The 144,179-nt window shown below is 42.8% G+C and overlaps 1 pseudogene; it reads right to left on the reverse strand.

The window, feature by feature from the left end:
* Window positions 1-122,303: 122,303 nt before the first annotated feature.
* Window positions 122,304-124,207, reverse strand: LOC134739285 (cell division cycle protein 27 homolog; annotated as a pseudogene).
* Window positions 124,208-144,179: the final 19,972 nt, after the last annotated feature.

The following is a 144,179-nucleotide window of genomic DNA, read 5'->3' on the forward strand; positions in this document are numbered from 1 at the left end:
GAGGAGTGGAATGGAATACAATGGAATGAAATGGAGAGGAATGGAATGGAGTGGAGTAGAGTGGAATAGAATGGAGTAGAGTGGAGTGGAGTGGAGTGGAATGGAGTGGAATGGAATGGAGTGGAGTGGAGTGGAATGGAGTGTAGTGTAATGGAATGAAATGGAGTGGAATGGAATGAAATGGAGTGGAATGGAATGAAATGGAGTGGAATGGAATGAAATGGAGTGGAATGGAATGGAATGCAGTGGAATGGAATGGAGTGGAGTCGAATTGAATGGAGGGGTGTGGAATGGAATGGAATGGAGTGGAATCGAGTGGCGTGGAGTGGAGTGGAATGGAGTGGAGTGCAGTGTAGTGGAGTGAAGTGGAGTGGAGTGCAGTTGAGTGGAGTGGAGGGGAATGGAGTGGAATGGAGTGGAGTGGAGTGGAATAGAATGGGGTGGAATGGAGTGGAGTGGAGTTGAATGGAATGGAGTGGAGTGGAGTGGATTGGAATGCAGTGGAGTGGAGTGGAGTGGAGTGGTATGCACTGGAGTGGAGTGGTATGCACTGGAGTGGACTGAAGTGGAATGGAATGGAATGGAATGAATTGGAGTGGAATGGAATGGAATGGAATGGAAAGGAGTGGAAAAATGAAATGTGAGCTGAGATTGTGCCACTGCGCTCCAGGCTAGGTGACCGAGAGAGATACTCTAGAAAGAAAGGAATGAAATGGAATGCCGTGGCATTGAATAGAATGGAATGAAATAGAGTGGATTGGAGTGGAGTGGAGTAAAGTGGAGTGGAGTGGAATGGAGAGGAATCGAATGGGTTGGAATGGAATGGAATGAAGTGGAGTGAAGTGTGGTGGTGTGGTCTGCAGTGGAATGGAGCAGATTGGAATGGGTTGAAGTGGAATGGATAGGAGTGGAGTGCATTGGAGAGGAGAGGAGTGGAATTGAGTGGAATGGAATCGGAAGTAATGGAATGTAGTGGAGTGGTGTGGATTGGTATGGAGTGGAAGGGAATGGAATTAAATGGAATGGAATGCAATGGAATGGAATGGAATGCAATGGAATGCAACGGAATAGCATCAATACAATGGAAAGTTGACTTTAAATGTGAGCTCAGATTGTGCCACTCCACTCCAGCCTGGGTGACACAGTGATATCCTGTCGAAAGAAAGGAATGAGATGGAATGGCGTGGATTGGAATGGAGAGGAGTGGAAGGGAATGGAGTGGAGTAGAATGGAATGGAGTGGATTGGAAAGGAATGGAATGGAGTGGAGTGGAAGGGAGTGGAGTGGATTGGAAAGGAATGGAATGGAGTGGAGTGGAAGGGAGTGGAGTGGAGTAGAATAGAATGGAGTGGATTGGAAAGGAATGGAATGGAGTGGAGTGGAATGGAATGGAATGGAGTAGAGTGAAATGGAATGGAGAGGAGTGGAATGCAATGGAGTGGCGTGGCATGGAGTGAATTGGAATGGAGTCGAACGGAGTGGAGCTTAGTGGAGTGGAGTGGAATGGAATTTAATGGAGTGGAATGCAGTGGAATGTAATGGAGTGGAGAGGAATGGAATGGAGTGGAGTGGGGTGTATTGGAGTGGAATAGAGTGGAATGGAATGAGCAGAGTGGAAAAGATTGGAGTGGAATGGAGTGGATTGGAGTGGATTGGAGTGGAGAGGAATGAAATGGAATGGAGTGGAAAGCAGTGGAATGGAATGGAGTGGACTGCAGTGGAATGGAATGGAGTGGATTGGAATGGAATGGAGTGGAATGGAGTCGAATGGAATGGAGTGGAGTGGAGTGGATTGAAGTGGAGTGGAATGGAGTCGAATGGAATGGGATGGAGTGAAATGGAATGGAGTGGAGTGTAGTGGAGTGAAATAGAATGGAACGGAACAGGATGGAATGGAATGCAATGGAATGGTGAAAAGAAAGGTGAGCTGAGATTGTATCACTGGACTCCAGCATTTGTGACAGAGTGAGATCCTTTGGAAAGAAATGAATGGAATGGAATGGAGTGGAATGCAATGGAATGGAGGGGAATGGAATGGAGTGGAGTGGAATGGAGTGGAGTTGAGTGCAATGGAATGAAGTGGAGCAGGATGGCGTGGAGTGGAATGGATTGTTGTGGAGTGGAATGGAGTTGACTGGAGTGGAATGGAATGGAGTGGAGTGGACTGGAGTTGAGTTGAGTAGAATCGAATGGAGTGGAGTGGAATGCAATGGAGTGGAGTGGAATGGAATGGAGAGGAGTGGAAAGGGATGGAATGGAATGGAGTGGAGTGCAATGGAATAGAGTGGAGTTGAATGGAATGGAGTGGAGGGGAGAGGAGTGGAATGGAATTGAGTGAATTGATATGGAGTGAAATGGAATGGAGTGGAGTGGAATGGCGTGGAGTTGAGTGGAATGGAATTGAGTGGAGTAGAATAGAATGGAGTGGAGTGGAATGGAATGGAGAGGCATGGAATGGGATGGAATGGAATGGAGGGGAGTGGCATAGAATCTAGAGGAGTGGAATGGAATGGAATGGAATGTAGTGGAATGGAATAGAGTGGAGTCAAATGGAGTATAGTGGAGTGCAGTGGTGTGGACGGGTTTGGAATGGAGCGGAACGGAATCGGATGAAATGGATGTAGTCAGTTGGAGTAGAATGGAGTGGAATGGATTCGAATGGAACGGAATGGAATGGAACAGAACGGAGTGGAACAGAACGGAGAAATGTGTGCTGAGATTGTGCCACTATGCTACAGCCTTATGACAGATGGAGATCCTGTCAAAAGAAAGGAGTGAAATGGAATGGAATGGATTGGAGTGGAGTGGAGTAGAATTGAGTTGAATGGAATGGATGGAAATGGCCTGGAATGGAATAGAATGGAGTGGAATGGAATGGAAGTGTGTGGAGTGTAATGTAATGGAATGGAGTGGAAAGCAATGGAGTGGAATGCAATGGAATCAAGTGGAGTGGAGTGGAGTGGAATGGATTGGATTGGAGTGGATTGGAGTTGAGTGGAGTGGAATGGAATGGAGTGGACTGGAGTGGAATGGAATGGAGTGGAATGGAATTGAATGGAGCGGATTAGAATGGAATGGAGTGGAATAGAGTGCAAATGAGTGGAATAGAGTGTAATGGAATGGAGTGGAATGGAACGGAGTGGAGTGGAGTGGACTGAAGTGGAATGGAACGGAGTGGAGTGTAATGGAGTGGAGTGGAGTGGAATGGAGTGGAGTGGAATAGAATGGAGTGGAGTTGAGTGGAGTAGATTGGAGTGGAATGGAATGGAGTGGAGTGCAATTGGGTGGAGTGGAATGGAATGGATTGGAGTGAAGTGGTGTGGAGTGGAGTGGAATGGAATTGAGTTGAGTGGAATGGAATGGACAGGAGTGGAATGCTATGGCATGGGATGGAGTGGAGTGGAATGGAGTGCAGTGGAGTGGAGTGTAGTGGAATGGAAAGTACTGGAGTGGAGTGGAGTGGACTATTATGGAATGTAATGGAATGGAATGAATTGGAGTAGAATGGAATGGAATGAAATGGAATGGATGGGAATGGAATAATGAAATGTGAGCTGAGATTGTGCTACTGCACTCCAGGCTGGGTGACAGAGTGAGATAATCTAGAAAGAAAGGAATGTAATGGAATGCAGTGGCATGTATTGGGATGGAGTGGACTGGAGTGGAGTGGAGTGAAGTGTAGTGGAGTGGAATGGAGAGGAATGGAATGGGATGGAATGGAATGGAAGGAAGTGGAGTGGAGTGTGATGGTATGGTGTGCAGTGGAATAGATTGGATTGGAATGGGATAGAGTGGAATGGATAGGAGTGGAGTGTATTGGAGAGGAGAGGAGTGGAAAGGAGTGGAATGGAATCGGATGGAATGGAATGTAGTGGAGTGGAGTGGTGTGGAGTGGTATGAAGTGGAATACAATGGAATTAAAAGGAATGGATTGGAATTCAATGGAATGCAATGGAATAGCAAGCAATGCAATGGAAAGTTGACGTGTAATGTGAGCTGAGATTGTGCCACTCCACTCCAGCCTGGGTGACACAGTGATATCATGTCGAAAGAAAGGAATGAAATGGAGTGGAATGGATTGGAATGGAGAGGAGTGGAAGGGAATGCAGAGGAGTGGAATACAATGGAGTGGATTGGAAAGGAATGCAATGGAGTGGAGTGGAACGGAATGGAATGGAGTGGAGTGCATTGGAAGGGAGAGGACTAGAAAAGAATGGAGTGGCTTGGCGTGGAGTGGATTGGAATGGTGTCGAATGCAGTGGAGCACAGTGGAGTGGAGTGGAATGGAATTTAATGGAGTGGAATGTAATGGAATGGAGTGCAATGGAATGGAGTGGAGTAGAGTGTATCAGAGTGGAGTAGAGTGGAATGGAGTGGAGTTGAGTGGAATGGAGTGGAGTGGAGTGGAACGGATTGGAATGGAATGGAGTGGAATAGAATGGAGTTGAATGGAGTGGAGTGGAGTGGATTGGAGTGGAGAGGAATGAAATGGAATGGAGTGGAATGCAGTGGAAAGGAATGGAGTGCAGTGGAATGGAATGAAATGGAATGGAATGGAAAGGAATGAAATGGAGTGGAATGGAATGGAGGTGAGTGGAATGGAATGGAGTGGAATGTATAGGAATGGAATTGAAAGGAGTGGAGTTTAGTAGAGTGGAGTAGATTGAAGTGGAGTGGAATGGAGTCGAATGGAGTGGGATGGAGTGGAATGGAATGGATTGGAGTGAAGTGGAGTGAAATAGAATGGAATGGAATTGGATGGAATGGATAGCAATGGAATGGTGAAAAGAGAGGTGAGCTGAGACTGTGTCACTGCACTCCAGCATTTGTGAGAGAGTGAGATTCTTTGGAGAGAAAGGAATGGAAGGGAATGGAGTGGAATGCAATGGAATGGAGTGGAATGGAATGGAGTGGAGTGGAATGGAGTGGAGTTGAGTGCAATGGAATGGAGTGGAGCAGAATGGCGTGGAGTGGAATGGATTGGTGCGGAGTGGAATGGAGTTGAGTGGAATGGAATGGAGTGGCATGGAATGGAATGTAGTGGAGTGGACTGGAGTGGAGGTGAGTAGAATGGAATGGAGTGGAGTGGAATGCAATGGAGTGGACTGGAATGGAATGGAGAGGAGTGGAAAGGGATGGAATGGAATGGATTAGAGTGCAATGTAATGGAGTGGATTTGAATGGAATGGGGTGGAGTGGAGTGGAGTGGAATGGACAGGAGAGGAGTGGAGTGGAATTGAATGGAGTGGAATGAGATGGAGTGGAATGGAAAGGAGTGGAGTGGAATGGAGTGGAGTTGAGTGGAATGGAATTGAGTGGAGCAGAATGGAATGGAGTGGAGTGGAATGGAATGGAGACGTGTGGTATGGGAGGGAATGGAATGGAGTGGAGTGGAATGGAATCTAGAGGAGTGGAATGGAATGGAATGGAATGGAGTGGAATGGAATAGAGTGGAGTGGAGTGGAATGGAGTGCAGTCAAGTGCAGTGGTGTTGAGGGGAATGGAATGGAGTGGAACGGAGTTGGATGTAATGGAATGTAGTGGAGTGGAGTAGAGTGGAGAGGAATGGATTGGAACGGAACAGAATGGAGTGGAACAGAACGGAGCAGAATGGAATGGAGAAATGTGTGCTGAGATTTTGCCACTGCGCTACAGCCATGTGAAAGACGGAGATCCTGTCGAGGGAAAGGAGTGAAATGGAATGGAATGGATTGGAGTGGAGTGGAGTGCAATTGAGTGGAATGGAACATAATGGAATGGCATGGAATGGAGTGGAATTGAATGTAAGGGTGTGGAGTGGAATGCAATGGAATGGAGTGGAATGCAATGGAGTGGAATGCAATGGAATCGAGTGGAGTGGAGTAGAGTGGAATGGATTTGATTGGAGTGGTTTAGAGTGGAGCGGAGTGGAGCAGAATGGTGTAGATTGTAATGGAATTGAGTGGAAAAGAGTGCAATGGAGTGGAATGGAGTGGAATTGAATGGAGTGGAATGGAACAGAGTGGAGTGGAATGGAATGGAATGGAATAGAGCAGAGTGGAGTGGAAAGGAGTGGAATGGAATGTAATGGAGTGGAATGTAATGGAGTGGAATGGACTTGAATTGAGTGGATTGGAATGGAATGCAGTGGAATAGAGTGCAATGGAGTGGAATGGAGTGTAACTGAATGGAGTGGAATAGAATGGAGTGGAGTGAAGTGGAATGGAGTGGAGTGGAGTGAAGTGGAATGGAATGGAGTGGAGTGTAATGGAGTGGAGTGGAGTGGAGTGTAATAGAGTGAAGTGGAGAGGAGTGGAATGGAATGGAGTGGAATGGAATGGAGTGGAGTGGAATGGAGTGGAGTTGAGTGGAATGGAATGGAGCAGAGTGGAATGCAGTGGAGCAGAGTGGAATGGAACGAAATGGAATGGAGTGCAGTGGGATGGATTGGAGTGGAGTGGGATGGATTGGAGTGGAGTGGAATGGAATGGAGAGGAGTGGAATGCTGTGGAATGGGATGGAGTGTAGTGCAATGGAATGAAGAGGAGTTTAATGCTATGGAATTGAGTAGAGTGGAATGGAATGGTAAGGAGTGGAGTTGATTGGAGTGGAGTGGAGTGGAATGGAATGGAGAGGAAAGGAATGGAGTGGAATGGACTGGAATGGAATGGAGTGCAGTGGAGTGCAATGGGATGAAGTGGAGTGGAACAGAATGGAGTGGATTGTAAAGAAATGGAAAAGAGTGCAGTGGAATGGAATGGAATGGAGTGGAGTGGATTGGAATGGACAGGATTGGAATTGAAGGTAGTGGAGTGGAATGGAATGCAGTGGTTTGGAAAGTAATGGAATGGAGTTGAGTGGAATGGATTGGAATGGAGTGGAGTGTATTGGACCGGAGAGGAGTGGAATGGAATGGAGTGGCATGACGTGCAGTGGATTGGAACGTAGTGCAATGGAGTGGAGTGGAGTGAAGTGAAATGGAATTTAATGTGAGTGGAATGGAGTGGAAGGGAATGGAGTGGAGTGGAATGCAATGGAGTGGAGTGGAATGTATTGGAGACGAGTAGAGTGGAACGGAATGGAGTGGAGTGGAATGGAGTGGAGTGGAGTGGAGTGGAATGGAATGGAGTAGAATAGAATGGAGTGGAATGGAATGGAGTGGATTGGAATGGAGTTGAGTGAAATAGACAGGAATGGAATGGAATGGAATGGAGTGGAGTGGAGTTGTGTGGAGTGGAGTGGAGTGGAATGGAGTGGAGGGGAATGGAGTGGAGTGGGGTGGAATGGAGTGGAGGGGAATGGAGTGGAATGGAGTGGTATGGAATGGAATGGAATGGAGTGGAATGGAATGGAATGGATTGGAATGGAATGGAGTGGAGTGGATGGGAGTGGAGTGCAGTGGAGTGGAGTGGAGAAGAGTGGAGTGGATTGGAATGGAATGGAATGGAATGGAATGGAATGGAAAACAGTGCAATGCAATGGAATGGAATGGTATGAAATGGAATGGAATAATGAAATATGAACTGACATTTTGCCACTGCACTCCAGGCTTGGTGACAGAATGGGATACTCTTGTAGGAAAGGAATGGAATTGAATGCAGTGCAATGGAAAGGAAAGGAATGGAATGGAATGGAATGGAATGGAATGGAATGGAATGGAGTGGACTGGAGTACAGTGGAGTGGAGTGGAGTGGAATGGAGAGGAATGGAATGGAACGAGATGGAGTGGAATGAAGTGTAGTATAGTGCGGTTAAGTGGACTGCAGTGGAATGGAGAAGAATGGAATGTGATGGAATGGAATGTAGAGGGGTGGAGCGCAGTGGAGTGGAGAGGAGTGGAATGGAGTGGAATAGAATCAGATCTAATGGAATGTACTGTAGTGGACTGAAATGGAGTGGAAGGGAACGGTGTAGAACAGAACAGAATGGAACAGAATTGAACGGAAAGGAGAAATGTGTGCTGAGATTGTGCCACTGCACTTCAACCAGTGTGACAGAGGGGAGATCCTTTTGAAAGAAAGGAGTGTAATGGAATGGAGTGGAATGGAATGGAATGTAGAGGAGCGGAGTGGAATGGAATGGAATGGAATGGAATGGAATGGAATGGAATGGAATGCAATGGAATAGAATGCAATGCGATGAAAAGTTTACATGTAATGTGAGCTGAGATTGTGTAACTGAACTCCAACTTGAGTGACAGAGTGATATCCTGTCGAAAGAAAGGAATGGAATGCAATGAATTGAAATGGAATGGAATGTTATGCAATGGAGTGAGGGGAGTGTCATAAAATGGAGTGGAAAGGAATGGAGTGAAGGGGAATGGAGTTTAGTGGAATGCAATGGAGTGGAGGAGAGTGGAGTGGAGTGGAAAGGAGTGGAGTGGAGTGGAATGGAATGTAATTGAATGGAATGGAGTGGAGTCGAGTGAAGTGGAGTGGAATGGAATGGAGTGGAATACAACGGAGTGTACGGAGTTGAGTGGAGTGGAGTGGAATCGAATGCAGTGCAATGGGATGGAATGGAATCAGTGGAGTTAAGTGGAGTGGAATGGAATGGAGTGGAGTGGAATTGAATGGAGTGGAGTGGCATGGACTGGAGTAGAGTGGAGTGGAGTGGATTTGATGGAGTCTAATGGAATGGAGTGGAATGGAATGGAGTGGAATGGAGTGGAGTGGAATTCGGTGGAGTGGAGTGGAATGGAATGGCATGGAGTGGATTGGAGTGGAATGGAATGGATAGGAGTGGAATGGAATGGAATGCAATGGAATGGAGAGGAGTGGAATGGAATTGAAAGGAACGGAGTGGAATGGATTGGAGTGGATTGGAATGGAATGGAGTGGAGTGGAGTGGCGTGTAATCGAAGTGAGAGGAATGGAGTGTAGTGGAGTGGATTGGATTGGAGTGGAAAGGAGGGGAGTGAAATGGAGTGGAGTGGAGTGGAGTGGAATTTAGTGGAATGGAATGGAATGGAAAGCAATAGGGTGGAATGGAGTGAAGTGGAAAGGAGTGGAGTTGAGAGGAATGAAACGGAATGAAGTGGAATGGAGTAGAATGGAATGGAGTGGAGTGGAATGTGATGGATTGGAATGGAATGGAATGAAATGGAGTATAGTGGAGTGCAGCGGAATGGAATGGAGTGAAGTGGAATGGATACGAATGGAGTGGAATGGGATGGAAAGGAGAATAATGGATTGGAGAGGAGTGGAACGGAACGGAGTGGAATGTAATGGAGTGGAATGGAATGGCATGGAGCAGAGTAGAGTGGAGTGGAGTGGATTGGAGTGGAATGGAATGGAGTGGAATGGAGTGGAGTGGAATGGCGTGGAGTGGAGTTGAAAGGAATAGAATGGAGTGATAAGGAGGGGAGTGGAATGAAGTGGAGTGGAATGGAATAGAATGGAATGAAATGGACAGGAGTGGAATGGAATGGAATGAAATGGAGTGGAATGATGTGGAGTGGAATGGAATGGAAAGGAGTGGAGTGGAGTGAGTTCTAACGGAGTGGAATGGAATGTAGTGGTGTGGAGTGGAATGGACTGGCATTGAATGGAATGGACTGGAGTGGAAACGGGTGGAGTGGAATGGAATGGAATGTAATAGAGTGGAGTGGAGTGGAATGAAGTAGAGAGGAATGGAATGGAATGGTGTGGACTGGAGTGGAATGGAGAGGAGTGGAATGGAATGGAATGGAAGGGAGTGGAGTGGAATGGAATGGAGAGGAGTGGAAAGGAATGGAATGAAATGGAATGTACTGGAATGGAATGTAGTGGAGTGGAATGGAATGGAGTGGAGTGGAGTTGAGAGGAATGGAATGGAATGGAGTGGAGTGGAGTTGAGAGGAATGGAATGGAGTGGAATGGAATGGAGTGGAATGGAGTGGAGTGGAGTGGATCGGAATAGAGTGGAATGGAATGGGTTGGAATGGAGTGGAGTGGAATGCACTGGAGTGGATTGGAATGGAATGGGGTAGAATGGAGTGGAATGTAATGGACTGCATGCAAATGGAATGGAGTGCATTGGAATGGAGTGGAGTAGAGTGGAATGCAATGGAGTGGAGTGGAATGGAGTGGAGTGGAGTGGAGTGAAATGAAGTGGAATGGAGTGAAATGCAGAAAAATGGAAGGGAGTGGAGTGGAATGGAATGGAGTGGAATGGAACGGAGTGGAGTGGAATGGAATACACTGGAGTGGAATGGAATACAGTGGAGTGAAATATAATGGATTGGAGTGGAAAGGAGGGGAGCGGAGTGGAATGGAATGGAGTGCAGTGGCATGGAGTGGATTGGAGTGGAATGGCTTGAAGCGGAAGAGAATGGAGTGTAGTGGAACGGTTTGGAGTGGTTTGGAAGGGAGTGGAGTGCAGTGGAAAGGAACAGAGTGGAGTGGAACCTAACGGAGTGGAACGGAATGGAATGGAATGGTTTGGAATGGAGTGTAGTGGAATGGAATGGAGTGGAATGGAATGGAATGGAGTGGAGTGGAAAAGAGTGGAGTTGAATGGAATGGAGTGGAGTGGAAAACAGTGGAGTCGAATGGAACGTACTGGAGTGGAGTGGAATGGTATGGAATAGAGTGGAATGGGGTGTAATGGAGTGGAGTGGAGTGGAATGGAATGGAACAGAAAGGAAAAGACTGGAGTGGATTGGAGTGGAGTGAAACGGAGTGGAGTGGAGAGGAGTGGAATGGAGTGGAGTGGAGTGGAATGGAGTGGAGTGGAATGGATTGGAGTGGATTGGAATGGAATGGAGTGGAGTGGAACGGAGTGGGCTGACTAGGAACAGAATTAAGTGGAGTGGAACGTAATGGAGAGGAGTGGAATGGAATGCAAAGGAGTGCAATGGAATGGAATGGAATGCAATAGAATGCAATGGAAAGACACGGAACGCAATGGAATGGAATGCAATGGAATGGAATGGAATGAAATGGATTGGAATGGAATGGAATAAAGAAATGTGAGCTGAGATTGTGCCACTGCGCTCCAGGCTGGGTGACAGAGTGAGATACTCTCGAAAGTAAGGAATGGAATGGAATGCAGGGGAGTGGAATGGAATGCAGTGGACTGGAGTGGAGTAGAGTGAAGTGGAGTGGAATGGAATGGAGAGGAATGGAATGGGGTGGAATGGAATGGAATGAAGTGGAGTGGAGTGGAATGGAGAGGAATGGAATGGGATGGGATGGAATGGAATGAAGTGGAGTGGAGTGGGGTGGAGTAGAGTGCAGTGAAATGGTGTGGAATGGAACACGATGGAGTGGAAAGGAGTGGAGTGGAGTGCAGTGGAGTGGAGAGGAGTGTAATGCAGAAAAATGGAATCGGATGTAATGGAATGTAGTGGAGTGGAGTGGAATGGAATGGAACGGAATGGAACAGAAAGCCACGGAAAGGGACAGAACGGAGAACTGTGTGCTGAGATTGTGCCACTGCGCTACAGGCTGTATGAGAGAGGGGGTGATCCTGTCGAAAGAAAGGAGTGGAATGGAATGGAATGGAGTGGAATGGAATGGAATGGAATGGAATGGAATGGAATGGAATGGAAAGGAGCGGAGTGGAATTGAGTGGAATGGAATGGAAGAGAATGGAGTGGATTGGAGGAGAGCGGATAGGAATGGAATGGGACGTTATGTAACAGAATGGAATGTGAGATGAGATGATGCCACTGTGCTACATACTTGGTGACAGAGTGAGATACTCTCGAAAAAAATGAATGGAATGGAATGCAGTGGAAAGGAATGGAATAGAATAGAGTGGAGTGGAGTGGAGTGGAGAAGAGTGAAATGAAGTGGAATGGAGAGGAATGCAATGGGATGGGATGTAATCGAATGAAGTGGAGTGGAGTGGGGTGGAGTGGAGTGGAATAGAATCGGATGTAATGGAGTGTAGTGGAGTGGAGAGGAACAGAGTGGATTGGAATGGAATGGAATAGAATGGAATGGAATGCAATGGAATGCAATGGAACAGATAGAATGCAATGAAAATTTGACATATAATGTGAGCTGAAATTGGGCCACTGTACTCCAGCCTAGGTCTCACAGTGACAACCTGTCAAAATAAAGGAATGGAATGCAATGCAATGAAATGGAATGGAATGGAATGGAATGGAATGGAGTGGAGTGGAGTGGAATGGAGTCGAATGGATTGGGATGGAGTGGAATGGAATGCAGTGGAGTGGAGTGGAGTGGAGTGAAATAGAATGGAATGGAATGGAATGGAATGAATGCAACAGAATGGTGAAAAGAAATGTGGGCTGAGTTTGTGCCACTGCAGTACGGCCTTTGTGACAGAGTGAGATCTGGTGGAAAGAAAGGAATGGAACGGAATGGAGTGGAGTGGAATGGAATGGAGTGGAGTGGAGTGGAATGGAGTCGAATGGATTGGGATGGAGTGGAATGGAATGCAGTGGAGTGGAGTGGAGTGGAGTGAAATAGAATGGAATGGAATGGGATGGAATGAATGCAACAGAATGGTGAAAAGAAATGTGGGCTGAATTTGTGCCACTGCAGTACGGCCTTTGTGACAGAGTGAGATCTGGTGGAAAGAAAGGAATGGAACGGAATGGAGTGGAGTGGAATGGAATGGAGTGGAGTGGAGTGGAATGGAGTCGAATGGATTGGGATGGAGTGGAATGGAATGCAGTGGAGTGGAGTGGAGTGGAGTGAAATAGAATGGAATGGAATGGGATGGAATGAATGCAACAGAATGGTGAAAAGAAATGTGGGCTGAATTTGTGCCACTGCAGTACGGCCTTTGTGACAGAGTGAGATCTGGTGGAAAGAAAGGAATGGAACGGAATGGAGTGGAGTGGAATGGAATGGAGTGGAGTGGTGTTGAGTGGAGAGGAGTGGTATTGAATGGAGTGGAGTGGAGTGGAAAGGAGTGGAGAGGAGTGGATTGGAGTGGAGTGCAATGGAATGGAGGGGAGTGGAATGGAATGGAATGGAGTGGAATGGTTTGGAAAGGAATAGAATGGAGTTTAGTGAAATGGAATGGAATGGAGTGGAGTGGAATGTAATGGAATGGAGTCGAGTGGAATGTAATGGAATGAAGTGGAAAGGAATGGAATGGAGTGCAGTGGAATGGAATGGAATGGAATGGAGTGGAGTAGATTGGAAAACAGTGGAGTAGAATGGAAAGGAGTGAATTGTGATGGAGTGGATTGGACAGGAGTGGAATGGAGTGGAGTGGAGTGGAGTGGATTGGAATGAAATGGAGTAAAATGGAGTGGAATCAAATAGAGTGGAGTGGAATGGAATGGAGTGGAATCAAATAGAGTGGAGTGGAATGGAATGGAGTGGAATGGACTGGAATGGAATGGAATGGAGAGGAGTGGAGTAGAATGGAATGGAGTGAAGTGGAAATGAATGGAATGGAGTAGAGTGGAATGGAATGCAATGGAATGGAGCGGTATGGAATGGAGTGAAGTGGAGTGGAATAGAGTGGAGTGGAGTGGAGTGGAGTGGAGTGGAATGGACCGTAATGGAGTAGAGTGGAATGGAATGCCATGGAATGGAGTGGTACGGAATGGAGTGAAGTGGAGTGGAATAGAGTGGAGTGGAGTGGAGTGGAGTGGAGTGGAGTGGAATGGACCATAATGGAATGGAAAGGAATGGAATCAAGAAATCTGTGCTGATATTGTGCTACTGCTCTTCAGCCTGTGTGACAGAGGGAGATCCTGTCGAAAGAAAGGAGTGGAATGGAAGGGTTTGGAATGGAATGGCATAGAATGGATTCGAGTGGAGTGGAGTGGAATTGAGTGGATTGGAGTGGAGTGCAGTGGAAAGGAATAGAATGGAATGATGAAATGAAATGTGAGCTGAGATTGTGCCGGAGCACACCAGGATGGGTGACAGAGGGAGATCCTTTCAATAGAAAGGAATGTAATGGAATGGAGTGAAATGGAATGAAATGGATTGGAGTGGAGTAGAGTGGAGTGCAAAGGAGTGGAGTTGAATGGAATGGAGGGGAGTGGAATGGAATGGACTGGAGTGGAGTGGAATGGAGAGGATTGGAATGGAGTTGAGTGGAATGGAATGGAGTGGGGTGGAATGGAATGGAGTGCAGTGTAATTGAAAGTAATGGGATGGAATGGAAAGGACTGGAGTGGACTGTAATGGAGTGTAGTTGAGGGAGTGGAATTGATTGGAGTGGAGTGGAGTGGAATGGAATGGAATGGAAGGACATGGTGTGCAGTGGAGTGGTGTGGAATGGAGTGGAATGGAATGGAATGGAGTGAACTGGAATGGAATGGAGTGGAGTGGAATGGAATGGAGTGGAGTAGAATGGAATGGAGTGGAATGCAATGGAATCCTGTGGAGTGGAATGCAATGGAGTGGAATGGAATGGAATGGAGTGGAGTGGAATGGACTGGAGTGGAGTGGAATGGAGCAGTATGGAATGGATTGGAGTGGAGTGGAATGGAATTTAGTGATGTGGTATGGAGTGGAGTTGAGTGGAATGGAATGGAGTGGAATGGAATGGAGTGAAGTGGAATGGAGTGGAGTGGAGAGGAACAGAATATAACGGAATGGAATGAAGAAATGTGTGCTGAGATTTTGCCACTGCTCTTGAGCATGTGTGACAGAGGGAGATCCTGTCGAAAGAAAGATGTGGAATGGAAGAGACTGGAATGGAATGGCATGCAATGGATTGGAGACTAGTGGAGTGGAATTGAGTGGAGTGGAGTGGAGTGAAGCGGAATGGAATGGAATGCAATGGAATGGAATGGAATGTTGAAATGAAACGTGAGCTGAGATTGTGCCACTGCACACCAGGAGGAGTGACAGAGTGAGATCCTGTCAGAAGAAAGGAATGGAATGGAATGGAGTGGAATGGAATGAAAAGGAGTGGAGTGGAGTAGATTGGAATGCAAAGGACTGGAGTTAAAAAGAATAGACTGGAGTGCAATGGAATGGACTGGAGTGGAGTGGAAAGGAAAGGAGTGGAATGGAGTCTACTGGAGTGGATTACAATGGAATGGAGTGGAGTGGAATGGAATGTAGTGGAGTGGAACGGAATGGAATGGGATGGAATGGAAAGGGGTGGCGTGGACAGGAACGGAGTGGAGGAGAGGGAGTGGAATTGATTGGAGTGGAGTGGAGTGGATTGTAGTGGAGTGGAAGGGAATGGAATGGAATGAAGTAGAGTGGAGTGGATTGGAATGGAGTGGAATGGTGGGGAATGGAATGCAGTGTAACGGAATGCAATGTTGTGGAGTGGAATGGTGGGGAATGGAATGCAGTGTAACGGAATGGAATGTTGTGGAGTGGAATGGACTGGAGTGGAGTGGAAAGGAAAGGAGTGGAATGGAGTCTACTGGAGTGGATTACAATGGAATGGAGTGGAGTGGAATGGAATGTAGTGGAGTGGAATGGAATGGAATGGGATGGAATGGAAAGGGGTGGCGTGGACAGGAATGGAGTGGAGGAGAGGGAGTGGAATTGATTGGAGTGGAGTGGAGTGGATTGTAGTGGAGTGGAAGGGAATGGAATGGAATGAAGTAGAGTGGAGTGGATTGGAATGGAGTGGAATGGTGGGGAATGGAATGCAGTGTAACGGAATGGAATGTTGTGGAGTGGAATGGAATGGCTTGGAGTGGAATGGAGTGGAGTGGAGTGGAATGGAGTGGAGTGGAATGGAATGGAGTGGAGTGGAATGGACTGGGTGTTTTGGAATGGAATGGAGAGGAGTGGAATGGAATGGAGTGGAGTGGAATGGAGTGGGTGGAGTCGAGTAGAATTTAGTGGAGTGGAATAGAGTGGAATGAAGTGGAATGGAGTGCAGTGGAATGGAATGGAGTGGAATAGAATGGAGTGGAGTGGAATGGAATGGAGTGGAATGGAAGGCAATCGTGTGGAGAGGAATGCAATGGAGTGGAATGGAATGGAATGAAGTGGAATGGAATGGCGTGGAGTGGAATGGAATGGAGTGGAAAGGAATGGAGTCTAATGGAGTGGAATGGAAGAGAGTGGAGCAGAATGGAGTGGAGTGGAGTGGAATGGAGTGGCGAGTAGTGGAATGGAGTAGAGTGGAATGGAGTGGAGTGGAGTGGAATGGAATACAACTGAGTGGAATGGAATGGAATGGATTGGAATGGAGTGGAATGGAAAGGTGTGGAGTGGAATGGAATGGAGTGGAGTGGAATGGAGTGGAGCGGAGTGGAATTCAGAGGAATGAAATGGAATGGAATTGTATCGGGTGGAATGGAGTGGAGTGGAGTTAAATGAAGTGGAATTGAGGGGAATGGAATGGAATAATGAAATGTGAGCTGAGATTGTGCCACTGCACTCCAGGCTAGGTGAAACACTGAGATACTCTAGAAAGAAAGGAATGGAATGGAATACAGTGGAATGGAATGGAATGGAATGGAATGGAGTGGACTGCAGAGGAGTGGAGTGGAGTGAAGTGGAATGGAGTGGAATGTGGAGGAATGGAATGGGATGGAATGGAAAGGAATGAAGTGGAGTAGAGTGTGGTGGGGTAGAGTTCAGTGGAATGGAGTGAAATGGAATGGTATGGAGTTGAATGGAGTGGAGTGGAGTTCAGTGGAGACTAGAGGAGTGGAATGGAGTGGAGTGGAATCGGATGTAATGGAATGCATTTTAGTGGACTGGAATGGAGCGCAACAGAGTGGAACAGAATCGAATGGAATGGAACAGAACGAAACGTAATGGAACGGAATGGCGAAATGTGTGTGCGGATTGTGCCACTGCAGTATACACTGTGTGACAGAAGGAGATCCTGTCGAAAGAAAAGAGTGGAATGGAATGGAATTGATTGGAGTGGAGCGAAGTGAAATTCAGTGGAATAGAATGGAATGGAATGGAATGGAATGGAAGGGAATGGAATGGAGACGATTGGAGGGGAGCGGATTGAAGCAGAATGGAATGGAACGGAACGGAATGGAATGGAATATGAGCTAAGAATGTGCCACTGCGCTCCAGGCTGGGTGACAGACTGAGATACTCTCCAAGGAAAGGAATGGAATGGAATGCAGTGGAATGGAATGGAGTGGACTGGTGTTGAGTGGAGTGGAGTGATGTGGAGTTGAGTGGAATGGAGAAGAATGGAATTGGAAGGAATGGAATGGAATGAAGTGGAGTGGGGTGGGGTGCAGTGGATTGCAGTGTAATGGAGCTTAATGGAATGGGTTGGAGTTGAATAGAGAAGAGTGGAATGCAGTGGAGTCTGGAAGAGTGGAATGGAGTAGAGTGGAATCGGATGTAATGGAATGTAGTGGAGTGGAGTGGAGTGGAGTGGAACAGAATGGATTTCAATGGAATGGAATCGAATGGAATATAATGGAAGAGAACGGAGTGGAAAGGAATGAAATGAAATGTAATTTATTGGAATAGAATGCAATGGCTGGCAATAGAATAGAATGCAATGCAATGGAAATTTGACATCCAATGTTAGCTGAAATTGTTCCACTAAACTCCAGCCTGGGTGACACAGTGATATCCTGTCGAAAGAAAGGAATGGAATGCAATGAAGTGAAATGGAATGGAATGGAATGGATTGGAGTGGAGTGGAGTGGAGTGGAGTGGAATGGAGTGGAGTGGAGTGGAGTGGAGTGCGGTGGAGTGGAATGGAGTCGAATGTAATGCAATGGAGTGGAATGGAATGGAGTTTAGTGGAGTGAAGTGGAGTGAAATTGAATGGAATGGAATGGTATGGAATGGAATGCAATGGAATGGTGAAAAGAAATGAGAGCTGAGATTGTGACACTGCACTCCAGCCATTATTATAGAGTGAGATGCTGTGCTAAAAATGGAATGGAAAGGAATGGATTGGAATGGAATGGAACGAAGTGGAGTGGAGTGAAGTGGAGTGGAGTGGAATTGAGTGGAGTGGAATGGAGTGGAGTGGAGTGGAGTGGAATGGAAAGGAATGGAGTGGATTGGAATGCAATGGAGTGGAGTGGAATGGAATGGAGTGGAATGAAATTGAGTGGAGTTGAACGGAGTGGATTGTAGTGAAATGGAGTGGAGTGGAGCGGAATGGAATGGGGTGGAGTGCAATGAAATGGAGTGGAATGGAATGGATTGGAGTGGAAAGGAGTGGAATGCACTGAAATGGAGTGGAGGGAGTGGAATGGAATGGAGTGGAGTGTAATAGAATACGGTGGAGTGGAATGGAGTGGAGTGGAGTGGAGTGGAGTGGAAAGGAGTTGAGTGGAATGGAATGGAGTGCAGTGGAATGGAGTGGAGTGCAATGGAATGGAGTGGAATGGAATGGAGTGGAGTGGAATCAAATGGATTGGAATGGAATGGAATGGAGTGGAATGGAATGGGGTGGAGTGGAATGGACAGGAGTGGAGTGGAATGGAATGGGTTGGAGTGGAATGGGAAGGAGTGGAGTGGAATGGATGGGAGTGGAGTGGAATAGAATGGGTTGGAGTGGAATGGAATGGAGTGGAGTGGAACGGAGGAGAGTGGGCTGAAATGGAATGGAGTGCAATGGAATGGAGTGGAGATCTATGGAGTGAAGTTGAGTGGAACATAATGGATTGGAGTGGAATGGAATGGAGTGGAATGGAATGGAGTGGAATGGAATGGAATGGAGTGGAGTGGGATGGAGTGTACTGGAATGGACTGGAATAGAATGGAATGGGATGTAGTGGAGTGGAATGGAATTGAGTGAACTTCAATGTAATGGAGTGAAGAGGAAAGTAATGGAATGGAGTAGTGTTGAATGGAATGCAACGGAAGAGAGCGGAATTGAATGGAGTGGAGTGGAGTGGAAAGAAATGGAGTGGAGTGGAGTGGAATGGATTGGAATGGACTCAAGTGGAATGGAGTGGAATTGAATGGAATAGAGTGGAGTGGAATGGAATACCCTAGAGTGGAGTGGAATGGAATGGAGTGGAATGGAGTGGAGGGGAGTGGAGTGAAGTGGAGTAGAGTGAAGTGGAGTGGAATGGAAGGGAGTGTAGTGGAGTGGAGTGGAGGGGAGTGGAGTGGAGTGCAATGGAGAGGAGTGAAATGGAATGGTATGGCATGGAATGGATAGGAGTGGAGTGGAAGGGAATGGAGTGAAGTGGAAAGGAATGGATTGGACTGGAATGGAATCGAATGTTTTGGAGAGGAGTGTAGTAGAGTGCAGTTGAGTGGAAAGGAATGGAATGGAGTGGTGTGGAGTAGAATGGTATGGAATGGAGCAGAATGGAATGGAGTGGAGTTTAGTGGAATGGAATTGAGTGGAATGGAATGGAATAGAGTGGAGTGGAGTGGAATGAGTTCATTGGAATGGAGTGGAGTGGAATGGATTGGAGTTGTGTGGAATGGCATGTAGTGGAATGGAATGGAATGGAATGGAGTGGAGTGGAATGGAATGGACTGAAATGTACTGGAGTGGAAAGCAATGGAGTGGAGTGGAAGGGAATGGAGAGGAGTGGAATGGAATGGAGTGAAGTGGAAAGGAATGGAATGGAGTGGTGTAGAATGGAATGGAATGGAGTGGAATGGGATGTAGTGGAGTGGAGTGAACTGGAATGGAGTGGAGTGGAATGAAATGAAGTGGAGTGGAGTGGAAAGGAGTGGAGTGGAATGGAATCGAGTGGAGTGGAGTTGAGTGGAATGGAGTGGAGTGGAGTGGAGTGGAATGGAGTAAAATGGAATTGAATGGAATGGAATGAAGAAATGTGTGCTGAGATTGTTCCATTGTGCTGCAGCCTGTGTGACAGATGGAGATCCTGTCGAAAGAAAGGAGTGGAATAGAAGGGATTGGAATGGAATGGCATGGAATGGATTGGAGTGGAGTGGACTGGACTGGAGTGCAGTGGAATAAAATGGAATGGAATGGAATAAGTTGGAATGGAGAAAAGAAATGTGACCTGAGATTCTGCCAATTCAAACAATCCGGAGTGACAGAGGGAGACCCTGTCAAAAGAAAGGAATGGAATGGAATGTATTCGAATGGAAAGAAATGGAGTGGAGTGGAGTGGAGTGGAAAGGAGTGGATTGGAATAGAATGGAGTTGAGTGGAACGGAATGGACTGGAGTGGAGTGTAATGGAATGGAATGGAGTGGAATGGAGTGAAGTGGAGTGGAGTGGAATGCAATACAATGCAGTGTAATAGAATGAAGTGGAGTGGAATAGAATGGAATGGAGTGGAGTGTAGTGGGATGGAGTGGAATGGAGTGGAGTGGACTGGAATGGAGTGTAGTGTAGTGTAGTGGAGTCGAATTGAGTGGAGTGGAGTGGAAATGACTGGAGTGAAATGGAACGGAATGAGATGGAATGGAAAGGAGTGGAGTGTACAGGAATGGAGTGGAGTGGAGTGACATGGACTGGAAAGGAGTTCAATGGAATCGAGTGGAGTGGAAAGGAATTGAAAGGAGTGTAGTGGAATGGAATGGAGTGTAGTGGAATGGAGTGGAGTTGAATGGGGTGGAGTGGAATGGAATGGAGTGCAATTGAATGGAATGCAATGAAGTGGAGTGGAGTGGATTGGAGTAGAGTGCAGTGGAATGGAATGGAACGGAGTGGAATTGAATGGAACTTAGTGGAAGAGAGTGGAATGGAATGAAGTGGAATGGAATGCAATACAGTGGAATGGAATGGAGTGGAATGGATAGGAATGGAATGGAACGAATTGGAGTGGATTGGCGTGGAGTGAATTGGAGTGAAGTGGAATGGAGTCATATGGAATAGGATGGAGTAGAATGGAATGGAGTGTAGTGTAGTGTAGTGAAATAGAATGGAATGGAATGGGATGGAAAGGAATGCAATGGAATGGTGAAAGGAAATGTGAGCTGAGACTGTTTCACTACACTCCAGCATTTGTGACAGAGTGAGATCCTGTGGAAAGAAAGTAATGAACTGGAATGGAGTGGAATGCAATGAAATGGAGTAGAATCGACTGGAGTGAGGAGGAATGGAGTGGAGTTGAGTGCAATGGAATGGAGTGGAGTGGAATGGAGTGGAGAAGAGTGGAGTGGAGTGGAATTGAGTGTAGTGGAGTGAAATGGAATGGAATTAGATGGAATGGAAAGGAATGGAGTGGACTGGGATGGAGTGGAGGGACGGGAAATGGATTGGAATGGAGTTCAGTGGAATAGAGTGGAGTGGAAAGGAATAGAATGGAATCTAGTGGAACGGAATGGAGTGGAGTGGAATGGAGTGGATTTGAGTGGGGTGGAGTGGAATGGAACGGAGTGCAATGGAATGGAGTGGAGTGGAGGGGATTGGAATAGAGTTCTGTGGAATGGAATGGAATGGAGTGGAATAGAGTGGAATGGAATGGAGTGGAATGGAATGCAATAGACTGGAATGGATTGGAGTAGAATGGATAGGAATGGAATGGAATGAACTGGAGTGGATTGGAATGGAGTGAATTGGAGTGAAGTGGAATGGAGTCGAATGGAATAGGATGGAGTGGAATGGAATGGAGTGGAGTGGAGTGGAGTGAAATAGAATGGAATGGAATGGGATTGAATGTAATGCAATGGAAAGGTGAAAAGAAATGTGAGCAGAGACTGTGTCACTGCACTCCAGCATTTGTTACAGAGGGAGATCCTGTGGAAAGAAAGTAATGGACTGGAATGGAGTGGAATGCAAGGGAATGGAGTAGAATTGAATGTTGTGGAGTGGAGTGGAGTTGAGTGCAATTGAATGGAGTGGAGTGGAATGGATTTGAGTGGAGTCGAATAGAGAGGATTGGAGTGGAATGCAATGGAGTGGAGTGGAACAGAATGGAGTGGGGAGGAATGGAGTGGACTTGAGAGGAATGGAAAGGAAAGGTGTGGATTGGAGAGGAGTGGGGTGGAATGGAGTGCAGTGCAGTGGAATGGAGTGGACGGGAGAGGAATGGAGTGGAGTGGAATGGAATGGAGTGGAGTAGAATGGATTGAAGTGGAGTGGCATGGAATGGAGATGAGTGGAATGGGATGGAGTGGAATGGAATGGAGAGGAGTGGAATGGCATGGAATGGAATGGAAAGGAGTGGGATGGAGTGGAGTGGAGTGGAATGGAATGGAGTGGAGTGGCGTACAGTGGAGTGGAGGTGAGTGGAATGTAGTGGAAAGGAATCGAATGTAATGGAGTATAGTTCAGTGGAGAAGAGTGGAGTGGAATGGAGTGGAACAGAACAGAACAGAAAGGAACAGAACGGAATGGAATGGAACGGAGAAATGTGTGCTGCTATTGTGCCACTGCACTACAGCCCTGTGATAGAGGGACATCCCGGCAAAAGAAAGGAGTGGAATGGATTGCAAAGGAATGAAATGGAATGGATTGGTGTGGAGTGGAGGGGGATTGAGTGGAATGAAATGGAATGGAATAGAATGGAATTGAATAGAGTGGAGTGGAAAGGAATGGTGTGGAGTGGAATGAAATGGAATGGAGTGGGATGGAATGGAGAGGAATGGAATGGAATCCAGTGGAATGTAGTGGATTGGAATGAAGAGGAGTGGAGTGGATTGGAGAGGAGTGGAGTGGAGTGGAATGGAGTGGAGTGGAATGGAATGGAATGGATTGGAAAGGAATGGAGAGGAATGGAATGAAAAGGAGTGAACTGTAATGTAATGGAGTGGAGTAGAGTGGAATGGAGTGGAATGGAGAGGATTGCAGTGGAGTGGAATGGAATGGAGTGGATTAGAATGCGGTGGAGTGAAGTGGAAAGGAACGGAGTGGAGTGGAGTGGAATGGAATGGAGTGGAGTATAGTGGAGTGGAATGGACTGGAGTGAAAGGGAATGGAGTGGAGTTGAGTGGAATGGAATGCAGTCGAGTGGAATGGAATGGAATGGAATGGATTGGACTGGAGTGGAGTGGAGTTAAGTGGAATGGAGAGGAATGGAATGGGATGGAATGGAATGGAGTGAAGTGGAGCGGAGTGGGTGGAGTGGAGTGCGGTAGAATGGAGCGGGTTGGAATGGGATGGAGTGGAAGGTAGTGGAGTGGAGTGCAGTGGAGTGGAGAGGAGTGGAATGGAGAAGAATGGAATCGGATGTAATGGAATGTAGTGGAATGTAGTAGAGTGGAGTGGAACGGAGTGGAACAGAATGCAATGAAACGGAACAGAACAGAACCTATCGGAAATGAACGGAGAAATATGTGCTCAGACTGTGCAACTGCATTACAGCCTGCATGACAAGGGATGATCCTGTCGAAAGAAAGCAGTAGAAGGGTGTGGAGTGTAATGGAATGGAATGGAATGGAATGGAGAGGAGAGGAGCATTGTTGAATTGAGTGGAAGGGAATGGAATGAAGTGGAATGGAATGGAACAGAATGGAATGGAGCAGATTAGACCAGAGTGGAACGGAACAGAATGGAAAGGAAAGGAACGTAAAGGCATGGAATGGAATGTGATCTGAGATTGGGCTACTGCACTACAGGTTTTGTGACACAGTGAGATACTCTCGAAAGAAAGGAGTGGAATGGAATGCAGTGGAAAGGAATGGAACAGAAAGAAGTGGACTGGAGTGGAGTGGAATGGAGTGAAGTAGAGTGGAGTGGAACAGAGAGGAATGGAAAGGGGTGGAATGGAGTTGAATGAAGTGGAGTGGAGTGGGGTGGAGTCGAGTGCAGTGGAATGGAGTGGAATGGAATGGGATGCAGTGGAATGGAGTGGAGGCGAGTGCAGTGTAGTTGAGAGGAGTGGAATGGAGTGGAATAAAATGGGATGTAATGGAATGTATTGGAGTAGAGTGGAGTGGAGTGGAACGGAGTGGAATGGAGTGGAACGGAATGTAATGGAGTGGAACGGAAGGAAATGGAATGGAACGGAACGGAATGGAATTGAATGGAATGGAATGGAATGGAAAGGAATGGAATGGAATGGAATGGAATGCAATGGAACAGAAGGCAATGCAATGAAAAGTTGACATGTATTGTGAGCTGAAATTGTGCCACTGGACTCCAGCCTGGGTGTCACAGGGATAACCTGTCAAAAGAAAGGAATGGAATGCAGTGGAGTGAAATGGAATAGAATGGAATGGAATGAAGTGGAGTGGAGTGGAGTGGAGTGGAGAAGAATGGATTGGGATGGAGTGGAATGGAATGGAGTGGATAGGAGAGGAGTGGAGTGAAATAGAATGGAATGGAATGGGATGGAATGGAATGAAATGGAATGTGGAAAAGAAATGTGTGCTGAGATTGTGCCACCGCACTGAAGACTTTATGACCGAGTGAGATCCTGTGGAAATAAAGGAATGGAATGGCATGAAGTGGAATGGAATGGCATGCAGTGGAGTGGAGTGGACTGGAGTGGAGTAGAATGGAATAGAGTAGCGTGGAGTAGATTGGAGTGGAGTGGAGTGGAAAGGAGTGGAGGGGAGAGGAATGGAATAGAGCAGAGTGGAATGGAATGGAGCGGATTGGAATAGAATGGAATGGAAGGGAGTGGAGTGGAATGGAATAGAGAGGAGTGGAATGGAATGGAACGGAATGGAATGGAGGTGAACGGAATTGAGTGGAGTGGAGTGGACTAGAATGGAGGGGATTTAAATGGAGTGGAGTGGAGAGAAGTGGAGTGGACTGAAGTGGAGTTGAGTGGAGCAGAATGGAATGGAGTGGGATTGAATGGAGTGGAATGGTGTGGAGTGGAGTGGAGTGGAGTGGAATGAAATGAAGTGGAATGGATTGGAATGGAAAGGAATGGAGTGGAGTAGAGAGGAATGGAATGGAGTGGAGTTGAATGGAATGGAGTGGAGTGGAAAGAATGGAATGGAGAGGAGAGGATTGGAATGCAATGGAGTGGAGTGGATTGGAATGCACTGGAATGGAATGGAATGGAATGAAGTAGAGTGGAGTGGATTGGACTGGGGTGGAATAGAGTGGAGTGCAGTGGAGGGGAATGGAATGGATTGGAGTGGAATGGAGTGGAATGGAATAGAATGAAATGAAATGGAGTGGAGTGGAATGGAATGGAGTGGAATGGAGTGGAGTGGAGTGGAATGGAGTGGAGTGGAGAGGAGTGGAGTGAAGTGGAATGGAATGGAATGGAATGGAATGGAATAACGAAATGTGAGCTAAGATTGTGCTATTGAACTCCAGGCTGGGTTACAGAGTGAGATACTCTCGAAAGAAAGGAATGGAATTTAATGCAGTGGAGTGGAATGGAATGGAATGGAATGGAATGGAATGGAGTGGACTGGAGTGGAGTGGAGTGGAGTGGAAAGGAGAGGAATGGAATGGCATGGAATGGAATGGAATGAAGTGGAGTTGAGCAGGGTGGAGTGGAGTGCGGTAAAATGGATCAGATTGGAATGGGATGAAGTGGAACGGAGTTGAGTGGAGTGCAGTGGAGTGGAGAGGAGTGGAATGGAGAAGAATGGAATCGGATGTAATGGAATGTAGTGGAATGTTGTGGAGTGGAACGGAGTGGAATGGAACGCAATGGAATGGAACAGAACGGAACCTAACAGAACGGAATGGAGAAATATGTGCACAGATTCTGCCACTGCGCTACAGCCTGTATGACAGGGGGTGATCCTCTCGAAATAAAGCAGTAGAAGGGAGTGGAATGGAAGGGAATGGGATAGAATGGAATGGAATGGAATGGAATGGAGAGGAGCAAAGTAGAATTGAGTGGAATGGAATGGAATGAAGTGGAATAGAATGGAATGGAATGGAATGGAGTGGATTAGCACGGAGTGGAATGGAACGGAATGGAACGGAAAGAATGGAATGGAATGTGAGCTGAGATTGTGCCACCGCGCTACAGGCTTGGTGACAGAGTGAGATACTCTCCAAAGAAAGGAATGGAATGGAATGCAGTGGAAAGGAATGCAATAGAAAGGAGTGGACTGGAGTGGAGTGGAATGGAGTTAAGTACAGTGGAATGGAATGGAGAGGAATGGAATGGGGTGGAATGAAATCGAATGAAGTTTAGTGGAGTGGGGTGGAGTCGAGTGAAGTGGACTAGAGTGGAATGGAATGGGATGGAGAGGAATGGAATGGGGTGGAATGAAATCGAATGAAGTTTAGTGGAGTGGGGTGGAGTCGAGTGAAGTGGACTAGAGTGGAATGGAATGGGATGGAGTGGAATGGAGTGGAGTTGAGTGCAGTGGAATGGAGTGGAATAGAATCTCATGCAATCGAGTGTTGTGTAGTGAAGTGGAGTGGAGTGCAACGGAGTGTAATGGACAGGAATGGAATGGAATGGAATGGAGTTGAGTGGAATAGGATAGAGTGTAGTGTAATGGAAGGGAGTGGAGTGGAATTGAATGGAGTGGAATGGAATGGAATGGAGTGGAGTGGAATGGAATGGAGTGGTGTTGAGTGGTGTAGAGTTGAATGGAGTGGAGTATAGTGGAGTGGAGTGGAGTGGAAAATAATGGAGTGTAGTGGAATGGAGTGGAGTGGATTGGAACGGAGTGGCGTGGAGTGGAACGGAACAGAGTGAGGTTTAATGTAACGGAGTGGAACGGAATGCAGTGGAATGAAATGGAATGGAGTTGAGTGGAATGGAATGGAGTAAAGTGGAATGGAATCTAATGGAGTGGAAAGAAGTGGAATGGAGTGGAATGCAATGGAGTGGAGTTGAATGGAGTGGAGTGGAGTGGAATGGAGTGGAGAGGAGTGGAGTCGAGTGGAATTCAGCAGAACGGAATGGAGTACAGTGGAATGGAGTGGAGTGGGGTAGATTGGAATGGGGTGGAATAGAGTGGAGTGGAGTGAAGTGAAGTGCAGTGGAGTGCAACGGAATTGAATGGAGTGGAATGGAGTGGAATGGAATGGAGTGGAGTGGAATGGAATGGAGTGGAATGGATAGGAATGGAATGGAATGGAGTGGAGTGGGGTGAAATGGAATGGAGTGGAGTGAAATGGAAAGGGGTGAAATGGAAAGAAAGGAATGGAGTGGAGTGGAATGGAATGGAATGAAATGGAGCGGAATGGAATGGAGTGGAGTGCAGGGGAATGGAATGAAGAAGAGTGGAACAGAATGGAGTGGAGTGGATTGTAGTGGAATGGAGAGGAATGGAGTGGAGTGGAAAGTAGTGGAGTGGAATGGAATTGAGTGGAATGGAGTTTAATGGAATGGAGTAGAATGGAATGGAGTGGACTGAAATGGAATGGAGTGTAGTGGAATGGAATGGAGTGGAGTGGAAATGAGTGGAGTGGATTGCAATGGAGTAGAGTGGACAGGAATGGAGTGGAGTGGAAAGGAGTGGACTGGAATGGAATGGGGTGGAATGGACTGGAATGGAATGGAATGGAGTGGAGTGGAGGGAATGGAATGGAGTGCAGTTGAAAGGAATGGAATGAAGTGGAGTGGAATGGAATGGAATGGAGCTTTATGGAAAGGAGTGGAGTGGAGTGGAATGGAATGGAGCATAGTGAAATGGAATGGAGCGCAGTGGAGTGGACTAGAATGAAATGGAGTGGAATTGAGTGGAGTGAGGTGGAAGTGATTGGAGTGGAGTGGAGAGGAGTGAAGTTGAATGGAATGGAATGGAATGGAATGCAATGGAATGAAGAAATATTTGCTGATATTGTGCCACTGCTCTACAGCCTGTGTGACAGAGGGAGATGATGTAGAAAGAATGGAGTGGAATGGAAGGGATTTGGAATGGAATGTCATGGAATGGATTTGGGTTGAATGGAATTCAGTAGATTGGAGTGGAGTGCAGTGTAATGGAATGGAATGGATTGGTATGGTGAAATGGAATGTGAACTGAGATCGTGCCAATGCACACCAGCATGGGTGACAGAGTGAGACCATGTCTAAAGAAAGGAATGGAATGGAATGGAGTGCAATGGATTGAAATGGAGTGGACTGGAGTGCAGTGGCGTGCAAAGAAGTGGAGTTGAATGGAATGGAGTGGAGTGGAATGGAATGGACTGCAGTGCAGTGGAATGGAACGGAATGGAATGGAGTGGAGTAGAATGGAGTCGAGTGTAGTGGAACGGAATGGAACGAAGAGGAGTGGAGTGGAATGCAGTGGAGCAGAATGGAATGGAGTTACGCAGAGTGGAGTGGATTGGACAGGAGTGGTATGTAGTGGAGTGGAGAGGAGTGGAGTGCAATGGAATGGAATGGAGTGGAATGAAATGGAGTGGAGTGGAATGGAAAGGAATACAATGGAGTAGAGTGGAATGGAATTGAGTGGAGTGGATTGGAGTGGAATGGAGTGGAGTGTAGTGCCATGGAGTGGAGTGGAGTGGAGTGGAGTGGAAAGGAACAGAGTAGAATGGAATGGATTAGAATGTAGTAGATTGGAGTGGAGAGGAATGGAATGAAATAGAATGGAGTGGAATGGAATGGAGTGGAGTGGAATGGAGTGGAGTGGAGTGGACTGCAATGGAATGGAATGGAGTGGAGTGGACTGGAATGTAGTGGAGTGGAATGGAATGGAGTTAAGTGGAGTGGAGTGCATTGGACTGGAGCGGTATGTAGTGGAGTGGATTGGACTGGAGTGGGTGGAGTGCAATGCAATGGAATGGAGTGTAATGGAGTGTTGAGGAATGGAGTGGAATTGAGTGGACTGGAATTGAGTGGAGTGAAATGGTATGGAATGGAGTGGAATAGAGTGGAGTGGAGTGGAGTAGAGTGGAATTCAAAGGAGTGGCGTGGAATGGAATGGAGTGGAGTGGAGTGGAATGGAGTGGAGTGCAAAGGAATGGAGTGGAATGGACTGGAATGGAGTGGAGTGGAATGGAATGGAGTGCAGAGGAATTGAGTGGAATGGAGAGGAATTGAATGGATTGGTGAGGAATGGAATGGAGTGCAGAGGAATTGAGTGGAATGGAGAGGAATTGAATGGATTGGTGAGGAATGGAATGGAGTGGAGTGGGATGGAGTGGAGTGCAATGGAATGGAGTGGAATGGAATGGAGTGGAGAGGAGTGGAATGGAGTGGAGTGGAGTGGAGAAGAGTGCAGTGGATTGCAATGGAATGGAGTGTAGTCGAATGGAATGGAGTGGAGAGGAATGTAATGGAGTGGAGTGGAATGGAGTGCAGTGGATTAGAAATGAGTGGAATTGAATGGAGCAGAGTGGAATGGAATACAATGGAGTGGAATGGAGCAGGGTGGAGTGGAATGAAGTGGAATGGGGTGTAGGGGAGTGGAATGGAATGAAGTGGAGTGGAATGGAATGAAGTGGAGTGGAATGGAATGGAATGGAGTGGAATGCAATGGAGTGGAGTAGAATGGAGTGGAGATGAGTGGTGTGGAATGAAATGGAATGGATTTGAATGGAGTGGAATGGAATAGAGTAGAGTGGAATGGAATGGAGTGGAGTGGAGTAGAGGGGAATGGAGTGTAGTGGAATGGAGTGGAATGGGGTGTAGGGGAGTGGAATGGAATGAAGTGACGTGGAATGGAATGGAATGGAGTGGAATGCAGTGGAGTGGAGTGGAGTGGAGACGAGTGGAGTGGAATAAAATGGAATGGATTCGAATGGAGTGGAATGGAATAGAGTGGAGTGGAATGGAATGGAGTGGAGTGGAGTAGAGGGGAATGGAGTGAAGTGGAATGGAGTGGAATGGGGTGTAGGGGAGTGGAATGGTATGAAGTGGAGTGGAATGGAATGGAATAGAGTGGAATGCAATGGAGTGGAGTGGAGTGGAGATGAGTGGAGTGGAATAAAATGGAATGGATTCGAATGGAGTGGAATGGAATGGAGGGGAGTGGAGTAGACAAGAATGGAGGGAAGTGGAATGGAGTGGAATGCAGTGGAGTGGAATGGAATGGAATGGAGGGAAGAGGAATTTAATGGAATGGAATGGAATAGATTGGAATGGAATGGAATTGACTGGATTGAAGTACAGTGGAGTGGATTGGAGTGGAGTGGAGTTTAATGGAGTGGAATGGAGCGGAGTGGAAAGGAATGGAATAGAGTGAAGTGAAGTGTAATGGGATGGAATGGAACAGTATGTAGTGTGGTGGAGTGGAAAGGAATGGAGTGGAGTGGAATGGAATGGAGTGGAATGGAGTGCAATGGAGTTCAGTGGAATGGACTGGAGTGGACTGGAATGGAGTGGAGTGTAGTGGAGTGGAATGGAGTGGAGTGAAGTGGAAGGAAATGGAATGGAGTCGAATTGAAAGAAGAAATGTGTGCTGAGATTGTGTTACCGCGCTTACACCTTTGTGACAGAATGGGATCCTGTAGAAAGAAAAGAGTGGAATGGAAGAGATTGGAATGGAAAGGAATGGAACAGATTGGAGAGGAGTGGAGTGGAATTGAATGGAGCGGAGAGGAGTGCAGTGGAATGAAATGGAATGGAATAGAATGGTGAAATGAAATGTGAGCTGAGATTGTGCCACTGCACACCAGGATGGGTGACAGAGAGAGATCCTGTCAAAAGAAAGGAATGGAATGGAATGGAGTGGCATGGAATGGAATGGAGTGACATGGAATGAAATGGAGTGGAGTAAGGTGGAGTGGAAAGGAGTGGAGTGGAATTGAATTTAGAGGAGTGAGAAGGAATGGACTGGAATGGAGTGGAATGGAATGGAATGGAATGGAGTGGAGTGGAGTGGAGTGGAATGAAATGGAGTGCAGTGGAATGCAATGGAGTGGAGTGGAATTTAATGGAATGTGATGCAATGGAAAAGAGTGGAGTGGATTGGAATGGAGTGGAGAAGAGGGAGTGAAATAGAATGGAGTGGAGTGGAATGGAAAGGAATGGAGTGGGACGGAGTGGAGTGGAGTGGACTGGAATGGAATGGAAAAGAGTGGAATAGAATGGAGTGGAATGGAATGTAGTTTAGTGGCATGGAGTGGAGTTGAGTGTAATGGAATTGAGTAGTGAGGAATGGAGTGGAGTGGAAAAGAATGTAGTGGAGTGGAGTGGAATGCAGTGGAGTGAAGTGGAATGGAGTGGAGTGGAGTGGAGTAGAGTGGAATGGAGTGGAGTGGAATGAAGTGGAAAGCATCTGAATGGAGTGGAATAATGAAATCTGAGCTTTAATTGTGCCACTGCACTCCAGGCTGGGTGACAGAGTGAGATAGTCTAGAAAGAAAGGTTTGGAATGGAATGCAGTGGAATGCAATGAAACGGAGTGGACTGGAGTGGAGTGGAGTGAAGTGCAGTGGAGTGGAATGGAGAGGAATGGAATGCTATGGAATTGGATGGCCTGAAATGGAATGAAGTGGAGTGGAGTGGGGCGGAGTGGCATGCAGTGGAATGGAGCACAATGGAATGGGATAGAGTGGAATGGAGTGGAGTGGAGTGCAGTGGAGTGGAGAGGAGTTGAATGTAGATAAACGGAATCGGATGTTATGGAATGAAGTGAGTGGAGTGGAGTGGAGTGGAACGCAGAGGAACGGAATGGAATGGAAAAGAATTGAACGGAATGGACCGAAACGAAAGGGAGAAATCTGCGTTGGGATTTTGCCACTGAGCTACAGCCTGTGTGATAGAAGGAGATCCTGTCGAAAGAAACGAGTGGAGTGGAATGGAATGGATTGTAGTGGAACGAAGTGGAATTCAGTGGAATGAAATGTAATGGAAATGAATGGAATGGAGCAGATGGAGCAGAGTGGCGTGGAGTGGAATGGAACGGAAAGGAATGTGAGGTGAGATTGTGCCACTGCACTCCAGGCTGGGTGACAGAGTGAGATACTCTCGAAAGAAAGGAATGGAATGGAATGCAGTGAAACGGAACGCATTGGAGTGGAGTGGAGTGGAGTGGATTGGAATGGAATGGAGTGGAGTGGAATGGAATGCATTGGAATGGAATGGAATGAAGTGGAATGGAGTGGAATGGAATAGCATGGAGTGGAGTGGAGTGGAATGGAATTTAGTGGAATGGAGTGGAGTGGAGTGGAATGGATTAGATTGGATTGGAATGGATTGGATTGGATTGGAATGGAAAGGAGTGGAGTGGAATGGAGTGGAGTGAAATGGAATGGAGTGGAGTGGAATGGAGTGGAGTGAAATGGAATGGAGTGAAATGGAATGGAATGGAATGGAGATGAATGGAATGGAGTGGAGTGGAATGGAATGGAGTGGAGTGGAGTGCAATGGAATGGATTTGAATGGAGAGGACTGGAGTGTCATGGAGTGGAGTGGAGTGGACTTGAGTGGAGTTGAGTGGAGTGGAACGAAATGGAATGGAATGGAAGGAAGAAATTTGTGCTGAGATTGTGACACTGCGCTTCAGCCTGTGTGAGAGAGGGAGATCTTGTCAAAGAAAGCAGTGTAATGGGAGAGACTGGAAAGGTATGGGATGGAATGGATTAGAGTGGAGTAGAGTGGAATTGAGTGGAGTGGAGAGGAGTGCAGTGGAATGGAATGAAATGGAATGGTGAAATGAAATGTGAGCTGAGATTGTATAACTCCACACCAGCATGGGTGACAGAGTGAGATCCTGTCAAAAGAAAGTAATGGAACGGAATGGAGTGGAATGGAATGAAATGGAGTGGAATGTACTGAAGAGGAATGGAGGGGAGTGGAATGGAGTGGATTGGAATGGAAAGGAATGGAGTGGCATGGAATGGAAAGGAGTGGAGTGGAATGGAATGGAGTGGAGTGGTATGCAGTGGAGTGGAGTGGTATGCAGTGGAATGGAGTGGTATGCAGTGGAGTGGAAACGACTGGAGTGGAGTGGAATGAAATGGAGTGGAGTGGAATTGAATGGAGTGGAGTGGAATGGTATGGAAAGGAGTGGAATGGAGTGGGGTGGATTGGAGTGGAGTGGTGAGGAGTGGAAAGCAGTGGAGCGGAATAGAACGCAGTGGAGTGGCATGGAATGGAGTGGAATGGAAAGGAGTGGAGTGGAATGGAGTGGAGAAGAATAAAGGGAAGTTGAGTGGAATGGGATGGGGTCAAGAGGAATGATGTGGAATTGAGTAGAATTGAGTGGAGTGGAGTAGAGTGGGCTGGAAAGGAGTGGAGTGAAATGGAATGGAATGGAGTAGAATAGAGTGGAGTGGAACGGATTGGAGTGGAATGGAATGGAGTGGAGTGGATTGGAATGCAGTAGAATGGAATGGAGTGGATTGGAATGGAATGGAGTGGACTGTAATGAAGTGGAGTGGAGTGGAATGGAAGTGGAGTGGAGTGGAATGGAATATGCCAGAATGGAATGGAATGGAGTGGAGTGAAATGGAATGGAATCGAGTGGAATGGAATAGAATGGAGTGGAATGGAATAGAATGGAGTGGAATGAAGTTGAGTGGAGTGCAGTGGAATGGAGCTGTATGGAATGGAGTGGAGTAGAATGGAATGGATTGTAGTGGAATGGAGTGGAGTGGAACAGAGTGGATTGGAGTGGAATGGAGTGGAGTAGAATGGAATGGATTGTAGTGGAATGGAGTGGAGTGGAACAGAGTGGATTGGAGCGGAATGGAGTGGAGTGGAATGGAATGGAGTGGAGTGGAATGGAATGGAGTGGAGGGGCATGGAATGGAGTTGAGTGTAATGTAATGGAGTGGAGTGGAATGCTATGGAATGGAGGGGAATGGAGTGGAGTGGAGTGGAATGGAATGGAGTTGAATAAAATGTAGTGAAATTTATTGGAATAGAATGGAGTGGAGTGGAATGGAATGGAGTGGAGTGGAATGGAGTGGGGTGCAGTGGAATTGAGTGGAATCGAAAGGACTGGATTGGAATGGAGTGGAAAGGAATGGAATGGAATAGAATGGAATGGAATGGAGTATAGTGGAATGGAAAGGAATGGAACAGAATGGAACAGAGTGGAGTGCAGTGGAGAGGAGTGGATTGGAATGGAGTGGAGTAGATTGGAGTGGAATGGATTGGAGTGGAATGGAATGGAGTTAAGTGGAATGGAGTGGAGTGGAGTGCAGTCTAATGGAGTGGAGTTGAGTGGAATGGAATGGAGTGGAGTGGAAAGGAGTGGACAGCAGTGAAATGGATTGGAGTGGAAAGCAGTGTAATGGAATGGAACAGAGTGGTGTGGAATGGAATGGAGTGGAGTGGAAAGGAATGTAGCGGAGTGGAATGGAATGGACAGGAGTGGAATGGAGTGGAGTGGAGTGGAGTGGAATGGAATGGATTGGAATAGAATGGAATAGAGTGGATACAAATGGAATGGAGTGGAGGGTAATGGAAAGGAGTGGAGGGTAATGGAGTGGAGCGTAGTGGAATTAAGTGTAATGGAATGGAGTGCAGTGGAATGGATTGGAGTGGAGTGGAACGGAATAGAATATAGTGGAAAGGAGTGGAGTGAAGTGGAGTGGAATGGAATGGAGTGGAGTGGAATGGTAGGGAATGGAGTGGAATGGAGAGGAGTGTAGTGGACTGCAGTGGAATGGAGGCGAAGGGAATGGAGTGAAGTGTTTTGGAATGGAGTGGAGTGGAGTGGAATGGATTGCAGTGGAGTGGAATGGAGTGGAGTGCAGTGGAATTGAGTGGAATTGAATGGAGTGGTTTGGAATGGAATGAAGTGGAGTGGAACGGAATAGAATGGAGTAGAACGGAGTGAAGTTAAGTGGAGTTGAATGGAGTGGAGTGCAATGGAATAGAATGGAGTGGAATGGAGTGGAGTGGAATTGAATGGAGTGGAGTGGAGTTGAGTGGAGTGGAGGGGAATGGAGTGGAGTGAAGTGGAGTGGAATGCAGTGGAGTGGAATGGAAGAGAATGGAGTGGAATGTAGTGGAGTGGAATGGAATTGAATGGAATGGAATGGAGTGGAGTGGAGGGCAGAGGAGTGAAATGGAGTGGAGTGTGGTGGAGTGGAGTGGACTGGAATGGAATGGAGTGGAGTGTAATGAAGAGGAGCGGAGTGGAATTGACTGGAATCGAATGGAGTGGAGTGGAGTGGAATGGAATAGAATAGAGTGGAATGGAGTGGAGTGGAGTGGAATGGAGTGGAGAAGAATAAAGGGAAGTTGAGTGGAATGGGACGGGGTCAAGAGGAATGGGGTGCAATGGAGTGGAATTGAGTGGAGTGGAGTAGAGTGGACTGGAAAGGAGTGGAGTGAAATGGAATGGAATGGAGTGGAATGGAGTGGAGTGGAACGGATTGGAGTGGATTGGAATGGAGTGGAGTGGAATGGAATGCAGTAGAATGGAATGGAGTGGATTGGAATGGAATGGAGTGGAGTGTAATGAAGTGGAGTGGACTGGAATGGAAGTGGAGTGGAGTGGAGTGGAATGGAATGGATTGGAATGGAATGGAGTGGAGTGGAATGGAGTGGAGTGTAGTGGAATGGAAGGGAGTGTAGTGGAATGGAGTGGAGTGGAAAGGAGTGGAGTGGAGTGCAGAGGAATGGAATGGAGTGGGGTGGAATGGAAAATTATGGAATGGAATGGAATGGAATGGAGTGGAGTGGAATGGAGCGGAGCAGAGTGGAATTGGGTGGAATCGAATGGAGTGGAGTGGAATGGAGTGGATTCGAGTGGAATGGAATAGAATGGAGTGGAATGGAGTTGAGTGGAGTGCAGTTGAATGGAACTGTATGGAATGGAGTGGAGTAGAATGGAATGGATTGTAGTGGAATGGAATGAAGTGGAACAGAGTGGATTGGAGTGGAATCGAGTGGAGTGGAATGGAATGGAGTGGAGTGGAATGGAATGGAGTGGTGGGTCATGGAATGGAGTTGAGTGTAATGTAATGGAGTGGAGTGGAATGCTATGGAATGGAGGGCAATGGAGTGGAGTGCAGTGGAATGGAATGGAGTTGAATAAAATGTAGTGAAATTTACTGGAATGGAATGGAGTGGAGTGGAATGGAATGGAGTGCAGTGGATGGAGTGGAGTGCAGTGGAATTGAGTGGCATCGAATGGACTGGAATGGAATGGAGTGGAGTGGAATGGAATGGAATAGAATGGAGTGGAATGGAGTGTAGTGGAGTGGAATGGAGTGGAGTGGAATGGGAAGGAATGGAATAGAATGGAACAGAGTGGAGTGCAGTGGAGAGGAGTGGATTGGAGTGGAATGGATTGGAGTGGAAAGGAATGGAGTTAAGTGGAATGGAGTGGAGTGTAGTGCAGTCTAATGGAGTGGAGTTGAGTGGAATGTAATGGAGTGAAGTGGAAAGGAGTGGACAGCAGTGAAATGGATTGGAGTGGAGTGGAGTGTAATGGAAAGGAGTGGAATGGAATGGAACAGAGTGGTGTGGAATGGAATGGAGTGGAGTGGAAAGGAATGGAGTGGAGTGGAATGGAATGGACAGGAGTTGAATGGAGTGGAGTGGAATGGAATGGATTGGAATGGAATGGAATTAGAGTGGAGAGAAATGGAATGGAGTGGAGAGGAATGGAAAGGAGTGGAGGGGAGTGGAGTGGAGCGTAGTGGAATGGACTGGAGCCTAGTGGACTGGAGTGGAGCATAGTGGAATTAAGTGTAATGGAATGGAGTGCAGTGGAATGGATTGGAGTGGAGTGGAACGGAATAGAATATAGTGGAAAGGAGTGGAGTGAAGTGGAATGGAATAGAATGGAGTGGAATGGAGTGTAGTGGAGTGGAATGGAGTGTAGTGGAATGGGAAGGAATGGAATAGAATGGAACAGAGTGGAGTGCAGTGGAGAGGAGTGGATTGGAGTGGAATGGATTGGAGTGGAAAGGAATGGGGTTAAGTGGAATGGAGTGGAGTGGAGTGCAGTCTAATGGAGTGGAGTTGAGAGGAATGTAATGGAGTGAAGTGGGAAGGAGTGGACAGCAGTGAAATGGATTGGAGTGGAGTGGAGTGTAATGGAAAGGAGTGGAATGGAATGGAACAGAGTGGTGTGGAATGGAATGGAGTGGAGTGGAAAGGAATGGAGTGGAGTGGAATGGAATGGACGGGAGTGGAATGGAATGGAGTGGAGTGGAATGGAATGGAGTGGAGGGGCATGGAATGGAGTTGAGTGTAATGTAATGGAGTGGAGTGGAATGCTATGGAATGGAGGGGAATGGAGTGGAGTGGAGTGGAATGGAATGGAGTTGAATAAAATGTAGTGAAATTTATTGGAATGGAATGGAGTGGAGTGGAATGGAGTGGGGTGCAGTGGAATTGAGTGGAATCGAAAGGACTGGATTGGAATGGAGTGGAGAGGAACGGAATGGAATAGAATGGAGTGGAATGGAATGTAGTGGAATGGAAAGGAATGGAATAGAATGGAACAGAGTGGAATGCGGTGGAGAGGAGTAGATTGGAGTGGAATGGATTGGAGTGGAATGGAACGGAGTTAAGTGGAATGGAGTGGACTGGAGTGGAAAGGATTGGTATGAATTGGAGTGTGGTGGCGTGGGGTGGAGTGGAACGGAATGAAGAAGAGTGGAATGGAATTGAGTAGATTGGAGTGGAATGGAGTGGAGTTGAATGGAGTGGAGTGGAGTGGAATGGAATAGAATGGAGTGGAATTGAGCGGAGTGGAATGGAATGGACAGGAGTGGAATGGAGTGGAGTGGAGTTGAATTGACTGGAAGGGAATGGAGTGGAATCGGATGGAGTGGAGTGGAGTGGAATGGAAGAGAATGGAGTGGAATGGAGTGGAGTGGAGTGGAATGGAGTGGAGTGGAATGGAGTGGAGTGGAGTGGAATGGAATGGATTGGTGTGGAATGGAATGGAATGGAGTGGAATACAATGGAGTGCAGAAAAGTTGAGTGGAGTGGAACGGAATAAAATGAAATGGAGTGGAATGTTATGGAGTAGAGTGGAATGAATTGTAGTGGAGCAGAATAGAGCGGAGTGCAGGAGAATGGAGTAGAGTGAAGTGCAGTGGAATGGAGTGTAGAGGAATGGAATTGAATGGAGTGGAAAGGAGTGGAGTGGAATGAAATGGAATGGAATGGAGCAGAGTGGAGTGGAGTGGAGTGGAGTGGAGTGGAGCCGCATGGAATGGAGTGGAGTGGAGTGTAATGGAATGGAGTGGAGTGTAAAGGAATGGATTGGATTGGAACGGAGTGAAATGGAATGGAGTGGAAGGGAGTGGAGTGGAGGGGAATGGAGCAGAGCTGAGTGGAATGGAATGGGGTGGAGTGAAAAGGAATGTACAGGAGGGGAATGGAGTGGAGTGGAGTGGAATGTAATGGAGTGGAATGGAATGGAGTAGAGTGGAGTGGAATGGAATGGAGTGGAGTGCAGTGGAATGCAGTGGAGAGGAATGGAGTGGAGTGGAGTGGAATTGAGTGTAATGGAATGGAGTTGAGTGGAATGGAGTGGAGTGGAGTGCAATGAAATGAAATGGAGTGGAATGGAATGGAGTGGAATGGAGTGGATTGGAAAGGGCTGGAGTTTAATGGAATGGAGTGGAGTGGAGTAGAGTGGCGTGGGAAGGAATGACTGGAATGTAGTGGAATAGTAGAGTGAAGTAGAGTGGAGTGGAGAATATTGGTGAAAAAATTTGCAAAACGCCTAGCAAACTGAATTAAACAATGCATAAATAGGTAATTCATAATGACCAAGTGGGATTTATTCCAGGGATGCAAGGATAGTTCAACATGCAAATCAATGAATGTGATAGATCACATAAAGAGAATGAAGGGGCCAGGAACAGTGGTTCACACCTGTAATCCCAGCAATTTGGGAAGCCGAGGTGGGTGGATCACCTGAGTTCAGGAGTTTGAAACCAGTCTAGCCAACATGGCGAAGCTACGTCTCTACTAAAAATACAAACATTAGCCAGGCATGGTGGTGAGCACCTGTAATCCCAGCTACTCAGGAGGCTGAACAAGGACAATCACTTGAACCCGGGAGGCAGAGGTTGCATTGAGCTGAGATCATGCCATTACACTCCAGCCTGGGTGACAGAGGGAGAATACATCTCAAAAAAAAAAAAAAAAAAAAAAACAAGGACAAAATCCATATAATCGTTTCAATTATGCTAAAAAATTTTGATAAAATTTAATATTCTTTAATAATAAAAAGCCCTTTGAAAACTGGGTATGGAATGAACATACCTCAACATAATAAAGTCATATATGACAGACCCACAGCTAGTATCACATTAAGTGGGGAAAAACTAAAAGCCTTTTCTCTAAAATCTGGAAGATGACAAGAATGTCCACTTTTACCACTGTTATTCAACATAATGCTTAAAGTCCTATCTGGAGCAATCAGACAGGAGAAAGCAATAAAACGCATCCCAATTGGAAAAGAAGTCAAATTACCTTTTTTTTTTTTTTTTTTGCCAATGTTATAATGTTATATTGGAAAAGGCATAAATACTCCTCTGATAGGGTTTGAAATTGTGTTCCCTCCAGAATCTCATATTTAAATGTAATTCTCAATGTTGGAGATGGGCCTGTTGAAAGGTGATTTAACCATTGGGGTAGATTACTATAAACGGCTTAGCACCATCACATTTGGTGCTATCCTCATGATAGTGAGTGAGTTCCCATAAAATCTGGTTATTTAAAACTGTGTAACAACTCGCCCCTCTGTTTTTTGCTTCTGCTTTTTGCCCTGTGATGTGCAAGATTCTGCTTCAACTTCTGCCATGACTGTAAACTTCCAGAGACCTCCCCAGAAGCATATACCAGTACTATGTTTTCTCTACAGCCTGTAGAATCATAAGCCACTTAAACCTACTTTGTAAAAAATAAATTATCCAGTCCTACTCTCATAGTGTTGCAAAAGCATATTCCAGTACTATGTTTTCTCAACAGCCTGTAGAATCATAAGCCACTTAAACCTACTTTGTAAAAAATTAATTATCCAGTTCCACTCTCATAGTGTGGCAAAAATAGCTTAATACAAAAATTGACACCAAGGAATGGAAAATAGTTATAAGAATACCCCACAATGTGGAATCAGCTTTGTAATTGGGTAAACAGGCAGAAGTTGGAAGAATTTTTGGGATTCAGAAAACAGAAAAATGAGGGAAAGTTGAGATTTTCTTAGAGACTGGTTGAATGTCTGTGACCAAAATGCTGATAGTGATCTGGACAGTGAAGGCCGGGCTGAGAAGGTCTCAGATGAAAACTAGAAACTTATTGGGACTGAAACAAAGGTCATGCATGTTGTCTTAGCAAAGTGGTTGGCTGAATTTCTGTCATGCACTAGGGATATAAAAAAGTTTGAATTTGAAATTGATGATTTAGGGTTTCTGTTGGAAAAATGTCTAAGCAGCAAAGCATTTGCGATGTGACCTGGCTGCCTCTAACAACCTATGCTCACATGTTCTAGCAAAAAAATAAAAATAAAATAAGTAGTAACTTATACTTACAAAAGAAGCATAATGTAAAAGCTTGAAAACTTTGCAGCCTAGTCATGTGGCTGAAATATAAAAAGCTTTTATAAGAGAGGAACTCAAGCAGCATATGGGTCAACCACTTGTTAGAGATATTTGTATAACCTAAAAAAAAGCAAGTGTTGATAGCCAAGACAATGGGAAAGAGGAATTGAAGGCATTTTAGAAATCTGAAAGGCAGCAACCCATCACAGGCCCTGAGGCCTAAAAGAAGAGAATAGTTTCTGGGATCAGGTCTAGGACCTGCTGCCTTGGGTAGCTTTGGAACAAGGCTCACTGCATCCTTGTCACTGCTTCAGCTCCAGGTGTAGCTCATATTGACCCAGTTACAACTCCAGTCACTGCTTCAGAGGGTGCAAGCCATAACCTTGGTAGCGTCCATGTGGGGTTAGGCCTGTGGGTTTACCAAATGCAAGTAGTTGAGACTTGGGTGTCTCCAGCTTTATTTCAAAGGATGTATGAAAAAGACAGGGTGTGCAGGCAGAAGCATGTTGCAGGTGTGGAGCCCTCATGGAGATCCTCTACTAAAACAATGGAGAAAAGAAATGTGCGGTGACAGTCCCCAGGAAGGCTCCCCACTGGGTCATGGCCTAGTAGATCTGTGAGGAGAGGATCACTGTCCTCCAGACCTCAGACCCCAGAATGGTAGATCTAGCTACAGCCTGCACCTTGCACCTTGAAAAGCCAGAGGCATAGTATGCCAGCCCATGAGAGCAGCTGTGGGGGCTGAACCATGCAAAGTCACAAGGTAAAACCTTCCCAAGGCATTAGCATGCCCTGGAAATGGGACACAGAGTCAAAAATAATTATTTTGGAGCCTTACAATTCAATAACTGCCCTTCTGGGTTTCAGACTTTCGTAGATCCTGTGACTGCTTTCTTTTGGCTGATTTCTTCCTTTTAGAATAGGAGCATTTACCAAATGTCTCTGCCTCATTTGTATCTTGGAAGAACCTAATTTGTTTCTTTATGTTACAGGCTTATTGGAGGAAGAAATTAGCTTTGTCTTAGACGAGACTTTTGACTTTTGAGTTAAGGCTGAAATTAGTTAAGACTTTGGGGATTATTGGGAAGTCATGTCTGTATTTTGAAATATGAGAAGGATTTGAGATTTGGAACGGCCAAGGGCAAAATGATACAGTTTGGATGTGTATTCCCACCAAAATCTTATATTGAAATATAATCCTCAATGTTGGAAGTGGGCCTAGAGGGGAGGTGATTGAATCATGAGGGCAAGATTTCCACAGACAGTTTGGCATCATTTCCTTTGGTGCCATTCCCACAATAGTAAGTTTTTATCAGAGCTGGTTATCTATAAGTGTGTGTAACACTTCCCCCCTGCCCTCGCACTTACCATGTGATGTGCAAGCACTGGATTTATTTTTCACCTTGTCAGTTGTCAGAGGCTTCTCCAGAAGCAGAAGCCAGTGCTATGCTTTCTGTACAGCCTGTAGAAACATGAACCAATTAAACCTATTTTCTTTATAAATTAACCAGTCACTGATTACTTTTTATAGCAATATGAGAATGGCCTAATACATCCACCAAAATCTATTAGAGGTAATAACTTGAGTAAATTTGCAGAATAGGAAATCAACACATACAAATCAGTAGGGTTTCTGTATGCCAACAGTCAACAAACTGAAAAAGAATTCAAAAATGTAATACTATTTGCAGTAGCCACAAATAAAACAAAATATGTGGGAATTTACCAAAGAAATAAAAGTTCTCAACAATTAAAACAGTAAAACACTGATAAAAGAAATGAAAAAGGACCCAAAAATTGGAAAGATATTTTTATTTTCACAGATTGGAAGAATCAGTATTTTTTTTAAAATGTCCGTACTATCCATAGCAATCTATACATTTCATGCCATCTCTATCAAAATAAGAGGCCAGGGGCAGTGGCTCATGCCTGTAATCCCAGCACTTTGGGAGGCTGAAGTTGGTGGATCATGAGGTCAGGAGTTCAAGACCAGCCTGGCCAACTTGGTGAAACCCCACCTCTACCAATAATACAAAAAATTAGCCAGGTATGGTGGCGGGAGCCTGTAATCCCAGCTATTCAGGAGGCTGAGGCAAAGAATTGCTTAGACCCAGGAGGTGGAGGTTGCACTGTGCCCAGATCACATCACTGTACTCCAGTCTAGATGACAGAGCAAGACGCCACCAAAAAAAAAAGGAAGAAGAAGACATTCCTCACAGATATAGAAAAAAAATTCTGAAATTTATATGGAAACAGCACAAAACACCATAATAGTCAAAGCTATGCTGAGTATATAAAACAAAACTGGAGGAATTCCATTACCTGGTTTTAAATTATACTACTAAGTTGTAGTAATTAAAACAACATGACACTAGCATAAAAACAGACATAAAGACAGATGGAACGAAATAGAGACCTGAGAAACAAACTCATACAGCTAAATTAATTTTCAACAAAAGTGCCAAGAACATGCAATAAAAAATAAGAGAGTTTTTGTAATAAATATGTCTGGTAAAACTGGCATTCTGTGTGAGGGACAAACATTCAGACGCTCATAACAGTGTTCTGGAATCCTATGTGAGGGACAAACATTCAGACCACAGCAGGAGTGTTCTGGAATCCCCTGTGAGGAACAAACATTCAGACCCTCGTAGCAGTGTTCTGGAATCTTATGTGACAAACGTTTGGAACCCAGCATCAGTGTTCTGGAATCCTATGCGAGGGACAAACATTCAGACCCTCATAGCAGTGTTCTGGAATCCTATGGGAGGGGCAGCTAAATTAATTTTCAACAAAAGTGCCAAGAATATACAATAAAAAATGAGACAGCTTTTGTAATAAATAGGGCTGGGAAAACTGGCAAGCCATAGGCAGAAGAATAAAACTAGAACCCTATTTCTTGCCACTTACAAAAATCAAATTAAAATGAATTAAAGACTTAAACCTAACGCCTCAAACCATCAAACTTTTACAAGAAAACATTGGGGAAACTCTTTAGCATTGGTTTGGGCAAAAATTCCTTAAATAATGCCCCAGAAGCACAGACAACTAAAACAAACATGGACAAATCAGATTACAGAAAGTCAGAAAGCCTTTTTAAAGTGAAAGAAACAAGAAACAAAGTGAAGAGAAAATCCACAGAATGGGAGAAAATATTTGTAAATTATCCATCTGAAAAGCAATTAACAGCTACATGATATGGTTAGGATTTGAGTCCCCACACAAATCTCATATTGAATTGTAATCCCCAGATGTTGAGGGAGAGGTTGGTAGAAGGTCATTGGATCATGGGGGTGGTTTCCCCCATGCTGTTCTTCTGATAATGAGTGATTTCTCATGAAATCTGATGGTTTTATAAGGGACTCTTCCCCCTTTGTTTCACATACATGCTCTCTCTCCTGCTGTCATGTAAGAGATGCCTGCTTCCCCATCTGCCATTATTGGAAGTTTCCTGAGTCCTCCCCGGCCATGTGGAACTGTGAGTCAATTAAACCCATTTCCTTTATAAATTACCCAGTCTTGCCAGGTGCCATGGCTCATGCCTGTAATCTCACCACTTTGGGAGGCTGAGGAGGGTGGATCACGAGGTCAGGAGTTCAAGACCAGCCTGGCCAAGATGGTGAAACCCTGTCTCCACTAAAAATACAAAAATTAGCCAGGCATGGTGGCAGGTGCCAGTAATCCCAGCTATTCAGGAGCTGAGGCAGAGAATTGCTTGAATCAGAAGGTGGAGGTTGCAGTGAGCCGAGATTGCACCACTGCACTTCAGTCTGGGCAACATATCAAGACTACATCTCAGTAAATAAATAGATAACACAGTCTCAGGTTTTTTTTATAGCAGTGCAGGAACAGACTAATACACTACAATATATTGAGTTCAAAAAATTCCATAGAAAAAAATAATAACCCAAATAAAGAGTGGACAAAAAATTTAAATAGACATTTATGAAAAGAAGACATACAAATGTGAAACAGGCAAATGAAAAGGTGCTCCAGATTACTGATCATCATGGAAATGCAAATCAAACCCAAAATGAGATATCATTTCACCCCAGTTAAGGTGGCTTTTATCCAGAAGTCAGTCAAAAACAAATGCTGGTGAGTATGTCGAGTGAAGGAACCCTTGTACACTGCTGTTGGGAGCACATTTAAGGACAGTTTGGATGTTCCCGATATAACTAAAACGAGAGCTAATATATGGTCCAGCTATCCCACTGCTCATTATATGCCTACAAGAAAAAAATTAGTAAATCAAAGACCTATTGGCACTCTCATGTTTGCTACAGCAAGGTTTATAATAGCCAAGATTTGGAAGGAACCTAAATGTCCATCAACAGATGACTGGATAGAGAAAATGTGGTACATATACACAATGGAGTACTATTCAGCTCTAAGAAATAATGAGAGCCTTCCATTTGCAATAACATAAATGGAAATGAAAGTCTTTATGTTAAGTGAAATGTCAGACACAGAAAGACAAATGTCACATGTTCTCACTATTTATGGGTGCTAAAATTCAAAACAATTGGTGTCATAGAGGTAGAGAGTATAAGGATGGTTTTACCAGAGGCTGGGAAGGGCAGGGAGGGAACAACGGGATAGTGGGGATGCTAAATGGGTAAAAAAACAATTGTTAGAAAGAATGAATAAGACAGCATTTGATAGCACAACACGGTGATTATAGTAAATAATAATTTAATTCCACATTTAAAAAAACTAAAAGAGTATAATTGGATTGTTTATAACACAAGCTATAAATGCTTGAGGGGACAGATAGCCCGTTTTTTATTATGTATTACTCATTGCATGACTGCATCAAAGTGTGTCATGTACCCCCATGAATATATACACCAACTATGTACCCACAAATATAAATTAAAAATTGAAATTGAAATTAAAATTAAAACAAAAGGGAGGAGAGTATAATGATGCATGTGTGACCCATGGCTTGAACTAGTTCTTCAGGTTAACTTTGGAAAGTCCTTATCCAAGAAGAGAGGTCCATTTAATCAACAGGGGATTAGAAATTTATTTTTAGTTTATAAATGGAAAAAAGAAGGATTTTAAATCTTGAGCCATATTTCTCAGTCAATCAATCATTGCAGGGAACTCTGTTCTTTACTCTGGAGATAAACACTAGTTTTCTTTTCCATGGAATAACATCACATTTCAAAATGTGGGGAAACATCTTGCAACTAAGAGGTGTGGCCTTACTAAATTTGATTTGGTTTCCATTGTAATTAATTTAATCACATGTGTTCTAGAGTTTGTCCTCAGTCTTCCCCTAGTATAGGCCCATGTTCTGTTGAATTTGCTCAGCTCCCTGCTCAACAGCAGGAAATCAGAATTATTTAAAAACCTCATTGTGGCTGGGAGTGGTGGCTCTCGCATGTAATCCCAGCTATTTGGGAGGCCAAGGTGGGCAGATCGCTTGTTGTCAGGGGTTTGAGACCAGCCTGGCCAACAGAGGAAAACCCCATCTCTACTAAAGATACAAATATTAGCTGGGTGTGGTGATTCATGCCTGTAATCCCAGCTACTTGGGAGGCTGAGGCAGAAGAATTGCTTGAACCAGGGAGGCACAGGTTTCAGTGAGCCAAGATAGTGCACTGCATTGCAGCCTGGGCAACAGAGCAAGACTCTGTCTCAAAATAATAATAATAATAATAATAATAATAATAATAATAAATAAGTAACAATAAAAATCTCATTTTGTTTCAAACAAAATTTCTTTTGAATATCAACTGTATCAAATTGCATATTAACTGTAATCATTTTGTTTATTTGATATCCAATCTTGAGAAATATTTGAGGAGTAATTTCACTCTTTTCTGCCATTTTGGTAAACATACCAAATGCCATTAAACAAAATGCACAAAATTCCTGAGAAATACATTTTCTCCTTGAGGAGTAGACTTGCTGTGTTAGAGGAACTCATGGTTATCTAGCTTCTAGTTTAATAAACATGACTAGAATATTCTATCTTAATATGAGTAGCTAGGTACTCACAGGGCATCTAGAAGATTAATGTTCATGGTCTGAAAATAGTCACATTTTTTAACTGGCCACAAATTACAATTGCAGAATATTTGTGGTCATACAAGACATCTTCCACCAAGCCTGAAAAATGTATAAATGTCCTAGGAGTGCAGCATTTTTTGTAAGGATATTATTAATGACCTAGCTTAGGTCAATGGGTTAATGGTTATTGTTAAAACGAATAGCCACGACTTTAGTGACTACATCTGCACCTTCCAAGTTTAATTATAACTCTTTATCTTTATAGTTACTTATAAGCAGAGACACTAACAAAAGACAATGCATTCCTGCTCTTGTTTTCTGAGGATGTCCAACTCTGTAATGGAGTAATTTCTAATAAACTTGCTTCTTTCACTGTGCTCTCTAACTCACCTCAAATTTTTTCCTGCAGAAGATCTAGGAATCCTACTTTGTGGTCTGTATCAGGACCCTCTTTTCCAGCAACATCTTTCAGCAACACCATGAACGGACAACAAGACAAGACGCCCACTCCAAGGAAAACAATCCACACAGAATCAATCAGCTGACAAATGGCAAGTGGGCTGTCTTTTAGAGTCGTGAAGCCATTCTGGTGGGCAAGAATGATTATCCACTATTATCATATTCAGATTAGAGGCCAAGCCCACAGGGTTAGAGGCCCTGGGGAATATTGAGAAGAATGGATTTGGCTAAACAAGATGTTTGCCACTTTCTCTTTTTGGACTGTCCACCTTGTGCTTTCGGTCCCTCAACTGAGTGCTCTACATCTTGTCACCTTTCTGCTCATCGCATCTGTTGGCTGCCCCAGGACAGAGGCCCCAAACAGTTTAGCTTTTACTTTCCTCAGCGATTCTCTGACTCTGAACTGACTGCTTGTTTAATTTGCCACTTGTCCAAGTAACACTGAAAAAAAGAATTGTCTTGGAACCTAGAATTTTTTTACCATAATTATCAGAAAAGATCAGCAGTAACCTCGCCATCATGACTGAAGTTGAAATGTGGTATTTAAGAGCTCTACATGATAAGATCAGATATGCCTGTTTAGTGACAGCCTCTTTTATGACAACCCTTTGCAAACAATTACCCTCAAGATGGAGTATATGAGACTTTTTCTGAACAGTTTTCTCTCATTTCTTAACCATTTCTCTCATCTTTGATGAGCTGGTAAAGGGCAGCTGGACCCTGCTTTCTTAACCCAGCAGGTCACTTTTTCCTGAGAGAGTTTTGTCAGATTTGTCATAGCAGTGTGAAAATGGACTAATACCATCAGAGTGAACAGGCAACCTACAAAATGGGAGAAAATTTTCGCAACCTAGGCATCTGACAAATGGCTAATATCCAGAATCTACAATGAACACAAACAAATTTACAAGAAAATACAAACAATCCCATCAAAAATTGGGCAAAGGATATGAACAGACACTTCTCAAAAGAAGACATTTATGCAGCCAAAAGACACATGAAAAAATTCTCATCATCACAGGCCATCAGAGAAATGCAAATCAAAACAACAATGAGATACCATCTCACACCAGTTAGAATGGAGATCATTAAAAAGTCAGGAGACAACAGGTGCTGGAGAGGATGTGGAGAAATAGGAACACTTTTACACTGTTGGTGGGACTGTAAACTAGTTCAATCCTTGTGGAAGTCAGTGTGGCGATTCCTCAGGGATCTAGAACTAGAAATACCATTTGACTCAGCCGTCCCATTACTGGGTATATACCGAAAGGACTATAAATCATGCTGCTTTAAAGACACATGCACACGTGTGTTTATTGTGGCACTATTCACAATAGCAAAGACTTGGAACCAACCCAAATGTCCAACAATGATGGACTGGATTAAGAAAATGTGGCACATATACAGCATGGAATACTATGCAGCCATAAAAAATGATGAGTTCATGTCCTTTGTAGGGACATGGATGAAATTGGAAATCATCATTCTCAGTAAACTATCGCAAGGACAAAAAACCAAACACCGCATGTTCTCACTCATAGCTGGGAATTGAACAATGAGAACACATGGACACAGGAAAGGGAACATCACACTCTGGGGACTGTTGTGGGGTGGGGCTGGGGGGAGGGATAACATTAGGAGATATACCTAATGCTAAATGACGAGTTAATGTGTGCAGCACACCAGCATGGCACATGCATACGGATGTAACTAACCTGTACATTGTGCACATGTACCCTAAAACTTAAAGTATATATATATATAAAAGAAAATGGACTAATACATTACAATATACAAGTTACAGCCTTCCTATTTCCCCTGTTTGATCTGACTCCTATTTTGCAGCTTCATTTGTTTTATAGAAGAGAAACTAAGAGGGAGGAAATACATTATATACAGGCTTCTCTGATGCTTGGTCAGGATAAAAAATTAAAACGGGCTTCTATATGTTTGATGGAGGAAAAGACAAAACAGGGATGGCACATAATTGATTACCCTTTTAATGCTAGTTACTCTTAATATTAGGCTTTTCTTAGCTGGGATTGAACTCCCCCTGCCAGTCCGAGAACACCATAAGAACACAATCAGATTCCTTCCAGTTCTAGTGAGGTGTGCAACAAATTATTAATTTCTTCTAGTTTTCCAGGGTTATGTAGTGTCCGCTCATCATCTTCTCCCTGCCCTTCGAGTCCTGTCTTACGTACATACCCCACTCTCGAAACACCCGAACTTCACCAGAACAACATGTAGTGAGGCCTCTTATCAGCTGGCAAAATTGAATATTTGCCCTCTCTGGGAAGTGACAGATGATAATAGGGACACTATAATGAAGGAGTGGCCTGTCCCTCCACACCTGTGAGCGTTTCTCGTCGGGTAGAACTAGAGGCTTGTGAAAAGAGATGCAGAGACAAAGTATAGGGAAAAAGTGGGCCCAGGGGACAAGAGCTCAGCATACGGAGGACCAGCGCCGGCACCAGTCTCTGAGTTTCCTTAGTATTTATTGATCATTATCGGGCATTTCTCGGAGAGGGGGATGTAGCAGGACAATAGGGTAACAGTGGAGAGAGGGCCAGCAGGAAAACATGTGAACAAATGTCTCTGCAACATAAACAAGGTAAAGAAAAAAGTGCTGTGCTTTTGATGTGTATATACATAAATATCTCAATTACTTAAAGAGCAGTATTGCCTCCAGCATGTCTCACCTCCAGCCCTAAGGCAGTTTTCTCCTATCTCAGTAGATAGAATATACAATCGGGTCTTATACTGAGACATTCCATTGCCCAGGGACGAGCAGGAGACAGATGGTTTTGTCTTACCTCAACTGCAAAGAGGCTTTCCTCTTTTACTAATCCTCCTCAGCACAGACCGTTTACAGGTGTCGGGCTGGTGGATGGTCAGGTCCTTCCCTTCCCATGAGGCCATATTTCAGACTATCACATGGGAAGAAACCTTGGACAATACCTGGCTTTCCTAGGCAGTTGTCCCTGTGGCCTTCCGCAGTGTTTTGCGTCCCTGGGTACTTGAGAATAGGGAGTGCTGATGACTTTTAACAAGCATGCTGCCTTCAAGCATTTATTTAACAAAGCACATCCTTCATATCCCTAAATCCATTAAACCTAGAGTCGACACAGCACATGTTTCTGTGAGCACAGGGTTGAGGCTAGGGTTACAGATTGACAGCATCTCAAGGCAGAAGAATTTTTCTTAGTACAGAACAAAATGGAGTGTCTTATGTCTACTTCTTTCTACATAGACATAGTAACAGTCTGATCTCTCTTTCTTTTCCCCATACTATATAGGTAAATGTACACTTTTCTATATCTGAATTAGCCATATGCAAGGAAAAACTAAAACAGTTTTCAGAGGTTCCGGGAAAATTCATAGACAAATTTAAAAGGCTAACCTTGACGTATGATCTGACCAGGCAGGATTTGCATATATTTATGTTCGCCTGCTGCATGGTAGAAAAGCAGTGCATTATGGGAGTGGCTAGAGCACATGCTAATAGGGTGGCAACCTGCAACCAGGGGCATGACGCCTATCAAGTAGGAGGCACAGCAGTGCCTGACTAGGACCCTAAAGAACTAGAATCTAGAAAAAACAAATGAATTAGGAAGAAAGTAGGATATAGAGAGAAAAAATTATGATTGACTCCGTGAAGGGATAAAAAAAAAAGTGTGATACAGCTTTTTAATTTTTATAAAGTCTGGAAAATTACTCAGGGAAAATATGAAAACCTAGCCTTATTACAAGGGTGGTTAATTTAGACCTTGAGGAAATACATTAACACTGACCCTGACTCCAAAAAGGGACAGGCATTTCTAGGAGTTTAATTTATAGCACGGTCTCCTTCTTATATCTGCAGGAAGCTGCCAAAAGCAGCCTTAGGCTTCCAGACTCCCATGGATCAGATTTTAGACTTGGATTTTGCAGTTTTCCATCACAGGAATTGAGCAGAGAAAACATAAAATAAAGCAAATCTTCCAAGAGGCCCAGCTTCTAGCTGCAGCCTTGTGCTCTCCACCACTTCAGAGGCCGCCCCTTAACCCCTGGCCTTCACAGAGGAAGTGAGAAAGTGAAAATCGCAGTCTGTGCCTCTGGGCCACTGCGCCTTGGGTATAAATCTGTGTGCCTTCTGTAGGAAGGTAAGCCTCTGCCGAAGGAAATGCACTGTGCTTCCAAGGGAGCCATCATCAGAGCCCAGCAGACACAAAAGTGGCGGGGCCTGATACTTCCTACCTCCACTCCCATTGGACTACTAGCTATCGAGAGATGGAGGAGCCTCAGGTGACTTTTGAAGTAGCAGGTAGGAGTATTAAATTCGTATTAGGTGTGGGAGCAGATTACTCTGTACTGATTTAATTCAATGGTCTCCTGTCTTCTCATGATGGACAAGCCCCAAAACACTCCTTTTTGTATCTTCTAAGTTGTCCTCCAGAGCCTCTAGGTTTCTTGCCTGCCTTTTTAGTACTGTCTGATTGCCTGACCTCTTACTGGGGAGAGGTTTATTGACTGAGGAGACCAAGTCATGGTCACCTTCACAGATCATAAAGCATAGAAACTGTTACTTTTGTTCCTGACCCATCAGGGGAAAAAAGAAGTTAAGAATGAGCTGTCACATTTACCATCTGAGGTGTTGTCTTAAGTAAATCTTGAGGATTGGGCCACACAGGCTCTGGGAAACGCACTAAACACCTCCCAATTGAAATCCGACTTCAGCCTAGTACTCCTCGACCTCAGAAGAGACAATATATTTTAAGGCAAGAAGCATGAGGGGAAATTCAACCCCTTGTTGCCAAATTCTTGCCATATGAGTTATTAAGCCCATGAGAGTCTCCTTACAATACTCGCATGTTACCAGATAAAAAGCCTAATGGCAAGTACAGATTTGTCAGAACCTTTAGAGCATTAAGAAATGCAGTTGTCTCCATACACCTCATTGTCCCCAATACTTACCATGTCCCAGGGGATGCAAGCTGGTTTACATTCTTAAATCTGAAAGATGCACTTTTCTGGATCTCAATACATTCAGATTCATAATATGTTTGCCTTTGAATGGACTGATCCAGATATGCATTCAGCCACAAAACTAACCTGGACAGTAATCTCTGAAGGGTTCTGGGATAGCCCTCACTTATTTGAAAATACTCTAGCTAAGGACTTAACAAATCTATAATTGGAAAGGGACACAATTATTCAGTATGTAGGTGACTTGCTCATTGCTAACCCAAATAAAGAAGACTCATAATAATAATGTTAAGTTGGTAAATTTCCTGGGAACTTGCAGATATAGGGCATCACCACACAGAGCTCAGATTATGACTGAAAGACTTAAATATTTGGACTCTGTTTTAAACTCTGGAACTGATCAACCTCCCTAGAAGATAAAAAAGTTATTTTAGTCACCCAACAGTCCCTGTCCAAAAAATGACTGTGGGCTTTTTTAAGAGATGGCTGGGTACTGCTGCTTATGGGTGCCCAGATTTGGGCATGTAGCCAAGTCTTTATATGATACACTAATGGAAATATTTAGAGCTCCTAGAATGTAATGAGAACTGCAAGCAAACCTTCAATACTCTCAAGGAGAAATTGGGCTCTGCTGCAGCCATGGGAGTCCCCAAGTTGGATGAACCATTTTTTCTTTATGTGACCAAAAAGCAAGGCATAGGCCTTGGGTAATCTTGTCCCCAAACTGGGGGACATTCCGAGGCCAGCAGCCTAATTTTCTAAGCAGATTGACCAGGTGGCCTCAGGGTGGCCTTGATGTCTTAGAGCTATTTCCACTACCACTTTTCTAGCAGGCAAAGCTAATAAACTAATATTAGAACAGCACCTACAGGTTTTTGACCCTGCACCAAGGGAAGGTGGTCTTAGAAGCTAAAGTGCAACAGTGAATAATAAGAGAACATTTATGAAAGTATCAGGGCTTGTTGCTAGACACTCCAGACATAACCCTTAAAGCCTGCCAAACCATAAACCCAGCTACTTATCTGCCAGAGTCCACAGGTGCTTCTAGCCTTTCTGGCATACAGGTTGTATTAGTCTGTTCTCATGCTGCTAATAAAGACACATCTGAGGCTGGGTAATTTATAAAGAAAAGAGGTTTAATTGACTTACAGTTCCACATGGTCAGGGAAGCCTCACACTCATGGCAGAAGGCAAATGAGGAGCAAAGTCACATCTCTCACATGGCAGCAGGCAAAAGAGCTTGTGTAGGGAAACTCCCCTTTATAAACCCATCAGCTGTAATCCCAAGACTTTGGGAGGCCAAGGCAGTGGATGACCTGAGGTGAGGAGATCGAGGCCAGACAGGCCAACATGGTGAAACCCCGTCTATACTAAAAGTACAAAAATTAGACAGGCATGGTGGTAGGCGCCTATAATCCCAGCTACTCGGGAGGCTGAGACAGGAGAATCGCTTGAACCCAGGAGTCAGAGGTTGCAGTGAGCCAAGGTCATGATAATGCACTCCAGCCTGAGCAACAGAGCAAGACTATGTCTCAAAAATAAATTAATAAATAAACCATCAGATCTCATGAGGCTTATTCACTGTCACGAGAACAGCATGGGAAAGACTCATCTCCCGATTCGATTGCCTCCGACTGGGTCCCTCCCACGAAATATAGGAATTATGGGAGCTGAAATTCAAGATAAGATTTGACTGGGGACACAGCCAAAGCATGTCACAGGTTATGAAACAAATTTATTCTAGCAGGCCAAACTTTAGAAGGATGAGCCCCTTGACCATCCCAAGGAAGATTGGTTAACAGATGTAAGTTGTTTTATGCATCAGGAAAACAAGAAGGGTAAGTATGCTATTAGTAGTAGGCACAAGTCTTGCTGGCCTCGACCTCAGCTCAAAAAGCTGAGTTAATTGAACTTACTCAGCCCCTGAAATTGGGAAAGGATTTAAAAGTTAACATTTACACTGATTCCAAGTATGACTTTTTAGTGCTTCATGCTTATGCTGTAATTTGGAATGTGTAGGGACTCCTGACCCCCAAGGGCTATTCCATACAACATCATTCAAATTTTGAGCTTGTTAGACTGCTGCTTTGCTGCCAAAAAGTGACTATAATTAATTGCAGAGGACATCAAAAGAGAGACTGACCATGTAAAAGGAAATGCCCTTGTAGATGCCACAGCCAAGGCCCCTGCACTGAAAGGGCCAATGAAGCTTATGGGCGTGCTGGACAGCATACATAGAACTGGGCCAGAACACTCTGAAGAAGAACAAAAATGGGCCAGGGTTTGCATTTCAGTCCAGGGCCCCTCTGGCTGGCTGAATGATGGTAATAAATTACTAATGCCAACTACCAATCATAGGAATATAATTCAGCACTTTCATTATTCTTTTCACCCTAGAAGGGATTCTTGGTTTCTCTTAAAGTCTCATTTGTTTATAGGGGTAAATCTTTTCAAGACACCAAAAGAGGTGACTCAGCCCTGTGAGCTCTTTGCCTGACATGACACAAATGGCCAGCAATTTTCTCCTTCTCCAGGTAAACCTGTCCAAAATTGAGGACCCTATCCAGGTGAGAACTGGCAACTCTAATTTACTCAGATACCTTTCTGCAGGAGATTCAAATATTTGCTAATTCTTACTGATACCTTCACTGGTTAGATCGAGGTATTCCCCACCCCATCTGAAAAATCTTTACCAGAAGAAATATCTCCTCAGTTTGGGTAATCTAAAAGCCTGCAAAGTGGCCATGGCCCGTCTTTCACAGCAGGTGTATCCCAACACCTATCCTCAGCTTTAAGAATCCAATATTATCTTCACTCTTTGTGCAGACCGCAGTCCTCTGGAAAGGTGAAAAGGCTAATTCTACTCTAAAGAAGACTGTAGCTAAATCAGATGCCTGACTGTCTCTAACACCCACAGCTTACTGTGGGTTTGAGCTGTTCCGAAGTAAAACTTATAATTAAATCTTGTTGCGTTAACATTCGGAAGACCTTTCCTAAGCACAGGTCTCCTAATAGACGAAAAGACTCATCAATTACAACAATATGTTATCAATCTAGGACAGGTGCAAAGGCACTCTGTGAATATGGAAACAAGAGTCTTCCCCTCCCACATGGGAGGAAAATTCAGTTTCAGCTCAGCTAGGGATTTAGTCTTACTAAAGATGTGGGAGGAAGTTCTCCAGCTGACCAGCTTCCCCAACGTGGAAAGGACCACCGCAAGGACACCTGTTTTCCAACAGACGTTCAACGGCAAGGGATTCACAGGTGGGTACACCTGTGTGGAAGTAAAGCTGTTGCTTATTCTGGGAGCCTAATCCGAGGCTGAGGGAGGTGGGCGCGGGGCGATTTCAGCGTCGGTGGAGGGCAGGCTGGGTAGCTATGCGTCTGCTTCTCTTTCTCGCGTTTCTCCTGCCGCTGTAATCACGCCTTGGCCATGAAGGAAATCGTGCTCATGCAGGCCAGGCAGTACGGGAACCAGATCGGCGCCAAGGTTGTATTTGACTCCATAAAAATTAAAATTTTGTATGAGAGAAAAATTCCTCAAAATCAAAAGTCAAAAGACTGGGGAAATAGATCTGCAACATACATGACAGACAAAAAGCTAATTTGGGGTATATAGATAGATAGATAGATAGATAGATAGATAGATAGATAGATAGATGTAAATATCCGTTTTTAACACCATTTTAAAAAATATCGTCCTTTCCCCATTGAACAGTGTTGACGCCCTTGTTAAAAATCATGACCATATTTTTTGGTTCTTTATTTCTATTGCATTGGTCTTTGCGTCTGTCTCTATGCTGGTACAGCATTGTTTTGCATACTGAAGTTTGAAACCAGGAGGTGTTAGTCCTCTAACTTTGTTAGTTTTTAAGATTGATTTGGGTGCTTGGGGTTTTTTGAGATTTCATCTGAATTTTAGAACAGGTTTTTCTATTTTTGCAAATATTGGAATTTTTGTAGTGATTTTATTGAATCCGTAGAAGACTATAGATAACAATGGCACCTTGACAAGATTTTGTCTTCCAGTCCATAAACACATGATGTCTTTTCATTTATTTGTGTCATCTTTAATACTTTCATGCCATGTTTATAGTTTTTGCTCTACAGGTTTTTCATTTCCTTGGTTAAGTGGGTTCATAAGCATTTTATTATTTTGATGCTATCATACACGACCCTGTTGTCTTGATTTCTTCTTCAGATAGTTTATTGTTATTGTAGAAATACAACGATTTTTGTGTATTATTTTGTTTCATGCAGCTTTGATGAATTTTATTTATTGCATCTGACAGTTTATTTCACAGAAACTAAAATATTTTTATAAAGTATTTTTATAAAGTATTTTGAGTATTTTTATAAACATAAAAATATTTTATAAAATATTTTTATATAAGGTTATGTCATCTGCAAACAGATAATTTTAGTTTTTAAAAAATTGGAATATCTTTAATCCTTTTACTCACCTTATTGTTTTAACTAACCAGAACCTTCAGTACTATATTAAATAGAAGTAGTAAAAGCAAGCATCCTTGTTTTTGCTCTTAGGGTAAAAGCTTTCAGTCTTTCACCATGTTTGCTGTGTTTTTTTGTTTTGTTTTGTTTTTTTGTATAGGATTATGTTAAGGTGTTTACTTTCTTTTTATAGTTTACTAACTATATTTTATCATGAATGTGGGTTAAATTTGGACAAATGCTTTTTCTTCTTTGATTTATATGATCACATGAGGGTTTTTTCCTTCTTTATGTTAATGTGATATTATGCTGATTTTCATGTGTTGGAACATACTTTTATTTCAGGAGTCAATTATACTCATTCATAGTGTATAATCCTTTTAAAGTACTGCTAAGTTTGAGTTGCTGGTATTTTGTTGAGGATTTTTGCATCAGCATTTATAAGGGATTTTTTTTTTGTAGTTTTCTTATGGTGCCTTTTTATGGCTTGGTGTCAGGGTAATACTGGACTCATAGAACAAGGTAGAAAAAATTACCGCCTCTTCAAAGTTTTGAAAAAGTTTGAGAATAAGTGGTTTTAATTCTGCTTTAAACATTGGGTAGAATTCAACACTGAACCCGTCTGGTCCAGGCTTTTCTTTGTTGTTGGGTTTTTGATTACTGATGCAATCTTCCTGCTGAATCTCCTTGCTGAATAGGTTTATCCAACTTTTCTGATTCACTCTTAGTAGGATTTTTCTTTCTACGAATTTGTTCATTTTATTTAGGCTATTCAATTTTTTAGTGTATACTTCCTTATGTTACTCTCCTACATCCCTTTTTTACACCAAATTTTGTTAGTAATGTACCCATTTTATTTTTGAGTTCAGTAATTTGAATATTCACTTTTTTTCTTAGTCAATATAAATAAAATTTTGTCAGTTTTGATATTTTTCAGGGAACAAACTAGGCTTTGTTTATTTTTGATATTGTTTTTCTATTCTCTATTTCAGTTATTTCCACTGCTATCTTTATCATTTTTTCAATTTTGCTAGTTTTAGTTGTCCCTCTTTAGTAGTCCCTCTTTTTCCCTCTGTTTTTAGTTCCTTAGGAGTAAAGTTGTTGATTCGGTATCTTATTTTTTATAATCACTTATAGGTATAAATTTTTCCCTTATGGTACTGTTTTTGATGTATCTCTTAACTTTTGGTATTTCATGTTTTTAATTTGTCTCTACATATTTTCAATTTTCTCTTGCGATTTCTTCTTTATCCATCCTTGAGTGTTTCATACCTATACTTTTAGACATAAAATGCATAACCTACAAAATTTTCTTGATTTGTTAGTTTTATTTGTTGTAAGTTTTTATTTCAGAATTAAATGTATGTATCAACATTTATTATGTTCTCATAAACTTTGTAATACCTGGAGATTTCTGGTCCACATACGTAAGTCTCTACATGAGTATTATTTTGAAGCATTTAACCTTCTGTGTTAATATTTCAAAAATCTAAATGAAACTGAGATTTTGGTTTCTGAGGTGAAATCATGGTAGGTGACTGAGAAACGCTTAAAAATTAGCCAAAACTTAAAATTAAGTTACAGTTTACCTTCAAGATTCAACCTGAATAAGTCACCCTGTATTGCTGGTAATAAAGAGTAAGTCTTTAATGGTATAAAAGGAAACTTCAGAGAATGTTTCTCTTTCCCCAGTTGACATATAAATTAAAAGATGTAAAACATTTTTATGGCCTTATGCATTTTTTACTTTAGAATTCCAACTTTTTCTGGTTAAATTTTTCCAAACAGATTCCTGTGTATTTGAAAGACAAATAATTTTTTAGTTGAAATGCTTAAGCAGTTAAATAAGGCCATGAAAGTTTCTTGAACTTGTGGGAATCCGTGAGAAAATCTGACATTATGTTCTGTTCTCTTGGAAGGTAGGAATATCGTTTGACTTCTGCTTTGCTGACAAGAAATGTCCTGAGCAAGACTTCCTGGGGCAATGACCTCAAACATGGAAAACGCTGGAGCCCGTCTGTTTCCAACCTGCTTTTTTCCAAAAATTAGGGAAGTTTAGTTTTCCCTTTGATACTCTCTGTTACTGCCAATCCCAATGCCAGGGCTGTCCTGCTTCTACAAGTGACAATGACAAATATAGGCCTGAAGAAGATGAGCTGATGGCATTCCCATCTTATTACCTCTCCTTGGGGGCTTTATCTCACATACATGGATTCAATTCATAGACTCAGCTGGTTGAGGATCTATTATTCAGCTACATTAGAAGTGACTGCTTAAGACTCAGGTGTATGGTGAAATGAGGCAGAAATTTCTCAATGGAGTGTTAGGAGAATTTTCTCCTCATAATTACCTTCTTACTGTCACTAAATCATAGCTAAAATGAGGAAATTATTCAAGAAGAAATAGAAATGTAATCTTATGAGGACATAAATTTAGAGATTTGTGGAGAGCTCTTCATAATTTCATGGTGTTCTCTTTGAGCTGAGATTATAGTTGACTTTTCATTATAATATATTAGCTGTTCTAGACTTTATGCATTTGTGTAAAGTTTTATTTGTTGTACTTTAAGTTCTGTGATAAATGGGTAGAGCATGCATGTTTGTTACATAGTTACACATGTACGATGGTGGTTTGCTGCACCCATCAACCCGTCATCTATATAGGTATTTCACCTAACGCTATTCCTCCCCTAGCCTCCCACCCCATGACAGGCCCCAGTGTGTGGTGTTCCCCTCCCTGTGTCCATGTGTCCTCATTGTTCAACTCCCACTTATGAGTAGGAACATGCAGTGTTTGGTTTTCTTTTCTTTTTTCTTTTTCTTTCTCTCTCTTTTTTTTTGGACAAAATTTCACTCTTGCTGTCCAGGTTGGAGTGTAATGGCGTGATCTCGGCTCAACACAACCTCTGCCTCCTGGGTTCAAGCGATTCTTCTGCCTCAGCCTCCCAAGTAGCTATGATTACAGGTATGTGCCAACATTCCTGGCTAATTGTTTGTATTTTTAGTAGAGACAGGGGTTCTCCATGTTGGTCAGGCTGATCTCAAACTCCCCACCTCAGCCTTCCAAAGTTCTGAGACTACAGGCATGAGTCACTGCTCCTAGCCTGGTTTTCTTTTCTTGTGTTAGTTTGCTGAGAATGATGATTTCCAGATTCATCCATGTCCCTGGAAAGGACATAAATGCATAGTATTCCATGGTGTATATGTGCCACATTCTCTTTATCCAGTTTATCATTAATGGGCATTTGTGTTGGTTCCAAGACTTTGCTATTGTGAACAGTGCTGAAATAAACATGCAGTGCTGAAATAAACATACAGCGCATGTGTCTTTATAGTATAATAATTTATAATGCTTTGGGTATATACCCTATAATGGGATTGCTGGGTCAAATGGTATTTCTGGTTCTATATCTTTGAGGAATTTTCATACTGTCTTCCACAATGACTGAACTAATTTACACTCCTACCAACAGTGTAAAAGCATGCCTATTTCTCCACAGCCTCATCAGCATCTGCTGTTTCCTGATTTTTTAATAATCGCCATTCTAACTGGCGTGAGATCGTATCTCATTGTGGTTTTGATTTGCATTCATCTAATGACCAGTGATGATGAGATTTTCTTCATGTTTGTTGGCCACGTAAATGTCTTCTTTTGAGAAGTGTCTGCTCGTTTCTTTTGTCCACTTTTTGATTGGGCTGTTTTTTTCTTGTAAATTTGTTTAAGTTCTTTGTAGGTTATGGATATTAGCCCTTTGTCAGACAGATAGATTGCAAAAATTTTCTCGCAATCTGTAGGTTGTCTGTTCACTCTGATGATAGTTTATTTTGCTGTGCAAAAGCTCTTTAGTTTAGTCTGATCCCATTTGTCAATTTGGTCTTTTGTTGCCATTGCTTTTGGTGTTTTAGTCACAAAGTCTTTGCCCATGCCTATGTCCTGAATGGTATTGCCTAGGTTTTCTTCAATGGTTTTTATGATTTTAGGTCTTATGTTTAAGTCTTTATTCCATCTTGAGTTATTTTTTGTATAAGGTTTAAGGAAGATGTCCAGGTTCATTTTCTGCATATGGCTAGCCAGTTTTCCCAACATGATTTATTAAATAAGGAATCTTTTCCCCATTGATTGTGTTTGTCAGGTTTGTCAAAGATCAGATATTTGTATGTGTATGGTCTTATTTTAGAGTCCTCTATTATGTTTCATTGGTTGTTTTTGTACCTGTACCATGCTGTTTTGGTTACTGTAGCATTATAGTTTAGTTAGAAGTTGTGTAGTGTGATGCCTCCAGCTTTGTTCTTTTTGCTTAGAATTGCCTTGGCTATTTGGGCTCTTTTTTGGTTCACGAGAATTTTAAAATACTTTCTTCTAATTCTGTGAAGAATGTCATTGGTAGTTTAATGGGAATAACATTGAATTCTTTTATAAATTACTTTGGGCAGTATGGACACTTTCAGGAATGAATTCTTCCCTATCCATGAGCATGGAGTGCTTCTCCATTTGTTTGTGTCCTATCTGATTTCTCTGAGCAGTGGTTTGTAGTCCTCCCTGAAGAGGTTCTTCACTTCTCTTGTTAGCTGTATTACTATGTATTTTGTTCTCTTTGTAGCAATTGTGAATGAAGTTCATTCACGATTTGGCCCTCTACTTGCCTGTTGTTTGTGTATAGGAATACTAGCAATTTTTGCACACTGATTTTGTATGCTGAGATTCTGTTGATGTGGTTTTTCAGCTTAAGAAGCTCTTGGGCTGAGATGATGGGGTTTTCTAGATACAGGATTATGTCATCTGCAAATAAAGATAATTTGACTTCACCTCTTCCTATTTAAATACCTTTATTTCTTTTTTCTACCTGATTGCCCTGGCCAGAAATTCCAGTATTACGTTGAATAGGAGCAGTGAGAGAGGCCATCCTTTTGTTGTGCCAGTTTTCAAGGGGAGTGCTTCCAGCTTTTTCTCACTCAGTATGATATTGGCTGTGGGTTTGTCATATACGGCTCATATTATTTTGAGGTGTGATCTTTCAATACCTAGTTTATTGAGAGTTTTTAACATGAAGGGATGTTGGATTTTATTGAAGGCCTTTTCTACATCTATTGAGATAATCGTGTTGTTTTTGTGTTTAGTTCTGTTTATGTGATGAATTACATTTATAGATTTGCCTGTGTTGAACCAACCTCGTATCCCAGGGATGAAGCCATCTTGATCGTGGTGGGTCAAGGTACCCTTATCAGTCTTAAGTTCAGTCTTTTTACATAATCCCATAATTCTTGAAGGTTTTGTTGTTCTTTCTTTTTTATTCTTCTTTCTCTATTCTTCTCTTCCTGTCTTATATCAGACAGATAGTTTTGAAGCTCTGAGATTCTTTCCTCCACTTGGCTTATTCTGTGAGTGATAGTTGTGGTTGTGTTGTGAAGTTCTCATGTTGTGTTTTTCAGCTCCATCATGTCAGTTATGTTCCTCTCTAAACTGAATATTCTGGTTATCAGCTACTGTGTTCTTTTATGATTTTTAGCTTCTTGCATTGTTAGAACGTGCTCCTTCAGCTCAGAGAAGTTTGTTATTACCCACCTCCTAAAGCCTAGTTTTGTCAGTTCAGCCATCTCAGCCTCGGGTCTGTTCTATGCCTTTGCTTCGGAGGTGTTGTTGTCATTTAGAGGACAAGAGGCATTCTGCCTTTTTGAGTTTTCAGCGTTTTTGTGTTGATACTTTCTCTTCTTTGTGGGCTTATATACCTTTGACGTTGCTGACATTTGAACGGAGTTTTTCATGGGGTCTTTTTGTTGATATTGTTGTTGTTAGTTTCTGTTTGTTTTTAACAGTCAGACCACTCTTCCCTAGGGCTAGGGCTGCTGTGGTTTTTGGGGGTCCACTCTAGACCCTAGTCACATCAGTCTCTCCTGCACCTGGAGGTATCACCAGTGAAGGCTGCAAAACAGCAAAGATGGCAACCTGATCCTTCCTCTGGGAGCACAAGTCCAAGGGGGTACAGACTTGATGCTGGCTGGAACGCTCCTGTAGGAGGTGTCTGGAGACCCCTGTTGGGAGGTCTCACCAAGTCAGGAGGAACAGGATCAGGGACTGCTTAAAGAAGCAGTCTGGCTGCACTTTGGCAGAGAAGTTGTGTTGTTCTGACCCCCAGGAGTCTTCAGAGCCAGCAGGCTGGAAAGTTTCAGTTGGCTGAGCTGGGGAGACAGTAGCTACTTCTCTCCCTGGGGACTTCATCCCAGGGAGAAATCAGAGTTCTGTCCATAGAACTCTGGCTGGAGTTGCTAAAATTCTGATGGGGAGGCCCTGTCCAGTGAGGAAGGATGGATTTCAGTCTCTCTTAAAGAAGCAGCCTGGCCATGATCAGTCACAACAGCTGTACTGTGTTATAGGGGACTCCTCCTGATCCCTGGTGCCAGGAGGCTAGAGCAGCCAACTCAAACCACAGATAGAGTGGCTGCCCCTCCCCATAGGAACTCGGTCCACCTCCAGCTTTCTCCAGCTTGCTGCCACTGGCCAGCTGGAATTCCAAGCCAATGGGTCTTCTGAGATGCTGTGGGAGTGGGGCCTCAGAATGATGTCACTTGGCTCCCTGGATTCAGCCCCCTTCCTAAGGGAATGTACAGATGTATCTCCCGGTTTGCTGGAATTCTCAGGGCAGAGTATGCAAAATTCCTGGGTTTCTATGCATGCCGCAGTAAGCCAGCCAGCACTCTGCTGAGACTCCACACAGCTCTGTGCTTCAAACCTGAGGCCGTGGTTGCTGAGCTCATGAAGGTACCTCCTGATTTGCAAGTTGAAAAGATCCATCAGAGAAGCATGGTTTCCCGGGCAGGGTCGCAAAATCACTCATGGCCTCCCTTGTCTGCAAGTGGGGACTCAGCTAGCTCCGTGCCACACCTGGGTGGGTCACTGACCCACTTGCTTTTCCTGACTCTCTGTGGGTCGAGTTGTCTGCCTAGTCAGTCCCAATGCGAGAACCTGAATATATCCATTGAAGGTGCAGAATTCACTCGCAGTTTTCATTGCTCTCTGTGAGAGCCACGGGCCACAGCTGCTTCTAATCGGCCAGTTTGGCCCCATCTAAAGTATGATTTCTTGATACATGAGATGTTTTAAATACCTTACAATAATGATATTTATCACAAATATATTTTGTCTCAACGTGATATACAAATTGCTTATAAATCAATTCTTTTTTTGGTTACCACAAAGCTATCTGGAAGTGTAATGTCTGACATTTATAAAATTTTTGTAGAGTTAATAGAACTTTACTTGAAGGGAGGCTGGCAATATGCATCATGACTTCAAGCACTGCCAGTGAAGTTGTGGAGTTTGAAGTGTTACTGACGTCTTGTTACTGGGATTATAAATTAGTACAAAATATATCAATTGTGATTAAACAATATATACCAAAATTATAAATGAAAATACTCTCCGATTCAGCAATTTCATTTTCAGAAATTTACCCTACAGACATACTCATGATGCCTGGAATTATGTATGAATGGGAGAAAGTATTATAGCATCTTTTTAATTAAAAAAAGTCTAGAAATCACCTTAATGTTTATCAATCACATTAATGATTATCACCTTACCGTTTATTGAAATTATCATTATTCATATGATAGAATACTATGCAGCTAATTAAAAAAATAAATTTTAAAAGGATGCTCAAAAATGATGTCCAAAATATGTTACAAAGTAAAAAACCTGGGTGCAGAGCCAATTGTCTGGTATGCCTCCATTCCTATAAAATCAGAGTGTATAAAAATGCATAGAGTATATCTATTAACTGGTAACTCTTACAAAATTCAAAGTTAATGCAAGCAAGGCCTTTCTTTTTTAATGCTAAAACTCCAAGGAACTGCACAATATTTGAGGATTTCCAACACATGCCAATCTACTTTTGAACCTACAGATTTTAGGAAATGAAGCTCTTGAAAAATCAAGCATTAATATTCCTAGCTATAGTTGTTTGGGACATAACTAGAATGATCCATTCTTTGAAAGTCTGTAAAATTTGCTCATAGAACCATCTGGGCCTAGTCCTTCCTTTGTGAAAGATTTTATTTTACTAGAAGTTTTATGTTATTCATGTTATAGTACTTCTTAGGTTTTCTATTTCTTCTTGATTCTTGAGTCAATTTTGGTACCACTTAGTACCCCACAGGGTGCTTGGGCTCAGAACACATCAGTCAAAGAAAGAGAGAAGAAAGGAAGGCAGGATGTAGGGAGGGAGGAAGGAAGGAAGGGGACAAAGAAGGAAAGAGAGAAGAAAGGAAAGAATGAGAGAAGGAAGGATGGAGGGAGAGAAAGATGGAGAGAGAGAGAAAGAGAGAAGGAGATGAGAGGGAGAAAGAAGGAAGGAGGGAGAGAAAGAGGGAAAGAGAAAGAAGGAAAGAAACAAGGAAGCAGGGCAGGAGAGAAAGAATAAGGTAGAGGAAGGAAGGAAGAAATGAAGGAAGGAGGGAGGGATCGAAAGGAGAGAGAGGGAGGGAAAGAAAGAGAGAAAGGTGAAAGGTAGGGATGGGAAGAGAAGAGGAGCCAGCCACAGGCTACATGCTGTTTGTTCACTCTTTTAGTTTACCCAGGCAGTTCTGCCTTTTAAATATTCCACCTTCTGCCATGAGTTACAATGTTCAATATTCATTCCTCAGAGCATTCAAAGGTTTATGTGTGCCCTGCATGATGGTGCATGGCTTCAGCTCCCAAACACAACTCTCAGCTAAATTATTCACGACTGGTCACTCCCATATACTCATCAATCCCCCATGTATGGTCTGCCTGTGTCCCCCGGAGCTCAAGTGTTGGAAACTTAATCCTCTATGTGACAGTGTTGAGAGATGGGGCCTAATAAGAGTGATTGGGTTATGAGATTCTGCTCCCATGCATGGATTAATGTCACTATCTCAGGAATAGGCTAGTTATTTTGGGGGTGGGTTAGTTTTCTTAGGAGTGGGCTTGTATTAAAAGAAAGTTCAGCCCCTTTTGCTCTCTTTCTTTCTCAAAGTCTTGCTCTGCTGCCTTCAGCCATGAGATAACACAGCAAGAAGGCCCTCACCAGATGCAGACCCCTAATCCTTGGACTTCCTAGCTTCCAGAACTCTAAGAAATAAATTTCCTTTATTTATAGATTCCCTAGTCTTTGGTATTCTGTTATAGCAGCACAAAATGGGTTAAGATGTCCCATTACATGGAGAGTGCTGATCCACAGGGTTGAGATCATTGACTTAGAAATTGGAGTCTTATACAACATCCCTACGGGAGTTGGCCTCCATATTCCCTAACTTCCAGGAATCTCAAATGGTGATCTCAGACCAAAATATAGCCCAGATATTTTGCATTTGGCAATATTGCCCACTTTTCCACTTTATCGTGGCAGCTTTGATGTGTTCACTTCTATGATCCCTAAAAGGATATGAGTCCAAAATCCTGCTATGTTACAATCCAAGGATAGGAGAACCTAGACAAGAGTCTCATCACCTGGGTGATCAGTGCAGAGATATGTCACAAAGCCCCAGTAGACAGAGCCTAGACAAGTGTTACATCACCTGGGTGACAGGCAAACAACAACGGCAATTTATTTTCATCCCCACTTCAGTCTTTGAGGTTAGACAGACCTGGATTCAAATCCAAGCTCCACCCCTCGCTGTGTGACCTTGCTCATGCTGCTAAACTCTCTGAGACTTGACTCTTCATTTGTGAAATGAGGATAAAGCCCCTTCTCTCAGGGGCTGTGCCAAGGATGAGATGAGTCATGCATTGGTCAGGACAGATGATGCAGTGTGACAAAAAAGTCCCCAAACCTCAGTGGCTTCAACAGCAAAGTTGACTTCTTTTCTTTTCTTTTCTTTTTTTTTCAGGGCGTGGGGTGCGGTGGATGGAGTCTCACTCTGTGGCCCAGGCTGGAGTGCAGTGGTGCAATCTCAGCTCACTGCAACCTCCACCTCCTGAGTTCAAGAGATTCTCCTGTCTCAGTCTTCTGAGTAGCTTGGACTACAGGTGCCTGCCACCACGCCTGGCTAATTTTTTGTATTTTTAGTAGAGACTGGATTTCACCGTATTAGTCAGGATGGTCTTGATTACCTGACTTCATGATCTGCCTGCCTCAGTCTCCCAAAGTGCTGGGATTACAGGCGTGAGCTACTGCACCCAGCCTTGACTTCTCAATTGATTTCACATCCATCACGGGTCAACAAGAGGCCTCTGGTGGTCGTAGTCATGCAGAGACTCAAAAAGATAGACCCTTATCCCAGAAGATGCTCCCACAGTTCCAGAAACAGAACAAAGAAAACACAATCAGCCATGAGCCACTTCTTAAATCCCCTGCCCGGAAGGGATACACATTTCTTCTGTCACACCTGTTGCCCAAAATGTCTCAGGCGGCCGGGCACAGTGGCTCACATCTGTAATCTCAGCATTTTGGGTGGCAGAGGTGGGCAGATCACCTGAGGTCAGGAGTTCAAGACCAGTCTGACCAACATGGAGAAACCCTATCTCTATTAATAATACGAAAATTTTCCAGTCGTGGTGGCGAGTGCCTGTTAGCCCCAGCTACCCTGGAAGCTGAGGCAGAAGAATCACTTGAACCCGGGAGGTGGAGACTGCAATGAGCCGAGACCAGGCCACTGCACCCCAGCCTGAGTGACAGAGTGAGACTTCATCTAAAAAAAAAAAAAGTCTCAGGCTATGTCTGAACTAGGAAGGTAGAAAAAATAGTCATTTTGGTTGCCACAAACCATCGAAACAAAGATGCAGATTGTTGATGTAAAATTACAGTTAGTTCTTTCCCACTACTTTTCAGCTTCTCTTTGTTGCTATGAGCCAGCATCTCCAGTGTCAGTTTTCAGTCTGTTGCCTCCCAGCTCCTAGTACACATTTCAATACGTGCACTGTGATAAACTGGGAAATACTGTTCAATATACCCTCTGGAAGTGAACATTCTGCAGGCATCTAGGTAGAGGATGGAGAGACTGCAGGAGGCACGAGCTCTCTGCCTGGGCCTTGATCATGTTCAAGCCCCAACCACAGACCTAGGCCTGGTCCCTCAGCCACCTTGTAGCCTTGGCTTGCAGCATCTTGACATGGAAACCAAAACGTAGCAGGGCACATGTGGTCTGAAAGTTCCTGAAAAGTTTCCCAGAACCCCTCTTGTACCCCTTGTACAACCTGCACACAGTGACCTGTATTCTAGAGGGTCTGCACAGAGCTGCCATTCCTTCTGCCAGACCCTGCGGGACTCAAGCATTCTGGAGACTTCCTGCCCTACAAAGGCAGCCAGACTCCCGCCATGCATCCCTGCACCAACGGCTTATGGCCAGCTCCCTCACCTGCACTCCTGTGGCTCATGGCCAGCTCCCTCACCTGCCCCAACAGCTCACGGCCTGCTCCCTCCCCTGCACACCAGCGGCTCATGGCCGGCTCCCTCCCCTGCATTCCAGTGGCTCACAGCCGGCTCCATCACCTGCACTCCAGTGGGTGGCCTGGTGCTTGTGCAAAAGCTGCTGACGAGCTACAGCCTGCCCAAATCCACAAACGTCTCTTATGCGGTGGCTGATCCACATTTTATGACATCCGAACACCTTTCAAATCTGTGCTTCCTTGGGTACCTCCCTCTGCACTAGGGCACCAGGCAGAATTGTTTTATGTCTTACAGTGACTCTTTTATCATAGTTGCAATCCTTTATACTACACTTCCCCGTTAGACCCACTATGTGGTTTCTATCTCTTGATGGGACCCAGGCTGCTACACAACTTAACCCATGCACATTGCACTTCATTAGTTCTTCACCATTGGCCCAAGATCATGCTCCACCACCCCTCTCTGCCCCCTGGCTTTCTTTCCTTAAGTGAAACCCGTAAATGCCCTCTTTGGGCCCAAAGCTTACCTGCTCTTCCTTCCCTATATTCTTGGCCAGACATAAAAATCTGATGCTCCAGCTAATGCAGAAATGGGGAGAAGGCAGGGGAATCATTTCTCCTCCCTTAGGTAAGTACTGAGGGTTATGTTATTCCATTGTGTGAGGAATAAAAAAATGAGGCATAGAGAGCTGCCATGATTTGCCTGGACCAAGGAAGTTGTCCTGGCAGAAGTGGAACAAAGGTTTAGGTGTCCCAAATGTCAGTCCAGCTCCTATGCCTTCAGAACATGCCATGGAGGGAGACACTGGGGGACCCCACTCATGCTGAGCACTCAGGGGTACCCAGGTGCTGAGAGTGGGGACGTGACAGGCTGAGTTGACACTGTCCAGTCCTCCTACACCAAAGAAGGATGGAAACCCTCACATAATAGAAGTGAAGAGAGGGAACGAAGCCAGGAACTATTAAGAGGCTGATGCCTGGAAGGCCTGGGCAGAATGACAGGGAGATTGGAGCAGAACAGAGGCCGTAGATGGGGACAAGGGGAAGGAAGTGGCCTCAGTGGCCAAATGGCTCCTTCCATCTAGTCTTTGTGAACTACAATCATTCTGCCCTATGGTTCAATGAGTCCTGGAGAAGATGTGTTTTCTGCAGTCTGGGGAGGTGAGAATAAAACAATTCAGCCTTAAGAAGTTGAAAGCCCAGGAAATCATAGCACATGGAGATGGGATTCATACTTAAACTTCCTGCCCTTGACTTCTGGTTTGGCCACGTGACTCACTTTTGCCAATGGATGTGGTAAAGTGATAGTCTGCCCATTCTCAGCCTGTGTAGTAAGATAAGAGACCTTCACATTTCCCTTTGTTCTTTGCACTCCTGCCATTGTTATGAGAAGAAGGCACCCTGGCAGGCCCCAAACCCAGGAGGATCAGAGACACTTGGAGTAGATCCAGCTCAGCCACCACAGTTCGAGCTGAAACCTCCCAAGCAACCCATGCTCAGGAGTGAGAAATGGTGGCCTATGGTCGTAGGCCTCTGAGGTGTGGGGTTACTTGTTACCAAGCAAGAGTTAACTGATAGAGATTTCTACCTCACATCACTACGAATCAAAGAACGAAGGAAATAAAACAGAATGTGAGAAACAGATTTCCAATTTTTAGAAGAAAACAGAGGACAGATTTTATGACACTAAGCAAAGAAAAACTTTTTTTAATATGACACAAAACACAGACACCATAAAAGAAATTACTGATAAATTCAATCGTATTAAATGTAGAAGTTTTGATCTGACAAAAAAGGCAGTGAATAAAGTTAAAAGACAAAGACAGTGCATGATATGGTTTGGCTGTGTGTCCCCACCCAAATCTCATCTAGAATTGTCCTTCCATAATTCTCCTGTGTCGTGGCAGGGACCTGGTGGGAGATAATTGAAATCATGGGGGCGGTTCCCCCATACTGTTCTCCTGGTAGTGAATAAGTCTCACGAGAACTGACGGTTTTATCAGGGGGTTCCACTTCTACATCGTCGTCATTTTTCTCTAGCCACTGCCATGTAAGAAGTGCCTTTCACCTCCCTTTATGATTGTGAGGCCTCTTCAGTCATGTGGAACTGCAAGTCCAGTTAAACCTCTTTTTCTTCCCAGTCTGTGGTATGTCTTTATCGGCAGTGTGAAAATGGACTAATACAGTGCACCAATAGGGAAAACATATTTGTAAGGTATTTTGCCAAAAAATCATTGATATCCAGATCATTAAAATCAAAAGTTGCCAGACGTGGTGGCTCATGCCTGTAATCCCAGCACTTTGGGAAGCTGAGATGGGTGGATCACCTGAGGTCAGGAGTTCGAGACCAGTCTGACCAACATGGAGAAACCCTGTCTCTACTAAAAATACAAAATTAGCCGGACACCGTGGCACTTACCTGTAATCCCATCTACTCAGGAGGCTTAGGCAGGAGAATCGCTTGAACCCGGGAGGCAGAAGTTGTGGTGAGCCGTGATCATGCCATTGCACTCTCACGTAGTCATCAAGTGCAAAACTCCATCTAAAAAAAAAAAAAAAAACACTTACAAGTCAGCAAGGAGAAACCAAAGACCCAACAGACATATGGTCCAGGAGCTATTCACAGAGGAGGAGACCTGAAGGGCTGGGAAACACAAGGCACGCATTCAGCTGCACAGCAAAATCTAGGAACAATATCAGAAAGTGTGATAACAAATATTGATGAAGATGAATGAAGACGGATGTGGGCACTGCTGGCGAGGGGCATAGTGAGGTCTCCAGCCCCAAGGTCATCTGGCTGTGCTTCCTAGGAAGGAAGGGCTTACAACAGACCTGTCCCAAGACCCCAAGCCTCACCAGGCTATGTGAAGGCCTTGGACCAGAACATCAGCATCACCTTGGAGTGGGGGTCGAAGGGGGCGTTGCGCATCCTCTGCTCACCAGAAATGCAGGATTCTAGATTCATCTGGAAGATATTGTTGAAGGAAAAAGCAACTTTCAGGAGAGTATGTACAGACTGATATTTGTATAAAATTGCAAAAAACAGACCAAAGAGCACTATCCATTCTTCATGGACAGGCACACTAGGTATTAATCATGGATGGGAAGACACATATTGACTTCAGAATGGTGGGGAGGGAGGCGGTAGCTGGACTGGAAAAGGGATATATAACTCGAGTGTCAGCGTGAACATTATGGCTGAATCCGTAGTTTTCTTCCCTTAAACTCCGGAGCAAATGCATCCAAAAGCTACCACGTTTGAATTTTAACTGGGAGGTACATGAAAGTTTGATGTCATTATCCCCTACATAGTCCTATGTGTTTGTAATATTGAGCCATATTTTTTAAACACTTGACACAGCATGAAAGGAAGCTTGCCTACATGGTAACAATGGTTATCTTTAGGTAGCAGAATTCAAGACTGCTTCTTTTTCTTTTTTTCCTGCTTGTATATTATCTCTATTTCCCTGTGTGAGGATTTAAGACTGTTGTGTTGAAAAGGCTAGTATTCTAACTCCATTCATCATAAGCATAAACCGTGCCCTGGCTGGCAGGACGGGGTAGAGGGAGCATGTCTATTCACCTGGCCAGCCCTAGGCAACTCTGCAGAGAAAGACACAGGCACTTCCCCTCTGCAGCCAAAGAGTTAAGAAGGCTTGATGTGAAATGAATCATTCCAGGGGAGCTAAATCCCGGCCTTATCTAATTCTGTATCCTGAGGCTGACTAATTTAAACTCAAAAATAAAATAAAAATCATCTTTAAATAGGGATTAAATACTCAGTGGGGTCTCTAGTTGAACAAACTGACATACATTTTATGGTATGGATTCAGGGGGCCCGGCGTGGGGCGAGGGGTGTCTGTGGGGATGCTCTCTGACCTAAGGTGAGAAAATCACCAGTGCTCCTGGATTCTGGAGTGCATTCACCTTTAGCTTCTTTTCTGGATACCCGCAGAAAACCAAAGAGCCACCCTGTGGCAGGATCTTCACACAGGAAGTGGGCTTGTGCCCTGTGTCCCTGAGGGAGAAGGGATTACTGGAGGGAGTAGGTGAAGAGTTTGGAGGAAATCCCTGATATTCTTAGAAAACAGTAGGAAAGAGATTCCCTTGCCTGGGCATTGTTCCCAAATAGGAGACAAGGGCATGAACTAAAAACAGAGACTCCCGGCTCCCTCCATGTTCCCTGAGTTCAGAAGGGAACCCAGGGAGGTGAGGCAAGGAAAACATTGAGGGGCTGACATGTTCCTGGAGGGACCCACGAACCTGAGTCAGGCATGAGAGTGGGCAGCTGGTGGATTCTTCCAGGCCTGCATCACAAAGCCATGCGGACGTCCCAAGAACAAGCCATGTCTGCAGAGGCCTCTACTGCATCCCTGCCTCGTGGGCACAATGCCACAGAACAGAATTACATCATGTGGGAGACCATGGGCAGTGTGGTTGTCATAATGGAGCTGGACCCAGAAGGTCCCAGACCCAGGTACAGCTATGTCTCTGCTATAGTCAATGTTTCTGTGCCCCTAAAATCCGTGTGTTGAAACCTAACCCCTGATAGGTTAGGTTTGAATTAGGAGGAGGTAAAGACTTTAGGAAGTGATTTCATCATGAAAGCAAAGATCCCATGAATGGGATAAGTGGCCCTGTAAAAGGGAGCCAAGGGAGCTTGTTCTCCCCTTCCACCATGTGAGGACACAGCTAGGAGTTGCCTTCTATAAGGAACAGGCTCTCAACAGACACTACCTTAACCTTCCACTTGCCAGCATCCAGACCTATGAGACATAAATTTCTGCTGCTTATAAGCCCCCTAGGCTAAGGTATTTTGTTACGGTAGCCCAAATGGAATAACACAGCCTCTGACCATCTTGAGCAACTCACTTATCTGCTGAACTCTCCACAGATTTAACTGTGATGAAATCCCTTCCACAGATGTATATTGAACACCTACTGTGTATAAGGACACACTGTGTTATTGGATAGGGTATAAAGCAAGTTACAGTTCCCCAGAGGTAGGCCCTGCAATAGCTGAAGAGCAAACCCAAGTTGCTGTGGCCAATGGGGGAAGGGGTGGGTGTCAGAGAAGAAGAGAACATGCTAGAGTCCATGTCTGCAGCAATATTGGAACGTCTAATGGATGGTTACCAAAGTGGTGACTTCTCATCTTCTTACAAAAACTCATAGTTGTCCCTGTGTAAAGTCTTCCCAGAAGTGCAGGGCAGTTGAGAATATGCAGATCAGAAAAGAGATGAGGACAGACAGAACACATTGTTGGCATCAGCAGCCACGGACTTCTTGCAGAAAGGAAAGCATTTCTCCTGGATCCCTGGGTAGCAGATAAACGTACTGAAATACATTTGTTGGCTATTTGATACACGGACTTAGAACATTTGCAGACCGAGAGGCTGAGAATCTTCTCCAACCAGATGGTGTGGGGTGTTGAAGTACAGAAAGGGATCAAAGGAGGAGGAAAACAGAGCAATGAGAAGGGAGCTCTCAGCATGACCAACACAGAGACCTGGGTCTCTGCTACCAACAATACAAGCTAATGTATAATGATTGCAGGTCTGTAAACAGCAGGCTTTCCATATCACATGTGACAAGCTCTGATGACAAACCTGTGTGACAGGTATTGTTGTCAGAGGCAGAGAGTTGCTAAATAATCACACGCAACTGGTGGAATGCCGGAGAGTTTGGTTTTAATTTGTCATCTTCCTGTTTGCTTTCTATTTGTCCCATCTGTAGTTTCTTCTCCTTTTCTTTTTTCTCTGACTTCTTTTGAATTTGTTGAGTATTTTTGTTTCATTTAATCTTCTTTTTTGGCCTTTTACATCTAACTATTTTTGCTTCATTTGGTTTTGAGTTTTAATCATTGCTTTATGGTTTATGGTATATCATGTGGTTTGGATCTGTGTCCCTACCCAAATCTCATGTGGAAATGTAATCCCCAATGCCAAACGTGGGGCCTGGAGGGATGTGATTGGATCATGGAGCCAGTTTCTCATGGTTTAACACCATCCCCGCTTGGTACCACATAGCGAGTGAGTTCTCACAAGATCTGGTTGTTTAATAGTGTGTGGCAACTCCCCCTCTCTCTCTTCCTCCTGCTCCAGTCACATAAGATGCTCCTGCTTCCCCTTTGCCTTCTGTCATGACTGTAAGCTCCCTGAGGCCTCCCCAGAAGCTGAGCAGATGACAGAATCACGTTTCCTGTGCAGCCTGCAGAACTGTGAGCCAATTAAACTTCTTTTCATCATAAATTCCCCAGTCTCAGACATTTTTTTTTTTTTTTGAGACGTAGTCTCACTCTGTCTCCCAGGCTGCAGTGCAGTGGTGTGATCTCGGCTCACTGCCACCTTCGCCTCCCTGGTTCAAGTGATTCTGCTGCCTCAGCCTCCCAAGTAGCTTAGCTGGGAGTACAGGCATATACCACCAAGCCCACCTAATTTTTTTTTGTATTTTTAGTAGAGACAGGGTTTCACCATATTGGCCAGGATGGTCTCAATCTCTTGAACTCATAATACACCCGCCTCAGCCTCCCAAAATGCTGGGATTACAGGCGTAAGCCACCATGCCCAGCCCCAGCATCAGACATTTCTTTTTTTAATTTATTTATTATTATTTTTAAATTATTATTATTATACTTTAAGTTTTAGGGTACATGTGCACAACGTGCAAGTTTGTTACATATGAATACATGTGTCATGTTGGTGTGCTGCACCCATTAACTCGTCATTTAGCATTAGGTATGTCTCCTAATACTATGACTACCCCCTCCCCCCAACCCACAACAGTCTCTGGTGTGTGATGTCCCCCTTCCTGTGTCCATGTGTTCTCTTTGTTCAGTTCCCACCCATGAGTGAGAACAGGAGGAGTTTCGTTTTTTGTCCTTGTGGTAGTTTGCTGAGAATGATGATTTCCAGCTTCATCCATGTCCCTACAAAGGACATGAACTCATCATTTTTTATGGCTGCATACTATTGCATGGTGTATATGTGCCACATTTTCTTAATCCAGTCTATCATTGTTGGACAGTTGTGTTGACTCCAAGTCTTTGCTATTGTGAATAGTGCCGCAATAAACATATGTTTGCATGTGTCTTTATAGCAGCATGATTTATAATTATTTGGGTATATACCCAGTAATGGGATGGCTGGGTCAAATGGTATTTTTAGAAGAATCACCACACTGACTTCCACAATGGTTGAGCTAGTTTACAGTCCCACCAACTGTGTAAAGTGTTCCTATTTCTCTGCATCCTCTCCAGCACCTGTTGTTTCCTGACTTTTTAATGATTGCCATTCTAACTGGTGTGAGATGGTATCTCATTGTGGTTTTGATTTGCATTTCTCTGATGGCCAGTGATGATATTGTGGTTTTGATTCACATTTCTCTGATGGCCAGTGATGATGAGCATTTTTTCATGTGTTTTTTGGCCGCATAAATGTCTTACTTTGAGAAGTGTTAGACATTTCTTTATAACAGTACAAGAACAGACTAATACAGTATATGTATTTAACTTAGCATTGGCTGTCATCAACATTATACCACTTCACATAGAGGATAAGAACCTTAAAACAGTGTCTGTTCATTTCCCTCCTTTTGGGTTTTGTGTTATTGTTTTCATGCATTTTACTTCTATAAGTGCTGTAAACTCACATTAATTTGTTATCATTTTTTGCCTTAGACCATCAATTATCTTTTAAAAATGCTTTTTAATGTTGTATTTTTGTTCACATATTTGCCATCTCTGGTGCTCTACATTCTTTTGTGTACATCTGGACTTCCATCTGGTTTCACTTTCCCTCTGCCTGAAGGATTTCCTTTAATATTCTTTGTAGTGAGGACTTGCTGGTAATGTATTCCTCAAGTTTTCAATGTCTGAAAGTCTTTATTGCACTATCATCTTTGAAAGATATTTTTGCTGGGCGTAGAATTCTAGACTGAAAATCGTTTCATCCTTAAGTATTTTATAGAAGTCACTCTTACTATCCTCTGGTTTGCATTGTTTCTTTTTCTTTTTCTTTTTTTTTTGAGACATGGTCTTGCTCTGTCACCCAGGTTGCAGTGCAGTGGCATGATTTCAGCTCACTGAAACTTTACTTCCTGGGTTCAAGAAATCCTCTAGCCCCAGCCTCCCAAGTAGCTGGGACTAAAGGCATGCGCCACCACACCCAGCTAATTTTTGCATTTTATGTAGAGGCCAGGTTTTGCCATATTGCCCAGGCTGTTCTAGAACTCCTGGGCTCAAGTGAACCTCCTGCCTTAGCCACCCAAAATGCTGGGATAACAAACATGTGCCATCACATCCGGCCTTGTGTTGTTTCTAACCAGATGTCTGCCATCTTTTTTTTTGAGACAGTATCTCGCTCTGTTGCCCAAGCTGGAGTGCAATGGCACCATCTCAGCTCACTGCAACCTCCGCCTCCTGGGATCAAACGATTCTCCCTGCCTCAGCCTCCTGAGTAGCTTGGGTTACAGATGCGTGTCACCATGCCCTGCTAATTTTTGTGTTTTTAGTAGAGACGGGGTTTTGCCATGTTGCCCATGCTGGTCTTGAACTTCTGGGCTCAAGTGATCATCCTGCCTCAGCCTCCCAAAGTGCTGGGATTACAGGTGTGAGCCACCATGCTCAGCCCATTTTCATCTTTGTTCCTCTCTGTGTAATGTCCTTTTCCCTTTGGTAACTTTTCAGATTTTCTCTTTGTCACTGGTTTGGGGCAATTGGATTATGATGTGCTTCAGTGTGTCCTCCTTATGTCTCTTGTGCTAAGGGTTCCTTGGTTCTTAGATCTCTGGTATTACAGTTTTTCTCAAATTTAAATTTTTTCAGCCACAGTTTTTTGAAATATTTTTTCTTCTACTCCTCCCCGCCTTCTTCAGGAACTCCAATTACACATATATTAGTCCTGTTGGTGCTGATTTTCTGTTCAATTTTTTCCATTATTTTCTCCATGTTCCATTTTTGATAGTTTCTACTGCTACATCTTCCAGTTGACTAATCCTCTTTTGCATAACATCTATTCTATTTTAAATGCCATTTATTATATTTTTCATCTCAGACATTGTATTTTTCATCTCTAAAAGTTCAAGCTGGGTCTTCCATGTCTCTACTTCCGTGTTCTAGCTTCCCTTTACTTTCTTCTTGTGGAATGTTATCATTACAATAACTGTTTTAATATCATTGCTTACTAATTCCATCTTATTTGCCATTTCTGCATCTATTGATCAAGTTTTCTTCTCATTATTGAGACATTTCCTTTTTCTTCACATGCCTGGTAATTTTCAGCTGGATGGCAGACAACATGAAATATATCTTATTGTGTGTTGGATATTGTTGAGTTCGTATAATATTATTGAGCTATGTTCTAGGATGCAGTTAAATTATCTGGAAAGATTTTGGTTCTTTGAGGGTTTTCTTTGAGGTCTTGTTAATTACGACCTTAGCAGCCTCGGCCTAGATCTAATCTTCCGCACTGCTGAGGCAATTCTTTCCTGAGTGTTCCATCCAATCGTCTGGAAAGTATAAGATTTTTCCACTGTTGCTGGTGGGAACACCAAATATGCCTGGTTCTGTGGGAGGCTCAAGCATTGTTCTTTCTGTTTCCTTCAGGTATTTTTTCCCCCAGACTTGTAGTTTACACACATACATGTGCTGATCAGTATTTAACTGAAGACTGGAGAGTTTTTGTTTTGTGACTTTGTCCTTTTCATGCCCTGAATACTCTGCCCTGCAGAGTTTATCTGAGCTTCTTTGGTCTCCCCGGACTCCAGCTTCATCTACTCAACTCAGGACAATCACCAGGCTCAGCCTGGGTTCTCCATCCCTGAGCTGTGGCCTAGAAATGGTCTCCACTCCCTGATTCCTTTCTGTTCACTGCACCTGGGCAGCCCAGAGTCACGAGAAACTCTAGGCCATGTGGCAGAATGACCACTACCCCACTTCACCACACTGTACTCTCTCCATCCAGTGCTATCTGCAGCCACGCTGTCTCACAGTCCAGAATGCTAGCCAGAGATCAAGCTTTCTGCTGTGCCTTGGCTGGGGCCCACAGATAAGGATGGCCAAGCAGTGCTCCCAGAAAGCAGCAGATGCCATCAATCGGTTTTACATCCGCCAGGCACTGAGAAACTCTGGACACCAGAAGTGTCCTCTGTGGCCAGAGCTGAACTCTCAAGTGAAGACTCCAGAAGGCCCTGAAATATGGGCAGGCTCCCATCATTATCTATCAGTGGCCACAAGGACAAACACTCTTTCCATGGCTGGTGAGATGTCCAGCACACTTGGGACTCTGGAAAGCCCCTTTTCAACTTTATACCTTAGCTTGGCTCTCCATTTACCTCAGGCCAGGCAGTGCACATTATGGGGGACACCACTGGGTGCTGGGATGAGAATGGCACTTGGCATGTGAGCTAGGATTGAGAGCCCACTGCTCTCTTCCCCCGCCAGGCAGTGGTCTGTTACCATCTCTGGCTTCTGTCCCCTTACCAGCTTCTTCTGCTACAATTGCATTTCTGGCAGGCAGTGGATCAGGAAACCACTGGCAGTTGAGAACCATGTGGAGGACCACTACTGGCCAAGCATTCCAAACCTGAGAGCAGAACAGGAGTACAGCAGTGCTGAGGTGAACTTGACAGAGAACTTTGAGATAATGAAGGCAGCCAACACTTCCAACTTACCACAACCTGCCTCTCCCATAGATTTATTGTAGACCAACTCAACCATCTCCATGTCAACAAGAAATGGTCCTCACTCTAAGCCATCACCCTTGGATTTAGGTCATGGGACTGTCCTGTCTTTAGTATGGAAATGGAAAGCTTTAATTTCCACAAAAATTTAAGGTTTGGGGCTACAGCCTTATTAAAACAAAGAAATAAGAGCATAGTGGTCTACAGATGGAATATCTGGGGCTCTAAACAAACTGCTACTTGAAAGTATAATCACTGTCTTTTTGTCTGTTTCTTTAGCATGGTAGGAAAATATCAGAAATTTCTTTGGTCATAGGGAATATAAACCATAGTTTGAACAAAAGCAGCAATAAAGCTACAAACTATTTTTTGGTGTATTTGCTTAAGTATAAGATAGCTGATTGGGGCTTTATCATGTAATGTTAGTTTGCTTATTTTTCATTAAGTTTGTTAAACTTGAATTGTGAATAAATATATGGCTGATTCATATTGTAATTAAACTGCACATTGACATAAACTGTACATTAAAAGTTGCTGCACATTGTCATCCAAAATAATACTTAGGTAAAACCAAAAATGCCATAAACCAATGTCAAGGAACCTACCCTAAAATAAAAATACAGTTAACGTGGAATTGCAAAACCAGAATGGGAGAAATATTTACCCAGAAAATCTTGTTTGGAACATTGATATAACACTAGAAAATAATTTTTCTAAATAACTACAATGTTCAACTGTGACTGTGCACCTGTGAAGACCAGGCATTTTGAATCATTGCCCTGTAGTGTGTGGCAGTACAATTTTACAGAAATACACTACAATAATTAATGAAATTCTCTAATGGGAAGATTTAAGTGAATAAGTATTTACACTATAAATATTTGTAATATTGGTGCTATTATTTCACAAAATAAAAAAGCTGTATTACAGCCTTTAAAAGCAAATAGTAGCCTTACATTTCTAAATAAAGAAAAAAGATAAATTTTATGAAATATGGTTAAAAGTAATTGATAAAATAAAAATTGGGGCACAAATTATATTATAGTTTGGACAGAGGTTGAAAAAAGTGGATGAAAATTTTAATGAGCCCTTTTTGCCTGCACTAAACTTAATCTTTTGGGGGAACATTATAATATATATAGGGTTCCTACTGGCTATCTAATTTACTTTTCACACAATGTATAAATGCTAGCCTATTTGTCTTAATATTTGAACCTAAAATAACACACAAACATACAAGAGAACAAAATAAGGAAGAAATGTATGGAGACAGTGACATTATCAAGGTGGTGGTATAGGGGGTCCCTACTTTTGTATTCCCTTGCAGCAATAAAAACTAGTCAGCCATCCATCAACCAATGTAACTTTATGAGAGATCCAAGCACAGTGGCTCATAACAGTAATCTCCTCCATTTAAGAGCCTGAGCTGGAGGACTGCCAGGCCAGGAGTTCAAGAACAGCCTGGGCAATATAGTGAGCTTTGGGATACAGGGCCTTATGAAACCTTGCTAAAACCCAAGATTGAAAAGGGTCATTTTGAGAAGGCAGGCCCTTTGGTTAATAAGAGTTCATGTTATCCAAAGCAATCTGTAAGTTAACTCAAATCCCTATCAAAATCCCTGTCCCAATTTTTATAGTAATAGAAAATGTAAGCCTGCAATGTAGGCTGAATGGCCAAACCAATCATGAGGAATAAGAAAAAAGCTGGGGACATCATACTCGTGACTCACACAAAAAGTTCAAAAGTCAGTGTTTGTAGATAAACTGGGGAAACCCTGTTAGGTACTCAGTGGAAGCCACACTCACCCTCACATCTGCTATTAGTCCCAGCATATAGCAGAAACTGCCCTAGTGCCTGCTCCACAGAACAAAGCCCTGAAAACAATCCAGCCTGCCAAAAAACATGACAGAACTCACAACCATACGTGCTCCTGGCAACAAGCACACTAAAGGTAAAACTCACTCCAGATTCGGCAGCGACTTGTGATGCAGCTAGAAGCCTTTTTACTGCAAAACCAGTAAAGATCTCATCAGCCTTGAGACCCAAAAGATGAAGATCTTTACCTACTAAAACCAGTTTATAAAAATGAAAAGAGGTGGCTGGGCACAGTGGCCCAAACCTGTAATCCCAGCATTTTGGGAGGCCGAGGTCAGGCGTTCAAGACCAGCCTGGACAAGATAGTGAAACACTGTCCCTACTAAAAATACAAAAATTAGCCGGGCATGGTTGTTGGCGCCTGTAATCACAGCTACTAGGGATGCTGAGGCAGAGAATTGCTTGAACCCAGGAGGTGAAGGTTGCAGTGAGCCAAGATCGTGCCACAGCACTCCAGCCTGGGTGACAAAGCGAGACTCCATCTCAAAAACAAAACAACAACAACAAAAAAAAATGAAAAGAGGTGTTTGCTCCTTCAAATGCTCAAACACCAATGCAAGTCTATATTATGCCCATTCTAACGGTTCTATTTTAACATAGAACTGGAAGTCCTACATAGAATAATTAAGTCCTACGTCAAAAAATTAAGCAAGAGAAGCTAAAAGATCCAAATTGAAAAGAAGAAATAACGTCACTGTTTGTAGATGACATAATATTATATATAAAAACATAAATAATACATTTAAATAGTGCATTTAATTCATCTATATATAAATAGTGCATCTAATAAATGCACTCAGTAAAGAAGCAGAATATACAATTAACCTACAAATATCAGTTTTGTTTCTGTATGCTAGCAACAAACCAATAAAAAAGAAAAGAAATCTCATTTATAATAGCAACAAACTAATAGATTTCTTAGCAATAAATTCATCCAATGTGGTGAAAGATCTTTACAATAAAAAATAAAATATATTGATGAAAAAATTTTAAAAAATACAAATAAATGTAAATATATTATATGTTTATGGATTAGAAGAATATAGTCTAAAAGCCATATTATCCAAAGCAATCTGTATATTAATTCAACTTCCTATCAAAATTCCTATGCCACTTTTTACAGTAATAGAAAATAAATTCTGCAATGTATATAAAACTATAAGAAATATTGAAAGGCCAAAGCAATCATGAGGATTAAAATGAAATCTGGGGACATTATATTTCATTATTTAAAACTACATTTCAAGACTACATTAAACATAATAGAATGGTATGTTTACAGGAACCCACACAAAAACCAGTGGAACAGAATACAGAACCCAGAAGTAAGTCTATGCATCTAAAGTTAATCTTTGACAAGGGCACTATGAATACACAACACAAAATGTGTAGACTTTTCAATACTTAGTGCTGGGAAAACTGGGTACTCACAAGCACAATAATAAAACTTGATCATATTTCTTACACCAGACACAAAAATTGACTTAAGACAAATTTAATACATAAATTCTTAAAAGAAAATCTTTAAAAAAGCATATGAAAAGCCTCCATGATACTGGCCTTGGCAATTTTTTTAAAATATAATATCAAAATTATAGCAATAAAACCAGACATAAAGTTGTAGTGTATTAAATTATTGTGCACAGCAAAAAATAAGAAAATATTAAAGATGGGATAAAATATTTGCAAATCATATATGATAAGAGGATAGTATTCAAAATATAGCAGAAACTCATACAAATCAGAAGCTAAACAATAATAATTATAACACCCAACTAAAAAATAGGCAAAAGACTAAACATTATTTTTTAATATTATTATACTTTAACTTTTAGGGTACATGTGCACAATGTGCAAGTTTGTTACATATGTATACATGTGCCATGTTGTTGTGCTGCACCCATTAACTCGTCATTTAGCATTAGGTATATCTCCTAATGCTATCCCTCCCCCCTGTCCCACCCCACAACAGTCCCTGGTGTGTGATGTTCCCCTTCCTGTGTCTATGTGTTCTCATTGTTCAATTCCCATCTATGAGTGAGAACATGTGGTGTTTGGTTTTTTGTCCTTGAGATAGTTTGCTGAGAATGATGGTTTCCAGCTTCATCCATGTCCCTACAAAGGACATGAACTCATCATTTTTCATGGCTGCATAGTACTCCATGGGCTATATGTGCCACATTTTCTTAATCCAGTCTATCGTTGTTGGACATTTGGGTTGGTTCCAAGTCTTTGCTATTGGGAATAGTGCCGCAATAAACATATGTGTGCATCTGTCTTTATAGCAGCATGATTTACAATCCTTTGGGTATATACCCAGTAATGGGATGGATGGGTCAAATGGTATTTCTAGTTCTAGATCCCTGAGGAAATGCCACACCGAATTCCACAATAGTTGAACTAGTTTACAGTCCCACCAACTGTGTAAAAGTGTTCCTATTTCTCCACATCCTCTCCAGCACCTGTTGTTTCCTGACTTTTTAATGATCGCCATTTTAACTGGTGTGAGATGGTATCTGATTGTGGTTTTGATTTGCATTTCTCTGATGGCCAGTAATGATGATCATTTTTTCATCTGTTTTTTGGCTGCCTAAATGTCTTCTTTTGAGAAGTGTCTGTTCATATCCTTTGCCCACTTTTTGATGGGGTTGTTTGCTTTTTTCTTGTAAGTTTGTTTGAGTTCATTGTAGATTGTGGATATTAACCCTTTGTCAGATGAGTAGATTGCAAAAATTTTCTCCCATTCTGTAGGTTGCCTGTTCACTCTGATGGTGGTTTCTTTTGCTGTGCAGAAGCTCTTTGGTTTAATTAGATTCCATTTGCCAATTTTGGCCTCTGTTGCCATTGCTTTTGGTGTTTTAGACATGAGGTCCTTGCCTATGCCTGTGTCCTGAATGGTATTGGCTAGGTTTTCTTCTAGTGTTATTATGGTTTTAGGTCTAACATGTAAGTCTTTAATCCATCTTCAATTAATTTTTGCATAAGGTGTAAAGAAGTGATCCAGTCTCAGCTTTCTACATATGTCTAGCAAGTTTTCCCAGCACCATTTATTAAATAGGGAATCCTTTCCCCATTGCTTGTTTTTCTCAGGTTTATCAAAGATCAGATAGTTGTAGACCTACTGCATTATTTCTGAGGGCTATATTCTGTTCCATTGGTCTATATCTCAGTTTTGGTACCAGTATCATGCTGTTTTGGTGACTGTACCCTTGTAGTATAGTTTGAAGTCAGGTAGCATGATGCCTGCAGCTTTGTTCTTTTGGCTTAGGATTGACTTGGTGATCCGGGCTCTTTTTTGGTTCCATAGGAACTTTAAAGTAGTTTTTTCAATTCTGTGAAGAAAGTCATTGTTAGCTTGATGGGGATGGCATTGAATCTATAAATTACCTTGGGCAGTATGGCAATTTTCACAATACTTATTCTTCCTACCCATGAGCATGGAATGTTCTTCCATTTGTTTGTATCCTATTTTATTTCATTGAGCAGTGGTTTGTAGTTCTCCTTGAAGAGGCCCTTCCCATCTCTTGTAAGTTGGATTCCTAGGTATTTTATTCTCTTTCAAGCAATTGTGAATGGGAGTTCACTCATGATTTGGCTCTCTGTTTGTCTGTTATTGGTGTATAAGAATTCTTGTTATTTTTGCACATCGATTTTGTATCCTGAGACTTTGCTGAAGTTGCTTATCAGCTTAAGGAGGTTTTGGGCTGAGATGATGGGGTTTTCTGGAGATACAGTCATGTCATCGCAAACAGGGACAGTGTGACTTCCTCTTTTCCTAATTGAACGCCTTTTATTCCCTTCTTCTGCCTAATTGCCCTGGCCAGAACTTCCAACACTATGTTGAATTGGAGTTGTGAGAGAGGGCATCCCTGTCTTGTGTCAGTTTTCAAAGGGAATGCTTCCAGTTTTTGTCCACTCAGTATGATATTGGCTGTGGGTTTGTCATAGATAGCTCTTATTATTTTGAGATACGTCCCATCAATACCTAATTTATTAAGAGTTTTTAGCATGAAATGTTGAATTTTGTCAAAGGTCTTTTCTGCATCTATTGAGTTAATCATGTGGTTTTTGTCTTCGTTCTGTTTATATGCTAGATTACGTTTATTGATTTTCGTATGTTGAACCAGCCTTGTATCCCCAAGGTTGAAGACCACTTGATCATGGTGGGTAAGCTTTTTGATGTGCTGCTGGATTCAGTTTGCCTGTATTTTATTGAGAATCTTTGCATCAATGTTAATGAAGGATATTGGTCTAAAATTCACTTTTTTGGTTGTGTCTCTGTCCGGCTTTGGTATCAGGATGATGCTGGCCTCATAAAATGAGTTAGGGAGGATTTCCTCTTTTTCTATTGATTGGAATAGTTTCAGAAGGAATGGTACCAGCTCCTCCTTGTACCTCTGGTAGAATTCGGCTGTGAATCCATCTGGTCCTGGACTTTTTTTGGTTGGTAATCTATTAATTATTGCCTCAACTTCAGAACCTGTTATTGGTCTATTCAGAGATTCAACTTCTTCCTGGTTTAGTCTTGGGGCACTGTATGTGTCAAGGAATTTATCCATTTCCTCTACATTTTGTAGTTTATCTATATAGAGGTGTTTATAGTATTCTCTGATGGTAGTTTTTATTTCTGTGGGATCCGTGGTGATATCCCCTTTGTCATTTTTTTTTTTTGCGTCTATTTGATTCTTCTGTCTTTTCTTCTTTATTAGTCTTGCTAGTGGTCTATCAATTTTGTTGATCTTTTCACAAAACCAGCTCCTGGATTCATTGATTTTTTGAAGGGGTTTTTTTTTGTCTCTATTTCCTTCAGTTCTGCTCTGATTTTAGTTATTTCTTACCTTATACCGGCTTCTGAATGTGCTTGCTCTTGCTTCTCTAGTTCTTTTAATTGGGATGTTAGGGTGTCAATTTTGGATCTTTCCTGCTTTCTCTTGTGGGCATTTAGTGCTATAAATTTCCCTGTACACACTGTTTTGAATGTGTCCCAGAGATTCCGGTATGTTGTGTCTTTGTTCTCGTTGGTTTCAAAGAACATCTTTATTTCTGCCTTCATTTCGTTATGTACCCAGTAGTCATTCAGGAGCAGGTTGTTCAGTTTCCATGTGGTTGAGTGGTTTTGAGTGAGTTTCTTCATCCTGAGTTCTAGTTTGATTGCACTGTGTTCTGAGAGACAGTTTGTTATGATTTCTGTTCTTTTACATTTGCTGAGGAGTGCTTTACTTCCAAATATGTTGTCAATTTTGGAATATGTGTGGTGTGGTGCTGGAAATAATGTATATTCTATTGATTTGTGGTGGCGAGTTCTGTAGTTGCCTATTAGGTCCGCTTGGTGCAGAGCTGAGTTTAATTACTGGGTATCATTTTTAACTTTCTGTCTCGTTGATCTCTCTAATGTTGGCAATGGGGTGTTAAACTCTCCCATTATTTCTGTGTGGGAGTGTAAGTCTCGTTGTAGGTCACTAACGACTTGCTTTATGAATCTGGGTGCTCCTGTATTGGGTGTATATATATTTAGGATAGTCAGCTCTTCTTGTTGAATTGATCCCTTTACCATTATGTAATGGCCTTCTTTGTCTCCTTTGATCTTTGTTGGTTTAAAGTCTGTTTTGTCAGAGACTAGGATTGCAACCCCTGTCTTTTTTTTTTCCATTTGTTTGGTAGACCTTCCTCCATCCCTTTATTTTGAGCCTATGTGTGTCTCTGCACGTGAGGTGGGTTTCCTGAATACAGCACACTGATGGGTCGTCACTCTTTTCCAATTTGCCAGTCTGTGCCATTTAATTCGAGCATTTAGCTCATTTACATTTAAGGTTAGTATCTTTAAGTGTGAATTTGATCCTATCATTATGATGTTAGCTGGTTATTTTGCTCGTTAGTTGATGCAATTTCTTCCTAGCCTTGATGGTCTTTACAATTTGGCAAGTTTTTGCAGTGACTGTTACCGGTTGTTCCTTTCCATGTTTAGTGCTTCCTTCAGGAACTCCTTTAGGGCATTTCTGGTGGTGACAAAATCTCTCAACGTTTGCTTGTCTGTAAAGGATTTTATTTCTCCTTCACTTATGAAGTTTAGTTCGGCTGGATATGACATTCTGGGTCCAAATTCTTCTCTTTAAGAATGTTGAATATTGGCCTCCACTCTCTTCTTCCTTGTAGAGTTTCTGCTAAGAGATCTGCTGTTAGTCTGATGGGCTTCCCTTTGTGGGTAACCCGACCTTTATCTCTGGCTGCCCTTAACATTTTTTCCTTCATTTCATCTTTGGTGAATCTGACAATGTTGTGTCTTAGAGTTGCTCTTCTCGAGGAGTATCTTTGTGGTGTTCTCTGTATTTCCTGAATTTGAATGTTGGCCTGCCTTGCTTGATTTGGGAATTTCTCCTTGATAATATCCTGCTGATTGTTTTGCTACTTGGTTCAATTCTCCCCGTCACTTTCTGGTCCACCAATTAGACGTAGATTTGGTCTTTACACATAGTCCCGTATTTCTTGGAGGTTTATTCGTTTCTTTTTATTCTTTTTTCTCTAAACTTCTCTTCACACTTCATTCCATTCATTTCATCTTCCATCGCTGATACCATTTCTTCCAGTTGATCGCGTTGGTTACTGAGGCTTGTTTATTCATCACGTAGTTCTGGTGTCATGGTTTTCAGCTCCATCAGTTCCTTTAAGGACTTCTCTGCATTGATTATTCTAGTTTTCCATTTGTCTAATTATTTTCAAGGCTTTTAACTTCTTTGCCATTGGTTTGAACTTCCTCTTTTAGCTTGGAGTAGTTTGATCTTCTGAAGTCTTCCTCTCTCAACTCATCGAAGTCATTCTCTATCTAGATTTGTTCCATTGCTGGTGAAGAGCTGCGTTCCTTTGGAGGAGGAGAGGTGCTATGATTTTTAGAGTTTCTGGTTTTTCTGCTCTGTTTTTCCCCATCTTTGTCGTTTTATCTACATTTGGTCTTTGATGATGGCGATGTACAGATGGGTTTTTGGGGTGGATGTCCTTTCTGTTTGTTAGTTTTCCTTCTAACAGTCAGGACCCTCAGCTGCAGGTCTGTTGGAGTTTGCTAGACGTCCACTCCAGATCCTGTTTGCCTGGGTATCAGCAGCGGTGTTTGCAGAACAGCGGATATTGTTGAACCAAAAATGCTGCTGCCTGATCGTTCCTCTGGAAGTTTTGTCTCAGAGGAGTACCCAGCCTTTTGAGGTGTCAGTCCAACCCTACTTGGGGGTGCCTTCTAGTTAGGCTACTCGGGGTTCAGGGATCCACTTGAGGAAGCAGTCTTCTCATTCTCAGATCTCCAGCTGCATGCTGGGAGAACCACTACTCTCTTCAAAGCTGTGGGACAGGGACATTTATATCTGTGGAGGTTATTGCTGTCTTTTGTTTGTCTGTGCCCTGCCTCCAGAGGGCTAGCCTACAGAGGCAGGCAGACCTCCTTGAGCTGTGATGGGCTCCACCGAGTTCGAGCTTCCCAGCCACTTTGTTTACTTACTGACGCCTGAGCAATGGCAGGCACACCTCCCCCAGCCTCACTGCCACCATGCAGTTTGATCTCAGACTGCTGTGCTAGCAATGAGTGAGGTTCCGTGGGCATAAGAACCTCTGAGCCAGGTGCAGGATATAATCTCCTGGTGTGGTGTTTGTGAAGCCCATTGGAAAAGCACAGTATTAGGGTGGGAGTGACCCGATTTTCCAGGTGCCATCTGTCACCCCTTTTCTTTGACTAGGAAAGGGATTTCCCTGATCCTTTGCAGTTCCCCAGTGAGGCAATGCCTCGCCCTGCTTTGGCTTATGCGTGGTGTGCTGTACCCACTGTCTCTTACCCACTGACTGTCACTCCCCAGTGAGATGAGCCTGGTACCTTAGTTGGAAATGCAGAAATCACCCATCTTCTGTGTCACTCAAGCTGGGATTTGTAGACTGGAGCTATTCCTATTCGGCCATCTTGGCTCCAACGACCAAGACTAAATATTTTTTACAAACATATTCAAATATCCAACAGGTGTGTAGAAAGATGCTAAACATTACCATTCATGAGAAAATTGCAAATGAAAAGATACCACTTTACAGCAGTTGGAATGGCTAATATAAAAAAAAGAGATATGACAAGTGTTAACAAGGATGTGACAAAATATTTCTGTACAGACTTAATGAGTTGTAAACTGGAAGAGTCATTATGAAAATTAGTATGCAGGTTATTTTTAAAAAATTGAACTATCGTACAATCCCGAAATTCCACTTCTGTCTATAAACAAAATAAAATCAGCATCTCAAAAATAATCTGCACTCCTGTATTCAATGCAGCGTTATTCACAACTGTCAAAAGTACTTTTTCAAAAAAATGACTTATATGTAGATGCTGAATGGATAAGGAAAATGTGGTAAAATAGACAACTGAATATTATTCACCCATAAAAAAGAATGAAATTCTGCTATTTCAACAACATGAATGGACCTGGGTACATTATGCTATGCAAAATAAGCTGGGCACAGAAAAACAAACACTGTGTGTTCTCACTTAAATTGAGAATTTAAAAAGGATGAACTCACAGAAGCAGAGAGTACAATGGTAATGACCAAGCCTGGAGGTAGAAAAAATGATAAGGTGTTCAAAGAGTACAAACATTCAGTTATAAGATAAATAAGTTTTGTGGGTCTAATGTATAGCTTTAAAATGTAGTTAATAACAGTGTTTTGTATGCTTAAAATTTGCTACAACAATAGGAGACCTCAAATGCTCTCATTACAAAATCATAACCATGTGAGGTGATATAAATGTTCATCAACTTAATTGTATTAAACATTTTACAATATATATCTATGAAATTATTATAATGTAGACAATGCATAATTATGCAATTTTTATTGGTCAAAAAATTAATGTTATGTACACGTGCATATATTCACATAAGTGTGTATATACACATATATAAAACATATAGATATATATCAATTACATATGTTGTTATAAATATACTTGTGTGTGTGTATATATATATACACACACATACATATCAATGACAAAATCCTAGTAAGCTTCAAACTAAAAAAGACAAAATTATAAAATGATAACTATTAAAAAATTAGGAAACAAATTGGTATTTAATACATGCTCAGCAATATTCTAAGTTACTCAATGGCAAAGTACATGTTTTAAATGTAGAAAGTAGATACATTAAACCATATTACAGTTTAGGAATTATGGCACAGAGTGTTTACAGCTTTAACGTCAATACATACCAAAAACTTAAAATTTTGAAGTAAAATAACATTAGGTTTTATTATATGGGGCAGAGGCTTAATGTTCTGATAAAATTATTGAGTATGAATTTCTGTAGAATCACATTTGAAACCTTCACAGGATATGAAGTTGTAAAGCAGAAAACATACGACATCTGGATGTCGTGTTTCTGCGATTTCTAAACCAAATCCCAATATCTCCACTACTCACACATTTTAGACAAGACTCAAAATGGAAATTAGAAAATGTTTAACATAGAGTTCCTTAAAAATCACAGACGGTCCCATGTCCTCAAAAGCAATAAAAGAGCAAGCAGCCAGTTCCTCCAGTCGCTTGCAAGCCATGCAAATGTTTTGATTTTATTTGTAACTTAGATGAATGATTGTTGAAGGGGAAGTCCAGTCCTAGAAAACTGAAGAGCATGGGGCAGAAGATGTCTGTCTCTAATGAAAGCAAGAGAAAGAAACCAGAGCTTCTCAGAAAAGATTTCCATTGGAGTATAGCTTCGCAAACCACACTTTAAGATCTGGCTTTCTCCTTGACCTTTGGACATCTCATCTGTGTCATCTGCCTTATTCACTCCCACCTCTTTGGATGTTTGGCTACTATCTCCTGTCTTCTCACACTCTGGGGCTTTTTCTTTTTCTCAATGTAGGTGATCAGGTTTAGCTTAGAGAACAGCCAAGGACACTGTATTAGAAAAAGTAATATGACTTATGCTGTGATTTTCCAATTACTTCTTAGTACTGTGTTCAGTGGAAAAAAAAAGAACATTATAAAAGAGTCTAAAAATGTAATAACAAATACTATTTCCTCACAGAAATGTTATGATATTTAAAAAATTTTCTAAATTTGTGGGTCCTTATCTTCACGACCCAGTGCTGCTGAATCAAAACTTGGTGGTGGTTGGCTGGGCATGGTGACTTACACCGCTGATCCCAGCACTTTGAGAGGCCAAGGCAGGCATATCACTTAAGCCTGGGAGTTTGAGGCCAGCCTGGGCAACATGGCGACACCTAGTCTACGGGTTGAGGGTGGTGAGGAGGGGGAAAGGTGATGGTAATGGGAGGTGGTAAGGCGATTATAAGGTGTGGGCAATCATATTTTGTACCTCTAAGTTTGTGGAGTTACCACTAATTTAAAAGTAAGGATACATATCAGCTGAAGAAAGAAAAACACTTATGTCGAGATGAAACCTCGTGGGGGTCCGCAGCTGCAATACCGCCAGGCGGCAGCATCCCACCTCTTCTGCCTGGCTGCAGCCCCACCAGAAGCCCGGCTCCAGCTGGGACGCTGTGGCAGGTACTAGACCCCAAAGGTGCAGGCTAGGGTTTCCTGCCCTCCGGGGTGTCTTCCCACTCCCCGGACCCCAGGCAATTCAATTCGTTCATCAAGTGCCACTGCAACTGTCCAAGCTGGGGCAGCAGGTCCCACAGTCACCAGCCAAGACCTCCGCTCCAGAACATGTGGGCTGCTTTCCCCAGGGGAAGGACATTGTTTTCGCCAGCCACGAATAAATCCGTCCCTGTGCACCCTGTTTCCCATTGCCACTGACATCGTGTAAACTCAAGTCCTGAGGACACAAGAGAGACCCAGGCCTGGCCCTGTGGACACGCTTGGTGCCACAGCTTCCACCTGATGGACTGGTGCACTCTACAAATCTCAGGGACCACCACACCTAGGAGACAGAAGGACCCTATGAAACGCACCCCCAAAGCAACCAACCAATCGAAGAAAAAAAAACAAAAAAAAAACAAAACACGTCTCAGGGCTCCGTTGGTTTTCCCACTTGGGCGGTCCTGACCCCCTGTTCTAGCCTGGCCCAAGCACCCTCCACCTCACCCCGGCCTGCTCAAAGTTGCCCTGTCTACCTGAGCAGAGCCTCCTTCTCCAATGCTCTGTCTCTCTTGCTCTACAACTCCCTCGCTGTCTCCCTTTCTCTATTTCCCCCTCCACCTCTCGCTCTTTTGTCACCTTCTGTCTCTCTCCTCCTCCACCTTTCTCTCTCTCCCTACATTTCTATCTCTCCATCCCAGTCTCCCTAGCTCTCTTTCAAGCTGTGTCTGTGTCTTTGCCTGTATGTCTTTGTGTGTGTGTCCGTGTGTGTGATTGTGTGCCTGTGTGCGTGCACCCGTATGTATCTGTGTGTGTGTCAGGGTGGGTTTGCTCGTGGTGTTGGTGTGGTGTGTCTGGATGTCCGTCAGCCCCTCTTTCCCGGGATCAGGCTGCCGTGGCTCTAGTGCCAGCATGGGGCAAATCAGGGCCTTCCTTTCCCGTTGGCCATGGGCGGTTACTCATCGGGACAAGCGACGATGGTGTGGGTGTTGTGAGAAAAAGTACTGGGCAGGCTGTTCGCCCCTGGGCAGCCCTGGCTTCTCTGGGTGTGTGGGGCAAGAGGGGGCCTTGCAGGAGGGGCAGCGAGGGATCCAAAACAATTTTTCCACGGTAAGGCAGAGGACTGGAGGGGATCCCAGAATTGTGGGCGCCGGGCCCAGACGCCTACGAGCACAACCTGTCCTGAGCCGGCGCAATGTGTTGGAAGCTCGGGAGCTCGTGAGCCGGGGGAAGGCCTGGAGTGTCAGCGAAAGGGAGGCCTCCTGGTGGGCCTGGAGCCAGGGCAGGGGACTGAGGCATCACAGCCTGATGATGCATTCCTGTTTCCTGCAACATGGGGAGTCTCCAAAATGGCCTGTTTGGAAACTGCAAAGGAGAGCGAAGACACAATGCCGCTTTTCCACGCTTTGCTGGAGGTTTCTGTGTCCCCACAGAGCTCGGGAAAAAAACAGTCCACAGGGTCATGCTTTCGGGGGCCAGAGACCAGTGAGCAACAGGCCACCTTGCAGAGGGCAAAGGAACGTGGAATCCGGAATCATGGTTCACTTGGCTTGAGTGTGACTCCTGTGTGGATGGGAGTATCTGCCTCGTCCTCTGTTGCAGGCTTAGCGTGGGGATATGCTATCTGTGAGCCATATGGATGAAAAACAGACAACCATTTGAGTCTCAGCTCTGCTCTTTGGGGAATTCGCTCATTCCTTGGGAGGTAGAATTCGTCTGAATCGCTCCCAGATGAAGTAACCCAAGCTGACAATCCCGAGGGCTGGTAAGGGCACCGTCGGCCTACACGGCCTTTGGCTGAGCACTCAGCCTGCACTGGGCACCCAACATTTTCCCAGAGTTTGAGGTCCTGCTGGTCCTGGAGGCAAAAGACAGCTTTTCTCTTTGCCTTCCCTTCTCTGTTTCTTGCTCCTTTTCTCCCTCTGTCCATCCTTCCCTCTATTCTTCCTTCTCTCCCTCTCTCCCTCCCTCTGTTCTTCTCTCCTTCCCTCTCTCCCTCCATCCATACCTCCATTTCTCCATCCTTCTCTCCCTCCATTCTTCTCTTTTTCTTTCCCTCCCTCCCTCCATCCCTTCCAATGTCCCTCCGTTCATCCGTCCTTTCCTCCCTCTGTCACTCCCTCTCACTTTGTCTCCGTTCCTTTCCCCATCTCTGCCTGGCTTCCCTCCCGCCTAGAAAGAGCAGAACCACAGGTTGTGAGAGATCTCGGGGTCTACATTTAGTTGCCAGGCACTCCACGTGATGCCAGGGAGTATGGCAGGGCACGGGTGCTCGAGTGATGGTAGAGCGGTGAGGCAGTGGAGTTGAGCCGCGGAAAAGAGAGCAGGCCTGTCCACTGCCCCGGCCGGTGTTTCCCGGGGTGGAGGTCTCCGCCTACACCACTGAAGAACGCGGGGGCGGGGGGGTACAAGGTGTAGGGGGGCTGGGGAACGGATGAGAGCCCTGCCTGGGCTGGTCCCAAACCCTAGCCTGCTGCCCGCCGACCCGCGCATGGGCAGTAGACGGCCTATCTCTGAGTACCTGTGCTGGCTCTGAAATCCCTGAGATGCTCAGAAAAGAATGACAGCCCTCCTTTCTGTGGAGTCTCTTGCCGGACCTGGACTCAGGAATCTTAGACAGGTCAGCTGGAAGGGAAGACACAGGTCTCCATACCGAGCCAGAGGTTCACCGCGAAAGAAGGGCCAACCCCCTGTCCCCATCCTTTCCCAACCCTGCGTCCTAAAGCTCCTCCAACTGAGCCCAGTGTTCTTCCTGGGTGAAGAGTGGTTCCAGAAAAGTGGGCTCTTCCACGTCCTTCAACTCCCCCAGTGGCTCTGTTGCTAGGAAAGGATGTGCCTTTTGCTGAAATTCTGGGGTCGACAGGAGTTCATATAGCTGGGTGGATGTGAGTGCAGATGAACGCTCCAGCTCCTGAAGCGGTTGGGAGGGTGTCTGAATGGCTTACATCTGCTTCCGACACGCAGAGGCCTCCATGGGCACGAGCTGCAGAGGTAGATGTGCCTCGGCTTAGCATCCCCACGTGCCCTGGTGACTTGGAGACCCTGGCCCCAGCCCCAATACGGACTCATGTGGGACGTGTGCGGTGCAAGCACACCTTGCTCCTGTGACTCAGCCTGAGCGGCTCAGGTTGTCCCACTGAGCAGGTACCCAGAAGGCCGCCTTGTTGTGGGTCTTGGTCCCCCTGCCATCTGTTTGACTCAGCGTGAGCGGCCCAAGCTGTCCCATTGAGCAACACCCAGAAGGCCACCGTAGTGTGGATCCTGGTCCCCCTGCCATCTGTTTGGGTGCTGAGGTCACCCAGGTGTCTGAGGGTGGGTCAGCGCCACTTCCGAAGGAGCCAGGATAGCAAACCCAAAATCCCCGTGTTCCACGGCAGGTTGGGAGATTCCTTCTGCCTGGGAAGCCTCGCTGGGCTGCAGCAGAGGGGTGACCCTTGCTGCCTGGCTAAGGAAAGCCCCCTGTACCCCACGCCCTAGTGGGGGTGAAGGCGACCAAGGAAGGACGGTGGCACCCTTGGGGGCCACATTGCACAGGCCATCTGTGTGCGTGGGTTCCCTGCCACCCTGGCTTGGATGCCTGAACCTTCGATTCTGACACGAAATCTGAATCCTGGACTGTAAACGGTAGGTCTCTCTGGCCAGTTCAGGTAAGGATTCCACTCAAAGCATGCTGGCAGGGCACATTTTTCGTTCAGGTTACAAACGAGTCCGTTTGCCGTCCTCGTCCTCAGGCTTCCGCAGGGAAGGGGCTGTCAGAAGGTGTTGGGAGAGCCATCGTGGGAGCACCTGGCCGGAATTTCACGGAGAGACAAGGGCAGAGAGTGGCCGGCAGCTCCTGTGCACCTCAGTTGGCCTTTGTGCTGCACACAGGTCCAGTCAGGAGTCCGACCCAGCCAGTGGCACTTATAAAGACCCACCAGCTTCACCCCTTCACGAATATGCATGAGTACCCAAGGGCCCTGGATAACCCGCCCTCTGAAGCCAGAGACCACAGACACAGGGCCATGTGTGTTAGGTGAAGGTGGGGCCACATCGGCCAGGAAAGGGGGGCTTCCGGGGCTGGCTCTCTGAGTTCTCCAGAATTCTATGGAAACTGGAAGTTTCTCTCTGGGCTCACACACGATTTCAGGGAGAAACCACCTTGGAAGGGTGGAGTGTAGAACTGAACATCCATGATAGTCTTGAGTTTTTCATGCCCTCTCTGTGGAGGCGGTAATGCCTGTGGGTGTTGCTGTTGCCGTGATAGTCTCACACACGCAAGTGTGTGGATCGCATTCATTTTCTTTTTTATTTAATTTTGTTTTTTTATTTCTGCCTCTTAAAGTCAATAATAAAGTCACAAGTGTAAAATGAATGCATTTAAAAACATAAAAATACATTTCAGTGACAAGAAGTATGCAATGATCATGAAAATCTACTGTACACTTTGCCAAAGTCAAAGAATGAAAGACATTATGGAAAACCCAATCTTCAAATATATCCTTAACAAAAACTCTCTCCTGCATAGTAAAAGCATCATCTAAACAGCAGTTCCAACCGAGAAAAAAAAAAAACAAAACAGCAGGGTAGATGGGACAGACAACTTTCCCCAGGTTTTCCAGATAAAAACATGTGGTCACCAGGAATTCAAGATAACTTCAAAAGCCACATTTAATTCAGAATAAAATGAACATTTCTGACAGATGACAACAGTATGATACTGATTTTTTTCTTTCCTAGATACAAATCGTATGGGGCATTTCTTAGCAGTTTAGCAATCTTCTAAGAATAACTGTAGAAATAACCCCAATTCCACCATCCTAGCCACTGGTGTAAAACAAATAACCTTCCATTGATACTGCCTTTCACATAACTAAAATATCCTCACTTACTTGGAACAATTTCATGCTTACACATGATCACAAACACTTGTTTTCAGATGTTGTGGAATTATTGGGGCTGAGATTTTTGAAACAATATCTTAATATTAGCAGAGAGATAATAATCCTTTCACTATACTTTGATTGGGCTTCCTTAACCAAATCTGAGCAACTACTATAAGAATAATCCTGGTGGTAATCCATGATACTCTCAAATTTTTCCCTTTAAGAAATATATAATCCATGTAACTCTAGCAAATATGTTACATTGCACACTTTCTTAATAAGGAATGGCTGTTTTCAGGCCTTATTAGGAAAACAAACAAGCAAACAATGGCAATTAATACCTGTTTTTTATCACTGATAAGCTACAATAAAGCTCAAATATGGACAGTTTAATTGTGTGATATTAAGTAAAAAATGAAAACCATTATAGTTTTACCAAAAGAAACATAAAAAATATGGGAAGAAGTCAAATGAGCAGGGCATGAGTCCCAAAGATTACACTATGATTCTGAACAGGATTTTCTGAACAAAAGGTATCTAGATACAATTTCTGTGAATATTTCTTGTACTAGAAAGATCCAAAGCAAGTGTAGGCTCAGCCCTACCTTGTCAAGGATAAATATTCAGGTAAACTAGAAGTTCCATCTGCTAAAGTGCATCCACTGAGCAGGTCTACCATGGCCCTGCTACTTACAGACATCTAAGAAAGTGGTCTCACTCATGCTCATTCACTTGTTCTGTGGCCTATCAAGAGTCACATATAATGATGATTTTCCTTTTTTAAAAAAAACAAATACTTTATACAGTGAACTATATAAAAAACAATTCTAAATATAATTTAAAAATTCTAGAGAGTCAGCGCAGCCAAGATAGCCAAATAGGAACAGCTGCAGTCTACAACTCCCAGCGTGACTGACACAGAAGACGGGTGATTTCTGAATTTCAATCTGAGGTACCAGGTTCATCTCACTAGAGAGTGCCAGACAGTGGGCGCAGGGGAGTGAGTGCAGCACACCGTGTGCAAGCCGAAGCAGGGCTAGGCATTGCCTCAATCAGGAAGTGCAAGGGGTCAGGGAGTTCCCTTTCCTAGTCAAAGAAAGGAGTGACAGATGGACCTGGAAAATCGGGTCACTCCCACCCTAATACTGCACTTTTCTGACAGGCTTAAAAAACGGCACACCAGGAGATTATATCCCGCACCTGGCTCAGAGGGTCCTACACCCACGGAGTCTCACTGATTGCTAGCACAGCAGTCTGAGATCAAACTGCAAGGCGGCAGCGAGGCTGGGGGAGGGGTGCCGCCATTGTCCAGGCTTGCGTAGGTTAACAAAGCAGCTGGGAACTTCGAACTGGGTGGAGCCCACCACAGCTCAAGGAGGCCTGCCTGCCTCTATAGGCTCCACCTATGGGGGCAGGGCACAGACAAACAAAAAGACAGCAGTAACCTCTGCAGACTTAAATGTCCCTGTCTGAAAGCTTTGAAGAGAGCAATGGTTCTCCCAGCACGCAGCTGGAGATCTGAGAACGGGCAGACTGCCCCCTTAAGTGGGTTCCTGACCCCTGAACTCCAAGCAGCCTAAGTGGGAGGCACCCCCCAGTAGGGGCAGACTGATACCTCATACGGCCGGGTACTCTTCTGAGTCAAAACTTCCAGAGGAACGATCAGACAGCAGCATTCGTGGTTCATGAAAATCTGCTTTTCTGCAGCCACCGCTGCTGTTACAAAGGCAAACAGCGTCTGGAGTGGACCTCTAGCAAACTCCAACACACCTGCAGCTGAGGGTCCTGTCTGTTAGAAGGAAACTAACAAACAGAAAGGACATCCACACCAAAAACCCATCTGTACATCACCATCATCAAAGACCAAAAGGAGATAAAACCACAAAGATGGGGAAAAAACAGAGCAGAAAAACTGGAAACTCTAAAAAGCAGAGTGCCTCTCCTCCTCCAAAGGAATTCAGTTCCTCATCAACAACGGAGCAAAGCTGGAGGGAGAATGATTTTGACGAGTTGAGAGAAGTCTTCAGATGATCAAACTACTGTGAGCTACAGGAGGAAATACAAACCAAAGGCAAAGAAGTTAAAAAAAACTTTGAAAAAAATTAGACGAATGTACAACTAGAATAAACAATACAGAGAAGTGCTTAAAGGAGCTGATGGAGCTGAAATCCAAGGCTTGAGAACTACGTGAAGAGTGCAAAAGTCCCAGGAGCCAATGCAATCAACTGGAAGAAAGGGTATCAGTGATGGAACATGAAATGAATGAAATGAAGTGAGAAGGGAAGTTTAGAGAAAAAAGAATAAAAAGAAACGAACAAACCCTCCAAGAAATATGGGACTATGTGGAAAGACCAAATCTAAGTCAGATTGGTGTGCCTGAAAATGACGGGGAGAATGGAACCAAGTTGGAAAACACTCTGCAGGATATTATCCAAGAGAACTTCCCCAATCTAGCAAGGCAGGCCAACATTCAGATTCAGGAAATACAGAGAACGCCACAAAGATTCTCCTCGAGAAGAGCAACTCCAAGACACATAATTGTCAGATTCACCAAAGTTGAAATGAAGGAAAAAATGTTCAGGGATGCCAGAGAGAAACGTCGGGTTATGCACAAAGGGTAGTCCATCAGACTAACAGTGAATCTCTCAGCAGAAACTCTGCAAGCCAGATGAGAGTGGTGGCCAATATTCAACATTCTTAAAGAAAAGAATTTGTACCCAGAATGTCATATCCAGCCAAACTAATATTCATAAGTGAAGGAGAAACAAAATACTTTACAGACAAGTAAATGCTGAGAGATTTTGTCACCACCAGACCTGCCCTAAAAGAGATCTTGAAGGAAGCACTAAACATGGAAAGGAACAACTAGTACCAGCAACTGCAAAATCATGCCAAATTGTAAAGACCATCGAGGCTAGGAAGACACTGCATCAACTAACGAGCAAAATAACCAGCTAACATAATAATGACAGGATCAAATTCACACATAGCAATATTAACTTTTAATGTAAAAGGACTAAATGCTCCAATTAAAAGACACAGACTGGCAAACTGGATAAAGAGTGGAGACCCATCAGTATGCTGTATTCAGGAAACCCATATCACGTGCAGAGACACACATAAGCTCAAAATAAAAGGATGGAGGAAGATCTACCAAGCAAATGGAAAACAAGAAAAGGCAGGGATTGCAATCCTAGTCTCTGATAAAACAGACTTTAAACCAACAAAGATCAAAAGAGACAAAGAAGGCCATTACATAATGGTAAAGGGATCAATTCAACAAGAAGAGCTAACTATCCTAAATATATATGCACCCAATACAGGAGCACCCAGATTCATAAAGCAAGTCCTGAGTGACCTACAAAGAGACTTAGACTCCCACACATTAATAATGGGAGACTTCAACACCCCACTGTCAACATTAGACAGATCAACGAGACAGAAAGTTAACAAGGATACCCAGGAATTGAAATCAGCTCTGCACCAAGTGGACCTAATAGACTTCTACAGAACCCTCCACTCCAAATCAACAGAATATTCATTTTTTCAGCACCAAACCTATTCAAAAATTGACCACATAGTTGGAAGTAAATCTCTCCTCAGCAAATGTAAAAGAACAGAAATCGTAACAAACTGTGTCTCAGACCACAGTGCAATCAAACTAGAACTCAGGATTAAGAAACTCACTCAAAACTGCTCAACTACATGGAAACTGAACAACCTGCTCCTGAATAACTACTGCATACATAACAAAATGAAGGCAGAAATAAAGATGTTCTTTGAAACCAATGACAACAAAGACACAACATACCAGAATCTCTGGGACACATTTAAAGCAGTGTAGAGGGAAATTTATAGCACTAAATGCCCACAGGAGGAAGCAGAAAAGATCCAAAATTGACACCCTAACATCAGAATTAAAAGAGCTAGAAAAGCAAGAGCAAACACATTCAAAAGTTAGCAGAAGGCAAGAAATAACTAAAATCAGAGCAGAACTGAAGGAAATAGAGACACAAAAAACCCTTCAAAAAATTAATGAATCCAGGAGCTGGTTTTTTGAAAGGACCAAGAAAATTGATAGACCGCTAGCAAGACTAATAAAGAAAAAAACAGAGAAGAATCAAATAGATGCAATAAAAATGATAAAGGGGATACAATCTCCAATCCCACAGAAATACAAACTACCATCAGGGAATACTACAAACACCACTATGCAAATAAACTAGAAAATGTAGAAGAAATGGATAAATTCATCGATACATACACCCTCCCAAGACTAAACCAGGAAGATGTTGAATCTCTGAATAGACAAATAACAGGCTCTGAAATTGAGGCAATAATCAATAGCTTACGAACCAAAAAAAGTCCAGGACCAGATGGATTCACAGCCGAATTCTACCAGAGGTACAAGGAGGAACTGGCACCATTCCTTCGGAAACTATTCCAATCAATAGGAAAAGAGGGAATCCTCCATAACTCATTTTATGAGGCCTGCATCATCCTGATACCAAAGCTGGGCAGAGACACAACAAAAAAAGAGAATTTTAGACCAATATCCGTAATGAACATTGATGTAAAAATCCTCAATAAAATACTGGCAAACCAAATAAAGCAGCACATCAAAAAGCTTATCCACCATGATCAAGTGGGCTTCATCCCTGGGATGCAAGCCTGGTTCAATATACACAAATCAATAAATATAATCCAGCATATAAACACAATGAAAGACAAAAACCACATGATTATCTCAATAGATACAGAAGAGTCCTTTGACAAAATTCAACAACCCTCCATGCTAAAAACTCTCAATAAATTAGGTATTGATGGGACATATCTCAAAATAATAAGAGCTGTCTATGACAAACCCACAGCCAATATCATACTGAATGGGCAAAAACTGGAAGAATTCCCTTTGAAAACTGACACAAGACAGGGATGCCCTCTCTCACCACCTCTATTCAACATAGAGTTGGAAGTTCTGGCTAGGGCAATTAGGCAGGAGAAGGAAATAAAGGGTATTCAATTAGGAAAAGAGGAAGTCAAATTGTCCCTGTTTGCAGATGACACGATTATATATCTAGAAAACCCCATTGTCTCAGCCCAAAATCTCCTTAAGCTGATAAGAAACTTCTGCAAAGTGTCAGGATACAAAATCAATGTACAAAAATCACAAGCATTCTTATACACAAATAACAGACTAACAGAGCCATATCATGAGTGAACTCCCATTCACAATTTCTTCAAAGAGAATAAAATATCTAGGAATCCAACTTACAAGGGACATGAAAGACCACTTCAAGGAGAACTACAATCCACTGCTCATTGAATTAAAAGAGGATAGAAACAAATGGAAGAAAATTCCAAGCTCATGGGTAGGAAGAAACAATATCGTGAAAATGGCCATTCTGCCCAAGGTAATTTATAGATTCAATGCCATCCCCATCAAGCTACCAATGACTTTCTTCACAGAATTGGAAAAAACTACTTCAAAGTTCATATGGAACCAAAAAAGAGCCACATTGCCAAGTCAATCCTAAGCCAAAAGAGCAACCCTGGAGGCATCACGCTACCTGACTTCAAACTATACTACAAGGCTACAGTAACCAAAACAGCATGGTACTGGTATCAAAAGAGAGTCATAGATCAGTGGAAGAGAACAGAACCCTCAGAAATAATGCCGCATACATACAGCTATCTGATCTTTGACAAACCTGACAAAAGCAAGCAATGGGGAAAGGATTCCCTATTTAATAAATGGTGCTGGGAAAACTGGCTAGCCATATGTAGAAAGCTGAAACTGGATCCCTTCCTTACACCTTATACAAAAAATAATTCAATATGGATTAAAGACTTAAATATTAGACCTAAAACCATAAAAACCCCAGAAGAAAACTTAGGCATTACCATTCAGGACACAGGCATGGGCAAAGTCTTCATGTCTAAAACACCAAAAGCAATGGCAACAAAAGGCAAAATTGACAAATGGGACATAATTAAACTAAAGAGCTTCTGTACAGCAAAATAAACTACCATCAGAGTGAGCAGGCAACCTACAAAATGGGAGAAAATTTTCTCAACCTACTCATCTGACAAAGGGCTAATATCCACAATCTACAATGAACTCAAACAAATTTACAAGAAAAAAACAAACAACCCCATCAAAAAGTGGGCGAAGGACATGAACAGACACTTCTGAAAAGAAGACATTTATGCAGCCAAAAAACACATGAAAAAAATGCTCACCATCACTGGCCATCAGAGAAATGCAAATCAAAAACACAAAGAGATACCATCTCACACCAGTTAGAATGGCGATCATTAAAAAGTCAGGAAACAACAGGTGCTGGAGAGGATGTGGAGAAATAGGAACACTTTTACACTGTTGGTGGGATTGTAAACTAGTTCAACCATTGTGGAAGTCGGTGTGGTGATTCCTCAAGGATCTAGAACTAGAAATACCATTTGACCCAGCCATCTGATTACTGGGTATATACCCAAAGGACTATAAATCATGCTGCTATAAAGACACATGCACAAGTATGTTTATTGCAGCATTATTCACAATAGCAAAGACTTGGAACCAACCCCAATGTCCAACAGTGGATTAAGAAAACGTGGCACATATACACCATGGAATACTATGCAGCCATAAAAAATGATGAGTTCATGTCCTTTGTAGGGACATGGATGAAATTGGAAATCATCATTCTCAGTAAACTATCCCAAGGACAAAAAACCGAACACTGCATGTTCTCACTCATAGGTGGGAATTGAACAATGGGAACACACGGACACAGGAAGGTGAGCATCACACTCTGGGGAATGTCGTCGGGTGGGCGGAGGGTGGTGGGTTAAATTTAGAAGATATACCTAATGCTAAATGTCGAGTGCTAAATGGGTGCAGCACACCAGCATGACACATGTATACATACGTAACTAACCTGCACATTTTGCACATGTAATCTAAAACTTAAAGTATAATAATAATAAAAAAATTCTAGAGAGTTAAGATAACCTCATTTTTTAAAATACTGAAAATGTAAAGGGTCCATATAAAAAGTTGTGTTAAGTACATACTTCCTATTTTAATAATTCACTTGCTTTGCTCTTAATATCTCTATGAAAGAAGTCCATATATTACTCGTGTCTTTTGGAAAGAGATTTAAAAGCAAAAGTAGCTGTGCTGTGAAATTTCATAAAATTTGTGGGATTTATGCAAGCTGAATTATTCAGTATTTTGTATTGTTATTACAGTCATATATTGCCTGGAATATATATACAGCAACCCAGCAACAGTGATTGCAACAAAATTAAGGTAAATAGGTCTACAATCATTTGATTTCCTTATTAGATAAATGAAGTTTTCTTAGAGGAAATGCAAATTCAGATCAGGTTACATAAGTTTAACTATTATTTAAAACATATAAAATTAAATCTAACCCTCACAACTGCAAATCTGTAAGGAATCACTGTCAGGAATCTACAGGACTTGGCTCGTATTTACATGCGACCCACACTTAGAAATTTCATAAATGATGAGATGCAGGTCAAGGGCATTCCTCAAAGGGCTCCACCCAAAAGGAAAGAAAGAGAGTTAAACAGAGAATTACCCCTTACGTATTTGTGGGTAATCAGCTTATTCCTCAGCCTCTAGACAGTGAGGAGGATGAAAAAATGGAAGAAGATAGCAAAGAAGAGGAAGAAAAAGATCACAGTGAAGCGATGAAGCCAGAGGAGTAACTTCGAAATTTACTGAGAGAAAAAATCGTGAAACTGCCCCTCCCTGAATCTTTAAAAGCTTACTTGACATATTTTAGAGACAAATAACTTAGATCAAGAAGAAAGAATGCCTACTGATAATTCCTTTAGTCCTGAAAATGTAGCATTTGTGAGGAGTTAAAAGAATTATTTCTTTCATCAGAGCAAATTATAGTGGAAAAAATATCACTTGTTACTCTCAGTAACTTACATTATGTATTGAGTGAATAAAAGAATCCCTTTTATAAAATCTATTTTTCTTTAAATCTTGGAAAACTGTTGTTTTAGCTCAAAGTGATTTCAAAGTGGAATGCAACAGTAGTGAAGACTTGTGTACCATAAATTCTTTTCTGATTCCTTACGAATCTCGTTCATTTTCATGTAGAAAACGAGAGCAAAACTACAGAGAAAAGAAACGCCCGGTGCATAACGGCCTGACGATGGTTTCCTGTTTCCTAAGAAATGGGGAGTCTCCACTACGACCTGTTTCCAAAGAGGAAACTGGAAAGGAGAGCGAAAACACGATGCTGCTTTTCCACTATTCTCTTGAGGTTTCTGTGTCCCTACAGAGCTCGGGAAACAAACTGTCAAAATGTTCACGCTTTCGGGGGCTAGAGACATAAGAGCAACAGGCCCCCTTGCAGAAGACAAAGGAAAGTGTAACCCAAAACCATGGTTCATTTGGCCTGAGTGGGCCGACTCCTGTGTGGGCGGGACTATCCACCTCACGCTCCGTTGCAGGCTCAACGTGGGGCTATCTCATCTGTGAACCATGTGGATGAAAAATGGACAATCACCCGAGTCTCGGCTCATTACTCTCTGGGTAATTCACTTATTCCTTTGGAGACGAAATTTGTCTGAATCGCTCCCAGATGAAGTAACCCAGGCTGGCGATCCAGAGGGCCGGTGAGAGCCCCGCAGACCGACGGGGCTGTGGGCCGAGCCCTTAGCCTGCCCTGGGCACCCAACATTTTCCCGGAGTGCAAGATCCTGCTGGTCCTGGAGGAAGAAGACCGCTTTTCTCTCTGCCTTCCCCTCTTTGTTTCTTGCTCCCACCCTCCATCCCTCTTTCCCTCCGTCCCTCCCTCAGTTCCTCCCTTCCTCCCTCCCTTCCTCCTTCCCTCTCTCCCTCCTATCCCTCCAAACCTTCCAAGGTCCCTGGGTCCATCCGTTCTTTTCTCCCTCCATCGCTCCCTCCCTTTCTGTCTCCGTTCCTCTCCCCATCTTTGCCTGAGTTCCCTCTCGCGTATAAAGGGCAGTACCCCAGTTTGCGCGTGGTCTCGGGTCTGCTTTTAGCTGTCAGGAACTCCACGGTGATGTCAAGAAAACTGGCTGGGTGAGGGTAGGCGAGTGACGGAGGGGCGGGGAGACAGAGGTGGCGAGACGCGGAAAGAAGAGTAGGCTTGGCACCTGCCCTGGACAGTGTTTCCCGGGATGGAGGTCTCCGCCCGCCCCACTGAAGAACGCGGCGGGGGCACAAGAGGGAAGGGATGAGAGCTCCGCCTGAGCTGGTTAGAAAACCTAGGCTGCTGCCTGCTAACCCGCGCATGAGCAGTAGACACTCCACCTCCTGGTACCTGGACGGGCCCTGGGATCCCCGGGATGCTCAGGAAAGAATGACAGCCCTCCTCTGAGTGGAGTCTCTCATGGGACCTGGAACTCAGAGATCCTAGGCAGGTCAGCTGGAAGGGAAGACACGCCTCTCCATACCGAGTCAGAGGTTCACCGAGAAAGAGAGGCCGCCGCCCTGCCCCCACCCCGCCCCAACCTCGCGTCTTAAAGTTTCTCCAGCAGAGCCTGGTGTTCTTCCTGGCTGAGGAGTGGTTCCAGTGGAGCGGGCTCTTCCACTTCCTTCAGCTTCCCCAGTGGCGCCGGATCTAGGAAAGGTTGTGCCTTTTGCTGAAACTCTGGGGTTGACAGGATCTCATCTAACAGGCTGGAGGTGAGTGTAGACGAGCGCCCCGGCTCCTGAAGCGGTTGAGAGGTGCCTGGATGGCTTGCATCTGTGCTTGATGCGGAGGCCTCTTGGGTCACTAGCTTCGGAGGTGGAGGTGCCCCTTCTTTGGTTTCCCACACCGCCCTGGCGACCTGGGGCTCCAGACCCACCACAGACTCCGGTGGGACGTGGGTGGTGCAAACACACCTTGCCCCTGTGACTCAGCTTGAGGGGGCCCAAGCTGTCCCACTGAGCACGCACCCAGCAGGCCGCCATGCTGCGGATCCTCATCCTCCTGGCATTTGTTGGGGTGTGGAGGCCACCAAGGTGTCTGAGGGTGGGACAGTTCTACTTCCAGAGGAGCCAGGGCAGTGAACACAAAAATTCCCACGTGCAATGGCAGGTTGAGAGATTCCTTCTGCCTGCACAGCCAGGCTGGGCTGGAGCGGGGGGACGGCCCTTGCTCCCTGGGTCACGAAAGCCCCCTGTGGGAGAGCCCCAGGCATTCAGGGAGTGTGTGATGCAGAAAGCCCCGTTCCCCACGCAGAGATGTGGGGGAACTCGATTGAGGAGTGAGGAGGATGACACCCACTGGGGGTGTTAATTAGTAACCACAGTGGCCTCAAAGAGCTCAAATGGAAGGAAGAATTGCAGGTCTCTCACTTTAAGTAAAGAGCGAGAAATGATTAAGCTTACTGAAGATGTAAAATTTTCATCGCTAGAGAGACTTCAACACTTGGCTTCAAAACTTCAAAGGATGGGCTGACTGTCTTTGAGGACCACTGCAGTTGGTGACTTTAAGTTAGAGCCAATGCTCATTGACCACTCTGAAAATCTCAGTGCTCTTAAGAATTATTCAAAATCTATTCTTTCTGTGCTCTAGAAATGGAACATCACAGTCTGAGTGACAACACAACTGTTAACAGTATGGTTTACTGAATATTTTAATCCCACTATTGAGACCTACTGCTCAGAAAAAAAAAAAAGTCCTTTAAAGGGATTGCTGCTTGTCCTGGTGCAGTGGCTCACACCTATAATCCCTGCAGTTTGGGAGGCCGAAGTGGTTGGATCACCTGAGATCAGAAGTTGGAGACCAGCCTGGCGAAAATTATGAAACCCCATGTCTAATAAAAATACAAAAAATTAGCCGGGCATGGTGGATGTACTTGTAATTTCAGCTACTTGGGAGGCTGACACAGAAGAATGGCTTGGACCCTGGAGGCGGAAGTTGCAGTGAGCCAAGACCACGCAACTGCCCCCTAACCTGGGCAACAAGAGGGAAACTATATAAAGGAGAAAAAAAAAAAGGAAAGAAAAGAAAAAAGGAAAAAAGATTGCTGCTTATTAATAACTCTCCTAGCTACCCAGAAGCTTAGATGGAGATGTACTTGGAAATTAATGTTATGTTCATGGCTGCTAATACAATATCTATCCTTCAGCCTGTGGATCAAAGAGTGGTTTTGACTTTCAAGTGTTTTTCTTAAATAATAAATGCATTTTGTAAAGGTATAGCTGTCATAGATAGTAATTTCTTTGATGAGTCTGGATAAACTGAATTGAAAACCTTTTGGAAAGGTTTCACCATTAATCCCTTCATGATATTTCAAACTCCTCCTGTGAATCACAAATGTCCTTAATAGCAAATGCCATTAAGAACATTTGTGTTTGATGGGAGGAGGTTGAAATATCAACATAAGAGGTGTTTGGAAGAAGTTGATTCCAGCCCTCATGGATGACTTTGAGGGCTCAGGATGTCAGTGGAGGAAGTCCCTACAGATGTGGTAGAAATTGCACGACAATCAGAATTAGAATTAGGGCCTTAAGATGAGATTAAATTGCTGTAAACTCATGATGAAACTTGAACAAGTGGGGAGCTGCTTCTTATGGATGAGCAAAGAAAATATTTTCTTGAGATGGAATCTACTCCAGGTGGAGATGCTATGAACATTGTTGAAATAACAACAAAGGATTTAGAATATTCCATAAACCTAGTGGATAAAGCAGCAGCAGGGTTTGAGAGGGTTTACTCAATTTTGAAGGAAGTTCTACTGTGGATAAAATGTTATCAAACAGCATCACATGCTACAGGGAAATCTTTTGTGAAAGGAACAAACTTCATTGTTTTAAGAAATTGACACAGGTACCCAAACTTCAGCAGCCCCCATACTGATCAGTCAGCAGCCATCAACATAGAGGCAAGACCCTCACTGTAGAGAAAGGAAAGAGAGATCAGACTGTTCCTGTGTCTATATAGAAAGAAAAGACATAAGAGACTCCATTTTGAAAAAGACTTGTACTTTAAACAATTACTTTGGTGAGATGTTGTTAATTTGTAGATTTGCCCCAGCCGCTTTGCCCCAGCCACTTTGTCCCAGCCACTCAGACCCAACCTGGAGCTCACAAAAACATGCGTTGTATGAAATCAAGGTTTAAGGGATCTAGGGCTGTGCAGGACGTGCCTTGTTAACAAAATGTTTACAAGCATTATACTTGGTAAAAGTCATCCCCATTCTCTAATCTTAATAAACGAGGGGCAAAATGCACTGCAGAAAGCCGCAGGAACCTCTGCCCTTGAAAGCGGGATATTGTCCAAGGTTTCTCCCCATGTGAAAGTCTGAAATATGGCCTCATGGGATGAGAAAGACGTGACTGTCCCCCAGCCCGACACCCGTTAAGGGTCTGTGCTGAGGTGGATTAGTAAAAGAGGAAAGCCTCTTGCAGTTGAGATAGAGGAAGGCCACTGTCTCCTGCCTGCCCCTGGGAACTGAATGTCTCAGTATAAAACCCAATTGTACATTTGTTCAATTCTGAGATAGGAGAAAATCCGCCCTATGATGGGAGGGCAGAAATGTTTGCAGTAATGCTGCTTTGTTATTCTTTACTCCACTGAGATGTTTGGGTGGAGAGAAACATAAATCTGGCTTACGTGCACGTCCAGTCATAGTACCTTCCCTTGAACTTAATTGACGTAGATTATTTTGCTCACAAGTTTTTTGCTGACCTTCTCCTTATTATCACCTTGCTCTCCTACTACATTCCTTTTTGCTGAAATAATGAAAATAATAAGCAATGAAAACTTCTCCTTATTATCACCCTGCTCTCCTACTACATTCCTTTTTGCTGAAATAATGAAAATAATAAGCAATAAAACCTTCTCCTTATTATCACCCTGCTCTCCTACTACATTCCTTTTTGCTGAAATAATGAAAATAATAAGCAATAAAAACTGAGGGAACTCAGAGGCCGGTGCCTGTGCAGGTCCTTGGTATGCTGAGTGCCAGTCCCCTGGGCCTACTATTGCTTCTCTATACTTTGTCTCTGTGTCTTACTTATTTTCTCAGTCTCTCGTCCCACTTGACTAGAAATACCCACAAGTGTGGAGGAGCAGGCCACCCCTTCACTCACCAGCAAAAAGATTATGACTTGGTAAGGTTCAGATATTCATTAGTATTTTTCAGCAATGAGGTATTTTAAGTTAAGGTATGTACATGGATTTTTAGACATAATGTGATTACTAATTAATTAATTAATAATTATTAAATACTCATTAGACTACAACACAGTTTATGCATAACTTTTATAAGTACTGGGAAACAAAATGTTTATGTGACTAATTTGATTGTAACATTTGCCTTATTGTGGTTGTCTGGAACCAAACCTACACTATCTCTGAGTATTCTTGAAAGTTTTTGGTTGCTCTTTGTTTTGAGAAGGGGTTTTGCTCTGTCACCCAGGCCAGAGTGCAGTGGCATGATCATAGCTCACTGCAGCCTCAAACTGCTGGGTGAAGTGATTGTTCTACCACAGCCTCCTGAGTAGCTGGGACTACAGGCATGCAGCAATATGCTTGGATTTTTTTTTTTTTTTTTTGAGACGGAGTCTCGCTCTTTAGCCCAGGCCAGAGTGTAGTGGCTCTATCTTGGCTCACTGCAAGCTGCGCTTCCCGGGTTCATACCATCCTCCTGCCTCAGCCTCCCGAGTAGCTGGGACTACAGGCGCCCACACCAGGCCCAGCTAATTTTCTGCATTTTTAGTAGAGATAGGGTTTCACCGTGTTAGCGAGGAAGGTCTCGATCTCCTGACCTCGTGATCCACCCGCCTCAGCCTCCCAAAGTGCTGGGATGACAGGAATGAGCCATCGCGCCCGGCCTGTCTTTTCTTTCTAGTGGCACAAGCCCCATGGAGTGTGGTGCGTCTGATCTACGATGCTTTTGAACAGTGTAGAAAATGTCGCTGTCTGTATTTAATTTTTTCCTACATGTATGGCCGCGATCGATCACAAGATCAATAAGCCCTTCTCCGTATTCTACTTCCCTTTCTAGCAATGGAGAACTTTGATTGGATTTTTCCTGCCTACAGGCAGGAATGAGTCTGCTGTTTTGTTTTTTAAACCCGAGGGGACTGAGCCTGAAGGCCTGGAGCGCGGCCACCCTCCCCCAACCCCCAACTGGTGATTGTGGTGGTGGTGGTGGTTGTTTTGTGTTCCAGCTTCTGTTCTGTTGCTGTTGTTGCTGCCGCTGCTGCTGGTGCTGTCGTCGTTGTTTTGGTATTTTACAGACTTAGGGGGTGTACCTGCTTGTTTGTTAGATCAGCATACTACTGCCTCCGGATGTAGAAGTGGACCTCCAGTGTATCCGATACCCACGTGCCGAACGTTTTCTCTGACGGGCGATTTATTCATCCCTCGTCCCCCTGTTGTCCTCCTCCTCCCTTTTGGAGTGTCTGCTATTTCCATCTTGATGACCGTGTGCGTACCCACTGTTTACCTCCCACTTTTAAGCAGAAGGCAGTTCACTGGGTACATACTTGCTTCCAGCTCTATCCATGTTGTGGGAAAAGACGTGAAATCACTCTTTTTTGTCCCTACATCATTAGAGAAATTTAACTTTCTTGGTGATTGTTTTTCTTTTTTCTTTTCTTTTCTTTCCTCCTCCTCCCCCCTTTTTTTTTCATTTTTTTCAGCTGGGCTGTCCTACTTGTGTTGCTCAGTTGATCAGGTTGGTGTCCTGGCCTTGACACTTCTCCCGTCACATCCACCGCCTGGTTGTTGAAATAAGCATCTCTTGTAAAATGGAAAAGACAAAAAAAAAATAAAGAGAAAGACAAAAAGTATGGGATGAACGTTTCTCTTGCCACCTCCCAGGGTGTACCTTGGACCCGATAGGACGGAGGGAGCTTGCCTGGGTGGGTTTTCTGTGCTAAATCCTCCCGGGGGCCTCCTTCCCTCTCCCCCTTGTCCCTGCTTCTCCCCCAGCCAAGGCTCCCACCGCGGCTGTGGGATTTTCCGTGGGAGAGGTATGGGAGAGGACTGATGCACCTTCCAGATCTATATCCTGCCAGACGTCTCTGGCTCAGCATCCCCCACCGGCTACCTGCCACCTTCCAGCGAGCTCTGAGGCTGATGCCCCGTCCCCCTTCATGTCCCACCACCCTCTGCCGGCTGGCTGTTGCCTGGTGACCCCAAGGGAACTGCGATGATGCTTTCTTTTTTCTTTTTTTAAAATTTTATTATTATTATACTTTAAGTTTTAGGGTACATGTGCACAACGTACAGGTTTATTACATATGTATACGTGTGCCATGTTTTTGTGCTGCACCCATTAACTCGTCATTTAGAATTAGGTATATCTCCTAATGCTATCCTTCCCCCCTTCCCCCACCTCACAACAGTCCCCGGTGTTTGATGTTCCCCTTCCTGTGTCCATGTGTTCTCATTGTTCAATTCCCACTTATGAGTGAGAACATGCAATGTTTGGTTTTTTGTCCTTGCGATAGTTTGCTGAGAATGATGGTTTCCAGTTTCATCCATGTCCCTACAAAGGACATGAACTCATCATTTTTTATGGCTGCATAGTATTCCATGGTGTCAAATCCTCCAGTGAAGACTTCCACCAGATACCCCGGGTGGGCCGGATGGGATGAGACTGGACCACCCCGGACCATGCTGTTCTTGGGGGTATGTTGACATACAGGGTGGACTGGCAGCCCCAGCATTGTAAAGGGTGTCCAGGTATGGAAATGTCACATAGGATGTCCTCCGTCCCGTCAGCCTGCCTTCAGCCTCCTCAGACATGAAGACAACTTCCCATCAGAACCTCTTTTCTTTCCTTTCTCCACCACACACATGAGACGCATGAGAGGGAGAAACAGCTCAATAGATACTGCTGACCTTCCTTTGTGGAACCTTCAGTCATCTACACACAGACAGGTGAATAGAGAGGTACCCAAATCAAACACCATTTCCGCGTCCTCATGGTGGGATTGGTCTCTCTCTCTCTCTCACACACACACACAATTTCCATATCTAGTTCACAAACCACACTAATTTACCATTTTCACAGTACGCAGTCTGAGTAAAACCCACCCCACCCTCCACCCGGCGGTTGACAAAACTCCTTCTCTACAATTTATAAAAAAGATCATCTGGGCTGGGCACAGTGGCTCATGCCTGTCATTCCAGCACTTTGGGAGGCCAAGGTGGGTTGATCACTTGAGGCCAGGAATTCAAGACCAGGCTGGCCAACATAGTGAAACCCCATCTCTATGAAAAATAGAACAATTACCAGTTCTGGTGGTATAGGCTTGTAATCACAACTACTCAGGAGACTGAGGCAGGCGAGTTGCTTGAATTAGGGAGGCCGAGGTTGCAGTGAGCTGAGATCATGCCATGGCAATTATTGAGACAGAGCGAGACTCTGTCTCAATAATAATTATAATATTATTATAAGATTAGTTTTGCGTGGTAATACCTGCCTGTAGTCGCAACTACTCGGGAGACTGAGATAAGGAGAAGAACACTTGAGGCTCCACAGGTCGAGGCTTCAGTCAGCTGTATCCTGGGCAGTCACCAGTCAAGGAGATATGCCCCTCCCCGTTTTCTTTTCTTTTCTTTTTCTTCTCTTTTCTTCTCTCTTTTTCTCCCTCCCTCCCTCCCTCCCTCTCTTTCTTTCTTTCTTTCTTTCTTTCTTTCTTTCTTTCTTTCTTTCTTTCTTTCTTTCTTATTTCTTTCTTCCTTCCTTCCTTTCCTAGCTGACTGCCTTCCTGCCTTTCTTCTTTCCTCCCTTTCTCCCTTCCTCCTTTCCTCCTGCCTCAGCCTCCCAAAGTGCCGGGATTACTGGCGTGAGGCACCATGCCTGCTTGGCCTAAAGAGACACCCTTTGAAAGTAAGACACAGACAGCGCCTTCTAGTGATCTGATTGATTGATTAACTGATTTAGAGGCAGCGTCTCACTCTGTCACCCTGGCAGTGGTGCCATCATAACTCACTCACTGCATCGTGGTTGCTCCTGGACTCAAGCGATCCTTCCACCTCAGCCTCCAGAGTAGAGTACCTGGGACCACAGGCACACGCCACTGTGCCCAGATAATTTTTATTTATTTATTTATTTATTTTTTCCCCATACAGAGTTTCTCTCTGGTTGCCCAGACTGGAGTGCAATGGCACGATCTTGGCCCACCACAACCTCTGCCTCCTGGGTTCAAGCGATTCCCCTGTGTCACCCTCCCCAGCAGCTGGGACTGCAGGCATGCGCCACCACGTCTGGCTGATTTTGTATTTTTAGTGCAGACGGGGCTTCCCCATGTTGGTCAGGCTGGTCTTGAACTTGAATGGGTTTCTCTCCATTCAGAAGCTTTTACAGGCACAACCCCACCCAGAGGTTGGCTACGGCTGAGGATTATGGGATGTGGTGGGGCTGGAAACTCTTTCACCCATTGTTGCAAGCTCAGCCAAGATACCCCCGACCCCCATTGCTTGCTCACCCTTTGAGATACCCTCCCTCCACCACCTTGGAGGCTGACCTCTTAATTTAATTTCTGTCTTTCTTCCTTTCCTGCATTTGAGGAGTATGTGCAGGAATGAGGGTGTGTAGGGGGAGGGGGTGTGGGGGTGGGGACAGAGGGGAACGTCCTAAGGGTCAATTTAGTGTCATGCCTCTTTCACCTCCACCACCGAAGATGAAAGCAACAATCAGTTAAATACCGCGTGTTCTCATCCATAAGTGGGAACTTATAGATGAGAGTTCTGCATGGGCAGAACGAGGGACACGAGAGACGCGGGAGCCTACTTGAGGGAGGAGGGTTGGAAAGAGAGACAGCTTCAGGGGAAACCAAAACAGATCGAAACATGAAAACTGTCGAGTACTGCGCTCAGTGTCTGGGTGATGAAATCATCTGCACACTGAACCTCCCATCAGAAGCTTACCTATGTAACAATCTTGCACATGTATGCTTGAACAAGAAATGAAAGTTAGAGGAAAAAGAGAGAGAGAGGGAGAGAAGGAAAGAGAGATAGAGAGAAGTGAAACAAAACACCACCTCCTTGACCTGAGTCAGGGGTTTTCTGGCCATTTGGGGGAACATTCAGCGACAATGTAGTATTTGGGCCTGTTCTTTCTTTTTTTCTTCGTTTCTTTTTTTTGTACTGAGTCTCTCTCGCTCTGTCACCCAGGCTGTGGTGCAGTGGCGCTCTCTTGGCTCACTGAAACCTCTGCTTTCCGGGTTCCAGTGATTCTTCTTCGGTAGCTGGTATTACAGATGCACACCACAACAGACGGCTAATTTTTCTATTTTTAGTGGAGATGGGATTTCTCCATGTTGGCCGCGTTGGTATTGAACTCCTGACCTGAAGTGATTTGCCCTACTGGGCCTCCCAATGTGCTGGGACGACAGGCCTGAGCCGGAGGAATTTCAGCCTTTAAAAGTGCCGGCCCTGCCACCTTTCACTGCGACCCTTACACTCAGAATGACGTGTCCTCTCTGCCATAGGTTGACTCTTTGAGTCCCCTATGCCATTGCACTCTAGCCTGGGCAGCAAGAGCGAAACTCCATCCCCCCCACCTTTCCGTGCAAAAAATAAATAAATAAGTAAATAAATAAATAAATAAAATATCTACACATGACCTATAAGTGCGTGTTCCCATGAGTGATTTCTAATAAATGGCACTGTACACTGAAAGCAGTGGCTCACGTCTGTCATCCCAGCACTTTGGGAGGCCGAGTTGGGTGGGTCACGAGGTCAGGAGTTCAAGACCAGCCTAGTCAACATGGTGAAACCCCGTCTCTACTGAAAATACGAAACTGAGTTGGGCGCGGTGGGGCAGGCACCTGTAATCCCAACTACTCGGGAGGTTGAGGCAGGATAATTACCTGAACCTGGCAGGCAGAGGTTGCAGTGACCCGGGATGGTGCCATTGCACTACAGCCTGGACGACAGAGTGAGATTCGGTCTCTAAATAAATAAATAGAAAGAAAGAAGGAAAAGAAAAGAAAAGAGAAGAGAAGAAAAGAAAAAAAGAAAAGAAAAGAAAACCAGAAAAGAAAGAGAAAATGAAAGAAAAGTCACTATATCGCTACTCGGCTAGGACCTTCTCTCTTTCTGTGTTTCTCTCTGTCTCTCTCTGTCTGTCTTTGTCTTTCTCTATCTGTCTCTTTCTCTGTCTGTCTGTCTCTTTCTCTCTATCTCTGTCTCTCTCTCTCTGCCTGTCTCACTGTGTCTGTCTTCTGTCTAACTCTGTTTCTCTGCCTGTCTATCTCTCTCTGTCTCCCTCCCTGTCTGTTTCTCTCTCTCTCTGTCTCTCTCTTTCTGTCTGTTTCTCTCTGTCTCTGTCTGTCTCTGTTTCTCTCTGTCTCTCTCTGTTTTTCTCTGTCTGTCTCTCTCTTTCTTTTTCTGAGTCTCTCTGTCTGTCTCTCTCACTCTCTCTCTCTCTGTGCCTATCTTGTCTTACTGTCTTTCTCTACCCATCTGTCTCTCTCTCTGTCTGTCCCTCTTCCTCCCTGTCTGTCTCTCTCCCTCTCTCTCTCACTCTCTGTCTGTCTGTCTCTCTTTCTGTCTGTTTCTGTCTCTCTGTCTCATCTCTGTCAGTCTCTCTTTCTGTCTGTCTCTGTCTGTCTCTCTCTGCCTGTCTCTCTCACTGTGTCTGTCTTCTGTCTTGCTCTCTTTCTCTGCCTGTCTCTCTCTCTGCCTGCCTTTCTGTTCTCTCTCGATCTGTCTTTCTGTCTGTTGATCTCTGTCTGTCTCTGTCTCTTTCTCTGTCTGTCTGTCTCTCTCTCTTTTTTTTTCATGTGGAGTCTCACTGTGTCGCCAAGGCTAGAGTGCAGTGGCACCATCTCGGCTCACTGCAAACTCCACCTCCCCGGTTCACGCCATTCTCCTGCCTCAGCCTCCCAAATAACTGGGACTAGAGGCGCCCGCCACCAAGCCTGACTAATTTTTTGTATTTTTAGTAAAGACGGGATTTCACCGAGTTAGCCAGTATGGTCTCGATCTCCTGACCTCGTGATCCACCCGCCTCAGCCTCCCAAAGTGCTGGGATGACAGAAATGAGCCACCGCGCCCGGCCTGTCTCTCTCTTTCTTTCTTTCCTCTCTCTCTCTCTGTGTGCCTATCTTCTGTCTTACTCTCTTCTCTGCCTGTCAGTCTCTCTCTCTCTGTCTGTCTCTCTCCCTCCCTGTCTGTTTCTCTCTCTCTGTCTCTCTCACTCTCACTCTCTCTGTCTCTCTCTCTTGCTGTTTCTCTCTGTCTGTCTCTGTCTGTCTCTTTCTCTGTCTGTCTCTCTCTTTCTTTCTCCCTGTCTCTGTCTCTCTCTCCCTCTGCCTGTCTCTCTCACTATGTCTCTCTTCTGTCTTACTCTCTTTCTCTGCCTGCCTGTCTCTCTCTCCCCCCCTTTCTGTTTCTCTCTATATATCTCTCACTCTCTCCGTCTCTCTCTGTCTGTTTCTCTCTGTCTCTGTCTCTCTCCCTCCCTGTCTGTCTGTTTCTGTCTCTGTCTCTATCTCTGTCTCTCTCTTTCTGTTTCTCTCTGTCCATCTCTGTCTTTCTCTGTCTGTCTCTTTCTCTGTCTGTCTCTCTCTTTCTCTCTGTCTGTTTCTCTCTCTCTCTGCCTGTCTCTTACTGTGTCTGTCTTCTGTCTTACTCTCTTTCTCTGCCTGTCTGTCTGTCTCTCTCTCCCTCCCTTTCTCTCTCTCTCTGTCTCTCTCTTTCTGTTTCTCTTTGTCTGTCTCTGTGTGTCTGTCTGTTTCTCTCTTTCTCAGTCTCTCTCTGTTTCCTCTCCGTCTGTTTCTGTCTGTCTGTCGGTCTCTCTCTCTGTCTCTCTCCCTCCCTGTCTGTCTGTTTCTCTCTGTCTCTGTCTCTCTCTCTTTCTGTCTGTTTCTCTCTGTCTCTCTCTGTCCATCTCTGTCTTTCCATGTCTGTCTCTTTCTCTGTCAGTCTGTCAGAAACCCCATGAGGAAGAGGGCCCTGCCCCTTCCACGAAAGTGAGAAGGGCCTGCTTAGGGAGGCCGAGAGGAATCCAGACAGACGGGCCTTGCTACGCTTCAACACTCGGTGTATGATTTTGGGAGGTCGAGGCCGGGTACCAACTTGGATGGAAGGGGCATTTTCAGACTTTTCTCTCTGTCACATGTGGCGTCTCTACTTCTCGTATTTCCCTGATAAGCTCCTCAACTCAAAAATACATGGTTAAGGCCGGGCGTGGTGGCTCACGTCTGTCATCCCAGAACTTCCGGAGGCTGAGGCGGGAGATCACGTGAGGTTGGGAGTTCGAGGCTAGCCTTGCCACCATGGTAAAACCCCGTCTCTACCAGAAATACTAAACTGAGTCAGGCACGGTGGGGTATGCGCCTGTAATGCCAGCTACTCGGGAGGCTGAGGTGGGAGAATCACTTGAACCTGGGAGGCGGAGACTGCAGTGAGCCGAGATCGTGCCACTGCACTACAGCCCGGGCTGTAGAGTGAGTAGGACTCTGTCTCTAAACAAACAAACAAATAAATAAATAAATAAATAAATAAATAAATGCATTCTTTTCCATGCTGACTGACACTTGCAGGCATCGGTTGTCTTCAGGCATCATCTAGCGGCCACTGTTATTGAAAGTCTAGGTGACATGGAGGGAGGTCTTGCTTACTTCACTGCGCCTGGGCAACGGGTTTCTCTCTCTCCCTTCTGGAGGTCCCTCCCTCTCTCCCTGGTTGCCTAGGGAGCCTCTGCCCTGGCGGGGGCCATATTTTTCTTTGATCAGCGCTTTAGTTTTCTTTGTGTGTTGGTTTCTTTCATGCGCATAGACTCTTCTACTTGGGTTTTAGGAGGGGTCACTTTAATTTTCAAGTCGCCTCCCAGCTCCCCCCACTACCCACGTCCCTTTACCTTCATTTAGTGAGTCAGTTAGGCGGGTTCCCCCCAAACCCCCACCTCCCGCCTCCCAACACCCTGCTTGGAAACCTTCCGGAGCCACCCTGGTGTGCCTCCGACTTCTCTCCCCTTCCCCCACCCCTTACCGGCGATCTCATTCTCGTCAGGCTGACATTTGCAACGGTGGGCATCAGGCCTCACTCAGTGGCCACCGTTTTAGAAGATGGGGGTGGCACGGTCCCACTTCCCTGGAGGCAGCTTGGGCCGATGGCATAGCCCTTGACTCGCGTGGGCAAGTGGGTGGGTCTGCTGTTGTGGGGTTTTTTCCCCCCACTTCCCTCCTCAGGCCTCCCTTCCTAGGAAAGCTTCACCCTGGCTGGGTCTCCATCACCTTTTATCATGATGTTTTAGTTTCTCCGCCCTCCAGCCAGTATAGTTTCACAATGGGAATGGTGTCACAGCTCTAGTCTCGGCGTTCTTAGTATTCGCCCATAATAGAAACGTTTTCTGAGAACTAATACTTTGCTCACTTAAGATTTCCAGGGACGGTGCCTTGGCCTGTGTTTGTTGTTTTGTTTTGTTTTGTTCGTGTTTTTCCTTTTTCATATGTATTTCTTTTCAGGTGAAGTAGAAATCCCCAATTTTCAGGAAGACGTATCTTTTCCCCAAGACATGTTAACTGCTGTTTTCTCCTGTTGTTAACTAGCGCTTTTGTGAATCTCTCAACGTGTAGTGAGAGCCGGTTGATGTTTACTTCAGAACATCTTATTTTCTAGAAATCCATAATTGAATGCTGCTGCTGCTCTTGCTGCTGCTGCTGCTGCTGCTCTTGTTGCTGTTGTTTTTGTTTTCAAAGCACACCCCAGCCACCCTTTATGGAATCAAAAGCGTTATAAAATATGTGTAATTATTTCCTGACCACGCCATTCCTCCTCCTCTCTCTGTCTATCTGTCTCTCTTTCTCTGTCTCTCTCTCTCTGCCTGTTTGTCTATTTTTCTCTCTCTCTCTTTGCCTGTCCTCTCACTGTGTCTGTCTTCTGTCTTACTCCCTTTCTTTGCCTTTCTGTCTCTCTCTCTCTGCCTGTCTGTCTGTCTCTCTCTCTCTCCCTGTCTGTCTGTTTCTCTCTGTCCGTCTCTGTCTTTATCTCTGTCTGTCTCTTTCTTTCTCTCTGTCTCTCTGTCTCTGTGTGTCTCTCTCTCTGCCTGTCTCTCTCACGGTGTCTGTCTTCTTTCTTTCTTTCTCTGCCTGCCTCTCTCTCTTTCTCTCTCTCTGCCTCTCTCTGTCTGTCTCGTCTTTCTCTGTCTGTCTCTTTGTCTGTCTGTATCTCTCTTTCTTTCTTTGTCTCGCTGTCTCTGTCTCTCTCTCTGTCTCTCTCACTGTGTCTGTCTTCTGTCTTATTCTCTTTCTCTGCCTGTCTGTCAGTCTCTCTCTCTCTCCCTGTCTGTCTGTCTCTCTCTCCCTGTCTGTCTGTTTCTTTCTCTCTCTTTGCCTGTCTGTCTCTCTGTCTCTGTCTCTCTGTCTCTCTCTCTCTGTGTCTGTCTTCTGTCTTACTGTGCTTCTCTTCCTGTCTGTCTGTCTCTCTCTCCTTGTCTGTTTCTCTCTGTCTCTGTCTCTGTCTGTCTCTCTTTCCCTCTGTTTCTGTCTCTCCCTCTGTCTGTCTCTTTCTCTCTCTGTCTCTTTCCCTCTGTCTGTCCCTCTTTTTCTTTCTCTTTGTCTCTCCAACTGTCTCTGTCTCTGTATGTGTGTGTGTCTGCTTTCTGTCTTACTCTCTTTCTCTGCCTGTCTGTCTGCCTGTCGGTCTGTCTCTCTCTCTGTCTATCTCTCTCTCTTTCTGTCTCTGTCTCTCTTTCAGTTTCTCTCTGTCTCTTTCCATCTTTGTCTTTCTCTGTGTCTTTATCTCTCTGTCTCTCTCTGTCTTTCTCTCTTTGTGTATCTTTGTGTCTCTCTGTCTGTTTCTCTGTCTCTGTCTCTGTGTCTCTCTCTCTCTCTTGCTTGCTCACTCTCTGGCTCTCTCTATCTCCCGCCCTCTCTTTCTTGGCAAAATAAGTTCAAGTACATCTAATCTAATCCATTACCACGGCCTGAATTATTAACTTTAGACATCCCAGATTTGATCTCCCTACAAAATGCTGTACAGAACTGGAGAGCTGATTTCTGGACTTGGATACCTCATAGATACTACATATTAATAAAGATCCAACCCTAAAATCTGGGGTTGCATCTAGCTCGACTGTCTCAAAAAATCATACCTCTGTTCACCTAGGATGCTGGGAGGGTTTTCTCAATGTGCATCTGTTCATGTCCTTCATGACCTATGACCCAGCCCTGTCCGTTCTGTCTAAAATATGTATCTGCAAACACTTCTCTCCATTTCCACAACTACCCACGGCCCATTGTGGAACCGCTGGCTCTTTGAAAAAAAATCCCAGAAGTGGCTTTGGCTTTTTGGCTAGGAGGTCTAAACCTGCAGAGAACTTTCCTGCCCAGGATTCTGTGTGAACAAAAGTGCTTCTGCTGGGAGCTGGGATCCTCGGTACCATGCCTGCTAGTGCTGGATGAGTCTCTGGAAGGACACACGGGACTCCACAAAGCTGACCTGTCCCACCGAGGTCAAATGGATACCTCTGGATTGGCCCGAGACCTCCAACTTACATCACTGTCACCAACCATTACCTTCAGCATCCTTGTGAGCCTGCCCAAGGCCCCAACTCCGGGGAGACTCTTGGGATCCCGGCCTTCCTCTGCTAAAGTCCAAAGGGATGGTGACTTCCACCCACAAGGTCCCCACTGAACTGCAAAGATGTGGAGCGTAGGTCAGAGAGGGGACCAGGAGGGGAGAGGTACTGACAGGCAATGAGTTTCCTAGGCTCTGGCCACCCCACTCACGTCCCACGTACTGGGCACCCACGGGACACCACCGCTTTATCCCCTCCTCTATCCACAGCCGCCCCAACCCCACCCTGCAACCCAGGCACACACGCTGGAAGTTACAAAACCACACGGCCTGAATAGAGCCTAACGGAGCGAGAGCTCATTTCACGAAGCAGGGGGGTGGGTTGGGGTGGGGTGGGGTGGGGTTTGGGTGTCTTTAGAGAGCCCGATTCTCCCTCATGGGTGGCTACAGGATACAAATGAATATCGCTTCTTGGGCGGAGGGGCTTCATTAGGCCATCACGTTTGCGGGACTGTCTCTCAAACCCTTCCTTGAGGCCACAAAATAGATTCCACCCCACCCATCAACATTTCGCCGGGTGCTGGATGTATCCTGTCAAGAGACCTGAGCCTGACATGTTGAGTTAAACACCTTTATTGGCTTTCTGTGTTTGTTTGCTTCTGAGATGGAGTCTTGCTCTGTCCCCCCATGGCTGGAGTACAGTGGCGTGATCTCAGCTCACTGCAACCTCTGTCTCCTGGGTTAGAGTGATTCTCCTGCCTCAGCGCCACCACGCCTGGCTCATTTTTTTATTTTTAGTAGTCACGGGATTTGACCCTGTTTCATTGGTTTTCACTGGAGATTCTAGATTTGTGTCACACCTCATTGTGTGCCATATAATGACTTTTTTTTAAAGCACAATATATCTGCTTTATTTGAGTGGTTTGTATATCATTATAATTGTGTTATAGATGAAGAAAAGGTATTAAACATGGTGCTAATTATAGTGAAAGTGAAAAGAAAAGCAAGGCTATCTATTTTGTAGATAGAATAAAGTTGCTCAGTATTTACAGTTACCTAAATAAGTCAGCATTTAAACTCCTCCTACTAAAAGCTTGCCAGTCTGAATAATCCTCCTTTAAACACAATTTTTGATATGGTTAAGGTTTTTAAGAATGTGTCTCCTGCGGAATAGCTGGACAGAAAATACACATTTAAAAAAGAACAGCACAAGGATCCACCAGACTTGGGAAAAAATCAAAAACAACACAAGCCTTATGAAGAACTGAGTTCTTAAAATATTATGGAGAACACAGCTATTGGAAGAGATGGCAATATTGGCAAGTTGATTGTTACATTGGTCAGCAATAGCTAGCACTATTTTTTTGGCAATCTTTCAGGCACTGCAACTACTACTGCAAAATGATATATAATCCTTTAAACAACATAATCACAAATCAAAAAATATTTTAGTAATATAATGCTTCAGATTTAGAAGCAAATCAAGTGTTAAAACTCAACTGCTATAGTAACTAACCCCAAAGATAACCGTATCTGACAAAAAAGCTTCCTCAGGGTTACTACTTCAGAATTATACTTTCTCTTGATACTTTTATTTTATTTTATTTTATTTTTATTTTATTTTTTCTTGAGACGGCATCTCACTCTGTCACCCAGGCTGGAGTGCAGTGGCATAATCTTGGCTCACTGCAACCTCCACTTCCCAGGTTCAAGCGATTATCCTTCCTCAGCCTCCTGAGTAGCTGGGACTACAGGCGCCTGCCACCATGCCCAACTAATTTTTATACTTTTAATATAGGCGGGGTTTCACAATATGGTCTCGATATCTTGACGTTGTGATCTGCCCGCCTTGGCCTCCCAAAGTGCTGGGATGACAGGCATGAACCACCATGCCTTGCCTTCTCTTGATATTTAAACTTTTAAGTCAGTCCAGAGAAATACAATAAATGTCAACAGTAAGTATGGTGTTGAGGCAGAAGTAGGACCAAACTTTTTCATATGTTATTCTGTTGATAACAATATTACCTGGGTAGTAATTTCCTATGTGTCTACTTATACACAAATACAAAAAAGTAAAACAGAGATACTGCTAAATAAAGGATACATTAAGTTCTTAATAGTAACTCAATAAACCGGAACATTGTCAAAAAGCAGCTAGTGTACTTTTTCAGTGTTTTTTTCTATTATCCAATAAGTGAATTATGCTATTCCTTTCCAATTTCCCAAGCACTTTTTGTCCCAATCACCATTTTTGTGTTCGAAGAAACAGTAACAAATCAAGTAACAAAACTAAACAAGCAAACAAACAAAACACAACTACAGTATCTGCAAAAGTTTTGTAGAAGACTGAAACTGTTGAGTATAAGCATCTCGTATTCTATTATCATTAATTAACTGAAGAGTTTTTTAAAGACATACATTTCATAAAAAAAGTTAGTTTGAAGTTATTGACCAGTATGTACCATTCCTAAGTATTAGTAACCAAATTCATGACAGTAAAGAGCTATCTAACATGAAAAATTAGTGACTACCAGCACCATCAACAAGACTTTGTCTTTACAATTCATTACCTCTTACCATGCATTGTAATGTCTAGGACTGACTCTGATAGCATTTTGAATACAAGCTAATGCTTTGTCCAATTCTTCAGTTAAGACAAACTCTCGCCCTAATAAAGTATAGGCATAAGCATAATTTGGATCCACTTGGATAGCTCTCTGGAAGAATTTAATTGCAATATCGTGTTCCTGTTGCAGACTGAAACAGTTCCCTGCAGCACACCAGGCCTCTGGCGAATTTTTATCCGTGTCTGTTAAGTCTTTTGACAGAAATGAAAGAGCGACATCTTTTTGAAGATGCCAAAGTGTTGTAGAGTAGATTTCCATGCCTTCGACTCTATAATTCTCAATCCTTCTAACCTCTGAGAATATTCTTTCAGCTTGCATGTACTCTGAAAGTTCAAAATAGGACCTTCCAATTTGGCAAAGTACCCAACCAGTATTGAAGTGGTGAGAAGGTAGATGGCTCAAAATATTTATAGCTTCTTTGCAGTGGTATGAACATAAATCTAAATAACCTTTCCCCCTTTCAGAAGAAGGCTCATCAAGCCTTCTGCTGCTGCTTTTTGTAGATGAAAAGCCTGAATCTGAGGTGTGATTGTGGATATTTCCTCTTCTGAATTGATGGAAGGGTCCAATTTTGTAATTTCCAGGTTGTCATTTATATTAGATTGAGTTATTCCTCCTTTATTTGTTTTACTTTTTGTTTTTCTGTTTGGGATTTTAGGTGAAAACTTCATTTTTAATTTCTTCCTATTCTCCTTGGTTGTGGAACTGTCACTAGTAAAGAGTCATGAACTTCTTCGATGCCGTGCATTTGGGGGAGATGTCATAGTGGGGCTCATTACCTGAGGTGTTGTAGTTATTTATGGACCAGAACTTTCTGTTAGTGAAAGAATTGTAGTTACCTCTCGGCTATTTCCACTCTGTGAGAAGACAGACTTTGCTCCAGTTTGGCCAATTCTGGCAACAGACTTTTTTGAAGGGGCTCCAGTGGATGGCATATCAATTACAGAAAGTGTATTAGTGTAGTTTTGTAAATAAGATCCATCTCCAGGACTTGGGGTTCCTAATGGCAAAATCCCAAAACTTGGGGTAAATGGACTAAGAGCTGCTGGTCCTGTTAATAAACTTTGACCAGTTTTTGGTTTATTTTGAACCTGTTTAGATAATATGGAAGTTCCTGTTCCCAGTGGGATAGTTTCAGGTGAAATTACAGCTGAATCAATAAAAGACACTGGGGAATCCGTATTCAAGGAGTACTTTGAATTGAAAGATTCTAAATTGACTCTGTTTAATTCAATTGTGTCCTGGGGTGTTTCCATAAGAATGGTCTCAGGCTGTCTGTGACAAAAACTGTGATTAGGTACTTGTGTTGTGCAAGAGTTGGGCAGACAGTTGCTAAAGTTCTGTAAAGATGTGAATTTAAATGTTTGGTCAGGATCTCGCTTTTCACCTATTTCACATAATGATTCAAAGGGATACCAGAGGAAAGGATTTAAACTAAGTCTCTTTTGGTAACATTCTTATCCTTTGGCAAGCCGATCTGTCTTGCAATATACACGTCCCAACAATGGAAGGGGAAAGCAAACTGAATCACCAAACTCAGCAACAATATCATCATGGCTTTTCTGCTTATTAAACACTCCACCAGATAAGATTTGTTCCCAGTCTGCAAGCTTACTGAGATCAACACAACATTTTGCAAGCAGGTATTTGCATTGTGGTGTAGGACAACTGTGTCTTTTCAAGAGTCTATATGCTTTATAGGCCTTTCCTGGGAGGTAAGAACAGGTCGCCATTAAAAACAAGGCTTCTTCTGAGTGTACTTCTGCATAAAGGCGTTCTGTGAGGAAAACCCCATCTCGGTAAGCATAGTGGTTTAGTGCTTGCCATATAGCAGCCTGGAAAGGTTCCTGCAGCACTGTCATCCTCGAGGCAAAGGCCCAATTTCTGCAGGGCCTCAGGAAACCCCCACCCCACCCACCACCGTCCCCCCTGTAGCGGCTCCGGCCCGGCCAGCCTCGGCTCCTTTAAATTCACCAGTTACCGGCGGATGGGGGTGGCCGAGCCAGAATGACTTCTTTATCCTGCCGACTCTGGAAAGCCCGGCCCCTTGTGATCCATTGCAAAGCGAAAGTCACCTCATGTTTTGAAACAGATCCACTCCCAAGTTCAGTGGAGGGATGTGGCATGTAGGACCTTAGGACTCTCTTCCTTCTGATTTGGTCTGCACAGCGGGGCCTAGGGCTGGAGTCCTCTCTGTGAGGACAGCTGACTCCCTCTACCTTGGGTTCCATTGGCCCCACCCTGGGACATGGGCCTTGGCAGATTCTGGCCCTTCCTGGCCTTAAATTGCTGTCAGAAACCCCATCTCGTGTTCGGATGCCCCGAATAACTGTGGCTCATGCCTCTCTGGAAACATTGGAAATCTCTCCTCTACACATGGTCACCTAAAACCCCAGGAGCTCGGGACACACGTCTGCCATCCACCTCACTGCTTTCGGGAGAGAATGCTGAGTCTCTTGCCAACTCTCTCTTGACTTGAGTTCTTCATGGGTGTGTGGTTAAGACGTAGTGAGACCAGATATATTAACCCAGGCCGGGTGCTGGTGGCTCACGCCTGTAACCCCAACACTTTGGGAGGCCGAGGCTGTAGGATCCCTTGAGGAATAGCCTAACCCTGGGGAGGTTGAGTCTGCAGTGTGTGAGCCATAATGGTGTAATTTGGATCCAGCCGTTTTCTAAACAGTCATTTTGTAGAATCTTGCAAAGAGATATTTCTGAGCCCATTGAGACCTATGGTGAAAAGGGAAATATTTTCAAATAAAAAGAAAACAGAAGCTTTCTGAGAAACTTCTTTTTGATGTGTGTATTCATCTCACAGTGTTGAAACTTCTTTTATTGAGCAGTTTGGAAACCGTCTTTTTGTAAAATCTGCAAAGGGATATTTCTTAGCCATTTGAGACCTAAGGTGAAAAAGAGATATCTTCCCATAAAAACTAGACAGAAGCATTCTGAGAAAGTTCTTTCTGATGTGTGCATTCATCTCACAGAGTTGAACCTTCCTTTTGTTTGAGCAGTTTGGAAACAGTCTTTTTTTAAAATATGCAAATGGATGTTTGTGAGCCCTTCACAGCCTATGATGAAACAGGAAATACCTTGACATAAAAACTAGACAGAATCTTTCTGAGAAAACGCTTTGCAATGTGTGATTTCATCTCACAGAGTTGAACTTTTCTTTTGATTGAGCAGTTTCTAAACAGTCTTTTTGTAGAATCCACAAATGGATATTTGCAGCGCTTTTAGGCCTATGGTGAAAACGGAAATATTTTCACAAAAACACTAAAAAGCAGCTCTCTGAGAATCTTCTTTGTGATGCCTGGATTCATATCACAGAGCAGAACCTTTCTTTTGATTGAGCAGATTGGAAACAGTATTTTTGTACAATCTGCAAATGGATATTTCTGAGCCGTTTGATGCCTGTAGTGAAAAAGAATTATCTTCACATAAAAACTAGACAGAATCATTCCGAGAAACTTCTTCCTGATGAGTGCATTCATCTCACATAGTTGAACCTTTCTTTTCATGGAGCAGTTTGGAAACAGTCTTTTTGTAGTATCTGCAGAGGGATAAATTTGAATGCTTTAAGGACTATTTTGAAAAAGGAAATATCTTCACAAAAAAACTAGACAGAAGCATTCTGAGAAACTTCTTTTTTACGTGTGCATTCATCTCACACAGATGAATCTTTCTTTTCATTGAGCAGCATGGAAAGAGTCTTTTGGTTCAATCTGCAAAGGGATATTTCTGAGCAGTTTGAGGCCTATGGTGAAAAATTAATATCTTCACATAAAAACTAGACAAAAGCATTCTGAGAAACTTCTTTTTTATGTGTGCATTCACCTCACAGGGTTGAAACTTTCATTTCATTGAGAAGTTCAGAAACACTCTTTTTGTAGAATCTGAAAGGGATATTTTTGAGTCCATTGAGGCCTGTGGTGAAATAGGAAATATCGTTATATAAAAACTAGACAGAAGCTTTCTGAGAAACTTCTTTGTGATGTGTGCTTTCATCTCACAGAGTTGAGCCTATCTTTTGATTTAGCAGACTGGAAACAGTCCTTTTGTTGTATCTACAGAGGGATATTTGTGAACGGTTTGAGGCCTATGGTGAAAAAGGAAATACCTTCACGTACAAAGTAGACAGAAGCATTCTGGGAAACTTCTCTGTGATGTGTGCATTCAACTCACAGAGGTGAAACTTTCTTTAGATTGAGCAGTTTGGAAACCGTTCTTTTTTACAATCTGCAAAGGGATATTTCTGAGCCCATTGAGGCCTAGGATGAAAAAGAAATATCTTCACATAAAACTGGATAGATGCATTCTGAGAAACTTCTTTGTGATGTGTCCATTCATCTCACAGAGTTGAACCTTTCTTTGGATTGAGCAGTTTGGAAACAGTCTTTTTGAAGAATCTGCAAAAAATATTTGTGAGCTCTTTATGGCCTACGGTGAAATAGGAAATATCTTCACATAAAAACTAGACAGAAGCTTTCTGAGAAACTACTTTGTGATGCGTGCTTTCATCTCACAGAGTTGAACCTTTCTCTTGAATGAGCAGTTTGGAAACACTCTTTTTGTAGAGTCTGTAAATGGATATTTGGAGCACTTTGATACCCATGGTGAGAAAGGAAATATCTTCACATAAAAACCAGGCAGGAGCATTCTGAGAAACTTCTTTGTGATGGGTGTATTCATCTCACAGAGTTGAACATTTCTTTGGATGCAGCAGTTTGGAAACAGTCTTTTTGTAGTATCTGCAGAGGGATATTCATGAGCAGTTTATGACCTATGGTTAAAAAGGTTATATCTTCACAAAAAAAACTCGACAGATCCGTTGTGAGAAACTTCTTTGAGATGTGTGCATTCAACTCACAGAGTTGAACCTTTCTTTGGATTAAGCAGTTTTCTAAACAGTCCTTTTGTAGAATCTGCAAAGGGATATTTCTTAGCCCATTGAGGCCTATGGTGAAAAACGATATATCTTCACATGAATGCTAAACAGAAGCTTTCTGAGAAACTTCTTTGTGATGTGTGCATTCATCTCACAGTGTTGAAACTTTCTTTTGATTGAGCAGTTTGGAAACAGTCTTTTTGTACAAGCTGCAAAGGGATATTTCTGAGCCATTTGAGGCCTATGGTGAAAGAGTAATATCTTCACATAAAAACTAGACAGAAACATTCTGAGAAATTTCTTTGTGATGTGTGCATTCATCACACATATTTGAACCTCTCTTTTGATTGAGAAGTTTGGAAACAGTCTTTTTTTAGAATATGCAAAAGGATATTTTTGAGCCTTTACAGGCCTATGGTGAAATAGGGAAAATCTTCAAATAAAAACTGGACAGAAGCTTTCTGAGAAACTTATTTGTCATGTGTGCCTTCATCTCACAGAGTTGAACTTTTCTTATGATTGAGTAGGTTGGAAACAGTCTTTTTGTAGAATCTGCAAATGGATATTTGCAACATTTTATGCCTATGGTGAACAGGAAATATTTTCACATAAAAACTAGACAGAAGAATTCTGAGAAACTTCTTTGTGATGTGTGCATTCATGTCACAGGGTTGAAACTTTCCTTGGATTAGGCAGTTTGGAAAGAGTCCTTTTGTAGAATCTGCAAAGGGATATTTGTGAGCCCATTGAGGCCTACGGTGAAATAGGAAATGTCTTCACATAAAAACTAGACAAAAGCTTCCTGAAAATCTTCTTTGTACTGTGTGCTTTTATCTCAAAGAGTTGAACCTCTCTTTTGATTGAGCAGTTTGGAAACACTCCTTTTGTAGAATCTGCAAAGGGATATTTGGAGTGCTTTGAGGCCTATGGTGAAAAAGGAAATATCTGCACATAAAAACTAGACAGAAACTTCTGAGAAACTTCTTTGTGATGCGTGCTTTCATCTCAGATTTGGACCTTCCTTTTCATTGAGCAGTTTGGCAACAAGTCATTTTGTAGAATCTGCAAAGGGATATTTGTGAGCAGTTTGATGCCTATGGTGAGAAACTAAATTCCTTCACATAATACCTGAACAGAAGTATTTTGAGAAAACTCTTTGTGATGTTTGCATTCATGTCACTGAGGTGAAACATTCTGTTCATTGAGCATTGTGGAAACATACTTTTTGTGCAATCTGCAAAGGAATATCTGTTTGCAGTTTGAGACCTATGGTGAAAAAGTAATATCTTCACATAAAAACAAGACAGAAGCATTCTGAGAAACTGATTTTTTATGTGTGCATTCATCTCACAGAATTGAACCTTTCCTTTGATGAAGCAGTTCGGAAAGAGTTTTTTGTAGAATCTGAAAAGGGATAGTTGTGATCCCTTTGAGGCCTAAGGTGAAATAGGAAATATCTTCACATAAAAACTAGACAGAAACTTTCTGAGAAACTTCTTTGTGACGTGGGCTTTCATCTCAAAGATTTGAACCTTTATTTTGATTGAGCAGTTTGGAAAGACTCTTTTTCTAGTATCTGCAGAGGGCTATTAATGAGCAGACTAAGGCCTATAGTGAAAAAGGAAATGGCTTCTCAAAATACTAGACAGAAGCATTATGAGAGACTTCTATGTAATGTGTGCATTGATCTCACCAAGTTAAATCTTTCTTTTGATTGAGCTGTTTGGAAACACGCTGTTTTGTAGCATCTGCAAGGGTATACTTCTGAGCCCTTTGAGGCCTATTTTGAAATATGAAATATCTTCACATATAAACTAGACAGAAGGTTTCTAAGAAACTTCTTTGTGACGTGTGCTTTCACTTCACAGAGTTGAAACTTTCTTTTGATTGAGCAGATTGGAAACACTCTTTTTGTAGCATCTGCAAGTGGATATTTGGAGTGCTTTGAGGCCCATGGTGAAAAAGGAAATATCTTCACAAAAAACTAAACAGAAGTTTTCTGAGAAACTTCTTTGCGATGTGTGCATTCATCCCACATATTTGAACCCTTCTTTTGATTGCTATGGTGAAAAAGGTAACTTCTTCACATAAAACTATACAAAAGCATTCTGAGAAACTTCTTTGTGATGTGTGCTTTCATCTCACAGAGTTTAACCTTTCTTTTCATTGTGCAGTTTGGAAACAGTCTTTTTGTAGAATCTGCAAAGGGATGTTTGTGAGCATTTTGAGGCCTATGGTGAAAAAGGAAATACCTTCACATAAAAACCAGACAGAAGCTTTTTGAGAAACTTCTTTGTGATGTTTGCATTCATCTCCCAGAGTTGAATCTTCCTCTTCATTGAGCTGTTTAGAAACAGCCTTTTTGCACAATCTGTAAAGGGATATTTCTGAGTGGTTTGAGGCCTATGGTGAAAAAGAAATATCTTCACATAAAAATCAGACAGAAGCATTCCGGGAAACTTCTCTGTGATGTGTGCATTCATCACACAGATTTGAAACTTTCATTTCATTCAGTAGTTTGGAAAGAGTCTTTTCATAGAATCTGCAAAGGGATATTTCTGAGCCCTTTGAGACCTATTATGAAATAGGAAATATCTTCACATAAAAACTAGACAGAAGATTTTTGAGAAACTTCTTTGTGATGCTTGCAAACCTTCTTTCTGATTGAGCAGTTTGGAAACAGTCCTTTTTTAGAATCTGCAAAGGGATATTTCTGAGCCCTTTGAGTCCTATAGTGAAATAGAAAATGTCTTCACATAATAACTAGACAGAAGCATTCTGAGAAACTTCTTTGTGATGTGTGCTTTCATTTCACAGAGTTGAACGTTTCCTTTGATTGAGCAGTTTGGAAACACTCTTTTTGTAGAATCGGTAAATGGATATTTGGAGCACTTTGAGGCATAAGGTGAAAAAGGAAGTATTTGTATCTAAAAAGTAGACAGAAACTTTCTGAGAAACTTCTTTGTGATGTGTGCTTTCATCTCACAGAATTGAACATTTCTTTTCATTGAGCAGTTTGGGAACAAGTCATTGTATAGAATCTGCAAATGTATATTTGTGTGCTGTTTGATGCCTATGCTGAAAAAGTAAATATTCACATAAAAACCAGACAGAATGTTTTAGAGATAACTTTTTGTGATGTTTGCATTCATATCAAAGAGTTGAACCTTTCTGTTCATTGAAGAGTTTGGAAACGTTCTTTTTGTGCAATCTGCAAAGGAATATTTCTGAGTGGTTTCAGGCCTGTGGTGAAAAAGAAATATCTTCACATAAAAACCAGACGGAAGCATTCTGAGAAACTTCTTTTTCATCTGTGCATTCACCTCACAGAGTTGATCCTTTCTTTTCATTGAGCAGTTTGGAAACAGTCTTCTTGTAGTATCTGCAAATTGATATTTGTGATCCCCTTTAGGCCTATGGAGAAATAGGGAATATCTTCACATAAATACTAGACAGAATCTTTCTGAGAAATTTCTTTGTGATGTGTGCTTTCATCCTACACAGTTGAAACTTTCTTTTGATTGATCACTTTGGAAACAGTCTTTTTGAAGAGTCTACAAATGGATATTTGGGGAGCTTTGAGGCCTAAGGTCAAAAAGGAAATATATTCACAGAAAAACTAGACAGAAGCACTTTGAGAAACTTCTTTGTGATGTGGGCTTTCATTTCAGAGAGTTGAATCTTTCTTTTGTTTGAGCAGTTTGGAAATAGTCTTTTTGTAAAATGAGCAAAGGGATAATTCTGAGCCAATTGAGGTCTATGGTGAAAACGAAATACCTGTACATAAAAAGTAGACAGAAGCATTCTGAAAAACTTCTTTGTGATGTATCCATTCATGTCGCAGAGTCGAACCTTTCTTTTGATTGAGCAGTTTGGAAACAGTCGTTTTGTAGAAGCTGCAAAGGGAAATTTCTTAGCCTTTTGTGGCTTATGGTGAAAAAGAAATATCTTCACATAAAAACTAGACAGAAGCTTTCTGAGAAACTTCTTTGTGATGTGCCCATTCATCTCACAGAGTTAAACTTTTCTTTTGATTTAGCAGTTTGGAACATGTATTTTCTTAGAATCTGCAAGTGGATATTTGTGAGCCCCTTATGGCCTATTTTGAAATAAGAAATATCTTCACATAAAAACTAGATAGAAGCTTTCTGAGAAACTTCTTTGTGATGTGCACTTTCCTCTCACAGAGTTGAACCTTTCTTTTTATGGGGTGGTTTGGAAACAGTCTTTTTGTAGAATCTGCAAATGGATATTTGGAGCGTTTTGAGGCCTATAGTGGAAAAGGAAATATCTTCACATAAAAACTAGACAGTAGCTTTTTGAGAAAACTATTTGTGACCTTTCCATACATCTCTAATAGTTGACCATTTCTTTTCATTGAGCAGTTTGGAAACAGTCTTTTTGTACAAACTGCAAAGGCATATTTCAGAGTGGTTTGAGGCCAATGGTGAAAAATAAGTGTCTTCACATGAAAACTAGACAGAAGCGTTTTGAGAAACTTCTTTGTGATGTGTGCATTCATCTCACAAATTTGAACGTTTCTTTTGATTTAGCAATTTGGAGAAAGTCTCTTGGAAGTATAAGCAGAGATATATTTGTGAGCAGTTTAAGGCCTATTGTGCAAAAGGAAATACCTTCATATAAAAAGTAATCAGAAGCTTTCTGAGAAACTTCTTTGTGATGCGTGCTTTCATCTCACAAAGTTTCACCTTTCTTTTGATTGAGAAGTTTGGAAACATTCTTTTTGTAGAATCTGCAAATTTATATTTGGAACAATTTTAGTCCTATGGTGAAAAAGGGAATATGTTCACATAAAAACTAGACAGAAGAATTCTGAGAAACTTCTTTGTGATGAGTCCATTCATCTCACAGAATTGAAACTTTCTTTGATGGATCAGTTTGGAAACAGTCTTTTTGTAGTATCTGCAGAGGGATATTTTTGAGTGGTTTAAATAGTGAAAAAGGAAATATCTTCACAAAATAACTAGACAGAAGCATTTTGGGAAACTGCTTTGTGATGTGTGCATTCATCTCACAATGTTGAACGTTTCTTTTGATTTAGCAATTTGGATAAAGTCTCTTGGAAGTATAAGCGGAGTTATATTTGTGAGCAGTTTGAGTCTTATGGTGCCAAAGGAAATACCTTCATATAAAAAGTAGACAGAAGCTTTCTGAGAAACTTCTTTGTGATGTGTGCTTTCGTCTCACAGAGTTGCACCTAACTTTTGATTGAGCAGTTTGGAAACATTCTTTTTGTAGGATCTGCAAATGGATATTTGGAGCAATTTGAGTCCTACGGTGAAAAAAGAAATATGTTCACATAAAAACTAGACAGAAGAATTCTGAGAAACTTCTTTGTGATGAGTCCATTCATCTCACAGAGTTGAAACTTTCTTTGATGGACCGGTTTGGAAATAGTCTTTCTGTAGTATCTGCAGAGGGATATTTTTGAGCGGTTTAAAGACTATGGTGAAAAAGGAAATATCTTCACATAATAACTAGACAGAAGTATTCTGAGAAACTTCTTTGTGATGTGTGCATTCATCTCACAGAGTTGAACCTTTCTTTTGATTGAGCACTTTGGAAACAGTCTTTTTGTAGAACCTTCAAAGGAATATTTGTGAGCCCTTTATGGCCTCAGGTGAAATGGAAATATCTTCACATACAAACTAGAGAAAAGCTGAGTAACTTCTTTGTCATGTGTGCTTTCATCTCAGAGAGTTAAAAATTTGTTTTGATTGATCAGTTTGGAAACAGTCTTTTTGTAGAATCTGCAAATGGATATTTGTATCACTTTGAGGCCTATGTTGAGAAAGGAAATATCTTCACATAAAAACAAGACAGAAGATTTCTGAGAACCTCCTTTGTTATATGTGCATTCATCTCACAGGGTTGAATCTTTCTTTTGATTGAGCAGTTTGGAAACAGTCTTTTTGTAGAATCTACAAAGAGATATTTCTGAACGGTTTTATGCCTATGGTGAAAAAGAAATATCTTCACATAAAAACTAGACAGAAGCATTATGAGAAATTAATTTATTATTTGTGCATTCGTCTCACAGAGTTGAAACTTTCTTTCCATGGAGCAGTTCGAAAACTGTCTTTTTGTAGAGTCTGCAAAGGGATATTTGTGAGCCCTTTGAGGTTTATATTGAAATAGAAAACATCTTCACAAAACAAGTAGACAGAAGCATTATGGGAAACTTCTTTGTGACGTGTGCTTTCATCTCTCAGATTTGAATCTTTCTTTTCATTGAACAGTGTGGAAACTCTCTTTTTGTAGATTCTGCAAAAGGGTATTTGGAGGGCTTTGAGGCCTATGGTGAAAAAGGAAATATTTTCACTTAAAAACTAAACAGAAGCTTTCTGAAAAACTTCTTTGTGATGTGCATATTCATGTCACAGAGTTGAAACTTTCTTTTCATTGAGCAGTTTGGAAACCATCTTTTCGTACAATCTGCAATGGGATGTTTCTGAGTGGTTTGAGGTCTATGGTGAAAAAGAAATATATTAGCATAAAAACTACACAGAGGCATTCTGAGAAACTTCTTTTTCATGTGTCCATTCATCTCCCAGAGTTGAACATTTCTTTTCATTGAGAAGTTCAGAAACAGTCTTTCTGTAGAATCTGCGAAAGGATATATGTGAGTCCATTGAGGGCCATGGTGAAATAGGAAATATCTTCAGAGAAAAACTAGACAGAAGCATTCTGAGAAATTTCTTTGTGATGTTTGCATTCATCTCACAGAGTTGAAACTTTCTTTTGATTGATCCGTTTGGAAACAGTCTTTTTGAAGACTCTGCAAATGGATATTTGGAGCGCTTTGTGTCTTGTGGTGAAAAATTAAATATCTTCACATAAAATCGAGTGAGAAGCTTTCTGAAGAACGTCTTTGTGATGTGTGCTTTTATCCCACAGAGTTGAACTTTCTTTTCATTGAGCAGTTTGGAAGCAGTCTTTTTGTATTATATGCAGAGGGATATTTCGAAGTGGTTTAAGGCCTATGGTGAAAAAGTAAATATCTTCACATAAAAACTAGACAGAAGCATTCTGACAAAGTTCTTTGTGATGTGCACATTCATAACACAGAGTTGAAAATTTCTTTTGATTGAGAAGTTTGGAAACAGTCTTTATGTCCAATCTGCAAAGGGATATTTCTTAGACGTTTGAGGCCTATGGTGAAACAGAAATATCTTCACATAAAAACTAGACAGAAGCTTTCTGAGAAACTGCTTTGTTATGCATCCATTAATCTCATACAGTTGAAATGTTCTTTTGATGGAGCAGTTTGGAAAGAGTCTTTTTGTAGATTCTGTAAAGGGATACTTGTTATCCCTTTATGGCCTAAGGTGAAATAGGAAATATCTTCCCATGAAAACTAGACAGAAGCTTTCTGAGAAATTTATTTATGATATGTGATTTTGCCTCACAGAGTTGAAACTTTCCTTTGTTAGAGCAGTTTGGAAAGAGGCCTTTTGTAGGATCTGCAAAGAGATATTTTTGAGACCACTGAAGCGTACGGTGAAAAAGGAAATGTGTTCACATTAAAACTAGAAAGAAACCATCTGAGAAACTTCTTTGTGATGTGCACTTTCATCTCATAGAGTTGAACCTTTTTTTTGATTGAGCAGTTTGGAAAAAGTCTTTTAGTAGAATGTGCAATTGGATATTTGATGCGCTTTGAGGCCTATGGTGAACAAGGAAATATCTTCAAATAGAAACTAGACAGAATCTTTCTGAGAACCTTGTTTGTGATGTATGCATTCATCACACAGAGCTGAATGTTTCTTTTGATTGAGCAGTTTGTAAACAGTCTTTTTAGAGATTCTGCCAAAGGATATTTGTGAGCCCTTTCAGGCTTATGGTGAAAATGGAAATATCCACTAATAAAATCTGGACAGAATCTTTCTGTGACACTTCTTTGTGATGAGCGCATTCAACTCACAGAGTTGAACCATTATTTTCATTGAGCAGTTTGGAAACAGTCTTTTTGTAGAATCTCCAATGGGATATTTTAAGTGATTTATGGCTTAAAGTGAAAAAGGGAATATCAACATATAAAATCTAGACAGAAGCTTACTGAGACATTTTTTTGTGATGTGAGCATTCATCTCACAGGATTGAAACTTTCTTTTGATTGAGGAGTTTGTAAATTGTCTTTCTGTAGAATCTGCAAAGGGATATTTTTAAGCAGTTTATGGCTTATGGTGAAAAAGGAAATATCCACAAATAAAATCTAGACAGAAGATTTCTGAGATACTTTTTTTTTGATGTGAGCATTCATATCACAGTGTTGAAACTTTCTTTTGATTGAGCAGTTTGTAAAGTGTCTTTTTGGAAAATCTGCAAAGGGATATTTGTGAGCAGTTTGAGGCCTAAGTTGAGAAAGTAAATATATTCAGGTAAAAACTAGACAGAATCTTTCTGAGAAACTTCTTTGTGATGTCAGCGTGCATCTCACAGTTTGGAACTGATCTTTTGATTGAGCAGTTAGGCTACAGTCTTTTTGTAAAATCTGCAAAGAGACATTTGTGAAAGCTTTGAGGCTAATGGTGAAAAAGGAAATACATTCACATAAAAACTAGACAGAAGCTTTCTGAGAAACCTCTACTTGATGTGTGCATTCATCTCAAGAGTTGAACCTTTCTTTTAATTGAGCTGTTTGGAAAGAGTCTTTTGTAGATCTATAAATGGATATTTGTGAGCGGTTTGAGCCCTATGGTGAGAAGGGAAATGTCTACAAATACATACTGGAAAGAATCTTCCTGAGAAACTTCTTTGTGATGTCTGCATTCATCTCATGGAGGTGAACCTTTCTTTTGATTGATCAGTTTGGAAACAGTCTTTTTGTAGAATCTTCAAAATGATGTTTGTGAACGATTTGAGGCTTATGTTGAAAAAGGATATATCTTCACATAAAAAAAAGAAACTTTCTGAGAAGCTTTTTTGTGATGTGTGCATTCATCTCACAGATTTCAACATTGCTGTTGATTGAGCAGTTTGGAAACGTTCTTTTTGTAGATTCTGCAAAGGGATATTTGTGAGCAGTTTGAGGCTTATGGTGAAAAAGGAAATATCTACAAATAAAATCTACACAGAAACTTTCTGAGAAACTTCTTTGTCATGTGTGCATTCATTTCACAGAGTTGAACTTTTCTTTTGAATGAGCAGTTTGGAAACCATCTTTTTGGAGCATCTCCAAAGGGATATTTGTGAGTGTCTTAAGGCATATGGTGAGAAAGTAAATATATTCATATAAAAGCTAGACAGAATATTTCTGAGAAACTACTTTATGATGTGTGCCTTCATGTCACAGAGTTGAACCATTCTCTTGATTGAGCAGTTTGGAAACAGTCTTTTTGTAGAATCTGCAAAGGGATATTTGTGAGTGATAGGAGGCCTATGGTGACAAAGGAAATATCTTCACATAAAAACCAGACAGAAGATTTCTGAGAAACCTCTTTGTGATGTGTGCATTCATCTCTCAGAGTTGAACCTTTCTTTTCAGTGAGCAGTTTGGAAACACACTTTTTGTAGAATCTGAAAACTGATATTTCTGAAGGCTTTGAAGCTTATGGTGAAAAAGGAAATATCAGCCCATAACAACTAGACAGAAGTTTTCTGAGAAACTTCTTTGTGATGTGTGCATTTACCTCACAGATATGAACCTGCCTTTTGATTGAGAAGTTTGGAAACTGTCTTATTGTAGAATCTGCAAAGAGACATTTGAGAGAGCTTTGAGGTCTATGGTGAAAAAGGAAATATCTTCACATAAAAACTAGATAGAAGCTTTCTGAGAAACTTTTTTGTGATGTGTGCATTTGTCTCACAGAGTTGAACCTTTCTTTTGATTGAGAAGTTTTGAATCCATATTTTTGTAAGATCTGCAAAGGGATATTTGCGATCCATTTTTGGCCTACAGTGAAAGAGGAAATGACTTCACATAAAAACTAGAAAAAACTATTCTAAGAAACTTCTTTGTGATGTGTGCATTCATCTCACAGAGTTGAATCTTCCTTTTGATTGAGTAGTTTGGAAACAGTCTTTTTGTAGAATCTGCATAGGGATATTTGTGAGCCCATTGAGGCCTTTGTTGAAAAAGGAATTATCTTCACATGAAAACTAGACAGAAGCTTTTTGAGAAACTTCTTTGTGATGGGTGTGTTCATCTCACAGAGTTGAAATGCTCTTTTGATTGAGTAGTTTGGAAACAGTCTTTTTTAGAAACTGCAAGGAATAATTGTGAGCAATTTGAAACCATGGTGAAAAACGAGTTATCTACAAATAAAATCTAAACAGAAGCTTTCTGAGAAACTTCTTTGTGATGTGTGCATTCATCTCACATAGTTGAACTTTTGTTTTGACTGAGAAGTTTTCAAATAGTCTTTTTGTACAATCTGCAAAGAGATATCTGTGAATGCTTTCAGGCTTATCGTGGAAAAGGAAATATCTTCACCTAAACCTATAAAAAAGCTTTCTGAGAAACTTCTTTAGGATGTGTGCATTCATCTCACAGAGTTGAACATTTGTTTTGATTCACCAGTTCAAAAACAGTATTTTTGTAGAATCTGTAAGGAGACATTTTTGAGTTCTTTGAGGCCTATAGTGTAAAAGGAAATGTCTTTACATAAAAACTATACAGAAGTTTTCAAAGAAACTTCTCTGAGATGTGTGCATACATCTCACAGAGTTGAACCTTTGTTTTGATTGAGCAGTTTGGGAAGAGTCTTTTTGTATAATCTGTAAAGGGATATTTGAAGGCGTCTTGAGGCATATGGTGAAAAAGGAAATACCTTCACATAAAAAGTAGACAGAAGCTATCTGAGAAACTTCCTTGTGATGTGTGCATTAATCTCACAGAGTTGAAACTTTCTTTTGACTTATCAGGTTGGAAACAGTATTTTTGTAGAATGTGCAGAGGGATATTTATGAGTGGTTTGAGGTCTGCAGTGAAAAAGGAAATATTTTCACATAAAACCTAGAGAGAAACATTCTGAGAAACTTCTTCATGATGTGCACATTCGTCTCAGAGAGTTGAACCTTTCTTTTCATTTGGGCAGTTTGGAAACCGTCTTTTTGTAGAATCTGCAAAGTGATATGTTTCAGTGGTTTGAGTCCTATGGTGAAAACGGAAATATTGAAAAATGAAACGTAGACAGCAGCTTTCTGAAAAACTTCTTTGTGATGCGTGCATTCGTCTCACAGGGTTGAAACTTTCTTTTGATTGAGCAGTTTGGAAACAGTCTTTTCATAGAACCTGCAAAGTGATATTTGTGAAGGCTTTGAGGCTTATGGTGAAAAAGGAAATATCTTCACATAAAAACTAGACTCATATTTTCTGAGAAACTTCTTTGTGATGGGTGTATGCATCTCAAAGAGTTGAATCTTTCTTTTGATTGAGCAGTTTGGAAACAGTCTTTTTGGAGAATCTGCAAAGGGATGTTTTTGAGTGGTTTGAGGCATGTGGTGAAAAAGGAAATATCTTCATATAAAAACTAGACAGAAGTATTCTGAGAAACCATTTTGTGATGTGTGCATTCATCTCACAGAGTTGAATTTTCTTTCATTGAGTAGTTTGGAAGCCATCTTTTTGTAGAATATGCAAAGGGATATTTGTGAGCTTTTTGAGGCCTGTTGTGAAAAAGGAAATATCCACAAATAAAATCTAGACAGAAGACTTCTGAGAAAATTCTTTGTGATGTGTGCATTCATCACACAGAGTTGAACCTTTCTTTTGATTGAGCAGTTTGGAAACAGTCCTTTTGTAGAATCTACAAAGGGTTATTTATGAGCAGTTTGAAGTCTATGGTGAAAAAAGGAATATCAACAAACAAGAACTAGACAGAAACTTTCTGAGAAACTTCTCTGTGATGTGTGCATTCATCTCACAGAGTAGAAAGCTTTCTTTGATTAAGCAGTTTGGAAACAATCTTTTTGTAGAATCTGCAAAGGGACGTATGTAGGTGATTTCAGGTCTATGGTGAAAATGGAAATATCTTCACATAAAAACTACACAGAAGCTTTCTGAGAAAATTCTTTGTGATGTGCTCATTCATTTCACAGATTTGAAGTGTTCTTTTCATTGACCAGTTTGGATAGAGTCTTTTTGTAGAACCTGCTTTGTGATATTTGTGAGCTCTTTGAAGCCTATGGTGAAAAAAGAAATATCTTCACACAAAAACTAGACAGAAGCTTTCTGAGATACTTCGTTGTGATGTGTGCATTCATCTTGAAGAGTTGAAACTGTCTTTGGATTGAGCAGTTTTGAAACAGTCCTTTTGTAGAATGTACAAAGGGATAATTGGGATCCCTTTTTGGCCTATGGTGAAAAAGGAAATGTCTACACATAAAAACTAGACAGAAGCATTCTATGAAACTTCTTTTTGATGTGTGCTTTCTTCTCACAGCTTTGAACCTTTCTTTAGATAGAGCAGGTTGGAAAATGTTTTTGTAGAATCTGCAAAGTGATAATTTGAATGCTTTGAGACTTATGGTGAAAAAGGAAATACCTTCAAATAAAAACTGGACAGAAGCTTTCTGAGAAACTTCTTTGTGATGTGTGCATTCATCTCAAAGAGTTGAAGCTTTGTTTTGGCTGGACAGTTTGGGAACAGTCTTTTTATAAATTCTGTAAAGGAACACTTGTGAGCACTTTGAGGCCTACATTGAAAAAGGAAACATCGTCAAATAAAAACTAGACAGAAGCTTTCTGAGAAACTTCTTTGTGATGGGTGCATTCACCTCACAGAGTTGAACCTTTCTTTTGATTGAATAGTTTGGAAACAGTCTTTTTGTAGAATCTGCAAAGGGTTATTTATGAGTGGTATGAGGCCTATGGTGAAAAAGGGAGTATCAACAAATAAAAAGTAGACAGAAATTTTCTGAGAAACTTCTCTGTGATGTGTGCATTCATCTCGCAGAGTGGAAACTTTCTTTGAGCCGTTTGGAAACAGTCTTTTTGTAGAATCTGCAAAGGGATATATATAGGCAGTTTGAGGTCTATGGTGAAAAGGGAAACATCTTCACATAAAAACTGACTGCTCAATGGGAGGAAACTTTTACTTCTGTGTGATGAATGCACATGTCAGAAAGGAGTTACTCAGAAAATTTCTTTATACTTTTTATGTGAAGATATTTCCTTTTTCACCATATGCCTCAACGTGCTCCCAGATATCCCTTTCCAAATTCTATGAAAAGAATGTTTCCAAACTGATCAATAAACAGAGTGGTTCAACACTGTGAGATGAATGTGCACATCACAAAGAAGTTTCTCAGAAAACCTCCTTCTCGTTTTTATGTGAAGATATTCCCTTTTTGAACATAGTTCTCAATGCACTCCCAAATATGCCTTTGCAGAATCTACAAAAAGACTTTCCAAACTGCTCAATCAAAAGAAAGTTTCAACTCTGTTAGATGAATGCACACATCAGAAAGTAGTTTCTCAGCAAGGTTCTCACTAGTTTTTATGTGAAGATAATCCCTTTTTCAATGTGGGCCTCAAAGCACTCAAAAATAACCATTTGTAAATTCTAGAATAACAGAGTTTACAAACTGCTCAATGAAAAGAAATATTTACCTCTGTGAGATGAATACACATATCTTAAAGCAGCTTCTCAGAATGCTTCTTTCTAGTTTTTGTGTGAAGATATTTCTTTTTTCACCATAGGCCTCAATGCGCTCCTAAATATCCCTTTGCAGTTTGTACCAAAAGGATTGTTTTCAAACTGCTCAATCTGAAGAATGTTTCAATTCTGTGAGATGAATGCACACATCATGAAGAAGTTTCTCAGAAACTTTCTTTATAGTTTTTCTGTGAAGATATTTCCTTTTTCACCATAGGCCTCACCTCAAAGCTCTCACAAATGTCCCTTTGCAGATTCTACAAAAAGACTGTTTCCAAACCACTCAATAAAAAGAATTATTGAACACAGTGAGATGAATGCACACATCTCAAAGAAGTTTCTCAGAAACCTTCAGTCTAGTTTTTATGTGAATATATTTCCTTTTTCACCATAGGCCTCAAAGTGCTCCAAATATCCATTTGCAGATTCTACAAAAAGACTGTTTCCAAACTGCTCAACAAAAACAAAGGTTTAACTCTGTGTGATGAATGCACACATCACAAGGAAGTTTCTCTGAATGCTTCTGTCTAGATTTTAAGTGAAGATACTTGCTTTTTCACCGCTGGCCTCAAAGTGCTCACAAATATCCCTTTACAGATTCTACAAAAATACTTTTACCAAATTGCTCAATCAAAAGAAAGGTTCAACTCTGTGAGATGTATGCACACCACAAAGAGGTTTCTCAGAAAGCTTCACTCTAGTTTTTATGTGAAGATATTTCCTTTTTCAGCATAGGCCTCAAAAGGTTCACAAATATCCCTTTGCAGATTCTACAAAAAGACTCTTCACACACTGCTCAATCACAAGAATGTTTCAACTCTGTGAGATGAATGCTCACATCACCAGAATGTTTCTCAGAAAGCTTCTGTGTAGTTTTTATGTGAAGATATTTCCTTTTTCACCATATGCTTCAAAGGGCTCATAAATATCACTTTGGAGATTTTACAAGAAAAGAGTTTCAAATCTTCTCAATGAAAAGAAACAGAAAGATCTGGGAGATGAGTGCACATATCACAAAGCAGTTTCTCAGAAACATTCTGTCTAGTTTTCATGTGAAGGTATTTCCTTTTTCACCACTGGATGCAAAGTGCTCAAAATTGTTCCTTTGCAGATTCTACAAAAAGTCTGTTTCCACACTGCTCATCAAAAGAAAGTTTCAACTCTGTGAGATGAATGCACATGTCAAAAAGAAGTTTCTCTGAAAGCTTCTATTAAGTTTTTATCTGAATGTTTCCTTTTTAACCATAGGCCTCAATGCCCTCACAAATATCTCTTTGCAGATTCTGCAAAAAGACTGTTTCCAAACTGCTCAATAAAAATAATTATTGAACTTTGTGAGATGAATGCACACACCTCAAAGAAGTTTCTCAGAAACCTTCAGTCTAGTTTTTATGTGACTATAATTCCTTTTTCACCATAGGCCTCAAAGTGCTCCAAATAGCCTTTTGCAGGTTCTAGAAAAAGACTGTTTCCAAACGGCTCAAAGAAAAGAAAGTTTCAAATCTGTGAGATGAATGCACACATTAGTAAGAAGTTTCACAGGAGGCTTCTGTCTAATTTTTATATGAAGACATTTCCTTTTTCACCATAGGCCTCCATCTGCTCACAAATATCCCTTAGCAGATTTTACAAGAACAGAATTTCCAGACTGATCAAAGAAAACAAATGTTTTCCTCTGTGAGATGAATGCACACATCACAAAACTCTTTCTCAGAAACCTTCTTTATACTTTTTATGTGATATATCTTTTTTCTCCCTAGGACTCAAAGCTCTCAAAAATATCCCTTTGCAGATTCTACAAAAAGATTGTTTCCAAACTGCTCAATCAAAAAAATAGTTCAACTCCATGAGATGAATGCATACATCACAAAGAATTTTATCAGAAACCTTCTTTATAGTTTTTATGTGAAGGTATTTCCTTTTTCACCATAAGCCTCAAAGTGCTCAGCAATATCCCTTTGCAGATTCTGCAAAAAGGCGTCTTCCCAACTGTTCAACCAAATAAATGTTTGAACTCTGTGAGATGGATGCACACATCACAAAGAGGTTTCTCAGAAATCTTCTGTCCATTGTTTATGTGAATATATTTCCTTTTTCACCATAGCACTCAAAGTCCTGAAAAATATCCCTTGCAGATTCTACACAAAGGCAGTTTCCAGACTGCTCAATCAAAATAATGGTTGAACTCTGTGAGATGATTGCACACATCACAAAGAAGCCACTAAGAAAGCTGCTGTCTAGTTTTTATGTGAAGATATTTTCTTTTTCACCATAGGCCTCAAAGCACTCACAAATATCCCTTTGCAGATTCTACAAGAACAGAGTTTCCAGACTAATCAGAGAAAATAAACATTTACCTCTGTGAGATCAATGCACACATCACAAAGCTGTTTCTAAGAAACCTTCTTTATACCTTTTATATGAGTACATTTCCTTTTTTACCATTGGCGTCAAAATGCTCATAAATATCCTTTTGCAGATTCCACAAACAGATAGTTTCCATACTGCTCAATCAAAAGTAAGTTTCATCTTTGTGAGATGAATTCCCACATCACAAAGACGTTTCTCAGAAAGCCTCTCTCTAATTTTTATGTGAAGATATTTCTTTTTTCACCGCAGGCCTCAAAGGACTCATACATATCCCTTTGCAGACTCTACAAGAACAGTTTCCAGACTGACCAGAGAAAAGAAAAGTTTACCTCTGTGAGATGAATGCTTACGTCACAAAGCTGTTTCTGAGAAACCTTGTTTATCCTTTTTATATGACTATGTTTCCTTTTTCACCATAGGCTTCAATGCACTCATAAATATCCCTTTGCAGATTCTACAAAAAGACTGTTTTCAAACTGTTCAATCAAAAGAATGGTTGAGCTCTATGAGATGAATGCACACATCGCAAAGAAGTTTCTTGGGAAGCTTCTGTCTAGTTTTTATGTGAAGATATTTCCTATTTCCTTATAAACCTCAAAGATGTCAAAAATATGCCTTTACAGATTCTACAAAAATACTGTATCCAAATTGCTCAATCCAATTAAAGGTTCAAATCTGTGAGATGAATGCGCACATCACAAGGAGGTTTCTCAGAAAGCCTCTCTCTAACTTTTATGTGAAGGTATTTCTTTTTACATCATAGGCCTCAAAGGACTCATAAATATCCCTTTGCTGACTCTACAAGAACAGTTTCCAGACTGACCAGAGAAAAGAAAATTTTACCTCTGTGAGATGAATGCTTACATCACAAAGCTGCTTCTGAGAAACCTTGTTTATACTTTTTATGTGAATATATTTCCTTTTTCACCATAGGCCTCAAAGCACTCATAAATA

This window comes from Pongo pygmaeus, chromosome 23 (assembly GCF_028885625.2).
Source record: "Pongo pygmaeus isolate AG05252 chromosome 23, NHGRI_mPonPyg2-v2.0_pri, whole genome shotgun sequence".
In the NCBI taxonomy this organism is placed as follows: domain Eukaryota; kingdom Metazoa; phylum Chordata; class Mammalia; order Primates; family Hominidae; genus Pongo; species Pongo pygmaeus.